The sequence below is a fragment of the Phasianus colchicus genome, chromosome 3, assembly GCF_987193195.1.
Source record: "Phasianus colchicus chromosome 3, bPhaCol1.hap1.1, whole genome shotgun sequence".
Classification (NCBI taxonomy): Eukaryota; Metazoa; Chordata; class Aves; order Galliformes; family Phasianidae; genus Phasianus; species Phasianus colchicus.
The window spans coordinates 6,812,858-6,957,036 of NC_143438.1; the positions used below are offsets into that span (position 1 = coordinate 6,812,858).

At 41.9% G+C, this 144,179-nt stretch overlaps 2 protein-coding genes and 1 long non-coding RNA gene across 6 annotated transcripts in view; 1 reads left to right on the forward strand and 2 right to left on the reverse strand.

The window, feature by feature from the left end:
• E2F3 (E2F transcription factor 3) overlaps window positions 1-33,040 on the reverse strand; it is a 42,818-nt gene extending 9,778 nt beyond the window's left edge. The window contains exons 1-3 of the mRNA XM_090136871.1: window positions 32,674-33,040; window positions 3,012-3,123; window positions 1-68 (exon numbers count right to left, since the gene is read on the reverse strand). The exon at window positions 1-68 is cut by the window's left edge and continues 152 nt beyond it. Of these exons, the coding sequence (XP_089992997.1) occupies window positions 1-68; window positions 3,012-3,123; window positions 32,674-32,985 (492 nt within the window). The 5' untranslated portion in view covers window positions 32,986-33,040. The remainder of the gene's footprint in view (window positions 69-3,011; window positions 3,124-32,673) is intronic.
• Window positions 33,041-53,063: 20,023 nt separating this feature from the next.
• Window positions 53,064-60,935, reverse strand: LOC149918385 (uncharacterized). The gene is made up of 3 exons (XR_016464925.1): window positions 58,735-60,935; window positions 57,276-57,335; window positions 53,064-55,077 (listed from the first exon to the last, which is right to left on the reverse strand). It is a non-coding gene; the product is annotated as an uncharacterized LOC149918385 (long non-coding RNA).
• Window positions 60,936-61,439: 504 nt separating this feature from the next.
• MBOAT1 (membrane bound glycerophospholipid O-acyltransferase 1) lies at window positions 61,440-120,129 on the forward strand. 4 transcript variants are annotated; one of them, XR_004169181.2, is made up of 14 exons: window positions 61,440-61,606; window positions 83,196-83,341; window positions 83,877-83,954; window positions 87,474-87,569; window positions 97,094-97,149; window positions 100,224-100,278; window positions 102,956-103,139; window positions 104,496-104,688; window positions 109,570-109,673; window positions 112,566-112,630; window positions 115,110-115,242; window positions 116,425-116,636; window positions 116,779-116,927; window positions 118,388-118,475. XR_004169181.2 is itself a non-coding variant. In XM_090136872.1 (13 exons), exons 1-13 carry the CDS (start codon window positions 61,510-61,512, stop codon window positions 118,518-118,520), a joined length of 1,509 nt encoding a protein of 502 aa, XP_089992998.1. In that variant the 5' UTR covers window positions 61,440-61,509; the 3' UTR covers window positions 118,521-120,129. The 4 variants fall into 4 exon arrangements, 2 of the variants coding, with proteins under 2 accessions (XP_089992998.1, XP_031466007.2); XR_004169179.2 differs by having other exon boundaries at window positions 116,425-116,576; XM_090136872.1 differs by lacking the exon at window positions 116,779-116,927 and having other exon boundaries at window positions 87,474-87,586; window positions 116,425-116,576; window positions 118,388-120,129.
• Window positions 120,130-144,179: the final 24,050 nt, after the last annotated feature.

A 144,179-nucleotide genomic window follows, 5' to 3' on the forward strand; every position in this document is an offset into this window, starting at 1 on the left:
AATGAACTTCTTTGTAAGGAGGCCAAGCGATGTATCATACCGAGTCTTTTCTGAAGGAGATTTTGGGGCTTGGAAAAAAAAAAAAAAAACAACAACAAAAAAACAACAGACGAATAGTTTTCTCATATTAGTTCCAAAAGCAGCATCCAGTAATGAAAGGATACACATTACAGACATTTCTTTCATTTTTACTAAGCAAATCTCTCAAACCTCTGCATTAAGAGGCAACTTACCATTGGGTATTTATTTGTATTTCAAGATGTACTTTTCCAAAAAATCACAGGTACATGAGCAAATACGTACTTTTTTAAATGCAAATATTTCCATTAGTCTGACAGTTGCATATAGCAAAATTCTGCTTAGGCTTTCGCTATGTGAATTCTTAACAGTATTTTTAGTATCTATTTATCCTGGCAGCAATGCTTAAAAAAAAAAAAAAACACCCAATCACTCTTTTTCATCAGGCTGATAGCCAGCTTTCATCAGGGTTTGATTTTTCCCTCTTGTAAGATAAGTGCTTCTCATGCAATTGAAGCAGACTTAGGTGTACTTCAGCGGGAGAACAAGATGACAGATTCCATCCGTGCCGGTCTTCATGATTTACAAAAAGCTCAATTAGATGAGATTGACGTGAGATGCAATTTATAATCATTTCTCCATAACCAAACAATGTTCAAACTAGACAACAATATCCACTTCTATTAAATAGGAAGTCTGCAAACAGTTTGAATCTCATGATTCTCTATTTTCACATGCAAACGTAACATCAATATGTTTAACAGAAGAGCTTTTAAGAGTTAAAATATATAGATCAGAAAAAAAAATCAATTCTAAACATTCAGGGCTTTTCTGTCAAGGGAAATAAGACAATCGCTATTACAAGTCTGCTGGGTTGAAAGCTTCCCCATGGAAAGATCATCACTGTTATCAAAACAGTCGCCGTACTTCTCAAATTTGCATTAGGTTAGGTGAAGTATTGCACAGGATGGATCTCTGGCAGATCCGGTGGTCACTATCATGTTTTCAAGGTTCAGGTCCCACACTTACTTGTAAAAGTCAGTCTAAACTGACATCCTACCTAAAAGCAAAACTTCAGGCTACCACTTTAAAGAATATGACAGCTTTTCAATGAAAACCAATTGATTGTCGGCTCGCAAAGAAAATCTGTTTTATCTTATTCTTTGGTAATCAGAGCTTGCCTGCACTTAAAAACAGGAAAAGTCATTTCAATTAGGTGACCATGTATATTGAGAGCCAAATGAGGGCTTGTTTCTGTTTATTTGTTATTTATATTTAGGGTTTGAGAAAGAATAAGAGGATCGGCATGGGAAGAGCAACAGGCTACACAACAGCCACCCACCTCAATTGGAAGGCATTCCAGCAAGGAAGTCTTCTGTACTGACTTATTATCAATACTGCAACAGAATCCTATGCTCTGAGTGGTATTGAACTTGTGTGAGAATGCACTTCAATTTAAAAATAGACTTCACATAGCTTAATGAAATTTGGTTTAATTAAAACAACTGTTGTTTAAATTCTCTTCTTAAAGCCCATATTTTCAGATAATTTCACATTCTTTCTCTGTCCCAATTAAAACAAACATTTAGGAAGGAAGGGGAAGTAGCTACCTCTTCATATCTTTTTCCCTTCAAACACTACCCTTGCTGCCCCAATGTCTACCTTTCCCCAATTCTTCTACTGCATACTCCTCCCTCTGCAAGCATTCAGGCAATTCTCCTCCTGAAATCCTCAAAACAAGTGGCAAAGCCACATTCTCCAGTTCCTGCTGCAGAAAATCTACTTCCTTAGGCAGTAGCAATGTAAAAAAAAAAAAAAAAAAAATCAATATTTGCAGCACCTAAACAGTGACAGCAATAATCTAGTCATTCTGCAGGGACAGAAGACAATTCAAACTACACAAAAAGCATTTAGAGTGTCACACGATTGAAGCACAGCTACTGCTCTTTGCAAGTCCCTGCCTGGGAAAAAAGCTCTGCCAAGCAGCTACTGCATGTTAGCAGAGGAAGAGGAGGCCAGCTTTATAAGCCCTACCTCATAAGTGCATTTTAACCCACTATAATATCTGTATTCCTCAGCATCCATTTCTCACAGGAGCCCCCAAATACATGTTCTTGGCTAAAGAGGACTCCAGGGCAGCCTGCAGTGGGACAGATTGAGCAGCCAGAAGCCCCTGCAGCCTTTCAGCAACTCTCTGCCAATCAATGTGCTGCAACCACGTGGTGCACTGGCTGGCTGCGTGGTTGAATTTGGTACACCTGCATCCAGATGAGTACAGCAATAAACATACTATTCTAATTTTGAATCTGAGTCAGCAGTGTGCCCTGGGAGCCCAAAGGGACAACTGGACCCTGGGATGCATCAGGCCCAGCACTGCCACCAGGCAAGGAAAAGGGCTGTCCCACATGCTGTGCAGCCTCACGCGAGCACTTTATGCAGCTGTGGGTGCCACAAGGTAAAAGGGACATAAAGCTACTAGAGATCATCCAAAGGAGGGCTTTGGATGGTGAAGGGTCTGGAGGGCAAGACATATAAGGAGTGGCTGAGGTCCCTTGCCTTGTTCAGCCCAGAGCAGAGGAGCTGAGGGAGGCCTCATGGCCTCAGGAGTGGAGAGGAGGGTCAGTGCTGAGCTCTGCTCCCTGGTGGCAGTAATAGGGCCCCAGTGAATGGCATGGGGCTGTGTTAGGGGAGGGTCAGGTGGGTGTTAGGAAAAGATTCTTCACTGACAGGGTGGTTAGCCCCTAGAACAGACTCCCTGCAGTCATGACCAAAGAAGCATTTGGACAATATTCTCAGACAGAGGGCTTGAATTTTGGGTGGTCCCACGTGGAGCCAGGAGTTGGACACTATGATCCTCGGGCTTCCCTTCCTCATGGGATAATCTATGATTCTATCATTAACTTGGCAATGCATCACGCTGTACTAGTTCAATCTTATCTCAAGGTAGTAAAATAAAAAACCTGCCCCACAAAGCATATCACAAATTCCCTTACTTTTTGGACTATCTGGACTTCTTGTTGCAGCTCTTCCTTTCCCCTTTGGAGTCTTTAGTCCTTCAGCAAGATACTGGTGGCCACTTTCTCCCAGCTCCAGCCTTCGTTTTGCCTATTCAAACAAACAAACAAACCAAGAAGTGTTAATAAGAGCATTTCATTTCATCAAACAGAATACTGGCACAATGGGAAGGGCAGATTTCACAACACCTGTAGGTACAGGCTTTTACCCCACATTCATCATGAGGACATGTGTCTATTTACTGTAAACCCAAAGTGTACTAAATATTTCACTGTCAAAGGAGAGACCAATTGTTTTGTTTAAATAATTCAACAGATCTTTAAATTTGAAAACATTTGTAAAACTTTCACCCAAGTTGAAAACATTTCAGTTGAGAAAGCTAAAGCCAGTCTCTCAAGTACACAAATACATACACCCACAAAGCTACTTTCCTACTGAAAAGGATCATAGCTATATAATATCCATATCACATCCATGTAAGTTTGAGCATAGGTAGCAGTAGTGCAAGTTAAATTCTTCCTTTGCCATTTGAAAGGATGGCTTTGAGAGCACCAAAAAGTTCCAGAATTATCAACATTCCATCAGTGAAATACTACACAATATATCAAGAGAAGAAGTTAGCTAACTGTTCTCCTCTGCTTGTCAGCAGTTTTTCTCCTAATCATGGTGGTTGTGCTTTCAATGATTTCACATTTGCATTAAAGCAAGGTGGAGCAAGAATAGTATCAGAAAGATGATGCCTGAAGATGAGCTGAACATTCCATTCAGCTCAAAGGAAAACTGTGTTCAACATTGGAATTAAAAAAATAAATAAATAAACTACTAAACTATGTAACACACAAACTACAACGAAAACCAACACTGATATGAATTTTCTTCCTACACAGAAGCAAAATCTACTGCCTTTGGAAACAATTCTTAACTCTTCCATCCTGCTCAAGTTACTGAAATTTGATATAGGGATATTTTGATAGCCTAAGAATGGAAAGAACATTGTCTGACTAGATAGAAAAGAGCAAAAAGGAGTTTTATACCTAATATTTTAGACAATGTAATTGGATTAAATTAAGATTACAGGTATTTCACAAGGAAAAATACATTTTTCTATTTTTTTTCCCCAACTAAGTGGTTTTCCAGCCTGCAAACTGTAAGAGAAAAGAAAGGAGGGGTGAAAAGGGAACAATTCAGGGTGTGGGAATACTAGGCCAAAGGGATACAATTAAAGATAAAAGAGAATCTCAAAACCAGGTGTGAGAAGGAGGGAAAATGCTAAAGACTAAAAATCCAGAGGTTTGCAGCAACTTCATCCATACAAAAAAAAAGGAAACCCTCAAGTTTGGACTACATATCAAAACTCTTTGTCTGAACTTGTCTGGTAACACATGAATGACAGCATTTTGCCTTTGCTTTTGTGGTTAAACACTTGGAACATTCTCCCGTGAACTTCAAACAATTGCATTTGGTTGTTAGTGAACATAAACAGCATCCTTCAGCTGGGCACAGCAGCACAAGCCTGGCTGGATTTATCTAGGGGTACAGCAAGCAACATGATATTGTTAGTCTCACTGCACAGAGAGATACAAAGCAAAATATTTTAGAGTTTAAAATAGCTTAGTGAAGTTACCAAGAAGCAATTTTCAGAAATGTTTTGGAATGTTTAATTTCTGGCCAGATGTTACACGTCACTCAGCAAGTACTTTGTTCCCCTTCCTGTTTTACAAACTTCATAATTGATAAGATCCAGGACTGAAAGTGGTACTGTGTGTCATCTTCTTCTTCCCCAAGTTACAGACCAAAGATTTTCTAGTACCTTTTCCTCACTCTGGAGTTTCTGGGTAATTCATTATTTTCTTTCCCACCTCCAAATTATTCATAGTGCTTTCTGATGCAAGACTTCCCCTGAGAAATGTCAACATTTATTCAGCAAGTGATAGAATCATAACCATTTTAAAAATTCCAATTAATCACAGAATCATAGAGTGGCCTGGGTTGAAAAGGACCACAATGCTCATCCAGTTCCAACCCCCTGCTATGTGCAGGTCGCCAACCAGCAGCCCAGGCTGCCCAGAGCCACATCCAGCCTGGCCTTGAATGCCTGCAGGGATGGGGCATCCACAGCCTCCTTGGGCAACCTGTTCCAGTGCATCTCCACCTCTACATGGAAAAACTTCCTCCTGATATCTAACCTAAACCTCCCCTGTCTCAGTTTAAAGCCATCCCTCCTCGTCCTATCACTATCCACTCTCGTGAACAGTCATTCCCTCTCCTGTTTATACACTCTCTTCAAGTAGTAGAAGGGAGTTTGTGTAACTTGCTTATTTCTGCTGGAGCACTATATCCATTATTTGCACAAATTGATATTATTTGCACTTATTTGCATTGCTTCATCAGTCATAGCACACAGAATCTTCCAATAGAGCAACACAGGATCTGATCATAAGCACCCAGCCAAAGGACACCAGCAGAAAGCACCGCAGTGACAAAGATAAGACACTGAGAACTTTTCAGTGACATGAAACCCGAATTAAATAAATGGTAGTCAGATTCCTCAGAGCCAGGTGAAGCTGTGAGATACAACCAGGAACCCACTGCTCAGAGCAGATCGCTAGGAACAGGTGGCACATCAGGTCCGACACAGCTATGTCCTCATAGCTTCAATCAACACCGAATACAAAAAACAAACAAACTAAATAAATAACAAACAGATACCTACCACAATTAATCCCAGAGGCAAAATTACAAGAATATCTTCAAAGGAACATTTGGCTTTATAGGAAAACAGTTTAGAAATTACTGGGATAAGTCAAGTATTTTCAAGTAGGCACAACCTGATGCAACTCACTTTATATGCTGAGACAGTCTGAGAGATTAACTTGTAGGAACAGGTTGGAGGCAGGTACACTTGCAGAAAACCCAGCCCAGCACTGAGGGCTGCTGAGTGGGAGCAGTGGGCACCTCTTATCCCCCTTGGCATTTGTGTGGCTCCACTTTCATGTCACACAGTAATTTAAAAAAAAAAAAAGCCAAAGTGTTACCCTATAAGAGCACAACAAAGTGCTCGGTGTTAGGCAACAGTCAGCATGGGGTTTTGTGAAGACAGCAGAGAAGGAAGTGCAGCAGTGGGTAACAGCCAGCATCAGCTTTTGAAGGCTGAGCTGTGTGAAACCAAAGCTTTTTTTCTTTGAGAGGGTTTGAGGGAAGAAGCACAAAAAAACATCTTCTAATTCTTTCCAATGACAAAACCACAGAGCAAAACTTTGCCAAACTATGTGTTGAATTTTTTCCTGCTAGGTGCCTCCCTCAGCTTCTTCACAGGATGCAAAGCAGTTGCACAGTCTGCAGAAGACAGACCTAAGAAAAACTATGGTCTGAAATACTCCTGCACCTTTTATGCACTTGAGCAGATGTGAAATTTGATAGAAGGACCATCTCAGACAGGCGTACATATTTCTATTCCCTTAAAATCCCAAATTTACAAACACTTGGAAAAGACCCATGGATATATTTTCAAAACAAACATGTACGGCCAAATTACATTTTAGCTGCGGGCACCACAGCTCTTGTGCTGTCTCCTAGGAAGTCCCATCCAGAGCAGGACACATCTCATGCCCCTGCTCATTTCCAGAGCAGGCCATCAGAACGTAATAGAGCAGCAGCTGTCTCATTTGTATCAAAACAGACAAAAGTTGAACTCTGAATGAGAACAAAAATTAAAATGGGACAAAAGTTTGCAGAGATGAGAGTAGAAAATAACTCACTCCAAGAAAAATGGGCTGAGAAGTCACAAAGCAATGCCAGTTAGAGGTTGTCTGGGCTGAGGAAACAGGAAGATTGAGAATGACCAAGCACAGTGAGGAAGGAGTTCTGTACGTAGACGATAGCTGCTGGTGAGCTTGGAAGCAAGTCAGAGAAATGTGTCTGAGCGCTCAGCTGAGCCACTGCTGGTGACTTGGAGCAAAGACCAAGCTGAGCAGGTTAAGTAAGAGCAGATGACTAAGCCTCATGTTGGCTCTAGAAGATATTACAATTGCTAGGAGCAGATAAAATGGCAGCTTTTCTGTATGCCACCACAACGCAGATATTGCTGGGGAGGGGACCCAAGCCTACTCAGACAGCACAGATAAATGTTGGCTGCAGCAAGAAAGTCATCACACAAATGCTTTATAAGTCCACGTTCAGTTTTGATAGGCATTTCTTTACATTTTCAAAATTAAGCAATCATTTTAAAGCACAATTTAAAAGCAGAAGTTCTGAGGCATGGATTCTAGAAAGTTGTTCCAGAGGTCGAGAGCTGCAGAGAAGAAAACAAGCATCTTGAAAGCATAAATTAAGCCTGATGGTGAAGGAATACAGGAGAAGAACCAGAGGAAAAGGGCACCTCTGGGTGAATTCACAGAACTGTTCAAATGCCAAGAAAATTTCTCCTCCACTGACTGAGGAGATACAGCTCCTTCTTTCTGAAGATGTTCAATTGCACCATCTCTGATACGTGAGGATCGAGCAAACCGCACACCTTAACACCAGGAAAGACCAAAAAATAGGAAAAGGGGCAAAGAGGAAAGCAGGAGAGCCCTCTGCAGGGGCTAACTCAGAAGTGAGGAAACACTCAGGTCATCAATAAGGTACAAGACAGCTATCGGAGTGCTGCCTTCAGACTCCTAGTGACAACTCCTTGTTTTGTACCTATTTCTGTTGAGCAACGATCAAGTAACTTCACAATCCAATCTCCTGGAAAGGAAACGGATTTTTCAGTGAGGATATCTCTACCCCAATTGTCTACACACAGCTACCAATAATTTAAACCATTGTTTCAAAAGTTAATCACGAGAGGATAAAAACATAAAAAGAGGGTTTAAGAAAAGAAGTAGGGAGATACAGGAATAGATTGGAATTAAAGCACTTGTATGCAAAAAGAACTTAAAGTATGTTTCTAAAAAGGAGGTTCTGAGAAGCCTCTCAAATCTCCCCCAGAATATTCCTTCTCTGTCAAAAGTATGTGTTCCCATACAAAACAGAAAAGGAATGGCACTTTAATTACCTCAAATTACATTTTACATATATAGCTCATCCACTGGACTAAGGTAAAAGTATAGAGGAAGATGCACAAAAATAGCACCTCTAGAATCAAATACATGGTAAAACCTACAAGAGGAAGATGTCAGTCTGCAATATTGCTACTTATTCACCTGGATTATTAATTGTGTGACAAACATCTGGTATTTAAAGTAACATAGAAAGAAACATTTTAAATCAAATGAAAGTACAGTTTATAAAAATTGCCCTACAAAACCTACTCTAACACAGGAACCTCACATTTTCTTCTTAGAAAATGGAAACTGTAGTAAAAAGGAAAAAGATAAATAAATCTCTTCCACAACATCAATTTGTGCTTCCTAAGCTATCAGCTCATTAGGTATCACTTATTATCATTTTAACTAAGGTAAATACAAAGGGGACTTTCTCCTAGCATCCATCTACATCAAAAACAAATGATTTTTCAGTGAAGCTGAATTATTGTTTGCTTTTAATGTAGACGAGTATTAGGAGGAAGTCTCCTTTGCATGTCCTAATTGTGTTTATAATTCCGTAACAAGTACCTCACATAATTACCAAATTAAACTACACCCTGATCATCTGAAGCCCATCCTCACTAGCATTTGACCCTGAGAGCTGAAGGCTGATAGCGTTACACTAATGAAGCTTCTTTCAAAGCTTTATCAAATCATCCCATTTCCACTGATTTCCAATATTCATGATTCCTAGAGAAGTGTCAGGAGTATTAAGGAAGCCACGAACTGTAAGGACTTAAATATCAAACCATAAGACTTATATTTAGCTCAAAAAAATCCAAATGTAGGCGGTTAAGTTTCAGCAGCAGATCCCTGCTTGCAAGTAGGATTCAAGCCAGAGGAGCCCAGCAATGACTTTCACTTCTCAGGTTGAATTATGCAGAGGTTGCTGCCAAAGAAAAAATACACAAGTATCATGACTGCCTCCCAGTTATTATTACTGCAGAACACCATACAATGCCATTTTTACACCCACTGAAACGAATACATTAGCTTTCAGATATGCTCAGCGGTTGCAGACAGCTCAACATTTATAAATTAATGTACTTAACACTTATAAATTAAACAAAAGGACCTGCACCAAACCAAGAAAGCAGTGAAACATAGCCATGAAAACTGGTGTTTTCCTCTTGACCTACAGCCAGTTGGGCATTTTTGTCAAAGAGGAACCGTAACCTTGGAGTACTACTGCTCTTTGATTCTCATCTTGACACCTTGAGGCAGCTGACCTGCCAGAAACTCAGGGTATCATCTCATGTTCACCACTGTTAATACAACCAAGGTCAGTAGAAGTTGTATGAAGTTGTTCCACTTTCTTGCTCCTCAGTCTGCTTCAACGCCATGCAATCTGCTTTATGCACTGTCAGACCTGAGCTCAGCACATTAACCACTGCCAAAATGTGCAGTTTGTCATCTCCCACAGTGGTGCAGCACTTTGTACTTCTTTTTTTTTTTTTTTTTCACTAGATCAGGAAGGACAATACAATGGTTATGCAAGAAAAAAAAACAAAGCATAAACCATGTTTCAAGCCTCAACAGAATTACACCTATGCTGCATAGGAAATGAATCATCTGAAATCTCTCTATTGCAATTTTTTCCACCCAATATGAAACAATTACTTCTTACTGACCTCTTACTGGAAGCAATGGCTTTTCAGCGTACTAAACTTGAAGACTTCGGTTACCACTTCATGTTGAAATATGAAAAGTTCTTTTCAGGAAACTCCACCCAGTTTTCATCTCAACTGCTTAAACTGCCCAAGGTGAGGAGCACACCTGTCTCTGAGTAATCCTGAAAACTGCTCAATGCAAAAACTGCTCTTTCATCCCACTGCACCTGCTTGGTTAAGTGGAAGCTCTAGAGACAAAACTTCCAGAAAACGTACTGACAAGCAGCTGTGAGTTGTACACGGAGATCAGCATTTCACAGGGGAATCCTGGATGTAGGTTTTGGGGTGGGTGGGTGCAGGCAGACATTTTATCCCCCTCATTGCTCCCAGTGCTAGGGCTGTGGTGGCCGGGTCCATCCTCCACCACTAGCAGGCTTTAACATCAATCCAGGCCTACACAACAATGTCAGAACTACCACATGCTTGTGCACACCCAGTTCCAAGAAACAGTTTCAGCAAGACTGCTGCCTCCTGGCCAAGGGGTTTTCAGTTGCAGATCGTGTCAGCAATTTCTCTCCACAGACATCTTTTGAAGAAAGTAGGCCTAACGCTGAACTTTCAAAATGGCAGCAGAGCTGGACATGACAAAAGAGCAGCTCCATGGGATGCATTGGTGTGACTGACACGTGGCAGGAGGGTTGGAGATTCATGATCCTTGAGGTCCCTTCCAACCATTCTGTGATTCTGTAATTTCTTTCAGTTACATACCTATGTAACACCTACGCTGACAAACACTTCCCACATTACACAGAATGATAAAACCAAAGAAAAAACTGATATAAAACCAAAGAAAAAAATGATAGTTTAAATTCACACAGTGGAGGACACTAATGCTTCAGTTGGCTGAAGAGCTGCTTGCAATATTTCAGACCTTTGCATTACTTTAAACCTTCTGACCACCACGGAACCAGGACAAGGAAAATACATCTTCTGCATCATTTTAAGGTCGGCCCAAAGAAAAATAATTGCAAAGCAATCTCTCTTAAAATATGTTCTAAAAAGCATTTTATCTTTTGTATTTAAGTAACTTCTTAAGGTACTTCTTCCTCTGTAAAAAGTCATAACCTTCAAAGTAAGACTGTGACTGGATTACTTCCATGAAGTGGCTTTCACTCTCTTGCAAAAATTAGCACAAATACTTAGGAAATAATAAATTTCAGACACTATCACTCAACTATCAAATTGTCTACTGGACAAACAAGGCTTGGGAGTAGTGAAGAAGGGCATTAACAGAAATGGAGATTAGCCTGGGATGAACTTCCTTGGAGAAAATTCCAGTAAATGCCAGATAGCATCAGATGCACAAGTGAAAACTAAAGAAGATCTAAAATGCTGTGTGTGTATAGTAAAAGAATGACAAGGATGATACTTAATCTTTACTCACAGAATGCTGATACAGAACACAGTCACAAAAGTCTCCAGGATGACAGAATTAATGAGATTTAATACTTACAAAATGAAGAGGCTCTGTACATTTCAGGGAAAGAGGAAGGAGCCCTTGCATAGCTCCACCAGTGCAAACTCAGTGTAGATGCACTGTAATGATGCAAGATTGGACTTGCATCACAAGGTTTGCTCACTAAATTGCTAACCTAAGCCACAGCATCTCAAGCTCTGTTTTCCTTGGATACAGGATGCACAAAGAAGAGAACTGTGGAATTGTACCAATGAAGTCTTTAGAGTGAAAGATTTCTTGCCCAAACAGGTCTGCACTTCAAGAGGCCCCCATCCCAAAACCAAGCCTTCTTGCACTCCACACTGAACACCCTACAGAACTCCACTAGCATAGCACCAAAGGACTATGCTGGTTTACTGACAGTGGGCTTAGAGGGAGCCAACTAATTCTATTTCTGCAAGAACACCTGGGAGGATCCACATGCAAACGCTTCAGAAATATAGCACGGATCTGCAAACTGAAAGGCAGTAAGTTTTAAATACTGAGATGCACATCAGCTGAAGTGTTGGGTATTCATGCATCCCCTCAAAGGAGAAAAATCCTCTCTTAAAAGAAGTCAGCACTAACCTTGACTCTGTATTTTTAATTACCTGCCTGAGGCACGACTGTTCTTACATTTAACTACTTGTTCAATTATTCTCATTAGTTATGTAAAGTCAGACCTAAAGTAGTAAAACCTTTTGTTTAGAAGTACTTCCTTAACCTAGCTCCATACAACCATAAAAACACGCAGCTATACTCCTCAAAAGTAATAAATGTACTTTGAGTCCATTTAGGGTGATAAAAATATATAGAGAGATTCCAAAGGACATTGGGAAAGTTGACAAAAAGTTTCAAGAGACAACAGACCTTGATGAGATGCAATCATTTGCACTGCCCAGAGCCAGACACTGAGAAATAACATAATGTTCTAAGCACAGACTGTAATATAGGGTAGTTCTGCAAGTTATCTAAACTGTGGAGGCATTCTGCCATCTCACTTCAAGGAAGCCCAAACACTATCCCAGCAAATAAATCCTAAAATATGATGCAGCTTGCAAGAAGAGACTGATAAGCTGCTCTCAAATAGTTAGTTAGGTGCAATGTTGAAAACAAAGTGACTGGTATCACACACACACAAAAAAAAATCCTTAAGTAACCTTGAAGAAGTTAAAACAATAATCTCTTCCATATACCAAACTTCAGAGTAACAAAAATAACAAGTGCCCATGAAACAGGAAACACAGTTTAAATATCCAAAAGAATCTATTCCTAGAAGCAGTCACGAAGGAAGGTCCAAATCAGCAGCAAGTCACAGAAACATAGCACACAAAGAGAGGAGAGAACCACAAAGAGCAGGGACCTGGAGATCCTACTCATGGCCAACAACCTTCATCTTAGATCAGGAGCCAATAATGCCACCAGATTTCTTTCCAGCGCATTTTTCTGCCCACACACTTAACTGATTTCCACTCAGCCTGGGTGGCTAAAGTTTAAGCCCTTCTACCACCATGTCAAAATAGGCAGCTGTTGTATATACCCTTACTTCAGCAGCCAGTTTGGCAGTGGACAGCTTTCATGGCGCAAAGATAGCAGTGTTTTTAATGTTTTAAACTCTGTGCAATGTCACAAAGAACAGATAAACCACATCCTACCTCAGCAGTATTTTATAACAGTAGGGAGCAGAACTATTCAAGAGCGCTGGCAAAACACGATGAATTATTTTGTTCAAATGGTGGGATATACTTACTTCCAGTGGTAGAGAGAGGGGAAAACAAAAAAAAAAAAGAAAGAAAGAAAAAGAAAAGATGACAAAATCTTCATGAGAAAAAATGAATGATTTTCTCATGATTTTCACATCAGAGTAAATCCCCTCATGGCATGGACAGGGCAATCTAAAAAGTCGATGGGATAGCCTAATTTGCAAAACAACACTCAGCACAGATGTGCTATCACAGGGAATACATTTATTGGGGAAAATAAGTGAACGTTGCTTTCTTTTGCATATTACAATGCGTGTTTCAAAAAATAATCCCTTCTGGCTCTGGTGAAGCGGAACATTTCAAGCCATAGAGTCAAGCAAGGACACGCAAAAAAATGAACCAGAAGAAATGATCTATCCACTTCATTTACTTTATCACCTTTACTAAGTATTCTCTGAACTAATTACCTTGAGATGACTTATCCAGAAAAGAAAATGACAGAAAAATGACTACTACCTTGAAGTCTGAAATTTTAAAATGAAAATAATAAATACATAACTTGCATTTTCTCTCTAACACGTTCTTCGATCAAAGATACTTTCCAACATGAACTTCTACACATCACAGACCACTAGATTTCCCCTAGTTGCTATGCACTTAGTAACATGAAACCACCTTTTAGCCAAGGACAGGAAGAGATTGCCAGGCAATTTCAGAATCTGCTATAGAGTCAAGTGAGCAACTATCTGTCAGAAAGGACAATGAATACAGTTGCTCTCATCAAAGAGCAGACATATGGACTTGCTGACCTCAAGTCAGCACTGAAATGATAAAGTGCAACTCTTAGCAAGATATTCATTCTGCTTGTAGGTAGCAATTTAATATTATCTTCCCTTCACTTGAAAAAAAGTTTAAGTTTCGACTTCAAGTTTGCATTGTTTCAGTTTCAAGAGTAAGTTCTTGAAGTGCTCATATTCAACAATGCTCAAAGTCACTTTGAAGAATAGCTGAGATGGGAAGGGACCTCTCAAGTCCATCTAGTTCACCCCTACCACTTAAAGCAGGGGCAACTTGAGCAGGTTAGTGAGGCTGAGTCCAGTTGGATATTGAGCACCAAAGGATGGAGACTCCACCACCTCCTGGAGAGGCCCATTCCAAAATCTGATTGTTCTCACTGAGAAAGGAAGCATTTTCAAATATTTAAATGGTATTTATTGTATTTCAATTTGCACCCTTTGCCTCTCATTCTGTCACTGAACATCACCATGAAGAGACTGGCTCCATCTTCTTCCCTCCTATCGGATGTTTACATGCAGTGATAAGAGCTCCTGAGCCTCGTCTTATCCACGCTGAACAGTCCCAGCTCTCTCAGTCTGTTCTCATACGTCAGATACTTCAAGGCCCTAATCACCCTTGTAACTCCTTTCATGGACCCACTGCAGTACATCCACGTCTCCCTTGTACTAAGGAGCCCAAACTGGACCCAGCGCTCCAGATACATCTGACCTGCACTGAGCAGAAAGAAAGCATCACTTTCCATAGCCTGCTGGTGATGCAATGTCTAATGTAGCCTGAGTGGTTGCTGGTTTTCTTTGTCACTGCTGGCTATTGGTAATCTTGGTATCCACCACAGCCCCAGGACTTTTTCTGTAGAGCTGCTTTTCAACAGGCCCTACTGCCTGGGGCTGTTCCTCTCCAGAAGCTGGACTTTGTACTTTTCCTTAGCTAAATTTCTCAGGTACCTGCCAGCTACTTTCTCAACCCATCAAGGTCCTTCTGAAACGCAGCAAAACCATCAGCTTTATCAATCACTCCTCATAATTCTTTTATCTTGCCTATCAGTCAAATTATCCCTGTGCAAGCTGCACAGTGAGATATTTCCTTCAGAACCCAAATAACTTTTGCAACCCTGTTTAGCATCATCTTCAATTTTCAACATTTCTCTTTACAGATGCTAGCACTGAATTGTGATGTTACTCTAGTATGGGCTATGCCATTTACTAAGGCAAGGAATCCACTTTTCCATTCCTTTTACATACATCACAGGATGTCCCATCACTCCTCACCATTGCACTGGAAACTCATGCACGATTGCTTGTCAACTGCAGACTTCAGAAGTGCTGCCTTCAGGATACAGGCACTCTTTCATAAAGCACAGCTTACATTCCCTGTTTGCTGGCTTACAACTTCGCCTTTGGCTGTATTAAAGACACAGTGTGTTTGAATGTGCCTACAGAGCAAGTTGTGAGAATTCCATTATCATTTACTATTCTGCTAGCAATTACTATCAGTTACTAACAGTTTTTTTGTTTACTTCTGGGACAAGATGAAAGCCTATCACAGTATTGGAATTAATGCAAATAGAACCTGCCAAAAGGTCCCATTTCCTAATCTGTCAGCTAGCCAACTTTTAAGCTAATGTCACACTGACAGTGCTGTATTTTTAAAATCAATATATTTTACAGAAATCAGAAATCCTTTATAACAATCTCATTTACACAGCAGACAGCTACATCTTTGTTATCTTTTAACTTTTGGTTGGCGATTAATAAAACTAGGAAAAGAAGTAGGGTGAAGGTAGAAAGAATTGGCTATCAAGTACTGCTGGTAAATATTTTAAGAAACAGAACAAGCACCTTTTGCAGTTCCATGTACAGAAGAATTCCAGACTTCTAATTGCGTACTACTTAAACCCCAGAGAAAGGTTTATTTCAGGACTTTTTGGATATCCCAAATTTCGGGGATGTCAGAATAAATCTGAAAGAGTATAACATGAGCAGGGAGGTGAAATAGACAATGCTTAGGATGAAAACAGAAGCATAGGCATTTGTTCATAACACCTGATTTCAGGATAAAGTTCAGAGAAAGCCCACTCAGCTTCCCCCACCTTTCCTACTGCCTGCTTTGCTGTATACCCATGCAGTTATTAAAACTATTCCATAGGCAACGGACAGCTAAATGGGATTTTCCAAAAGCCTGCAAAGTCTTCCAGTGGAATCTAGCACATAAATATCACTTATTAAGGACTGCACTAAAAAGAATTCCTTTCCTTAAATAGATTTCCTACTTCAAAATTATCTATTCAATTCAGGCTCATTGGTTCTTCCACAAATGTACCTTAATCGATTCAGGAGATAAATGACCACCTGATTTAACTGTACCTTCTTCACAAGGATTTTCTTTCTTTTGATCAGTATACCTTGATCCTTTTCATTTTCAAATGCAGTTTCATTTATGAGTCATCATTCCCTACTCACACATATACTTTTCGGTCTCTCCATTCCATCCTTCTCCTCTTGGAGCAGCTGTAGGTAGGGCAAACTTAAATAGCGAGTTTCACAACTGGACAATAGACATCCTTAAATTTAGATCAAAAGCCCTCCCAAAGTTTACGGGATCTTTCCACCCAGACAGATTTATAAAAGTTACATATAATTATGGAAAGGAATAGGTTCAAAAATAGCCAATGTATGATGGCTTTTCTCAAAAGTGCGTGGATAGGAAGGACTTCTTCTCTAAGCAATAGGAGGAAGGCTAAGACAATTCAGAACAGACATTGGAAGCCCCCATCAGCAAACCTCTTCTTTTCTACATTAGTTAGTATTCCAACTATACCTAAAAATGATATCAAACTATAAAACCAAGATTACTCAAGAAAACTTAAGAACAATTCACTATCTGAGGCTGCAAGTTCCTATCTAAGGTGAAACAAAACAACTCTCAAGACAATCCTGGAAGAATCTCACTTTGTCAGTCATCAGTCTATCTCAGAAGCATAAAACAATGAGAAACAGTATTGTTTTGTCCTGACATTCACAACTTCTACTCTTTCAAAAAGAGCCTGTTGGCAATAGCAGTGAGTCTCTTCTTCCTCATGACTTCCCTCCTTATACTTCACACTGGCAAGGCCTCAAAGGCTCTGTGCTCACTTGGAACAAATTCTGCAGCATGGCCCTATGCTTTCCATGGCAAACTGGAAATTTTGCCATTTCAGGTAAATATATTTTACTGAATCAAATATTAAAATATATATATATATATATATATATATATATATATATATATATGGCAGAGTTACAGTGTTCCTTGTGTTAAAAAAATCCAAAATAAATAAGATTGCTACACAGCTTTCACATTTTACTATCCTGCAAATGTTTAAATACACAACAGTGCTGAAGAAAGTATTTGGAGAAAGATGGAAATTTTGGCAGCTGTTCTGGAAAGAGCAGAGGCTCCTGGGAGTGAGCAAGGATTGTGAGATAAATGCATTTGAATGCTTGTCGAAGTAACCAATAACAAAATAGTTATGTTTGAAATTAGATAACACATTAAAGGGATAACTCCTGCCTTGCAGCCCTACAGTTTCAGGCCGTCTCTAGGGTTGGTTAGTTCATTAACATCGCACTAATTGTCTTCAAACATGGAGACTTCCTTCCAAACACCAACCACAACAACACACCTCCTTGTACTGTTAAGATGAAGATGAAGTTCTGCACAGTATTTTGGTTACTGAACTCTGCAGCAGGTCGGAATCAGCCACGCTGTGGGTACACTCAGCTCCATGTCAGCCAGCCACGCTGTTCCATCTGATAGGAAAAGGGAGGCTGTGCTGCGAGTGTGGCCACAAAACTCAACCTTCCTCAATGAACGCCCCATACAACTGGCATTCCCTACAACTAATCTGACCAGAAGCTCCACGAGCCCTCCCACATTTATAATCTATGTGAAGTAAGCCCCTCAGCTGCAATGGTGGGCAGTTAAAGCCATCCTAATTGATACCTCCAGCGATTCCGTGACCTCTCGTCCAAAACCACAACATCTTAACTTTCCTCTGCTAAAAATCTGTCTTGGGAGAGCCCTGACAGTACCTGTAAAAGCAGCACAGCCACCCTTCTTTGGAAGAAGAAATTTCCTGATAGTGATGACTTCAGAAAAGGCCTCCAGTATGACAAGTTCACCCCTATATACACAACTCCTAGGCAGCAATTACACATACAGCTTCACTTATTTCAACGCCAGTCATCAGGCTGTAATTAAAATAAATGTAGCCCGGGAGTCACCGACTGGAGGCCAAGGGTACAAGATATGGTGCAAACACAGAGATAAGGAAACACCGATTCTCATTTTAAGCAACTATGGGCTTCCCCTACGAACTGAGAAGACTGGAGCAATGTTCTCTCCACGTGCTCACAAAGCTCCTAAGCTGCCCCCAAGCCTTTACAAGCCGAAAGCTTGTAAAGATGGGGAGGGAGCGTCAGTCCTTGGGCACTGCTGGCCAAGCGCCAGCAGCTGCAGGCACTCGGCAACCTAAGCAGTAAGTAACGGCACAAAAGCCGCCTATTCCTTTGCAGAGCCATCTGTTGGCTTCTTGTTATGCACCCCACCGCTTCCAGGAGATGCTGAGGACACGCACAGGCAGCGAAGCTCCTGATCTGTTGCAGAAGCAAAGCACGGCGTGGCTTCCTACGGCCTGCTCCTTGCCAGCCTGGATCATCTCCCATGAACACTCCAGGAAATCCTTTCCCTCATGGGAAGCACTCCCAGGGGCACTGGCCCAATCCTCTGTTCACTTTTTTCCTTCCTTCCCAGCCCAGCAAGCAATTAGGTTTACCCTGAGTATCAGAGTATTATATTTCACTTTCTAGAACACGATGGTCTGGAGTGAGCTGGTGAAGAACATCACCAGGACTTTTGTCACTCACTCACAGCTGCAGATCCCTGTCACGACAGTGCCTTTGCATCTCAGTCCGAGCATGAAACCAGTGATTGCCCGCAGGGCCTCGGACTGGTAATTAATCCTTGCCTGAGTGTTATTCTCTTCAGTATTACTGAACAGTTTAACAAGCAGCGCAACTGCTTAATCATAGCACCTGACTCCTGAATTTAGCACACCGAAAACAAGCCTCGCTATTTCTACCTCAAATTTGAAGTGCAACAAGGAAGAAACAGGAACCATTAGTCAGCAACATTATCACTATTCACATAGCTAGAGTTTCATCCAACAAATACACATTAGAAAACAAGGAGAATAAGGGTAATCAAATGCTACCACCTTTTTTCCTCTCTGTTATTGCCTCTCCTGAGATTGACCACATTTGTGGTTAAATGCAGGGAGCCAAACTTCCTATAAGCAGTGTCGGTAAGGTTCCAGATTTCCACTGTGGTTCAGCTGTATCACAGCTCTGGAAGTGCATACTGGTTCATGTTCACGTGTGAATAAACTCCATCCTGCAGCTACAAAAGGTGGGTTTTTATTTTGTCTTTTAATCAGAATCACTTTGCTGGCCCAAATTATTAAAGGAAAAAGATCTTAATGCCAAGCTGTAGATCTTGAACTTGCTAGTCTGAATGAAAATGCCTCATGAAAGGACTGAAATGAACTCACCCTGCCAGGGGAGAGGCAAGCAGCTAGTCAAACAGGAGAGACAACACCAGCACCTCCAGATCCTCAGCACATACCTCCTCCCAGGGCTCCTGAGGACTCCCAGTCAGTGGTCACAAGACCCAGAACTGTAGATACATATATCCTGGCCTTATTTCAGTGCAAGTGAAAACCTTCATCAGTTCTTTTGCAACTTGAAAATGACATTACCAAGTTAGATAGCTGGTGTTGGTGCAGTCAGGATGCGAGGTGCAGCCTGCTGATCCAGTGGCTCAGAGGCTGTCAGTAAGCGTGTCTCAAGAAGACAAACTCTGCAAACTTAAAGATGTGTATGCTGGTAAATACAGGTTTTCATGAGAAGAAAAGCACTTATGTTTATCTTTACCAAGGGATCTGCTCACTCCAAAATGGACAGCGAGGCATGCTGATTTTTGCATGCAGATATCTGCAGATATTTTTCTGCAGAGAAAAATCAGCTCAGGATACCACAGACCTGTGAAGGCAGTCCAAGTAAATTCAAGAAATTCAGTTTCAGCTCTGCCTCTGACAGCAAGAGCCAACCAAGCGAAGGCTGAAGTTTCTCCATGCTATGCCATTATGCACAAGAAGGAAGTGGCTATTCATGGTCTTGACTGATATTACTACCAAAAAAACTCCAGTCCTATATTGAATGGTGTGCATACGCATTAACAGGGAGATCTAATGACACATGCACAAAGAAATCCCCCACTTAAGAGTGCTGCTGCATCAGTCCTAACCAGCACTATTCCTTCAGTTCAGTCTAATACAGCCACTAAATTATACTCCATATTTCTTCTCAAAGAGCAGACTGCGTAGCTTCACTCTTCATTCATTCACTCTTCCTTCCAGATTCCAACTCAGAAAGATATTGCAACTGTTCTGTGCTGGGGCTCGTGCCCTGCAGCCCCGTGTAGCCATGGAGAGACACTCAAATGAGTCTCAGAATCATAAAGAAGACAAAAAGCAGCATCTTTGTCACGCAAGAAGAGGGGGTGAAAATACTTACAGGTGTTTAGCATTACTTTAGAGCAGAGTGATACACTTTGTACTATTTGTGCAACATAAATCAGAGGATTTGGAGGCTGAATCAGGACAAAGTATCTCATAACAGCTTTTTAGGAGAGAAAGAAAGTCTTCCAATGGGCATTCAGGCTGCCTCTGCTCTGCTAGACATGTCACGACTGTATAACCCATAAGAGAGCATGGGTTCTAATGGGCAAAAAGATTTACTTTGATTCTTATGTCACAATTCATGTTTATTGCACTTCCATACAAAGTTCAAAAAGTTTCAAACTATTCAAAATCTGTTCATTCTTCCATTCCAGCAGGGCATTACCACTGAAGAGTTTACTAAGCCAGCTCAAGCATCTGATATTTTCAGCTAGATAAAGTATAGCAGATATAGTATAACATCTCACAGGTGCCTGGAGTTTTCTTCCTGCAAGGTCTCAAGGAGATTCCTTTCTTCTCAATTCCCAGTCAAGGAGTTTGGGGGCTGCTTTTCACACACTGAGAGAACAGAGCTCTTAAAATGGCTGGGAACGACACATTTCTCCACTTCAAATGAAGTGCTAGCAACAGAGATAACACTCGCCTGGTACAATTGGTGCTGCTTCTCCCACTGGGGGAAGTAGGGAAACGTGTTCAAAATGTCACTGAGGCCATCAAAAGAGGTAAAAGATTGCTGGGAAAACAAAAACTAGATAAATCTGAAGGGTGAAGAAAAGGCTGAAATTCTAATCCGTCCTTACTAAACACTGAATGATTCAGTAAGCCCTGATTCACTTTAGGGCAGAAACACCTTAAAGAGTTTGCCTTAGTCGCTGCATTGCAGATGAGAACAACCACAGTTTTGCTTGCTTTGACTTACTGCTAAACTGATTATTCTCCAAGACTGGGAGAGAAGGAAAAAGGAAGGAGATAGTCATCACTCTTATGAAATTATTTAAGAAGTGGAAGAATTGAAAGCATCTTACTTTCCCTAGCAAGCCTCTTTCGTAATTCTGAAGCAAATAAACCACACTCAGGATAGTGTCCTGAACATATGGCTTTCTCTGAATAAATGCCTGCCTGCCTACAAGCCTCCTTTTCTTCATCCTTTTTTTTTTAAATGTCTGTCTGTGGAATCCCTGTTGATACATTCTCCTTCACAGCACAGAGGGTTTCTGCCTAGGAATTAAATAATAATAATAATAATAAGGCTTTATAGTTTTATCACCTTATGCTTTTAAACTTATTTCTGTCCATAGAAACCTGTACCCGAGCTTAACATCTGCACGCAACTTGCTTATTACTGCTACATTCTTCTCTCATATACACTGAATTAAAGCATGAGGTAACTAAGACAATAAAAGGCAAGGGCTTCGGTGCCCCAGAGCATGCAACAGCATGAAAAGCTGCCTTAAAGAACAGAATCATAGAGCAGAGTGGACCTTAAAGATCCTCTAGTTCCAACTCCCTTGCCATGGGCAGGGCTGCCACCCAGTATGTCAGACTGCCCAGGGCCCCATCCAACCTGCCCTTGGGAGCCTCCAGGGATGGGGCACCCACAGCCTCTCCAGGCAGTCTGTGCCAGTGCTTCCCAACCCTCTGAGTAAAGAATTTCTTGCTAACATCTAACCTAAATCTCCCTTCTTATAGTTTGAAGTCATTCCCCCTTGTCCTATCACTATCAGACCATTTAAAAATTCAGTCCCCCTCCTGTTTGCAAGCTCCCTTGTGAGTACTTGTAAATACTGGAAGGCCACAACGAGGTCTCAACCATCCAGAGCGTTCTCCAAGCTAAACAAGCCCAAGAACAGGTCACAAGCAAACCATATTTGAGATCTCAAAGTGATCTGGCACCTTTCTTTACTGCATTTCCTGCAAATATCTCTGAGAAACATGGCTCCAAGTGTGGCAGCTAATGGAAGATGTCTTTCCTTTGCCATTTCCTTCTCCATGCACGGGACACCTGATTTCCACAGTCTGTGTGTCGAGTGCTCCCCAGTTGTCCCATAACAGACATGTTACAGAGGACAATTGGAGGATCACTGTGACCCTTTGGCCTGGAAAAGGCTTCCTGCAAAGGTGCTGCAGATGCATAGCTGCAAAATGGTGGTGGTGAGGGTCCTGAGAAGGGGGGAATACCCTCTGAAGTTTCTCACCCCTCTGCCTGCGACCTCAGGAGGAGCTGGTGACAAACTGCGGAGGATGATCACAGAGAAAATTGTCAACAGGAATAAAAGGGTTGTGAAGATGCCGAAGTGCAATGGTCTGCCATTTTTCTTTTTTAAGTAACAAATAAAACTTAAAAAGCAAGAAGAACACGACTAGAATCTGAAATAAGAAAGAAAGTGGAAGCAATTTTATACAAAGCATGAACCCAAGTCATACCAAAAGCCACTTGATTTTTTTCTATGATCTCCGTTCCTTTATGCAGTCTTTGAGGTGTCAATTTTCGAGAGAACAATTCTCAGCTCAGCACGACAGAGCAGTAATACTGATGGGCATGTAGAACATTAGTGTGTTATAAATAAACCGCTAATTTGAGGTGGGAAAAATCATCAAGGCAGCTCTTATGATTAAGAACCAGAGGAAGAAAATGAGCAACTTGCTTGTGCTACCAGGACACTGCTTTTTACAAAAGGAACTTTTTCCGACCCTCAGATCCTGAGGAAAAAAAAAAAAACAAAAAACAAACACGAATACCAGCACCAGCAAAGCACCCACCAGTCAAACAAAGCAGCAGCAAAAATGCTATTATAATTTTAAAGCCTTCCCTGCCCCCGCTGCCAGTAGTAAGTTTTCTACTGGCTGAAGAGGTTTGTGCCTTAAGAAACTACTACATTGGAGCTGTGAAGTTTCAGCTTCCTCTTATCTGACTTGCAGTTTTACATAACTTGTAAGAGACATTCTGACACTACAGACACCGTGTATTCAAACTAATAACGGGGTGCACAACTATTATACAGCAATTTGTAGCAGGGTTACTTGCTGCTGCTCGATAAATGCCTTACTATGAAAAGTAAAACTTTATTCTGCGGAACTGACACCCAGCATTATTTGTGCTCATGATAGGCCTGATCTCCACGCTCCTTCTGCCTGAGCCAGGCTCCTTCCCACCCTCTTCTCCAGCTTGCAATTACAGATAACACCCTGCTGCTGTGGGGCTGCCATCGCTGCTATTATTTCCATATCACGCGGGCATTGCTGCTCTTTACCAGAATGGCACTTACTAAGCAATATTATAAGAATTTCTGCAAATATCTATGCTCACCATAAGTGAGGATAATGGCCTCATTGCAATAGTCTTGATAAAAGCAGCATGTTCCAACAAGACAGCTTTCAGATATCGCTAAACAAAAGCCTACTGTGAGAGCCGTAACCAACATCAATTCCCACTATGTGATGACATTAGACAAAGTGTGAACTAGCTTACTGTATGGGGACAAAAAACTGACTGTCAATGTGTGGGACCAACGCTGCCTAAAACACCACACTGGCAAGTCAAAATACAACAAGCATATATGCATGGTAATTGCCGTTTAATTCCAGAGTTAGCAGTAGAAGCAAACAAGTAGCGAAGGCAATATTAGCTTACCAGTATCACTCAAGACATTGTAATTCCCTATCTTTCTACTTCTAGTGCATTTGCTTAGGAAAAATGACCTAAAACCAGCAGATGTTAAAAGTAGAATGACATAAATCCCAGGTTACGTTACAGAAGAATACAGCAAAAGCTTAAGGCTCGCTCTTTAAAACCTGCATTTTCCACTACAGAGTAGACAACCTCATATACAGGAATCACCATTCCACACAGGGCACAAGAAAAGACCCTTTCTGCCCAGACATCATTTTACATTTTCACACATTCATGTATTTACACTGTGGTAGTGCCTGAAAAGCCAAGCCTACCATCAAAATGTGATGCACCAATACAAACACCAGGCCAAGAGGTTGTTATTATTAATATTATTTAAACTTTCAGACCTGAAATTCACCAGATGACACCACTCAAATGAAAGCCTAGGTAGGAGGGATGTAGACAAGCCTATATGCCAGTTTTTTGCTGAACTTGCAAGGCAAATTTGAAAGCTTTAAATTTTACATGGAGAGCATTACATTTGCCCTACTGAGACGTATTTCACTCTGAAGTGACATCTGTAGTTTAAGATGTGTAAAAATCACAAAATCATACAGTGATGTGTGTTACTGAGCTCCAATTTTAGTAAGATTTTGTAACTAAGCAGTAGCAAGTCACATTTGCTAAGAACTAATAGAGTGCATCAATAAACTTGACATGTTATAATTCAACTTTGCACTGCACGGTGATGGCCATCATTGAGTTCTAAACCAGAGGCTTTTAATGTCACCTTAATTAACAAGGAAGGAAGTTTGCCAATGAGTTTCTTTCCAGCCCCTTTCTAGCAGCATGTTACACAACATGCAAGAACCTTTGAACCAACTGCTCTACAGCAACCAAAAAAAACTCCAGCAGTATAGCACTGTAAAAAAAGGAGAGGTTTTCAAGAAGTTTATTAATGAAAGTACTTTAGGAATCTACTCATACATTAACCAACACACACACCAAAACTGAGGAGTAGCAATGTTGAAGCTACAGTAGCCAAGGCTGAGCAGACACCTCCTGTTCCCACATTTCCCAGTGCAATTTATTTTTACCAAAAATAGTTGTTCACATAGTTTCTACGAGTTTTCACAGATCTTTCCAAAACAATTAACAGCTCGCAATCTGTACATGATGTGACTACTAAATTCCATGTTAAAGATATAAAAGGGAAAACCAAAATAATAGCAGACTCCGCTTTCAATACTGGCTTGTTCATATAAAGCTCAAGGTACCAAGGGCCCAAAGTCTGCAGTAATGTAACTGAACATCTCAGGAAGCACTCAGTATCTTCCTAAAAATCACATCCTAGGCCTTTGTGCCCTAAGTGGGGCATCTGAACATGAGGTCCTGTGGTAGAGGACACTTCCATGCTTGGATGCAGCCACATACAAGTTGGATGAAAGCAAACTAAAGCTGTCAAATGATGTCCCCTACTAAAAATCTCCTACTTAAACAGAGTAAAGAAGCCAGTACTGGTTTTAGTTCTAGAGGTGGGTTCTTGACACCCTCATAGAATAAACAAAACTCACACTTGCCCACTTGACAGTGAAGAAGAAAAGAAAAAAAAAGACGCCTGACTGATTGTAAAAAGGCTGTCTCCAGTGTTGCATGTTTCTACCCCAGCTTGGACCTAAGCAAAAGACCTTCAGCCCACCATGTCTCAAAGCCGCAGGGCACGTGTGTGCAGCAGTGACACTGGGTTAGCAGTCCCACTATAATAAGTCAGGTCAACAACTGTTCATATTCCTAAGCAGGGCAGGATACACAAAACATGTGCTATTAAGCAAGTTCTTTTTAAAAACAATTACCAACACAATTAAGATTTATATACAAAAGTATAGAAAGAAGGCTAAGATGAGTGAGTAGTACACTCCTACCACATGGCAGAGGCCATTTTCAGTATGTGCTTCGACATCTAGTCCAAGTCTATCCTCTCTCTTTACAGGACTTGCAAACAGAAATATTTACCACAGCTCAACGATGAGCCCAAAAGGCATTAAGAACTCCATGCAAGCCATGAGATCCAGCGACTAATAGCAGCATCCAAATAGAAAGCATAGTACTTCAGCAGACATCCATGCCAGGTATAGCACTTCCAAATGCGGTTTTGGACCAACTTACTTGAGGGAAACAGAAGTAAAATAGTGCTCTTTTAAAGATGTGATAAATGGGGCAACTTTGCCAAGTCTGCCTTCAAACAGAAGACAGAACTGGAATTAAAACAGAGTCCAAATAGTGCATCAGCAGTACCTCGCACTGGTACAGCACAGTGCTGGAAGTACTGACGGTTCCCTCTTCTCACACCCCATAGCCCCTGACACAGGAAGGGGGAGAGGGGCTATTCTCCCCATGGAGAAAACAGAGTTCTGCTGTTGAAAAATAATGCAGGAAGCGATTAACTCTGCCAGCCAAAACAAAGCCTGAAGTTAAACTTACTCATTTGTAAGTACGATAGTTGCCACCGCATATACATACTCAGTGCTGCCAGCTGTAAATGAGATTATTTGCAGAGACTGTAAAATCCAAAGGTTTAGTCACACAAAGAGAAGCTTTCCATACACTGAAGCCTCACTCCAGACAGGGCTGGATCTAACTTACCATCATCATCACAAGAAGCCTGCTCGATCTGAAGTCATGGTCCACGATCCATCCTTAGTGAGCAGTTTCTCTGAAATCCCTGGTCAAGGATTTAAGCCTGAGCCACTCTCATACCTCTCCTCACTAGCACCAGGATGGATGGACAGAAGAAAGCTGGCATGGCTCCTCCTCTGCAGGGCTCCCTGGCAGTTTGTGACAGTAAGATCATCCACAGAACCCACACATTTAACCTACTACTCAGTTTGCCAGTGCTCAGACTGCTGGATGACAGCCTTTCAGCATCTTCAACAGTAACTCAATGCGGGCAAGCAAGCCAGCACAGTAAATTAACCCTACCACCAAAGCTACAGCCATCAGCCCAGTGCACATCTCCAGAAGTGAAATCTGAAGGTGTCACATCTAAAATCTGCTGCTAACATAAATAGTTCACATCTTCATTTCTTACCCAATTCCTCTCCTTGTGCTCTGGATAGGAGAGGAAAGTTGAATTCCTCTCCCACACACAAACACACATCAGGCCCCACAGGACTGGGGTTCCAAAGAGGAAAGGTGCTACTCAATTTTCTTCCCCCCCTCCATCTACCACACAGTGGTTGGTCTTTCTAATGAGCCAATTACTGTAACAATCAACCCCCTCTGCTCCACACCTCCTGTGACTCCTCTAGGGAGAGGGTAAGGTAAGGCCTTGTGACACAGCCTGACTCTGATGGGGTCTCTAACTCCTGCTAGGTCTGCAAAGTTGCCTACCACGTCTTTGAAACTTCTGCCAAAGCCACCAGTCCACAAGTACAAACTCATAACTAATAGACAGATTTGCTGATAGTCATGCAATTCTTTTATAAAAGGGCACCTCTATTTTTGCACATATGGCTTTCATTTCAGGAGAAATTACAATCTAGAATGCTTCAGCATGGAGAAGGTAACTATACGGAAACACTATAACTGTAGACAGCAACACCAAAGTACCAAGGATAAAATGAAGGGAAATAAAATATCCTCAACTCTTCAGTTAGTTGAAGCAGCCTCCACAGAAAAATAAACTGGCTCTAATGTGACCCATATCCGATCTTTGCCAAGCAGGTTGGTGGCACAAGGAAGAGACCTGTCATTAAGAGAACAGAAAATACCAATTTCTGAAAATTAAGGACCAGTGAGCTGCTTTAACACCTTAACACCACCAAAAGGGAAAGCTCAGCTTCCTTCCTTCATCTCACTCAACCCACCTTGGGTCGCATGTTCCCAATATCTACCTTATGGCAGGCTTAATGTCCATCAGCGCCAGCTATTTTACCCCAGTAAAACAGCACAGCACCAACCCAAAGGAGCAACTGGATGCTCCCAAGAACGGAGAAGAGGAAAGAGCACTGCCAGGCCAGTGGTAGGGCAAGGAAAGGCCACAGGGATGACAAGGAGGGAAAAGCAAGACTGCTTCTTCTGGAAAAACTAAAGCATTTTGAGAGGCTCAGCTGCTCGTGGAAACCTGCCAGAAGTCCTTATTACCGTGGGGAAATAAACCTATTGTACTTCAGTAGCTCTGGTGCAGACAAAGCCACACCGACACAGCTGAACTCTTCTAGAGAGTGAATCAACCATCAACAAGCACAACGAGCTACCAGCTATTCCTGTACAGTTTCGGTTGGATGCCTGCTTTCCACTAGATGCTCGCAGGCACGTGGAGGGCAACCAGGATTTATACCTCTTTGAACACTCCTCACACAGCTGTGCCAAAGGACCATGCGGTAGCTCCTTGGGCTCAGAAGCAGTTTGTCCCTGGAGAAGATTTATGGGAGTTTGTTTGATTTAAATGCATTTTATTCCAAAAGCAAAGGCCTGAAAGTAGCATTCATTAACAGAAACTATCAACCAAAGTAATATGAAAGTAGGTCTGAATATGAAAATGCCTATCCCTTCTTGACAGACAAAGCTTCTTATTCCCACAAAATAAAGAACAGCTACTAATTAATTAACTGCCCACTTCCTTTATGCCACGTCCAACTTTTTCTCCCATGCCTTACATCATTCTTCAGCATTTATGTCCTATTAAGCCCACTCCTATAACCAACACGTAGAAGATTATGTATTACCCCCCTCGTTCTCCCATTCCAGCTGTGACTTGCTGAGAAGGCGGCAGGAAGAGGTGCTTTCTAAACCACCAGAAAAGGAGAGAGGTGCTAAGTATTCAGTTTGGAAATGTAAATCCTCCCGCCCCCTTCTGAAGTATGCCGAACCAGCCTCTCCAGAGCTCATGTCATCTAAAGGCCACAGAAGTTCTCTAAAGATATTCTTGTTAAGAGGATTTAGCCCCTTTTAAAAAGGACTTAACATGTGGGTGGTGTCTCAATTTAAACATTTTCTCATGGCTAAGAAAATGGGCCTCTTCTTAAAGGCTTATCTTTATAACCCAAAGACAGTAAGAAATTCTCTGCTATTTGAATTAGAAACGTTTTGAGCAGCTTTCACTTAGAGTCGCTCCATTTTTAAACACCCTGATTTGCAAATGGTAGTGACTTTCTCACATCAAGAGAGGAACCAACACCAGCAACAGCCTGGTGGGGGTACCTCATCAAACCTAAATTTCTCTCACACAGGCCACGTTCTCATGAGGAGCTGCCATCAAAATCATAGAATGACAGAATAGTTGGAGTTGAAAGGGACCTCAAAGACCATCTAGTTCCAAACCCCTTGTTGTGGGCAGGGCTGCCAACCACCAGCTCAGGCTGCCCAAGGCCCCATCCAACCTGGCCTTGAACACCTCCAGGGATGGGGTATCCACAACCTCTCTGGGCAATCTGTACTCTGAGCAAAAAAATGTTTTTCTTACATCTAAAAAACGGTATGGTGTCAATCATCTAGCTGCTCTCCCTCTACCCTGGTGCCCTCTTCCCAGCCACCTCCCTCCCTTGATGGTCCCTGACACTTTACCACACCTTATTCCCTTAGCTGGTTCAACCTGCTTGCCCAGCAGAAAACTTATTTATGTATTACGGTTAGGGCTAGTTTTCCAGTGAGCTGGCAAGTCGTGCTGCCCCAGGAAGCCTGAGGAGCCCTCGGGTTGGCAGAAGGGAAGCAGAAGCAGGGAGGGAAATGGATCCCTGTGAGTCCATTCTATGATTCTAGGATTACACGACCCCTTCCCATTACTGCAGCACGGACCCATTGGATGGACTCACCCTGCCTCCACAGGCAGCAGCTCAGGCTTGCTCCAGAACCCAAGGAATGCAAGCTGACACCTTTGCAAGGCCTAGTTCTTCTTATTGTCTGTGCTGGAGCCATGGGGGAGGCTCAGTTATGCCCAGTAACACCTTCTATTAGCTCTACAGGAATCATGAACAAGTCCCTGATGCTGAATGGGCCAGGTAGCCTGGGTCACAACCTCAGCTCCCCTGCTACAAAATCTGGTGAGCTCCTGGTCCAAGGAGCTGTCACAACAGGCAGCGACACAGCAAGGAGCTGGAAGGGGACAGCACTGAGATGCCTGCTTGGGAGATGGAGGAGTGCAAACAGTCATCTCTATGAGGCTGAAGCTACCTGATGTTATGGTTTAGGCTACCTTTCAAAGCTCTTCCAGCACAGTTATGCTTACAATCATAGATAAAGTAACCAATAAACTTGCAGAAGGGGAAACAGCTTACTTTGGCAAAATAAACTTTTTATTTTGCTGGTATAAACACCTCTCTGAGCAGCCTCAACCGTATCCTGCCATACTGGCCCCTTTTCACTTACACCATAGTTTATATTTGGAAGTGTTAGGTGGGTTTCCAGTCCAGTTACATCTGCAAAGCCAGAGCATTTTCATAACCCTAACCAGCACAGGTGTGCTGGACAAATTTCAGACTTATCCCTACAGTCTTTTGCATAGCAGGGCCTTAATTTCTGCTGAGGATCTCCATGCAGTACTTGTAGTTCAGTTAAATGAAGTACTATATTTATACCAGCGCTGCTCATCTGAGTTTGCTGCCTCAACCACCCAGCAGCTTCTCACTCTTCTCAGTATCTGACATCCCAAAACAGCTCAGCCAAGAACAACCAGGAAAATACCCTCATCTCCCAGTCCCAGAAAATCATCTGTGAGATTTGGTGAAAACGAGATGGGAGTCAAAGAACTGCTAAAAGGCTGCGTTGTCTCCCTGCCAGGAAGATGAAAGAGCTTTGGCCATTCTTTGCAGAGCAGAAGAATGCAGAGCACTGCAACGCTTCAGGACGACTTCCCCAAAGACAGGCGTGCGGCAAAGCAGCACAGCTCCGAGAGTGGCACTCACAGGAGCACAGCTGTTGAGATGCAGAAGGATGCACAGCTTCCTGGCATGAGCTGCGGGCTGCTTATCGCCCTGGGAGGGTGCCAAGCTGAGGCTGGAGATACCGTCAGCCAGACCACCCTATTCCTCCCCCATCCCAATTCTCCCCCAAAGCAAACACGGGGGTCTGAGGAGATATATCTCACTTGCTCAGAGCTGGTGGGAACTTCTTGAAGACAGAGTCCAGAATCACCGCCTTGCTTCCAAACCTTTACGCGAGGAATCAACCTGCCTAGGTTCCACAACGGAGTTCCCCCCATTGAAGAGGTGAAAGTTATGCCAAAAACATACATTGAACTCATGCTCAAGGATCTCGTAGCGCTCGCTGAAGTGAAATTGCAAAAGTCCCCTACAACATCAGCACCATTCCCAAAATGCCTGCACGTCTATTCCCCCAGAATCACTCTACTACGCTCGCTGCCCTTAGCACCACCATCTAGGAACCCAGCCATCACACAGGAAAGACAAATATTTGCAAAACAGCTCGAAGAAGCCTGCTTGACACCGGTCAGCCATCAGACAAACGGCGCACCAAAGAATCGCTCATCCTGCACAGCGGGGATGCTCCTCCTTAGCTTCAGGTGGGACGCGGTGAGCCTCAACTCCACCGCCTCCCAACTCCCACCGCTATCCAACAACCGCGAAAAGCCGCCTCGAATGAAGCCCGAGAGCGCGGGACACCGCCGAATTCTCAACGAGCAACTCGGGACGAGGGCGGCAGCCGGGCCCCGCGACGCCCAGGCCGGTGCGAGGCAGAGGCGCTGACAGGTGAGCGCTGCCGCCGCGCTCCGAGACCCGCCGCTCAACGCCGCCGCGCAGAGCGTTCGGTGACCTCGCCCGGCCCTAGCGGGCACCGGCCCGCATGGCAGCCGGCGGCCGGGCCGCGTGCGGCAGGTAGCGCGGGCTCGGGCCGGCCAGGTGAGGCGAGCGCGGCCCCCGCCCGGCCCCGTGACAGCCCGGCCCCAACGGGGGAGTCCGATGCGCACCGCGGGAAGGGGGACCCCGGAGCTCCCCGCGCCGCGCCCCCCCCCCCCGCTCGGCAACTTCGCGGAACCCGGGAGGGCCGAGCGCGCACCCGAAAACGGCGAGGACAAAGGAAACCCCGCCGAGGGGAGCGGAGGGGACGGGGGAGGAGGGGGCGGCGGGGGGTGTCCGGGGGGTGGTCGCGGCGGCGGGCGGAGGGCGCCGCGGGGGGGCGGAGGCGCGCCGCCGCCGCCCCGCGAGTCACTGACCTGCTGAAGGGGCATTTCCGAGGGCGGCGGAGAAGACGGCGGGCCGGGGCCGGGGGCGGCCGGCCGGCTCTCGGGCTGTCCCAGGCCGGCGGCAGGAGGAGGAAGCGGCGTCCCCCTCCCCCGCTCGGATCGGCCCCCCCGCCCGCCCGGCTCCCAGTCACAGCCGCGGCCTCCGCGCACGTGTGCGAGACGTCACCGGCGGCTCCGGGGGTGAAGCGGAGACACCGGCGGGGCACGGCGCGGCCCGGCCCCCCGCCCCCCGGCCGGCCCGGCCCCACGGAGAGGGGGCGCGGGCCCAGCCGAACGGAGCCCTCCCGGCCCTGGATTCGGGCTCTGTACGCCGGGACGTGGCTGGGAGGAATTTTTTTTTTTTTCTCTCCCTAATTTTCTCTTATCTCTATTTTCTTTTTTTTTTTTTTTTTCCTCCTCCTTTCAATCAGACCCGGCAGCGGCGCGGCGGCCCGGAGCGGGGGGCGGGAAGGAGTCGGGAAAGTTTATTACAACAAAGCGCCGTCTCTGCCTTCCTCGCCCCCCGCCCCGGGCCCGGCCGGCGGCAGGAAGAGGGCCCGCCCGGCGCTGCTCCCCTCCGTCCCATTCACCCTCCCGCGGGGACGGGGGAACATTACCGGGGGGCGGCCTCCGCCTCCGCCGAGAGCGGGCTGCAGCAGCGCCGTCCTGCCGGCGGGTCCGTGAGGGGTGCAGTACAGCGAGCTGCCAGCGGGCGGGACGCCGTCGGCCGCCGGAGCAAAGGCACCGGGAGCCTGGGAAGCGGCGGCGGAGACAACACAGGGCGCCGCCGCCGCCGCGCCGGTGCTGCGGATCTGGATGAAGGTGCCGGCGGCAAAGCGGGCTGGGAAGGCGGCGGAAGCCGCTCTGGAGTCCGTGGACGGTGCGGGCGGCTGCGCTGCAGGGGCCGGCGGCTGGAGTCCCCTTCTCATCCTTTCCTCCGGGTCTGTCCCCGCGGCCGCGTCGCCTCCTCCCCCCGTCCCTCTCCCCCCCCCCCCCCCGGCCTTCCCGGCTCTTTTCCTGCTCGATGCCGGGGCCCCGCACAAAATACTGGGGGCGGCGGGTGCCGGGGGGGCCCCGGCTGCAGGATGCGGGGTGCCGGGGGGGGACGGAGGCGGCGGGGCGGGCAGATGCGGCGGATGGAGCGGGGCCGCTCCCGCTGTGTGGGGCCGGCTGGAAAATGGCTCCAGGAAGCGGCGGCTGCTGACAATGAATGAAGGGAAAGGAGACGGGTTACGCGCCAAGGGCCTCCCGCGAAACTCGGATTTCCCGCCCTCTTTTCAAACTAAATTTGCATGACCCCGCCCCCGGGGCGCGCCCCGCCCGCTCCGCCGTCCCATTGGCCAGTGCAGCCTTCCCTGCCGTCCAACCGGACGCCGCCTCCCGTCCCCTCTCCCTTCCCACTGGCCCGCCGCCGCCCGGCGCGGCCGCGATTTGCATGCCGCGCGCGGATTGGCTGCGGGGGCGAGTCTGGGGATTCCCCCCTCCGAGGAGCCGGGATCCCGGTTCGCCGGCTCCTGACACTGACAGCTGCGGCAGCGCCCGCCGCAACGTGCTCGCCAGCGGGGCGGGGCCTAAGGAAGCCCCGCCCCCTCCGCGTCCCGCCCCGCTCCCTCCGGCAATGTCGGGGACGGCGCGCCGGGCGCCGAGACGGGGAGTCGGTGCTGGAGTCAGCGGTGCGCTGGAAGCTCGCCGCGCCTGCTGCTGAGACGCACCGGCGGCATCGGGCCGAGGTTCCCGCGTGGCCTTGCTGCTCGCTATTGTTTGCTCAGAAATTCGCCGGTTTTTGGAGATGAGGTTTCTAGGGGAAGCTGTTAAGTGCTTGCTGCCGGCAGGTCTTCAAGCTCCGGGAGGCGCGGAAGTACTGGAAGTTATTCCCTTCCCTTCTGTTCTGTGTTAACTCCAAGAAATACAAGGGCTGTTGCCCCTTCCTGGTAGTCTTAGCTTACTCACACAGCTCCTTGACTTCAGTGCCTCCTTAGCTTGCTAAATGCCCTCGCGCTATCCTGCCCTGCCCTGCCCTGCAGCTGCAGCACCCTCCAGCTGCACCCCACTCCCCTAGGTTTCATTCCCCTCTCTGCTACCCCACCACCGGTGCTCCTAACAGATGTGCTGCTCATCTAGGATGACTCTGCAGAATTGGGCGGATTGAGATTCTTTCCCTTGATCCCCCATTTTCATCATTAGCAATTACACAAGCAAGGTGCTCCTGCCTATGGGCCCTGCTCTGACCCCTGCCCTAATGGCATAATATTGCTGCATGCAGGAAAAGGGCATGTCTCAGGAGGGGGAAAGGCTGTTTAGAGGGTAGACAGTGATAGGACAAGGGGGAATGGCTTTAAACTGAGACAGGGGAGGTTTAGGTTAGATCTTAGGAGGAAGTTTTTCACACAAGGGTGGTGAGGCACTGGAACAGGCTGCCCAAGGAGGCTGTGGATGCCCCATCCCTGCAGGCATTCAAGGCCAGGCTGGATGTGGCTCTGGGCAGCCTGGGCTGCTGGTTGGCGACCCTGCACATAGCAGGGGGTTGGAACTGGATGATTGTTGTGGTCCTTTTCAACCCAGGCCATTCTATGATTCATTCTGAGCAAGTTTAATGTCAAAGGAGGAAATTCTGGTCCATTTGACTCTGGAGAAGCCTTGATTGAGCTGCTGCAAACAATTTCTGGCACTGCACATTAGGAAAGATGAATTCTGGAGAGAATCCAGAGGAAAAGAAGAATTATAAAAGGTGTTCAGAAAAATATGCTTTATCTCAGAAGGTAATAGACTTCTTTTAGTGACACTACATGTAGTCTAGCTATCTGGGGATGAATAGACGTCAAAGTGAGGGGGCTACCCAGGGATACTGGAGGTTTTCAGGTAGATGAGGAAGATTTCTTCTGGGGATAATACAAGTGTTATCTGTTCATCCAAGACTTTCTATGTCTAAAAGTCTTTCCAGGTCTTCACTGTGGTCATTCCAGCCCTGGCAGAAGCAGGCCTTGGCTGAAAAATTTTGTGTTGTTCTGCAGAACTGTAGCATTGCTTAAAATCCTAAATAAATCAGCAGTTCTGCAGTTGTGGAATGCCCTTCAGGAGCCAGCCAGCAATGCCTAGCTTCATGCCCATGCACAATGAGGAGCAGCTGAGAGATGTGCTCAGCATGCCTTGGCAATGGCAGGCACAACAGCAGGTGTGTTCCTAAGCCTCAACAGAAGGGAGAGAAACACAAATCTCCCTGTACTGCAGAATTCTTCCATTCCAGTCACACTGTTCAACTTCCTCCGTTCATTAACTCCAATGAGTTAGACCCAAACCTATGAAATCAACAAAGTCCTTTGGAGCAGCAAAACAAAGCAGAAAAATGCCACTTCCTTCATGCTCTCTCCACAGTTAGGTGTACCATTTCCAGGATGAGAGGGTTACTTCTCACCCTTGGCACTCTACACCTGCAGTCCCTTTCGTAGTCTTGTTTTCCTCACCACAGGTAGCAGAAACTTCGACCACAAACCCATCTTCTGACTTCTTTCAGATCGTCTTTCATGGTTTTCATCCATCATGCTCTCTGTCATTATCAGGCAGAGGAACTGCATGCCAGGACCTGCTGAATGGGGGCACATCCAAGGACCAAAGCAGGGCAAATGTTGAGTGAGGACAGCAGGGAAGTGAGGATGGAAAAGTCCAGATATAGAAAAATATGCATGCGTTTGGGCAATAAGCTTGCTTATAGCTAAAAGAAGAGATTATTTTCCACGTGCAGAAATGGTAATGCTATGTTGCTTTTGCTTATCCTAGAGGAAAGGGAATGGCAATATCAGGAATGAACAGAAACCATGGGCAGCTGTGGGAGGAGTAACAAGGACTCTTCAGGAAGGAGAAATGTAGGAAAAAAGACATCTAGGAATCAATGTGGACAGAGAAAAAGAAAATAAAAGAAAAATAAAATAGAAACGAAAGAAAAAGATAGGAAAAGAAAAGGAGGCGAGGGGGAGAAAATATTCAAGGATCTTGGCAAGATGAATGGAAGAAATATGGGCTTTGCCATTGCATCAAAATGAAAGAGAATCACTAAGGAAGAAGGAAGCAGAGTACGAACACAACAAAATGACAACAGCAAAAAAATAAATAAAGAAGAGTCCTTAAAAAAGACTTTTAAAGTGAAAGAACAGAAAAAGACTAAAAAATAAAGAGCTATATTGATATAATAGAAGTGAGTAGACTTCCCAAAACAGCAATTAAGAATAGTCAGCAGAGAGAGAAAAAGAGGATGTGACCAGGCTGAGACACAGTGCAGTTCAGAATTCAGTTTCATGCAACCTTTCTTTCATTATCAAAGCTTCCCATAGCTTGTTACTCTGAAAGTAGTAACTCCAGAGGCTGAAACAGAAGTAGAGCTAAACTATTCAGCAATAAGTTGTTTCTTCTGTTGGAACTGTGAAGGAAAATGATCTTTCTTGGTGCATAAGAAAGGTTAAAGGTTTTCAAGAAACAAGCAAAACCCTGCTATACTCAGAAGGGAAAATTAGGGCCCTTTAGCTGAGCTGTAATAAACTTATCAATACATCTTCTATTTGTACATATGAAAAAAATAGGAAATAAGTCCTTATCCTGTCAGGAGAAGAAACTCTGCCAGGTAGCAGTGCTGTGTAACCAATCTTATTCCAGAAATATGGACCACTTGGGTTGGCCAGGAGATGGGGACTGTAAGATGTGAATAGGAAGATAGTCTGTCCCTATCTTCTAGAGGAGTAGAGTTGTGCTGAAACTGTGATAGAACTGGTGGAGAAACTTGAAGAAAATTACAGGGCTCACCTAAAAACCACTTTGCTGACCGTGAACTGGATTGTGCAGAAACGCTGCAGGAGAATATGTGCATTTTAATTTCAATTTTATTTTTATACATAATTGTGTGGCAAAAATTTCAGTTTTCAGTGGGACCTATTAAACATGTAATTAATTGACTTATGAGAACTAGTGGACAGAATCTAAGGAAAAGTCAATAGAACAGATATAGGGACTGTACAGAGAGCTACATAAGACAAGCTACTTGCAGAGCCAAAAACAAATTGCTGTCTACTGGGATGTTGTCATTCAGATAATATCAGAATATAATATTCAGAAAATATCTTGCAGAACACAAAGGATTTGGAGATACTCTAATTACAACCAGTGTGCAGCTGTTACATGTTTTACCTTGTGAACGTTTACTATTACACTGTTTTTACCTGTGCAATGCTATACAATTTTCTCTTCACAGGATGATTTAGGTAAATGGCTGCATTTGTCCTAAAATGGATAGATATGTGTCATACAGTTTGCTTTCTTTGGGATTCTAACTGTTGTTGCAGGTAATGTAAGCAACAACGGAGATTAAAATTTGCCTCCGTGTTAAAATGGTAAAAAGCTGCCCTGGGGACTTGGATTCAAATGTGTCCTCTCCCATAAATAAGGTTCTGGACAGTGTAGAAATGAAGACTGAAAAAAAAGTTCCTGACTTAAAATCTTTTAAAAATGTTTATATAATAAGAAGAAGCAAATCAATGCACATGGTCTGCACATGGGAGAATTGAGGACACAAAATATTGAATTACTACTACCACAAGGCTGCCCACCCTACAGACCAGGTAGAGACTTGTGTAGCAATAGTGTTCCTGCAATTAATGACTGCGTAACTATTTATACATGCAAGAGGCAGAACTGTAAATGTATGAAGAAACCCTTGTGCTTTTCCTTAAACTCCTGATCACAGCCAGGCAGGGAATAATTGAGAAAGAAGGGAAGAGATAACATGTTCAAGATCACACTCTAGAGCACAATTTGCGTGACAGCAAATGGACATCCAGATACTGCACTGAGAGTGGAGAGGTATGTGGTGTGATACATGGATCCTGCTCTCACTGACAGTATTCCATCATCCAGGCCATTAATCAGGTTGTTGAACTCTGGGCCTCAGTATTGAACCCTACCATTCACCACTAATGATTAGCCTCCAAATGGACTTTGTGCTGTTTATGACAACTCTCTGTGTCTGTCAGTTCATCCAGTTCTCAGCCTACCTTCACTTACATAGCCTGTATTTAATCTGTTTTTCTGTGATGATGTTATGGAGCCTTAGTGAAGCCAAGATACACAACATTTCTCCTGCTCCCCTCATTCACCGCATTAATCAGCTCACTGTAGAAGACTAACAGGTTGATCAAGCCTGACTTCCTCCTCATAAATCCATGCTGTCCTGCATCCCTGCTTCTAGACATCTTTCTGTCCTTCGTATGCATATTCAGGATAATTTGATCCATTAACTTCTCAAGTGTTAGGATGAGGTTGAGAAGTCTGCAATTGGCTGATCTTCCTTTTTGCTCTCTTTGAAGACAGAATTGACATTTGTTTCCTTCCAGTTGTCAGGAACATCTCCCAGTAGCCATGACTTTTCACAGCAGTTTTGACCATCTCCCTCAGCGCACGTGAGTGCATCTTGACAGGTTCCATGAAGCTGTGTATATCTTGTTTGTTCAAATGCTCCATAACTTGATCTTTCTCTATGTAGTGTAAATCCTCCTTGATCCAGAGTCTTGTGCTGGTCTCTTACGAGTTTGAGAGTCCTGAAGGCAAATCTTACCATTGAAGTCTGAGGCAAGGAAGGTATCCAGTGCCTCAGCCTCTTCCATGTACTCTGTCACCAAGTCTCTTGCCACACACAGCAATGGGCACGTTTTCCTTCCTCTTCCTTCTGTTATTCATGTACTTAAGGAAGCTCTTCTTGTTGCTCCTTACATCTCTCTCTAGATTCAACTCCAGATGAGCTCTGACTTTTCTAACCCCATCCATGTGTGGTTGGACATCATCTCCACATTGCTTTTCACACATCTGTCCCTACTTCCATTTTGTATATGCTTTCTTCCTGTTTGAATTCATCCATGCCAGGCTCTTGCTCCTTTTGTGCACTTTCACACTGATTGGGGTGACCAATCTTGATCTTTGAGGAGGTCATCCCTGAAAAGCAGCAGGTTCTGTTGAACAGGACAGCTGTTCTCTTTGGGGCAATTTCCCAAGCGATCCTTGCAAGCAGATCCCTGAGCAGGCTAAGGTTTACTCTTTTCCAGTACAGGCTGTGATCCTACTTTCTGTTTTGCTCCCTCCACCAATGACTGCCATTTTAGGATGATGTCTTCTGAATTTATAGCTATCAAGTGCTAGTGAATCTCTAGTAAGTGAATACAAGCTATGATGTTCAGTATGTTTTGCTGACATGCATTTTCAGAAAAATTGTATTAAAGCTATCCCTGACCCAATTCCAAGGCTTTCTTCCAAAGGAAAGCCTGATAGAATTTTTAAAGTTAGCTTGCATTTCCTTGTGTTCTTTCTCAACTACTTTAATAGTTCTGGCCAAAAAAAAAAAAAAAAAGAAGAAGTCAGGCTGAGGCCATCACCTCTGTGAAATTTCAGACCAAATCATTTAATTTTATGAAGGCTACAAGCATTTGAAAAATTCAAACGTTTGGAAATTCTGGACAACCTGAAGTATAGACATGCCTGCTATCCCAGATAATAATATATAGGCATTTCTTCTCGAGAGTAATTTGAGAATAAACATGATGTAATGCAATGCAGAAATGGCAGATTCTGATTTTGTGCAGGGGACTATGAATTTGGGACATTACTAGAAATAGTCTAATATGATTCTTCAATTTTTGAACACAGATTATGTCATTAGACCCTTGTTTTCTCTTAGAGGAATTTTCATTTACTCAGTTAAAAATAAACATCCAACCAATTAAATAAAATGAACCCTTGCAAAGTAATTGCCTAAAAATTGGGCGAACTCCTTAACAATGTTTCCACTTGTAAAAATTGTAGGGCTTATAATGATGTTTGCTTGGACAGTGACCAAGCTGTAAAAAAGAAAAAGACAACACAAAACAGAGAAATGAAACTAAACAAAACAAACTGGCTTTCTTATTCTATAATTTATACTAGGAAGGTGATCTGAGAATTCTGAGAATTTGGGAGTGAAATGAGCAATAAGCATTCTAGTTACTGAATGTATTTACTGAATGATTTCTGGAAACACTTTCAGGATCATTATCCCTTATTTTTTAAAAGGCATCCACTTTGAAATGTTGCATTGCTATAAAAACTAGAAACAAGCACAGTCTTTTTATACCAGTGATCCTTCCCTCCAATTTCAGTGGTTGCAAGAATACAAACAAAACACCTAACTAGAGAGGGCATAGAGAGAAGCTTTTGTCCTGTTTCAGAGGTAAGGGAAGCATGGCTTTGAGTGTAGAAGTGAATATAATGGGAAAATTGTCAGAGCTTCCTTTTGTGGCAACTTTACAGCTTAAGATAATCCTAGTTGTCAAAAAAGCTATGTAACAGATAAATGTTGTTTTGGTTTATGAGTTTTTAAGGGTTAATGTTTCTTTTATTTTTTTATTGCTAGCAACCTCATTAGAGTCTTCTGGTATTTGATAAGAAACTTATTTTTTTGCATGTATTCATGCATTTATGTTAAAAAAGCCTGCCACGTACATCTACAAACTTCTAAAAACATCATTTTTATTTGCAGAATAGCAATTAAGAAGACGTAACAGAATAACACATGCATTATAAAATTTGTATGTCAGTACAGTTTTGAAATGCACAGGATTTTAGTGAGGAATGTCAACTCTCACTACTTGCTTGAAGAGATGGAAGACAGCTATGCCCATACCATGGAAAGAGAGAAACATTTTCTTGACTTTCTAGAGACTAGTGATCACAAGGTAAATTTATGCAACTGGGTACTGCAGGATTGGAGGACAAATATCTTGCTGAACGTTTGAGCCCTCTACTGCATTTTTCTGTCTTTCATTTTGGGAGATAAGAACAAATCTTGCAGATTTCACCCTCTGCGAATATGATCCAGAGCACAAGATTTCAAAAAATCAGTGCAAGGGTCTCTTTCTATTTCAGGGGAGTGTGGAAATTAAATTCAGTTAGATACTGAAAGGCCGTTATCAGGTCACCTCGCAGCCTTCTCCCGGCTGAAGAGCCCCAGCTCTCAGCCTGTCCTCCTCGTAGGAGGAGAGGTGTTCCATCCCGTGGATCACCTTTGTGGCCCTTCTCTGCACACGCTCCAACAGGTCCGTGTCCCTCCGGTGCTGAGGACTCCACACGTGGATGCAGTCCAGGTGAGGCCTCAGCAGCGCACAGCAGAGGGGCAGGATCACCTCCCTGGACCTGCTGCTCACGCATCTTTGGATGCAGCCCAGGCTACGGTTGGCTTCCTGGGCTGCGAGGGAGCATTGCTGGCTCATGTCCAGCTTGCCATCCACCAGTACCCACAGGTCTTTCTCAGCAGGGTTGCGCTCAGTCCTTTCATCCCCCAGCTTGTCTTGGTAGTGAGGGTTGCCTCGATCCAGGTGCAAGACCGTGCACTTGGATTTGTTGAACCTCATGAGGTTCACCTGGGCCCACTGCTCAAGCCTGTCTTGGTCTCCCTGCATCCAGTCCATCTGGTGTGTCGGACACCCCACAGCTTGGTGTCATCAGCAGACTCGCTGAGGATGCACTCCACTCCACTGTCAGCATCACAGAGAAAGATAGTAAACATTATCTGCCTCAGCACTGACCCCCAGGTGACAGAGCTTTCCACTGATCTCCATCCGCACACTGAGGCATGACCTCCTCTCTCTGGACTTGATCCTGCAGCCAGAGTGCTTCAATCCTTTTTGTCAATGCAATCTAATTTTACATATACTGTTCATGTCCATTGTTGCCTCCTATAACTGTCTCCATATGAAACAACCATTTGACATCTTGTTCAGGTGGATCAAGTGCCATTGAAAACAAAAAAGCAACCTGGAATAAAGCTGATGTCAAGCCATTGTACCCTTTTAAGTCTTCTGCTTTTGTTTTCATTCCGAACATTTTTATTTTATCTTTGGATAACTGATCCAACTGTCTTCCAAAAGGCTATACAATATTCTTCTTACAGTCTGGCCTAAACAACTGTACACAAAGAGATTTTGCACCAGAGGGGATTTCCTTGCTTCAGTCACTGATCTTTGGAGAATTCTGTTGGACTGCTGTCCTTGCAGTTCCTGAACTTCACGTATTCTTATCTTCTGGAGAACTGAGTTCAAAAAACTTTTGAGATCACATCTATAATAAAGGCACTCTGTGCTTTGTTCATTTTTGTCTATTTTAATGTTCAAGGTTTTCTTCTCAAAGAGCAAATAACTTAAAACTTTGTAGGTGGAAGCCAGTAGCAGTTCTAGTGGCACTGGTGCTAGTGGATCAGTATGGTCAGAAGACACCTGAAAGCACCACACTTGGCAGCCCCAGGAAACAGGTCTTTTACAGAGAAGACACTGGCTGTTTCTACATGCAGAATGAGTTTAGAAAGTATTTTCCTGCTCTGTTTTATTCACTTGCTGACTTGCTTTTTCACCTTAAAACACCTGGAACAAATTCTTCTAAACTTCCGCAGATGCCTGAGCCTGCTTTGAGAACAAATCACTTAAAAAAAGGAAAAAGTAAAGGATGTTTCAGCCATCTTACACCCGGTGCTTAAAGCAAGCACCTGGCACAATTTATTCGGATTAACATTACTTTCCTGCTTTATGCATAACACAAACATGCATGTAGAACCATAGAATCATAAAATGGTTTAGATTGGAAGGTACCTTTAAGATCATTTAGTTCCAACCCCCAGCTGTAGGCAGGGACACCTCTCTCTAGACAAGGTTGCTCAAAGTCCCATCCAGCCTGGCCTTGAATGCTTCCAGGGGGGCATTCACAACCTCTCTGGGCAAAATATGCACCCCCCTAGAATGCTATGATGGGGCATACTGTTTGTACTCTGTGTCAGTTACATCTCTGAGAGTTTTCTCCAGTTTTCTTCAGTGAAGCAAAGTCTGAAATCCTAGTCTCTTGACCAGATCAGCCCCTAAGTACACAGGCAATGAAGTTGTGCAGCTGGCAGAGCATGAGGGAAAGAATCAATGGCTGAGTGGCCGGGGGAACTGGCTTCTTCCTTGGGTCAGAGACTACAGGTAGACACCTCAGTGATGATGTTATGTTCCCTTCATGAATCCAGTTTGAAATTGTCTCCTATTACATAAGCAAGACTACCTTATTAGAGCTCTGCCTCTTGTAACTCGAAGACTTGCATCTCTGTGTACACAAGGTGTTCTTTATCTTTCTTTAACTAATGGGCTTGATATAGAAAAGTTATATTAGTGGAATGTCTTAATTCAATCCAGGTTTGTTCCATTTCTTTTTCACATTTATCCAGATCAGATAAACCTCGTGCTGTATTTACTTTTTTGAATGCTTGCCTAAAAGTCTATGCACTGAGGCTGTTTCTCATAAAGATGTGCTGACTTTTGGAACTGACTATTTACAGGCTTTGGCAAAATACTTCGATTTATAATTTATTAACCAGAAAGTCAACAAACAGCCTTTTGTTTTACAATGGTACAGAGTAGTACAAAGTCATACTATAGTGTTAAACTTTGTAATTGTAACATCTGTAATATTACAAATTTCCTTCATAACTCCTATTATCTGTTGCATGATGGGTATAGCCTTTGCTATTTTTGAAAACAGAGATCCTTCTTGTTTCTTCTTCTTAACTTTCATACTTCCCTAATATTTCATGAACAGTTGCTGTATCAACAATTCTTACAAGGTTTGTGTTGAGACTACAATTAGATTTTTCTGCGTCGGGTGAAGAGGCAATTCTTTTCTCCACTTTTTTTTTTTTTTTTTTAATAAATCCATGTTTGCAGATGTTTTCACTTCACAACATGCGAATACAGCATCAGTTAACTTTTGTTTGCTTCAGTTGTTTTGACAGTACAGCTTTTGCAGGAGTATGGTCTTCTCCAATACCTAGAAGCTTGTCCAAAAAACCATACTTTATCATCATCGCAGGAGTGTTACTGTGAGACATACATTTTGGAAGCAGCACAAGTATTTACAACAAATAATAATACTTTCAGATAATTCTTGAATGTTATTTCCACATTTAAAGGCTTCAGAATCCTATTTCTTTTAGATATAATAGAAAAAAGATTAGCAATAGTCCGTGGTTTCCACAGTGGGACAGAACTATCCTTGTGGGTCTTATCTTCTGCCTATCCTATTGGATGCTGGTTCCTAATAGAGCATGATGCTAATGAAGACATGCAGAGAATTCATTTTTTCTGACTTCCAGCATTCTGTTTTCTGACTTCCAGCATTCTGTTCAGTGCTGTCTAAGTTAGGTGCCTCTTGGAGTTGCATGAACCTTGGGTATGGGAAGAGAGATCTAAAATCCTAGAATCATAGAATATTCCAGATTGGAAGGGACTCACATAGTTAACTGAGTTCAACTCCTGGCCTCACATTTCTACATCATTCATAGTTGATTCAGCCTTTAGCACTGACCTTAAGAACTCCTACTCTCAAGCTGCAGTTACATACACAAGCCGAGATGGCAAAAGCTGTCAATACCATCAGAAACAGCAGTCCTGTCTTTCAGTTACCATTTGTTTCTGTCCATGTCTCACCCTTCCCTTTCATGGTGGCTGGGGAACTGATCTGAGTTAAAGCCAACTACTATTAGGTCTAGGTCAGTCTTAACTTAGACCAGTTTCTTGATCTTTTTTTTCTGGTTTTCCTGCCACACAGATTTTTTTTTTTTCTTTGTGTCAATACAAAGAAGATGGCTTGGAGATAGGGATGATCAGGTAGGTGCCTTGAGAAAAGGGAAATGAGATGCCACCTGCTCTAAGAGCCCATGAAGCTCCAGCCTTTATACTGATTGGAGAAGTTCTATTAACACTGTCAATTTTCATTATGATTTGTCATGTTTTGATTGTATATCATCCATGTCAGCACGATAACACACTGCTTCCCCCTCTTATCTGGGCTTTTCTTACCAGCCCTGCTTTCCAAGGTGTGACCCTAGGAGCACAGTTCAGAGATGTGGCTGTCACAGTCATGAGCAGGACAGTGGAATCTGGTGGCCAAAGAGAAAATTGCAACCAACACGATCTCCCCTTCTGCCTTCAGCAGATTTGGCCTTTCAGCTTCTGTTCCAAATTCACAGCAGCACCACACAGACTTCCTCTTGGCAGAAGCACAACTGGACAAATTGCTTAGTAGTGCAAGTCCCTAATAGCAGTCTCTGTACTGTATTGACCGTAGAAGGAATCTTAACTGGATTAATGCTTTTCCTTGTTGCTGTGGCTCTGGGCTGTGCTTAATTTGTTAGGATACAGATGCAGAGCCAGGTCTCTTCACAACTGTCAAAAAGACAAGGATCACAAACACCACAGCAGTTGTTTGTTGAGCTTTTAAATGGTGGCAGTGAGATTGGAGGGACTCTGAGAAATACTACAAAGATGACAAAATCATTCTCCCTTTTCTAGAGAAATTCCATATGTAAAAGCTGAGGTGCTATGTTGTGGCTGTCAAAGTCTTACAGATGACCAGGCTTTCAGAAGGGATAAGTGCAAAATAAGACAATAATATAAATTGTTCTCTACTTCTACTAAAGTATTATGTCTGTTACAATGCAATCTTTGCCTGCAAGGAATATTTCTAGTCAGGCTTTCTGGTCCTTCTGTGATGCCAGAGCACAGTTTGATCATGCATAAAGATTTCATGATTTGATACTCTAGATAATCAATCTGGTTAGGTAGCTTTTACAAAACTGGAGATTCAAGTCCAAGGAAATCCTCATTGACCAGATATCAGTATTTAAAGACTAATGAGAGTAGCCATTGAGAGAAGCATATACTCACAAAGCACACTATCATTTATCAAGGTTAACAGAAGGGAAAAGCTCCTCTGATTATAAATCTTTTTAAAAATATGTATTTATTTTGTATAAATATCTTTTTTATAGTCAGTACAAAGATAACTCACATATTAGTTTTTGAACTCTAAACATAGCAGACTAGAAAATAGAGTCTGGTGTCATTTTTACCATAAAAAATTTAGCATTTAAATTTCAGAAAAATATGATGTAAATAGAGTTAGCTGTGCTGGGATATAAATGTGTTCTTGTTTTGGTCCTCAATTCATTATTAAGTCTGACTCATCTGGGAAGACTTTGTCTTTCTGGGAAAAAGATGGCAACAAATCAGTTGAGAAACAGCAGATTTTTTTTCTGATCTAACATTCAAATGATTTTGCTGTATGCCATTTCTAAGCTTTTGAGATAGATGGGAAACTGTAGAACCATCAAAACTTTGCAGACTGTTGTCCCAAGACTAGTGGGATGTTCATGAACTAGTCAACAACTTCACCAATGTTGTCTCAAATGTGATGTCCCGTTACATTACAGGAAACACTGTGGGTAAGTATTCAGTGTATTTTGAGACACAAAAATCTCTTTTGAGCCAAAGGACTCCAAAGACAGCAAGGATAATTGCATATTCCTGATTTATCCAATAGTGCAGCACTAATGGAAAAAAAAAAGCCCACTAAGAAATATACAATGAGCTGCCTGAAGATTGCTTTCTTGATCTAATAGAGATAAGAAGCCTCTGAAAGGGCACCATGCTGCAGAACAAAGAGCCAGGCATTGTGTGCATGTACTTGGCAGGCTTGCATATTGCTGATGGAAGGAGGATGGTGGAATTAACTTAGCAGCCATAGAAGCAGAAAAAAAGTTGGCTGCCAGGATCTCTGGTGGATATGCACATCCAGGTCTAAGGTGAAGCAGAATGACTGACCAGATCACATCAGATGTGACTTTGGAATGAAAGTGTCATGATAGACTGCAAGAACAATCTTCTGATTATCTGATCTCTGATAACAAAGAGTAGATTTTCTGTTTTGTTGTTTTGTTGTTCTTTTCTCTAAATGCACTAGTCTTAACCTTATCCACATACACTTCCTCAGTCAATTGTCAACTCTCTGTTCACTTCCAAGTTATAAAAGCACTAGTCACCCACTTAAAAAAAAAAAAAAAGTGTGAAATAACAACAAACAAGTAAAAAGACACATATCCAATTCTTCTCAGCTGTTGCTCAGAATCCCTTTACACCCACTGTTGGTTAACAATCATTTTAAATTGTTGTGTACTTAAAGCAAGGATTGCTACTGGAAAAATACAAATGGAATAATTAAAAGCAGTCAAGCTTTTTTAATAGCTATCTGTACTTGATTTAGCAAGGACTTAAGGTTTAAAAAATTGTTTGCTAGTGAGGATTACTTAGTGAGTAATACAGTGAATACTGATTTTAGAGGAATGCTGGCAAAGTATATTAATAAAGAAATAAAACACCTTGCTTCTGCCTGCCATTGAGGCCCTTTGTCTAAAGCAGCCCTGACTGCTTCAAGAGCATTTTCTTGTGCTTATTGAAATTATAATGTAAAACTTGTATAGCACCTGCTCACTCCTAGACATCTGGAGATTCTCTGCTAGAATGTTAAAATGAAGATATGCTTCATACAGAGTTAATGGGTTACATCAAACCAATGTATAGGCATTCATGGTAAAAACCAGGACATAAACAAAAGAAATAATGGAGATAAGCCTGGTGTTAAAAGGCAGGGAGTGGGGTGCAGGCTAAGAAACAAATATCTTCCTCTGTTTCTACATTTTGATACTGCCTGATGTTTTGTTCTAACAAGACCCACTTAGATGAATCATATCTGGATATCTTTTGGCTTGAGCAGGGCTCAGATAGAAAACAGGGTTTGGGAGGTGTTGGAAAAGAAGGCTTGTTGGTGTTTTTTTTTTCCCTTTGACTTCATTTTCATACAGCATGAAATTCTGTGATGAAAGAGATAAAATGATGAGAATTGTTAACTAACAGACTCTTCTTGCAAACAGCACAAACTGTGCCCATGATACTTTCATTTCAAAACTGCTTCACCCACCTTGAGTATAACATTTTCTTTCAGAGACTATCACATACAACACTGTAGTAGCAACCATCTCCAGAAAAAGGGAGGCATGAAGAAAAGATTGAGAGATGACATATGAAGTCTCATTTTTAATTTTCTGTATTTAGTTCTTAAAAAAAAAAAAAAGATATCAAGAATATCAAGAACTTGCTAGACTATTTTAGCACTTGAAGTTAATTTCAGACTAATTTCAAGACTTCAAATGGGAAAAGCGAGAAACAACATAGTTGGAAATGCTTACTGCTCCAAGCTAATATTTTAAATATTTCAAGGGCCTTTTTGACTGCTGAAGTGTAAAGATGAAAGTATATTTTTAATAGTTGAAGTAAACATTGCATGTTACACACAGTCAAGAGCAGAACAGTAGATATTTCTTGATGGTTAGCAGACATGCTGGGAAGAAAATAACTGACCATCTGGGCTAATAGTAGATAGAAATGGATTAGCTGTTTTTTGAAAAGCTGCACTGATTGTTTATGTTGACTTTATAAACTATGTATATGCCTTTGGCCTAAGGAAACATGAGAACCTTGAACTTCAGGAAGAACTCTGCTGTTTGTTTAATAGAACAGATGAGGACAAGAGGTTTGTTCCTACTTTTCTCCAAACTAGTGCTCATATTCATCAGCTGCTATTTCAGTTAAACTGTTTTGCTTCTCTCTCACAAATTGTTTTTTAGAGTCAGATGGATACTTTATGGGACACTTTGGTGAGAACAAAGAATTGGCCAGGCAAAAGCTTTTGAATGATACTATCTGCATTTTCAAATACAATTTTCCTTGCCAAAAAGCTCCATCTTGACATTGCCCCCTTGCAGTTCACAAAGAAACTTTCTCAGGATATTCTCTTATTAAGGCTTTTTTTATCTTGAGAAAGCACCCCAAACTCAAAGAAACCTATCCCAGAGAACATGATCTGGAAACCTAAATGTTACCAGTAGGCACCTTATCTGTAGTAGCTCCTTAAATACGTCTGAAGAATACTTAAGAATATTTTAAGAAAAGAAAAGCCGTATTAACTACAAAATGGGAGGTACTCAAAGAAAAGAAATGTTTAATAAGTGGGAAACTGATAAAGAGTTAGCAACCCAATGTAGAATAAAAATTCAAAAAAATGTAAAATATTAGGAAAATAAGGTCATTCTTTTGCTGTTGACAAAATGGAAGACATTTTGCAGGCCTTTGTTAGTCCGATACTCCTGACATTTTAATTGTTTTTAGTTAGAAAGTAAGTGAAGGTATTATGATTGTTACAGGGCTGTAAATATAAAATCATTTCCTGCAACGTTTGTGGATAACGTAGCTGCTTTCCATCATATTTGAAAAATTGTGGCTGTCAGGCAAAGTCCCCAGTGACAGAAAAAAATGGAAATGTCACTCCCATGTTGAAGAAAGGGAAAAAGGAAGGCCAGGAGAACTACAGCTCAGTGAGCCTCACCTCTGTGCCTGGGAAGATCATGGAGCAGTCCTCCAGGAAAAGATATCAAGGCACATGCAAGATGAGGAGGTAAAGCAAGACAGCACAGCTTCACCAAGAGCAGATTGTGCCTGATCAATCTTTGTGGCCTTCTATGGTGAACAAAAGAAAGGCAACTGATGTTATATGCCTGGATTTCTGCAAGGCCTTTGATGTGGTCCAGCACCACATCCTTATCTCAAAATTGGAGAGAGATGGATTTGAAGACTGGGCTATTAGATGGTTAAAGAAATGGTTGGGTGATCGTAGCCAGAGGGTTGTTGTCCATGGCTTTATGTCTGGGTGGAGGTTGATCACAAGTGGTGTCCCTAAGGGGTCCATCTTGGGACTGATGCTCTTCAACATCTATACCAACAACACAGGCTGTGGGATCAAGTATACCCTCAGCAAGTTTGCTGATGACACCAAGCTGAGTGGTGCAGCTGACACAGTAGAAGGGAGGGATGCCATCCAGAAGGGTCCAGACACTTTGAAAAGTGAGCACACAAGAATTTAATGAGGTTTAACAAGGCCAAGTGCAAGATGCTGCACTTGGGTCGAGGTCATTCCAGATAGGTATACAAACTGGGAGAATATCTCTTTGACTGCAGCACTTCAGAGAAGTACCTGGAGGTTCTGATGGATGAAAAACTTAAGATGAGTCAGCAGTGTACTCTTGCAGCCCAGAAGGCAAAGAGTATCCAAGATTCCATCAGAAGAGGAGTGGCCATCAGGAAAAGGGATGTGATTGTCCCTCTCTATTCGGCCTTGTGAGACCCCAGCTGGAGTACTGCATCCAAGTCTGGGGCCTCCAACACAGAAAGAGGGACCCTCTTGGATAGGGTCCAGAGGAGAGCCACAAAAATGATCCATGAACTGGGACATCTCTCCTATGGAAATAGTCTGAAGGAACTAGGCTTATTCAGCTTGGTAAAGAAAAGGCTGCGGCCTCATTGTGGCTTTACAGTAATTAAAGGGAGTTTATAAACATGAGGGAAATCAACTTTTTACATGGATGCATAGTGGCAGGACAAGAGTCAATGGTTTTAAACTAAAGGAAGATTTAGATTAGATGTCAGGAGAAGTTTTTACTGAGAGAGATGTGAGGTGCTGGAACAGGTTGCCCAGAGAGGCTGTGGATGCTGCATACCTGGGGTTTTTTAAGGCCAGGTTAGATGGAGCCCTGAGCAATCTGATCTACTTGATCTAGTGGCTGGCAACCCTGCCAGAGGCAGTGAGGCTGGAACTTTATGATCCTTGAGGTCCCTTCCAATCCAAGCCATTCTATGATTCTATGAAAACTTACTGGAAGGCTCCTGCTCTTAGGAACTAAGTGATATTTGTATTTATGTCTCGTTCATATTTCTGACTTAATGCTGCAACAAACCTTGTCGTCATTTACAGATTTACATTTCTTATTTTCTTTTCATTGTGTCCCTCAGGAAGAAAAAGATGATCTTTGCATTTTGTACTCTTTACTGTACACAAGAATGGATGTTATGCTTGTAGAGATCTTAAAGCAACAAATTTGGACTGAAAAATAATTTTAATTTTTGGATTCCAGCTCATGTGAAGAACCAAAAGAACAGTTTAAGCAAGCAGTCAGATCATAATTTATCCACACACTCAACCTGAGTTAAGTGAAGAGGGAAGCTAGAATAGGATTTAGAATATTAAGTCAATTTTTACACCCTGTACAGCACAGGCTAGTTTTAGCCTTCCAAAGGTCTAATAAAAAAGCTCTAGGACATCTTACCAGCCTGCCATTCCACTCCTATGCTTCTGAATACTCTGCAGGAAGAAAAATCACTGTGAAAAGCTATAGTTTGCCAATGTGGAGAGGATGAAAAGTGCTCCTCTTCCTTACCTGCCCTTGTGTCCAAACTACAGCGTAGGAAAATGCGTATGGAAAATGTTAACAAATCCAATAGAAAAGGAAAATAGGAACTACTGAGCAAGGATGATCAGAGTAACACTCTCAGCAATATTAATCTTTCATTGCACACAATTGTGTTCTCTGCACATCCCAGGAGTGAGAGCACCTTATAGGGACAGCCAGACAATGACAGCACAGACACTGAACATGCTCCACTGCAGTGGCTGAGGAGTAGGCTTTGCTTGCACATATGGGGATTTGGAACTGGACTACTGTATTGCTTCCTTCTTTCCTTTTTCTTTGCTGGTCCCACAGCCATGGTGGGAAGCAAATGCTGCCTGGTAGTAGATACAGTGGAGCAGCAGAGCTGGAACCACTCTTTATATTTTTCAAGACAAGCAACACTTGGAAGCATCTTTCTTTTTATACACAGACATAAATATCAGTCCTCTAAGGTATGGATTTAAACCAAAACCATCACACTGTTTGTTTTTGAGACAGCAGGGGGAATAATGTTTAATTCTCCCTAAAAATCTTTCAATCTGGGCCCCTGAGAGCAGTAGCAGCATTGGAAAAAAACGTATAGCTAGAATATATGTCACCCATAGCGGTACTCAGCTGGGAGCTAGAACAGTTACGTATAAAATATATCTCAGCCTAGCTAGAGAAGATGAATTCAGGTTATATCAGGAGCCTAAAGGCTTCCTTCCAGGGAGAACTCAGGCAAGCAGCAGACTTCATCAGAAACTGCAGTTCAATAAATATGTGATGGTGATTACCAGTATTGTCAATCTTGCCTGTGCATGATTTGAAAAAGGAGACCTTTCATTAACTGTACAGGAGGCTACCTCTACAGCAGATATGTATCATACTCTGTCAAATATAATGCAATTTGTCAAATCTTGTGTTGCAAATTATGCTATCTGCTTAAAACCTTATTTGCAAGCAGCCAGCTGGTAAGTGCATTGCACACTGACCCATCTTTTACCACAGTAACAGGATCATCCACAGAAAAAGCTGTTTTGAACTACAGTTTTCACCTGTAGTGAAAGAAGTAATGACCTCATATGAATAAAGCTTCTATCTGACCTGGAATTTTAACAGTGGAATAGAGGAAAGAAAATATTCCCTGGAATCAACCAGAAATGATAGACCTCTGCTATTCCTATGTTCATCTCAAACTCTGGAACAGGTCTGATTACACCTCAGAAATAATGGTGAAGGAATACAAGGAAAGAGGTTCTGAAAGTCACTATTATAGAGAGGACTGCAATCTACCTAACAAGAGGATTGCCAGGACTAGCTGCCTTCTGGACCAGCTCTACAGATCACCAGCTTCAGCATCTTTCTGGTAACACCAATTACTGTCCATCTGAAAAATGATAATGGCAAGGCTCCATATTTTAAATTTTTGGGGTGGCAGTTTTAATCTGCAGTTTCCTTTGTAAGAAGTGTTTACAATGCAATTGGTTTCTGGCTCCAAGATAACTGATAAATTCTCACTACAAAATATCTCTTTTTTTTTCCTGTTTATGACAGAAGAATCAGGCTTTCTTGTAAACTAACTATTCACTTTCTTTTCTCTGTCTCTCAGAGCAATTACCCATTAGAATAACTTTGCTTGGAAATTAACTTCTCTATCCCTACCAATTTTAAAAGTCATCATCCCTGCTTTTCTCAAAGTTAGTCTCTAGTCTGAACAAGAAATAATAGTTACAAAAACCTGTTGTTACCTAATCAGAGTGATTTAAAAAAAAAAAAAAAAAGAAAAAAAAAGAAAAAAAAAAAAGCTTTAATCCCTGAACCTTTTGATTTTCTTTTCTGAGACAATTACCACTACTATGTGTACAGAATGAGTTCCTGGGAGTTCAAATGTCCACAATATGTTGGCCATCTCTGCAGTACAAAATCAGGTGTTTTTTTGTAGTGAACCACAACAGCTCCTCATTTTCATATTATACATGGTTAATACACAAAACAGACTGAAAACTAACCAACGCTTCTCCTCAAATGTGAGGGAGCCACCTCACAGCTTAACTGGAGACTAGGCACCACAAATATATACATATTCTCTAAATTAAGTTCAAAACTGATTTAGTGGAAAGAAAACCAAGGAAGGAAGGCAAAAATAAAGCTAAACACTATAAAAATAAAACTTGATACCTCACACTCTCCCACTTATTCAGACTCTGTGACCACCAAAGCTGTTTCTCATCTTGCAACAGTGTATCTCCAGTACCACCAATGTGCAAAGGGAAATTTCAGCTACATCAGCCATTTCCATCACTTCTTCCTTCACACTGGACCTTTACATTCCCTAAAGTGTTTAAAAGAACAAGACAACAGATGCTAAAACTCATTAAAGTCTGACATAGTCCAGCAGACTGCATCACTGCTGAACACCCATTTCTCAGATATGTCTTTTAGATACACAGTGTACAACATTCAGCAAAGAGAAATAACACACTTCAGACAGCTTAGGCAAAGGAAGGGGCCACTGTTGCTATTGGTGAGGGAGCTGACATGAAAAAGTAACTTTAGGGCAAGACTGAGGCAGATAGAGTAATATTCCACCATTTTTTCAGTATGTGGGTCATTATCTATACAACACCAAGCTCTTCAGTGCTAACAATTTTTGTATACTCTTCTGCTGCATTGTCCTGATTACACTTGAGGCCTGGTTTTCTAAGCATCCACACAGTTTTACCCATGCAGAAAAGGCATGCTGTGCATTATGGAATTGGTCTAATTGGACCACTGATAAAACAAACCATACATATGCCCACATTTATAGTAGGAGGGGTGATGTGGCTTTTTTTTTTTTTTAATCTTTTTTTTTTTTTTATCCTGCACTGTTAGCAAACCTGGAATTTGCTTAGATACAGTCACTTCTTACCAGAGACATCTTACTCTCTCTGAGCAGCTGCTACAAAAGATGATACTTTCATGACTCAGGTCTTTTATCCAACAGAAGTAACCTCATGCTTAGGGGGCAGCCAAAAGTTGTACCAACATCCACAGTGTCTGCCAAATAAATGCTGATGGATGTGACTGACAGTAGACTTTGAAGGTGAAGGTCTCAGTTCTTTGTTGTAGCACACACAATCTTTCTTTGATGATCCTGGCTTGAGGCAGAGACTTGAATTGATCCACCCAGAAGGATCTTCACAGTGGGTCCCATTAAAACAAACATCATTAATGTTTTACAGATCAGCCAGCAGGGGTCCTGTCTTTGCCAATGATGGAAATACACTTAAAGGTCTCACTGTTAATTGGGTTATGTTCTTTCTGGCAGACTTTTCCAGGCATTACACTCATTCCTTCCCCCATGCAAATACATATTATAATAATACAACAGTAATACATTTATTATGTTTCACTGGGCCTTGTGCCTTCATGTATGAAGGAAGACGTAGCTTTGGTGTTGCTGTACAGCACAGAATAAAGCAGGCATTCCTCATTGAAAGGGCTAATGATCTAAGTAGGAGGAGAATTCAAAGCTGGATATAGACCAGCTGGCATGGGAGGCCAAGGAAACAATAAGACAGCATTAATCAGTGAATATGTTGTGATCTCATCATAACAACTCTCTGTTGACAAGGCGTTTAGTAGAAAAGCTTTTCCCTTCTTAAAACAATAAGAAAAAATAAGTTTTAAGGATTAAATAAAAGTAAGACAGTATATTACTCTTGCATATTTATTGGGGTCAACTTTTATTTATAAAAGGGCAAGTTCAGATGAAAACTCAAAAGTGCTTGCTTGAAAATCTAACACAAGAGCCAATGCTTATTATACAGGAGATGGAAAGACAATGAGGAACCTAAAAAAAGAAGAATGAAACAAGACAAGATGAATATGCATGTATAGGAATGACATGTTGAAAGAGACGAGATCGGGAAATACTTGTCACAGGAGCATTTCTGATGAGATGACAGTAAATTTATCAAAGCTGTAGAAAAAGATAGTCAGTAATCAACAAAAGGAGATAATGAGAACACGTGTGAGGTTACAGCTGAGCCTGTGTTGATTTGGACTACTACAGATATTCACTCAAATAGAATAATGAAGAAAATATAAAACAGAAAAAGTGAATTTCTATCAAACAAACAGATTAAAAAATCTTTACAGTTCAGAAATTCCTGTAGTTTCATCATTAGTATATTGCTCATCTTAAATAACACTTATCAGCTTCAAATCATACTTATCCATATTTCTTTCAATATTATTTGAAAAAGCTATTACTATCCACAACTAGAATAACAGTAAAACAATTGCACCTTCTAGGACTTTTCTGTAGGATAAAAGTTAATGCTAGTGTTACTCGCTATCTTGCTCAGGCTATACTTGTAATGGAGCAGTCAATCTAGCTAAAAGCACTGTTTGATAATATTATTGGATAAAAACATTTGTTCGGCTCTCTAGATCCATGCAACAGTACTGAATGATTTTTCCCATGCTATTTAGTTTTTTCCATGAAATTTTTAATTATAATTGAAAAGACTTGTTTGCTTTAGTTTTCTTTATATAAAACTATAGGATAAAACCTACAGCTTTAAAAACACCAGAATTGTTTTCTGCCAATTAAGCCCTGGCTGGTTTCAACATCTTTTTTTCCTACCAATTATTTTTCGTGCAAGAAAAATTTGTGGAGAATGGTATATAAAAACAAACAAACGAACAACAACTTATGTATTGATTGACACCTGAACTTGATTAACTCACATGGAAAAACTATCAACAACGTAGGTGTTATTTGGTTTTTGGTTTTTTGTTTTTTCCACAAATAAAGACAATACAAGGAACTGGAATATTTCTCTATCTAACTTCCTGGCAAAGTTAAAATGATTTTTGTTCATGTTGTACAGTTTCCCCTCTAGATGGTAGAAGAGAACAAACTCTAAGGTACTTGTACTGTGAAGACTGGGATGACAGCAGAGAAAAACACTGAAAGTAATGCAAAGAAGCTGAGAAGTCATACTATCTTATATTAATTTCTGGATGTCCCAATGGTTTCTAATAAACTTACAACTAGAATTTTGGAATTTAAATATCAAAACCTTTCAGTGACTATGATTTGCTTTTATATGAGTATGTTCATGCCCTTTCTTAGAAATATAAAATTTATTTATTTATTTGTTTGTTCTTTAATATAAAACATTATTTTGGTGGATCTGGACATCTTCTGTTTTCTTTATGATATTCTTCTCTTGATTTCCTTAAATGCAGTTTCAGTTGGACTGAAATCAACACTCATCCAATAATAACTGCACAAGTCCTGAGGTATTTCCACGAACCCTTATGTTTCTCTTATTAGTTATAAGAAATTAATTCTTACAAAACTTCAACTTATGCAATTTCTTATTTTGTAAATCACAAACCTTCTAAGTTTTTCGTTTCAAGCTGTCTTACTTATAGACTCTGTTCTCAAAATATTTCTCACTGAACAGTAGCAAAGATATGATATAAACCATCTTGTTTTCAAGTAACTAATAAATGGAAAAAAAGAATCCTTCCATATCTATGTGTCCCTGCCTTGTCACCACTGGTTTTATTAAAGGCCAAGAGATCCCTCTTAGCAGCAGGAAAAGAAATGAGGCAGCAAAATTATCTCAAGTCTAGACAGAGAGAGCCTTACGTCTTTAAAGACAGCCACAAACTATAAAATAACTATAAGCTATTTTTCATAGTTTTCTTTAATTTTATATCAATAGATCCTGACTCTAATTCACTGTTATTCGAAAATAACCAAAATCATTATTCCATGATTTCTGAAGGAGGGTAAATGTGCAAGTAACGTTCTCTTTTGATAATGGCAAAGATCATCAATGCTACGACTTCAGTACCATGAGCATTACTGATGTTACTCAGAGAAAACAAAAAACAACAACCATTTCTCACTCAATTGCTCAGCTTTCCCTATTCAATTGCTGTCATTACAGCCTCTCTGCATCCTCCACTGAATTATCTTTTTCTGTTTACATCATAGGACAAAAACTTCCACTGAAAAGTAAAACTCACCATGTCAATCAGACAGGGTCAGAGAATTACTGAGCAGCACTCCTCACTCCCATATGCAAACTGTAGAACAGGAGATGAAATAAGTTGGCACTCATATCTCTGGGTAAATATAATGTAATGGGAAAAATATAGCCATTGTAAATAAGTTACACATCACAAAACTGTTAGTGTGTTCTGAAAAATGTGTGGCTAATGCCAATCCTGTCAAGAAAGTATATTTGTAATTCCAGAGCTTCAGGGTAAGGTTTCTTACCCACAGCAATTAAATAAGCACAGAATAGTAGGGACTATCCCTTCAAGGGTTTCCAGCTCTTTGAAAAGTAATAAACAAAGGATGAGAACAAATGGCAAGAGAGAACTTAATACAAAGGAATCTGTCCTGCTGAACACGCTAATAAGTTTTTGGAAAGGAGATAAGACGACAAGCTTAGCAAGGATACAAAAAACTCAGGATAAGCAAAGCTTGATTACAGAGTTGAAGAAGATTTCACAATATCGTATTGTGGAGCATTTTAAGGACTGACACAATTTAATATTGATAAATGTACACAGGAAAATAACAACTCTCGATTATGCAGATACATTAGGCTCTACCTATGACCTTCTAGAAAATAGACCTTGAAGTCAATAGGGTTGACATAAAGAATTTTTGGTAAAGGAATATAGAACAAAACATTGTTATCATGTAAATCTATAATCTCCATTAAAAAAAAAAAAAAAATGGAAGGAAGAACAAGAAGGAAGATAGCTACTAGCTAAACAAGAAAAGGAACAGTGAAATTCAGGAATAACAGTTTCAGTAGAAACCATTTTTCTAATAACTCCAGTTTTCTTTTCCCTTCTGTTATATTCTCATCTTCTCCTGTGACTCTTCCCAGAGCTTCCAACCTAATAAAATCTTGCCTCTCCTGCCAAACTTCTGTTCCATCCTCATTTCATGGTAACCTTCAGTACTTACAAGGGAATTATAAAAAAGATGAAGAGCTACCTTTTACACAGGCAGATAGTGATAGGACAAGGGGGAATGGTTTTAAACTAAAAGAGGAGAGATTTAGGATAGAGGTTAGAAGGAAATTGTTGACACAGAGAGTGGTGAAGCTGGAACATGTTGCCCAGAGAAGGTGTGGATGCCCTATCCATAGAAGTGTTCAAGACCAGGTTGGATGAGGACCTGGACGGCCTGACCAAGCAAGCAGCAACCCTACCAGTGGGAGGGAGGTTAGAACTGAATGGACTGTAAAGTCTGTTTCAACTCAAACCATTCTGTGATTTTACGATCTTGCAAATCACAGAATCATAGGCTTTGGAAAGGACCTCTGGAGATCTAATTCAACCAGTTTCCCTACGGTAGGTTGCACAGGAAAGTGACCACGTGGATTTGAACATCTCTAGAGAAGGAGATTCCAAGTCTCATTGCACTCGCTACCCTCTTAACCATATCTCCATGTATATTTCTTACCTCCATCTCTATTCTTTCACATCTTCTGTAAACTTTGCTCTGCTTCCCTTCACCAAGCCTCTTGTGCTAATAAGCTCATCACATGGACGAATGGTGAGGGGCTGAAGAATGTATAAGGCCTTCAGAGAAGTTACACACTGAGCTCCTGAGTCTCCAGGTGGGCTGTGTGTGTTTGTTCCCCAAGATTCATTCAGCTGGTCACCAAGTAGTGTCACAAGGATGGTGAAAGGCACTTCCTTGCTTTCAGGACAGCTATCCATCTAAATCTGTGGTCGCTCTCCTGGAGTAGCACGTGCAATAAATCACATACATTCTGCTCCCAAAAGCAGGTCAACAATTTTAGCTGAAGTTCAGCAAGGAATCTGGCAATCTTGTTGTGGAAGTCATAGACATGGAAAGTTCCACCAAATACATTCAGGCTGGCAAATATTAAATTGGAACAAGGAAATTCGAATGGAATATGCTAGGTGGCTTTATGCACAGCTAGTGACTTCTTCCACATGACTTAAACTCCTTGCTTTGAGCATGCTAACCAGATTAGGGAAAGAATTGACCCACTCTGCACTGCCTGGTACGGTATCACCTCAAGCACAGTGTGCAGTCTTGAGCACCACAAAGTAAGAATGACAGGGGCTCTTCTTTAAGAGTATGGCAGGCCTTGACAACCAGAAATGTCCATTGGGCAGGAGCAGCGGCATGGAGCAGCGCCTGTGTCCAAGGGCAGCCTTTCCTTGTGAGTAGCAAAATTGTACAGGGGAGCCATCCCCAGGAATAAGGCCCTCAGTTTCCCCTCGAATCTCCTTGTCTTCCACGTAAAGGCATCTCTCAGATCACAGAATGATGTGGTCTGTTTGTTATGTTCTCCTAGATTTTTGGAAAGTGAGATTTTCTGTAAGTAAAAGGGAGGAAAAAAGTAGCAAAAAAAAAAGCAAAGTATTTTGGTGGCCAGAACACAATAGAGGATGTTTCTTCCAGATTCTTAACTATAAGGAAAGTATTAAAAGCCCTGAAATAATGGACTACATTCTTAAGCTTACTTATTTTCTCTTCCTGTGTGATCTAGTAACCCTCAAATGTCTATTACCACTTTGTTAAAGAGGGAGATTTGCAGATGCAGGGATTGTGAAATCCCATGATTGTGAAAGCAGATATATGATATTAGCAACTCACTGAGATTTGCTAATCATATGCAATCACCATTATAGCAAAGGGCAAATACAATTGTCCTCTTGAACAACAATGATAATAAAAAGAACCATACACAACCTCTTGGAAAAAAAACCTAAAAAATGACCAAAAATGCTGTCTAAAAAATTCTAGCTGCCAATAGAATCAGGATATGGAGTGGGAATGGTAGACTGTACAAGCAATTGCAAAACTTTCAGTTTTCATTGTTTATGGAATCAAGGAGAGCTGCTAACTGTTATGTTTGCAAAGATAATTACTCAAATATAAATTGTGATTTCCTGGTCAAATAAATGGTTATGACTATAGATTATTACAAAAAAAGTAGTTCTGTGTATTTTCCCTCCCTTCATGTCATGTTTCTTTTTCTTCTCTTGTGAGAGTTCATGAGTCTAATAGTATGAGCTTTACCAAGACCAAATGCTGGGTCCTGCAGTTTGATCCTAACAACCCCATGCATTGCTACAGGCTTGGGGCAGAGCGGCTGGCAAGCTGTGCAGAGGAAAAGGATCTGGAGGTGTTAGCTGACATGCAGCTGAACACGAGCCAGCAGTGTGGCCAGTCAGCCAAGAAGACCAACAGCATCCTGACTCGTACCTGTAATAGCACAGTCAGCAGGAGTAGGGAGGTGATCATCTCTTTCTACTTGGGACCAGTGAGGTCACACCTCAAGTACTGCGCTCACTGTTGGGCCCCTCACTACAAGAAAGACACTGAGACCCTGAGAGCATGTCCAGAGAAGGACAACGATGCTGGTGAAGTGTCTGGAACACAAATTTTATGAGGAGCTGCTGAGGGAACTGGGATTCTTGATTGTGGAGCAGTGCGATCTCAGCGGAGATTTCATCGCTCTCTGCAACTACTGGACAGGAGGTTGTAGTGTGGTGTGGGGTTGGCCTCCTCTTCCAGTGATAGGATGAGAGGGAATGGCCGAAGTTCAGGTTGGATGTTAGGAAAAAGTCTTCCTTCTCAGAATAGTGGTGAGGCAGTGGAACAGGCTGTCTGGAGAGGTGTGGAGTCACCATCCCTGGAGGTTTTCAGGAAAAGGGTCGATGTGGCACTGAGGGGTGCAGTTTGGAGGGCATGAACGTTGGGTTGGTGGTTGGCCTAGATGACCTTCGTGCTCTTTTCCAACCTTAACGGTTCCACAGAAATACGTGTGCACACGTACGCGTGCACACGCTGCTATTCACAAATTAGCTCCACTCGGGCAACTAAAGACCGTAGCTGTTAAACTCATCCCTCACAATTCTGCTGGGTTTTCCAGCCGCGCACGCACGTACTCGCTGCTTTATAAAGCCATTCCCACAGCTCCACGCTACAGCCGCCCGCCCCGCTCGTGCAGGGGCCGGCGTGAGGCGGCAGGTGAGCAGCGCGGGCTCGGGGCGGGAACGGCCGTTTGCTGCTTGCCGCCGCGCTGCGCTCTCCCCCTCCCCCCGCCCTCCCGCAGCGGTCGGGCCGTTAGGGCGGCCGTTCGGACGGCCCCGCCCTGCCGAGCGCCCCCTGCGGCCCGGCGGGCGGCGCGGCGCGGGGCGGTGTCGGCGGGCGGACGGCGCGGTGCCTCCGGGCTGCTTGTCACCGTTGCTGGGGATGCGGCATGGCCGAGACGCCCGCAGCCCCGCATCGCACCACCGGCTCCACGTTGTTACACCCGCTGAGCGCGCTGCTCGGCATCCCGTTGGACCAGGTGAGCGGCGCGGAGCTTAGGGAGGGGTTTCGGCGTTCTTGGTCCCGGAGCTTCGGAAGCGCGGCGGTGGTGTTTCGGCGGCGGTGCCCCGGCAGGCTGGTGGCTGCTGCTGCTGGGGATGCTGCGGCCAGGAAGTTTGTAACGCGGAGCGAGAGGCTCAGGTGCTTCCCGGTGCGTTCCTGCACTCGGAGGCTCGGAGCTGCGTTTGAGGTCGCTGCTGTACAGCGGTCTTTTCTGGCAGCGTCCGAGCGCGTGATGAAACGCAAAGCCTTTGTCCGGTGATAGGTGCAACGCAGCAGCTTGGTGGTGAGGGAGGTTTGGACCAAAAACTTGGTTGCTCGTAGGCTGTGCTGACCTCCACGCTTTGCGTCGTCCGTGTCCACACGCACCTGCGCCGTTCCCGTGTGCTTTCAGGGACGAGGAAGTTGAGGCTGGGAGTTGGACGGGGCTTGGCCGAGCTGCCCGGTCTCGGCTCTGGCCACAGGCGGCAGGCAGGCTGGGAACAGCAGGCAGAGATGGCAGCTCACCTGCCGTCCCCTGTGAGCAGAGGTGCTGAGAGCCGTTTCTTACTGTTGTTTGTTTGCAAAGTCGTGCGAGAAAAGCAGCATTTCAGAGGTTAAAACCCAAAACGTGCTGATTTTCTTTAACAGAAAGCATGAAAACCGCCAAATGATAGAAGCTTATGACAGTCAGTTCTGCATCACCTTGAGAGGCAATCATTTCAAAGTGTTCTGTGCTGTGATCACCAAGCAGGAGATGTGAATGGCACACATCTGTCCCTCTGGCATAGCCACAGCCCCATGGCTGTGCAGGGTTAGGTTAGGCTGGCTGACTCGCCAGATAATAAGAACTGGATGACCTTTAAAGTCATCCCTTCAACTCTCAGGATTTTATGATGTTATAACGACACCGGGCCGACTGCAGGTTTTCCTTCTGAGCTCTCAGCGCCCTGACGTCTTGCCAGCCAAGTGGCACAAAGGTGATGCTGTTGGTGAGGAAAATCCTCCACAACTGGTTGTTTGTCGCGGGGACAGCTTGTCCCTGTTGCAGAGAGTGGGCACTGGTGCACTTGCTTGTTTTCCTTGAGCACACACAGTGAGACTCCCTGCCACTACAGCGTGTGGGGCAGTGCTGAGTGCCAGGGCTTCCGGAGTTCTGTCTTTGGGTTTCTCTGTGCTGTGAGAGAGGTTCTAATCTATGAGAAAGATCAGAAAAAGAGTTGAGCTGAAGGTAGGAAAAACAAAAGTAGCGATCGTTACCCCTTCAAAGCAAGGTTATGAAAGCTACAGCCGTGGTAGATGGAAAATGTTTTGTCATCTGTTAAGCAGCTCTTGTGTCACACTGATCAGAGAAAACAGAGATGAGTCTGAAAAATGTCGTTTTTCACATGGGTTGTTTCCTTCATTTTACAAATGGTGATGTAGGTGTAAAAACCATGCTGAGTTCCAGGGGGTGTATTTCATAAGCTGTGTGGTGTACCAGTCAGGCTGTGCACGTTTTATTTACTAGGCAGCATATTGCATGAGAACATAGCAGTGTTTGCTGCTTGAGATGCTAATGGCATCCCAAAGCCTCAGAGTGCGTTTGCTTGTGTCTTTAATGGATGATTTATCTTTGAATTTAGCATTGAAGTATTATTTTTTAAGGAGAGCTATATTCAGTAACAAGATTAATGAGCTTGAAAGATGATGAAAAGACTCTGTGTTCAATTCATCCTCGTCTCCCAGGAAAGCAGACTTTGAAGTTTAGCTGACTTGTATGCTAAAAATATCTGGCTATGTCAATGGCACACCTTCATCAACATTTGGGAGAAGTGGGATGGGATGGGATGGGGAGGAGAAGTGCTGTGAGGCGTATTGATTGTTTTGCTTGTCACATATGCCTCAAATCACTAATCGTGGAGCACCATCCCTCCACTATGCTTATACAGTAGTTTTTTGTCACATGTACCCTAAATCACTGCGAGATACAGTAATTAGAGATTAAACTTCTAGCAGTGTAATGCCTCTAAACAAAGCGCATTTTGAATGAATAGAGTAAAGAAATAAATACTCTATTGCAAGTTATATTAGAAGTCTGTTTAGTGGCACCATTTATCCACGTTTTTACCATGCCTTCCTCTAGACATCTCTAGATATAATTGGGGTTTGAAGGGTGAAGACATTTGATCTCAAAGTTTTGGATCTCAGGATTGTTTTGCAGTGCAGCCCCTTGATATCCTGGGTTACCTGTTGCCTTGGCAGTAACTGTCTGTGTGCTTTCTATCAGCTGCAATACAGCAAACCAGAGCTGCTAGCAGGCCTGGCCCTCACCTGCCTCAGACAGCAAGAAGACTATTGATTTTCAAGGAAATACGTTAGGTGTTCAAGGAGCATCCCTCAAAAAAAAAAAAACAACATATGAACATTGTCTCATTTTTATACCAGAGGGTCCTCATTGATGGGGCCTGCTGCATTGCCCCAGGGGTGAAAAATGTGCATTTGGACGTAACACTGGATGCTTTGGCTGCTAGTTGTATGCCACGGTTTGTCCTTTCACTGCTATGTATTTATGTTTTGGCAGCAGCTTAAATCAAACACTGCCTCTTTGAGGGGCTGAAGGGTGCATATCTGAGACTTGAAATAGCTGAAGTATTAGAGAAGTCTTTCTGCCCGTTCCTTGGGTTGGAATAACTCAAAGCACGCTCATGAATTGTGTGGTGGTTTTTATTATTATTTTTATATGTGTGTATATATGTACATTTCCTTTAACAAACATCAACAGAAATTCTGATCTCAAAATTGCAGGGTTGTTAAATCTAGCATTTTTTTCAACTTCAATCTTGCTTCCACTTCTTGTTTTTAGCTAGTCAGAAGGCTTATTAGTCCTGAGCCTCTTTGCATGGCTTTTCTAATTCAGCTTTTGGAGTCTAAAAAGACACATTTAGCTTTCTAGGAGCTCTGCAGACTTAGGAAAGGAACTTTGGGGTTTCTTTAATGGTCTTCATGGAAACACTAGAAGATGCAGTGCAGAAGAAAAAACTAATTTGTTACAGATTGAGGCAAGATCTGAAGATAGAAGTTCATTGAAAACATAAGTGGGATTAGTGTCTGATTTTTTTACTTGAAAAATGGGAATTGAGGGTGACAGCAACAACTATTCATGTTTCGTGTGAACTCTGCTGTATTTTAATTCCTTAATGCCAGTCATTCTGCATTTGAAAATTCAATGTTTTAAATTTGAATTGCAGCAGTACTGTCAGATTCACTGCCTCCTTGCTTGACACACCCTCAACTGGAAAAAATAAAGCTATATAAATCCTAGTTCTTTGAGAAAAATGATATTTGAAATTGCTGTGATATCACATGTTTACAAAGAGGCAGTCCATAGGTTGCCTAAACCAGCTTTGATGTCGATATAGTTTTGACTTTTCAGCACCTAGATTTTGTAAAACTACAGCTCATAAGAGGCATGAAGGAGGCACCACTCCACTGAGGAACAGAAATACAGTCTTGTTGACACCATTTTGGTGTCAACCCTCTGGGGTTTGTAGTGCCCACGGGCTGCCCAGCCTTTTTGTGCTTCAAGAGCAAATCCACCCTTCTGCTTGTATCTGCTTCTTCTGGCTCTGGGATGCTTGATATCACTGAGTCAGCCCTGGGGTGGAGGCATCGTGCTTTCCAAAGGGCAAGGCTACCTCCAGAGCATTGCTTTCAGGTCAGTTATTATTAACAATTGCAACAATACACATTTTCCTCTGCCTTAGAAACATGCGCTGCCATTTTCATTGTGTTCTCACTTGGTTTGGCATCACGGTCTTGGACTGCATGGCCGATCTCGATACTATGTGTGTAAATATTTCCACATCCCTTCATTCCTTGAAACAAAGTCTGTCCTATTAAGTTTTTCATTTGGCAAGAGGCAAAAGTGCAACTGGAATCAGCTGCCTGCAATTTTCCCCTTTTTAAGCACTTTCCTTCTCATTTGTGTCAAATGATATCTGGAAAAATAAACATTAAGAGCGCTGTATAAAGTTTCCTGAAGCCTTCCCTGTGAATTAATCATGCTTGGAATGATTTAGCAGTGCCCCACAGCTATTTTGAGACAGTGTGAAGTAGTGATGGAGCATCCTGGGCATCGGCGTAGGTGTCTAGGCAGTGAGCACAGAGCTGGCTCTTTTCTGCAGGGGAGACCCTGGTGCTTGGGATTTGCTGTGTATTGGCTAGTCTGGCATGGTACTGAGTGCCCTGGCTGCTGTTGCAGTTAGTGAGGATGGGCAGCTCTGGATGAAGGCTTGCCAAACTGCAGATGTTGCTGGCATTCCCTCGGCGCTGGACTTAGCATCAGTGCAGAGGTGAATCTGAACTTTTGTACTTATCCAAAACCAAGTGAAGGGGTTGATGTCAGCAAGCTGAGTTTCTCTTGGTGTGAAACAATCCTGTGTGTGACCTGGCAGCCATAGGTGGCCTTCAGGGTCCCGAAGCTCAAGTCTCCTGGGTGCTCAAGCAGTCAAGTGAAAGTATTTAGAAGGTTTCCAGGCAGTCAGGCTTGCCCTTAGAATTACAGTCTGATGCATAGATTTTTACCGTCCTCTGCTAATAAGAGTGTTTATGTTAATGTGCAGTTAACATAACAAATTGGGAATGAATCTCCCTGCTGTCCTCACTTGACTGCTTTGTACATGAACCGTATGCAGAACATCCAGAGAACTAGGTTGCTTTTAGACCAGATGAAGCTCCAGGATAGGCTCCAGGACCCTGCAGTGCTTCAGCTGCTGAAGGGCACATTAATGGTTATCCAAAGCCGGGCTCTCCAGATCCTGAGTAATGTGAATGTGAGGTCCTTGGCATTACCTGTTTTGCTCTTCAGATTTACTTCTCTGGGCCTCGTTACTTGCTAACATCAGCACGGCCAACGTCTCTGACATGAATTTGATGGTTTCTTCTGGGTACAGCACTGGTCAGGCTTGTTTGGTTACTTTTGGGTGGAATCCAGCCTGCTCCGTATCAGGTCAGTCTGCTGTGGCTCTGCAAACAGGCAGAATTACACTTGGAGAAAAATGAGTAAAGGAAAACCCTTCAGCTGATCCCTCCCCAGGGAAAGGTTGGATGTGATCATTATCCCTTTTTATGAGCTTAATTTGGAAAGTTAATTTTCACTGGTCTTTTATTTCCTGGCTTAAGGCATTTGACACAGCTCTGCAGAACTGCAAAAAGAAAAATACAAGGAATAGTTTCTACTGACAGTGTTTTTTTAAAACTTCTTTTGGCTGCATACATTATGTTGCATCCTTAATGGAATTGGATGGGAAATAATCTTCGCTGTTTCAGACTTACCTCATCATAAGAAATTTTCAGGTAAGAAAACATTAATCTTAATGATGTAAGTAAACAAAAACTGTGTATTACAGAAACAGAATTGTTTCGAAACTTGAAACATTAATAATTCCCCAGTAGTAGCGCTCCATCATTCCTCTATAAATAATACTAAAACATGCAAATGGAAAATAATTTTTAAACCAAACCTCAAAACAATAACTATTAATCTAGACAGATTTACCAGCTTGGAAAGTTTCTGCTATTTTTTTCTTCTTCTTTTTTTTTTTCTTTCTTTTTTTTTTTTTTTTTAAGCAGAAATGGTACTGCAGTGACTAGAAAGGGTTAATTGATCTGTTTATAGCATGACTTTCACAGTGCTGTCTGCTCCTAGACAAAACAAGTACAAAATATTAGAACAAATCTTCATTTTTGGTTTCCAGAACATCATCTCTCTGTTTCTGGATGTTTTTTGCAGGTGGTGTTTAAGGACTCTGAACACTTGCCTGGTGTTTCTGGGTGGAGGGCTTGATGGATCATAGGGATTTTGCCGAGGTCTGCTGGGTGTGTCCTCTTGTGAATGAACTCTGCACCATAGTGAGTGGGAGATGCTTCCTGGAAGCATGTAGGCTGTCTGTCTAGATGACTTATTTGAAAGGCAGATATGCCAGGGTATGTGTATCTGCCTAGTAGATCCTGCCTAGTAGTCCAAAATGTGACAATCTCAAAGATTTCCAACTTTAAAATTCATTATCAGATTATATTCTGCAGTCTTCCAGTTCAGTGAGCAAGCCAGGCTGGAGAACTGGGAGGGAAAAAGGGGAAAGGAAAATATTCCTTTAGATCAGTTTTGTTGGATTATTGATGTAATAATAAATCAGTAGCTATCTCAGGCCAAGAGAACAATTCAGCTGCTGGCTTTCATGCATATTTGCTCCTTCGACAGGCCCAGGGCTTCTGACAAAAGCTCTAGGTCGACTTGAGCAATTTCTCCATTTGTGGTTTCTTGTTCAAGTGTCGTTTGACACTGGGATGCAGATAGGGCAGGAATGGGGAAAGCAAGGAGGCAAGGGAACGAAACCAGGACATTTGAGGACCCCTTGCTCCCAACATTTCTCAGATGATTTCCATTCTTGTTTTCATGTTCACACATACTGTTGTGTTTTTTTGCTTGTTTGTTTGTTGTTTTTTTTTCCCCAAGTACAGTTGAGCAGAAAAGATTTAATTATTAACTCTTGTGCCTAGCTTAAGTGGCATTATAAACTACTGAAAGTAGGTTTTTCCTGTTATCAGTGCAAGGGAGTGTTAAAGAATAGTACAATATTGACTTTGTGTATCTCATGTGTGCACAGCGAGAGCAGCTTCAGACCACTGAAGGTTTGCAGGAAGTATCTGCACCATCAGTTTCCAGCTGGTAGACCAATGATTTATTTATTTGCAGGAGAGATGTTTTTAGAATTACTTTGTTCACTCGAAAATACTGCTGTTTCTTAGTTTAATTTATCTTACATTTATATCTCTTACACTACAGGGTTTCTGGAAATGTTTTACAGTGTGTGCTGTAACGAAGATGAGGAAAAACAAGTGTAGACAAATGATTTGGAGACAGCAACTGGGAACCTAAAGGACTTACTCTTTGATTTACATCCAGTTTCTGATGGCACGATGTTTTTACATCCACAGTGAGTTGTAGGCACTGTTAGCACCCACAGCTGTTTATGCCTTTGTGTCTATGTTTGTGTTCATGCTAATTCCCTTGAGGCAAAAATTTGTGGTCTGTAGTTGCCACAGCAACAATAACACTACACTCTGTTTTCTTTTTTTTTTTTTTTTTTTTTTTTTGCCTGTTTTGTACCACTATGCTAAAAGTGTAGGCATATTGCTGTGGTATGTTGTGAAATATAATAGACTGCTAAGAGGAAACATTTGCTTATCTTTTTATTTGGAGTATGTAGCTTTGATGTAGTGTTACCTTTCTTGCTGCTTCTCCACTAGGATACTCATTTCTGACTGCAACCCTGCAGTTGCAGAGAAGAAATTGGGCTCAGCAGTTTGGAAAAAGAAAGTGATAGAAAGATTCTGCTGGTGCTAAACAGCAAATAAAATCAGTTTTAGAACCAGGAATGGTCCAGGGTAGAAGGGAAATCGTAATGCAACTATGTTTTTGTCTTGTAGCTGTACAAGTCAGTTGAAGGATGATTGTAGGTATTCTTTGCCATGAAACAAAAAGAAAAATGTGAACAAAGTAAAAAGGGGAAAAAAAAATACAAGGTACATTTCTTTTCTTTAACATGCAAAAGCAAAGTGAAGGATCTGGACTGTTTGCTTTAGAAGTATGACTGTTAAAAAGGATCATACTGAAAGTGTGCGTGTGCAGTATAAGGGAAATAGATCTAGGGCTTCTTTCTTTCCATCCCCCAGTGTTTTTTTGCATGAGGAGAAAGTCGTGATAATGCTGAAGGCTGCAGATTCAACAGGGATTGAAATGATTTTTCATGCAGTCCAAAATTGGTCAGCGAAACTAATTTCAACAGGATGCTGCTGAGGCCAAGAACTTGCCCAGAGCCAGTGAGGACTTGGATGTTTATACAAAAAAAACACGAGTATCCAGAGTGAAATAGCTCAAAAGGGAAATCTTTTATTTTACAGGCTGTTTTTAGGGTTTGTCCCCTCTGTGCTGACTGCCTTCTGGCTGACGCCTTTGGATATACTAAGCTGCAGCTGTCAGCCCAGAGCATGGCTGCTGCCAGTAGGGGCAGGTGTCTGCCACGGCCCTCTTCCTCTCCTGGGGCCTGACTCAACGCTGGGTTGGGAAGTTTTGGTAGTAGGTGGGTGACGGGAGCGGATGATCTTGGAGGTCTTTTCCAACTTTGGTCAATCTGTGATTCTATGCTGAGCGTTTCCTCTCAGCTTTGGTCAGGCTGCACATCTTTTACACTGTATTTGTGTTTAATGGTCTGTTCTCTCTGATGTGGTGAGGCAGGTTTGTGGTGGAGTCTCCCTTCATCTTTTGATGGGGCTCTGACATGCCAATCATCAGTCTGTCATCTAACTGCTTATCAGTCATAAATTTGTCATGTGCCGTTACCTCGACTGCTCGTCTGTCTCGGTTGGTTTTCTTGTTTTTCTGACTTAGATGGAGTTGAGCCAGGCTTTAAATTAGACTTCAGTGCTTAAATAATTATGAAGAGAAAATTTGTTCTATATCTGCCTCCCCTTTTTTTCTTTTTTCTTCTCAAACACTTCATTTTTTTGGTGTGATCACAAATAAGGGCAATATATCACACTGGTTTAGGAGACCCTAAATGGCAGGTGTGCCTCTGTTTCCTGTGTCTAGAATCAGTTCTCTGCAATTACTTTGACTGCTTCTGCATACAGACCTCATTTACTTTCTGGCTGTGTCCTAGAGAAGCTTCAAGCCATCAATGGGGACTGATGTCCCTGTCATCCCACTCCAAGGCTCCTTTCCCAGTATCCAGCATAAAGGATATGTTTTGGTCCTTCCCAGCGTCAGGAAAACTGATAGAATCATGGAATTGTTCAGTTTGGAAAACACCTTAAAGATCAAGTCCAACCACGACCTCCCCATACTGTGCTGACTCTAACAACCCACTGCTAAATCATAGGAAAAATTCCATCTGTATTTTAAGAGAGCTTAAGTTTGCTTTAAAAAAATAAATAAAAATCAAGCTTGAAATATTTTTTAGAGTGTTTCTGAGATGGCCAGGTATTAGTAGTACAAAATCTTTTGATAAATGGAAATAGGTTTTGCAGGTTAGCTGTGCATATCATTCATTGTACTAGTTCTTTCAAAGCATTTTTTTAGGCTTTACATTTAAAGGGCTTACTTGAAAGGGAACTTAGAGTTATTTGTGTAACCTACACATCTGCTGAATTTCTTTCCCCCAGCTACGTTCAAGTTTACAGTATAGCTTGAGAAGAGCTGGTTTCAAGATTCTGGAGTTCAGTTGCTGTACTTTTTTCTTGGATGATCAGTTGCTTGTTACTGCATAATGAGAGCATCACTGGAGTAACTCTGAGATGTAAGGGCATAATTTTTTTCCCCCCCAAAAAAAATCCTAAGGGGGAAAAGGTGTGGCTGGCTCCTGTTGTCTAATGATTGCTCTCTTTTGCATTGGAAATCAAGTTACATTTCTTCTATTGCTTACTCAGAAGCATGGCAAAAATATAATACTGTGGGTAAGTAATATAAATGTGGGTGTGGTTGTTTTGTTGTTTTTTTTTCCCTCCTGATATCACAGATATCTTTGGAAAATTTCAGTCTTAGAAACTAAAGTTCTGCTGAATTATATATATAGAAGTATGGGCCCCTGGTGGGGATGTGTAAAAGAGACAGCATGTTTTTAGTGAGACAGGGATTTTTTTTTTTTTCCTTAAATGTAGCGTAGTGTAAAAGAAGTCAATGAAATATAATTTATAGCAAAGTCCAAGTTTCTCTTTTTTATTGTTTACATTTCTTACTCATCAATTGACACTTGCTTTTGCTGTGTGTTTTCCTGTTAGTTTTTGTTGTGTTTTGGTTGCTAAGTTTGAAAACTATAAACTTTTTTTTTTTTTTTTTTTGTGGAGGAGAGCCCCTGGAATTCATTCAGGGCACAATGTTTCAGCAAAGCACTAATGATTTCCAGACAGTTTGGTTTAGTGACAGTTGAGATGTTTGACTTGCAGGAAGTCCTGAATGCTTATTACTTTTAAGTTGCTTGTTTTCTATAGTGTCCAAAGTCGAGCACCTAAAATTAGACATGTTCCAAAGTTCAGCTTCCAGAGAGATTTGCTGCAGATGTAAGGTGCTTTATCACAGACGTAACTGAACAGCTGGCTTTGTTCTTGTCTTGCATGGTACAAAATTGCAAATCGTGAACAGAAAAAAGGAAGGGAAGAACAGCCATGACAGGATATTGTAGCTGCGCAAGCTTTGTTGGTGGCTTTTCTTCCTGCCACAATTCTGAAGCGATTAAAAGTAAGTCTGTAGCCCACATAAATGAAGGCCAGATAAACACATTTTATATTAAACACCACAGAGCAATAAGTTTTCCTTTAAACTGTATTATAATTGGGAAGAACAGTATTTTATGACTGAAATCCCGTGACTGTGAAAACACATATATGATATTAGCAGTTCACTGAGATTTGCTAATGCTATGCAATCACCATTATAGCAAAGGGCAAATACGATTGTCCTCTTGAATAATAATGATAATAAAAAGAACCATCCACAACCTCTTGGAAAAAAAAACTAAAAAATGAACAGAAAAGCTGTCTAAAAATTCTAGCTGCCAGTTGAATTGGGATATAGAGTGGGAATGGTAGACTGTAAAGCCATTGCAAAACTTTCAGTTTTCATTGTTTATGGAATCAAGGAGAGTTGCTAACTGTTTCGTTTGCAAAGATAATTACTCAAATACAAATTGTGATTTCCTGATCAAATAAATGGTTATGACTATAGATTATTACAAAAAAAGTAGTTCTGTGTATTTTCCCTCCCCTTGTGCCAGGTTCCTTTTTCCTCTCTTGTGCAGAAACTTGCCAGTTCTGCAGTTGCACAGGCTGACTAGACTGAACATTTACTCTGTACAAACGGTTTACTGTTGGGTTAGTTCCATCTTGCCCATCCCAGGGCAAACAGGGAGCAGGTGAGCCCTTAGATAGTGGCACTGGAGGAAGATGGAAAACTCATTCTGTCTTGGGAGTCCAGAAGTGAGCAGATTCACTGCAGATTTTGCTGGCTCTTACCGATAGCTTCCCCAAACCCTTGGGTATCCGCTTCTGTTGTCAAGGGAGATACATGCTGGAAGGTAGCTGGGAATATCTGCAGTACCTCTTTCAGGAAGCGCTGTGGTTCTGTAGTGTCAGAAAGTGTACAGTGGAACACTGAGGTACACATGTAGCAGGGCTGGAGCATAGGCAGATGAACAAAGACTGGGTGTGTGACTGCCCGTACACCAAAGGGATACTTTTTCTTGAGCTCAACTTAAAATGCTTTCATAGAATCGCAGAATCCTTAGAATTGAAAGGGACCCTTAAAGGTCATCTCTTCCAACTCCCCTGCAATGAACTGGGACATCCACAGCTAGATCAGGTTGCTCAAAGCTTGGTCCAGCCTGGCCTTGAATGTCTCTAGGGATGGGGCATCACCACATCTCTGGGCAACCTGTTCCAGTGCCTCACCACCCTCATTGTAAAAGACTTTTTTTCTTTAAGTTTGAAACCATTTCCTCTTGTCCTGTCACCGCAGACTCTGCTCAATAGTCTGTCCCCTTCTTCCTTGGAGCTCCCCTTTAGATACTGAAGACCGTTATCAGGTCACCTCGCAGCCTTCTCTTCTCCTGGCTGAAGAGCCCCAGCTCTCAGCCTGTCCTCCTCGTAGGAGGAGAGGTGTTCCATCCCATGGATCACCTTTGTGGCCCTTCTCTGCACACGCTCCAACAGGTCCGTGTCCCTCCGGTGCTGAGGACTCCACACATGGATGCAGTCCAGGTGAGGCCTCAGCAGCGCACAGCAGAGGGGCAGGATCACCTCCCTCGACCTGCTGCTCACGCATCTTTTGATGCAACCCAGGGTGTGGTTGGCTTTCTGAGCTGTGAGGGCACATTGCTGCTTCATGTCCAGCTTGCCATCCACCAGTACCCGCAAGTATTTTTCTACAGGCTGTGCTCTATCCTTCCATCCCCTGGTTTGTATGGATAATGGGGGTTGCCTCAGTGCAGTTGCAAGACCTTGCACTCGGCTTTGTTGGACCTCATGAGGTTCTCCTGGGCTCATCACTCAAGCCTGTCTAGGTCCCTCTGTATTCTATCCAGAGTTTTCTTCTATGCTCACCAGAATTTTGCTTCATTTCTTCTGTAAGTGCTGTTAGGAGTGTTTTGAAGATGCAGAAGACTTAGGGAGAAGAGCAGGAAGCGCTGAGGTTTGCAGCACCTGCCTGCAGATGTGGGAAGCTGACTGTGTGCAATAACAGCCATCACATAAGAGCCATGCTCCCTTGGAACTCTTCCACACATACCTGGTAGTTGATATACTGGTGCATTGTTTTGTTTTCTCAAGTCTTTTCCAACTCTATTTCAAGCAATTGAAAAGGGCTCTGTTTATTGTGAAAGACCTGCTTCTGAAATGTTAGACCATTTTAAGACATCTTTAAATGGTAGAACAAAAAATGGAGCTACAGAAACTGGGTCATTTTTGAAAATCTCACCTCTTCCAATAAAGTGGAAGTCGTGTTTCAGAGTAGGGAGACTTCTTTCTCCTGTTAATGCATGGAGTATGCTTCATCTTCCCACATCTGCATTATGCATTTATATGGCTAAGTTATTTATTTAGCTTATTTTTATGGGCAGTAGAAGGACCTGTGTCAGACTTGTATTTTAGGATTAGACGAATTACAACCTCGAACTGCCTTTATTCCCCACTAACAATAAAGGAAATTGCGATGGGCCAACTCCAACAGCAACATCAGTATTTGGAAACATAAATTCTACTCCTCCCTTGAGCAAAATCCTTTCATGCAGTTTTAGATCATATCATGTTTTACATTGCTTTTATGTTAAGTTACTAAGGGCATGATTTAGATCATTTTAGTGCATGGTGTTCCAGATTTTAGATGTGTAAGGGCCTAATAAATTCTTATGTAATACCATTGATAAGTCTAAAAGTCTTAGTCTTTGATCAAGCCTCTTTATTCTAAGGACAACGAGTTTAAATTTAACACAGTGCTGACAGTTTCTGTAGGGAGTGGAGGAATAAGACAGGACAAGAATTTTCTTTTTGTTTAGAATATCTCGTGAAGTTGGCACTTTTTTCCTTTTACAGATGTTTGTTTCTTTCTATTGCACGTATTGACTGAGATATCATTAAAATAATGTGAAAACAACTGTTCAGTTTATTGGTGTGTTCTTCTGAAGACCACGGGCACATTTTTCTACAGAAAAGGAACTGAAAATAGAATTGCGCAAACATTGCAACAACATAGTGGGGCAAACTGCTTTAGATTTTCCAGTTCCCATTCTGGTGAAAGACTGCACTGTTTTGGCAGTTCTTGCTGAGAGAACAATAATTACAGATTTGCAGGTAGTAGCAGAACATCATTGCACATAAATGATCACAACTTCAGCATCTGTTCAACATATAGAGTCGTTATAGTTCAGTGTAAGAGTTGTTGACAGCAAGCTAAAGCTGAATTTGGGTCAGGTCCAAGTATTAAATTTATCAGCCGTCAAAACTAAGTGTGTGAATGTGTAACTTAGCATGATGATTTAGGTTTGACTTGCTAGACTTACTTTTTACTCAGATGTTTTTCTTTTTAGCTTTCTGATGACTCAGGTCTTAATCTGTTCTGAAGCTCTGTTTATGTGTCCTACCAGTGATTATTCTGCTGGTGGCTTTGTAGAGGTAATCCAGAAAGAACATCTGTTTCAAGTTTATAGTCTAAATCATGGAAGGATATTTGACCCTATAAGTAGGGAAAAAGCAGAATTTACCCACGAAAACAGCATGACAGCCCAAAATACAGTTCATTTGGCATATTCTGCTTTACCAACTCCATATTCAGCATACAACATCAGCAAAAAAGACAGGGCTATAAGAATTTAGTGCTGCTGCTGAAGAGGCTGGTTGTCTGAAATTGATCATGCAAGTACTCTCTCTTCTCTCATGGGAGCTGTTTCCCAGAGTACTGTTTGCTTTGCTTCTGCCCTTTCAGAACCTTCCACAGGACCCCCGTGACACAAATTAATTGTTTCGGTGTAATAATGGAGATTAGAATTTTCAGTAGCTTTATCAATATTGCTCCAGTGTAAATGAGTTTGTCTCCATGCTGTTTGCAGTTCACAGTGCCTGGATGAGTACAGACAATATAAAATCCTGTACATGGTAGTCAGTTCTGATTTCTTCCCAAACGCCTGTTTGTGCTGACTCTTGGTGCCCTGTGTTCTGGGCAGAGGAGTATCACTGTGACCAACTAGGGGAGCTAGATGTTAGATGAGTCCCTTTTCTTCCTGGAAGCCAGAGACAAAATTGTAGCAGTGGGAAACCTGACTTGTTTTCTGTGATCTTGCGCTCCTTTGGGGGGCATTTATCAGTTGCCTGCATAGAGTTAAGTAATCTCCACAGAGAATATTTGTCCTTAGGATTCATAAAAATAGTCTCGAAGATCAAAATATTTTGGAAAAAAATCAGTATCAGATATCTTTGAGATGATCTTATTAAAGGATATTCCATCTCTCATTCTTAACACACCCATTTCAAATATTACAATCTGGATGTTATGAAATGCTATCAGAACAGCAGGTCTATTATTCAACATCAAAGTAGAGATGTCTCCAACAAAGTGAACTTAAATATGTTGTTTGCCAGGTGTTTTTGATTATATGCACAGAACAATCTTTTGAACAGAGAAAAAGAAGTTATCGTACTTCTCTAATGTTTGTTTTTTCTTTGCAAGCAAGATATCTTCCTGGAAGATGGGGCTGATCTCTAATGAAGAGGAATATTTTATTATGATACACCCTATTCAAAACAGGACCCCATCGCTGTTGGACTTTACAATCAGTGGTTTGACTTGCAAGGGAGTTGCTGTTGCTGTCAGTACTTTCTATTAATTTGCTTCTTATGCCTTTCCAAGCACTGAAAACAGCTGTTTGGTGATCTGTGCTAAGTTAGTGAGCAGAGATACCAATTTACAAGATAAAAACCTTGTAGCAGCCTCCTAAACTATTGCTTGCTAGTAGACAGCAGCAAATACTGAGTATCTTGACTGTGGAGTGTGATATCCTTTTTATAGTTTGCACACTTTTTGTGTAGCAAATGAATAGTAGATTTAAAGCCTCATTGTCTAATATTGCTAGTAAGCACAAGGCATAGAGTAACACAAGAGTTATTTTCTTCACTGTCTATAAACTGATGGCAATCTGCATCCTCTGCTGTCTGTTGAAGCTGGCATGGACCTGAATGCCAGCTGGGAATATTCTGGCAGCCTGGCTGTGTTATAACTTCCTTGCACCTCTGTTTGTGAACATGTATGAGTGTGCAACATGCTTACATATGCCCAAAGGCTGTGTGTTGCAGGGGATGCATCAGCACCTTGTCATCAAATGGATGGCAATTGAGTAGTGTTTTGGGTTTTTTTAATAGATTTTCATAGTGAATGAGATGCAATTCAAATTAATAGCATCAGTAAGTTTTTCAGATACAGAAGACTGGCCGTTTTGGGTAAAGAACTTAGTTGCCATTTGAATTTGGAGAGAATGATGTGGTCTGTTTGTTACATTCTCCTAGATTTTTGGAAAGTGAGATCAGATTTTCTGTAAGTATAAGGCAGGAAAAAAGTAGCAAAGAAAAATCAAAGTATTTTGGTGGCCAGAACGGAATTGAAGATGTTTCTTCCAGATACTTAACTATAAGGAAAATGTTAAAAGCCCTGAAATAATGGACTATGTGCTTAAGCTTACTTATTTTCTCTTCCCAGAGTGTGATCTAGTAACCCTCAAACATCTATTACCACTTTGTTAAAGAGGGAGATTTGCAAATGCAGGGATTGTGGGATGAGTGGAATGAAACTTCCTGAGGAGAGTAACTACCCTGAACTGTGGTTAGCAGTAACCAAGACTATATTAGTCATGCTTTACTACAAGGGTGTAAAGCCAGATTTGGCCATCTGCCACATTTTCTGTTTCATTACCCAAGAATTTGTAGCTAAGAACAGCACTTTCCATTTTATCCTTTAAGATTTCAGGTGTTGGTTTTTTTTTGTTTTTTGTTTTTTTTTTAATTCCACAATCAATTTCCAGTATGCCAAACTGTCTATCATATACCTGTCTCCTTCAGGAGGTGAGGTATGGCAGGCTGTTATTTCCCATCCCCCTGGGCCTAGTTTACTCTCACAGCAAAAGCAACCATTTGACCATGGCAATGTTTGGTGGGTTATTCAGCTGACCAACTAACAAACTTGTGGTTTCCTGGAGTATCTGATATCAGAAAAGAGCAAAGACCTATGGGTCTTTTTGTAAAAATACAGCTATGTGGGACAAAGAGTCAGACAGTGAACTTCTGCTAAACTAGGTTTTAGTGATATTTCCTTAAGCAATATATCTAGAGTATCCATTGCCATCCTCCAGCATCGGTTCAATTGAAAATCTGCCCGTTTGAAGATCTTTGACAAATGTCTTGAGAATAGTGTGGCAACCAGGCATACTCACCATTCAGAAAATGACAGGGAACAAGGTTATGGCAAGAGGCCTCATAATGCCCAAGGTTTTGCAATAGACAAGCCCATGGAGATGGCTCCTCCACCAAGTATTATGAGGTCCAGGCACGCTGGATGCCCAGAGAGCAGCCTGGAGACAAGACACGCCAACCAGTCAGAGAAGACTGAGAGGCACAGACACAGTCGTCATCATTCAGAGAATGGCATAAGACACAGCCACTGTTGTTCACCCAGCATTAGGAGGCACAGTTATGGCCACCATTCAGTAAATGATATGGGGCTCATGCATGGTTTTCAAGCAAAGGGAAGATGATGGCATGGGACAGTATCTGTGTCCAATGGCAATCTATCCCTCTGCATAGCAAAGTGGCACAGGGAAGCCATTTTCTAAAAAGGGGCCTCCAGTTCCCCTCAAGCCTTTCTGTCTTTCACGTGAAGCTGTCTGTCAGAGCACAGAACCCCCACGCCCAATACAGCCAGGTTTGGTTACACCCATCAACTGCTGTCCCTGTGACCTCTGGGCATCACGATGGACACAGCTGCCTATGTTTTGCTCTTCACTGAGTGGGTGATCAGGCACTAAAACAAGGTCCTCAGGGCAGTGGTTGTGGCAGCAAGCCTTTGCAGTTCAGGAGGCATGTGGACAACGCTCATAGGCATAGGTTTTTAATATTTTGTCATCCCATGTGTAGGAATGAGTTCAACTAAATGATCCTTGTTTGTCTCTTTCCTCCTTTAGAAATTCTGTGTTATTGTGATTTTTTTTTTTTTAACTAAACAACAGTTATCATCACTCCAGTTGAGCTGAAGCTTCCACACTTTGTCTCTCCAAAACTGGAGATGCCTACTTTTGTGTTTCAAGGCAGCCTTAAGCTAGCTTAGACTGAGATTTAAGACTTTCATATGTTAGTGCTGGATGCTGTGATGAGATAGGCTTTATGTCCTCTAAAGTTTTATTACAGGAAATGAATATATTATCTACTTTGTCAATGTCATGTGTTCTGATTTCCAATTTTACTGCATCTTACTCACTGGATCATGGAAAAAAGAATTGTGTAAAAGGCAAAGGTGTTTATTTTCTACTAAAAAGTTGATGTGGAAAGTTTTTTTTTTTTTCTTGACATTGTTGAGTATGTGTAATTAGATAAAACATGGGCTAAGTGATTTATCATGATGAGTTGTTGTGAGAAGTGTTAATTCCCATATGGTTTATTTTCTGTTTCTATATTATTTTTGTTGGGACACCATTCATTAAAATTCAGAAGTCCCCAATTTACTGTTTACAAATTGTTTTTAGCAACAGTGAAAATAACTGATAGTGAATAGTATAAACTCTTTGCTATTTGGAAAGGGGAGGAAAGTGTGAGTCATAATTTGCTTGTGATCCATTACAGGCTTTCTTAAACTCTCAGGAATATATTCACTTAAGCACCTTGAATGTGTATAGTGAAGAATAGGATGCATTTTAAATGGAGTGTGGTAAAGTCACTGTCAAGTGAACCAGCAGTGTTGATGTCTGCGTGTGAGTGCATGTGTTACCATGTTATGTATAAATAAACAAATAGAGATGGCAGTCATATGAAGAGCTATCACTGTTATTCTGTGGGATAATAGATCAGATCTAGAGCTAGGTTCAGTGCTCAGTTTTAAACAAGGAATTATACCTTCCACACAGATTGAGTACTCACAGTAGAAAGTTAACTAAAAGTTAGTCTTGCAGTGCTGTACCTTTCAGGGAGCTCTGTGCTGCTACATTTGATCTTCAGACTGAACCTCATGTAAATCCGAAGTCATGATGGTGCTTTTGTTTTCTTGTGCAGGTGTCCAGGTGGAGATGTACGGAAACTATTCCTCCATGCTCACATTTATTTATTATTTATTTTCCCCAACAGATATCAAATAGCAGTTTTATCAGTAGTAGGTATATTTGCTTGGCTTTCATCTTGCTTTCTCCAGAAGCATTATGACTCCCTGGCACACCTTCAGTTTGATTCTGTGTTTCTGCTATATCATGTTTGAAGATCTGGAGCTGGCCTATTTGTGTTAGGCATCCTATTACATGCTTTACAAGGAGATGGAGCTACAAACCGAGTGTAGATGCTAGTTATTTTGTGGGAGAGAATCCAGAAGAGTATAATTAAAAAAAAAAAAAAAAAAGAAGTCTGCAAACTGTAATGGTAGACAAGCAAATGCAGCATGTTGTATTTTGGGGCATGGTTGCCTGCCAGAAAAATATGAAAGCCTTTTCTTTCTGCATTTTATATTGCTTTTTTTTTTTTTTTTTTTTTTTTTTTCATTTTTGTATCTTGGGTTTGATCTCCTGAACAATGCATTGAGTGCAGCCTTCTCACTTCCCTTATGCTGTTGTGGTATGTCATGTAACATTCAAATGACATTCAGGAATTATGGTGTATGTTTATGTCTCTGACAATATCACAGTCACTTACAAATCCTGAAATGTTAACCTTTTTTTTTTTTTTTTTAAATCAGATCTAGACAGGCTTATCTTTAGGTTTTTTTTTTTTTAAATTGGATCTATCTTTTAATGTTATGTTGTAACCATTCCTCTATAAGCTACTTCCTAGCGAAATTCAGTTAAAAAATGTAAATGAACCCCAGTATTCTGAGATAGTTACTGGCTGCATATATTATGCAATTGATGTTCAGCTGCTCTGCAAAGAAAACCCTTAAACATTGTAAGCAGAATGGAATTTAAGGCAAGGGTTTGCTTTTCCCTTTATCCTGGTACAGGGATTTATTTCAACTCCAGCTAAAGCAGTGCAGGGAAGAAATTTTCTTGGTGAATTTTCACAATGAAGTGAAGATGTTACAGTGACATGGTTGGTGTATCAGCAGCAGTACAGGGTAGCAGCAGGGTATGCACACACGGCTGCCATGCTGTTAGGCACTTCATGTTAGCTTGTGATGAAGTTGCTGTTGCTTGCTTTCTGCTGCTGCTGTGGTTACCTGTCATATAAACTATATAAATGCTGACATGAGTCTGTCTGCCATGGAATCTCACACTGAATTTAGCAGCATATATGAACCTCTGAATCCCAGCATCTTTAACATCTCAGACTGAACATACAAGTAGATGAAAATAAAAAAGAAAGCGTTGCTTATCTTGATGCTTTTTTCATGGTGTAAAGCTTCCATGAACAATGTTGCACAGAAGGGAATATTGCCTTTTAAACAATTGGCCACATCATGTTTCTTGAACTGTTTGGTCTTTCTTTCTTTCTCTATAGTGAATGAGAGGGGCTCTGCATGCCATGAAGTTGAGCCTCCCTAGATGTATAGTATAATCATAAGTGGAGCATATTGAGGCAAACTTAAGGTTCACTGAGTTTTTATTTGGATGCATCCATCAGACCTGGAAATTTACGTAGAAAGGATGCAGTCAGAATAACCCTGTAGAGGATGTTCTCGCTACAGCCATTTTTCTGTGGAAGGAGAAGTGGGACGATTTACTGTTTTGAATGTATAGTATTACAACAAATCAGATGAGAGGTTGGAATTTGTGCCACAGCATTTTGGTTTTGTGAGACCAGTGTCATTTTGTTTTCTTGTTTTCAGTGTAAGACTTAAAAAGTAAGAACTGTAGCATTCAAGGAAAGTATAAAATACTGTCATGATAAGACATCCCCAATTCATTCCTTCAGTTATAGTTCTGTGATATCTTCTGTTTGTAGATGCTGGTAATTTATGAGAACAATTAATAAATAGATATTGTTCCTGCTACAAAGTAAGAAAATTAAGTGAATCCAAGTATTTGAATAATTGCATTATTGTATTGCATTGCTGCATTTCCCCTGTTTCAGTGATGCAGGCAGTAATGTAGCCAACAAACCTTTTAATGAAAGCATTTGATTTAACAGCACCGTGTTGGATGTTGTTTACCAGAATAAAACAATCTGGGGGCTGTAGTGTCTTATTAAGCACATTGTAAATGTTTTTGACAAGAAGTCTGGTTGAATCCAACAAGCTCTGGGCAGCCAGCATGTCAGAGCATTTCCAACTGTGATATATCATCCTGTCCTGGACTGAAATCTTTGGATAATCGTCTAATCCAAGCGATTGCTAAAATGTTGCAGCTTATTTAGTTTTGCTCATTCTAGGATGACATGCTGGTGGAGAGCTCAGAATGAATTTAAAATAAAAAGGGCTGTAGCTGAATAAATGAATTTAACTCCATCTGTCTAGGGCCCAGGGTGGAGTTTTGGATGTGGTATCCAAGTCCTCTGCTGTTCTTTTAGAGGCTGCTCCTGAGCTCTATTCTTCCTTTGCCTCTTGTGACTTTTGCTGAAGCTGTCAAAGGGAAGGTGACTGGAAGAAAACAACTTGGTGTTGTTTTACATTACTCTGAGGACACTACAGCTTTTGCTTGTCCTTGTGCCTGACAGGAACTGCTTGTCCTCTATGTGTCCCTGTCCTGTTGCTCCTACTTCCATCTTTACAACTGGTTCCTAGGCACATCAGAGACTTGCAGCAGCAGCAGAACAATTAACAAGCATTTTACTTCAGCTGTCTGCATGGTGGTAGAGCAAGGCTGGTTTTTTTCATTCTTGAACTTTGGAAAAAAATGGCACATTGAAAAGCCTCCTCGGAGGTGAAGCTTTTCAGCTAGCCAACAAAGCTGTCCAGATACTGCTTGCGGAAGTGTTTCACGTCAGATCTGTTGATACGGCCTTGTTTTGGGGATTGTGGAGAAAGGCACAGAGGCAGTAATTTAGAGCACCAGTCTGCTTTCTAGTCTCTGCCTTGCACAAGGAGGACAGAGAGGAGTGGATGTCCTCTGCACCTGGGCTGTGCTGGTGACTGAGCTGCAGCTTGCTCTTGCTTTTCTCTGAATTTTCAGATGGCTGTGCTTTCGTTTATTCTCTTCTTTTGTTGGCCAAGGAAGGTTACCACTTGGAATCACAAATGAGAATTCAGAGAAACAAACAAAAGATTCATTTCTCTCACTTTTCCCCTTCCCAAGCTCTGTTCTTTGTTGCTCTGAGAATGGAGAGACTCCTCTTCCTTCATCTCCAAGAATTACAAGTGTTTTTGTTGTTGTTTTGTTTGTCTTTTACAGATAAATTTTGTAGCCTGTCAACTATTTGCCCTTTTGGCTGCCTTTTGGTTTCGTATTTACTTGGGTCCCAGTCATGCCAGCTCTGCTGTTCGCCATGCATTTGCCACCCTCTTTGGAATATACTTTGCTGTCTTCTGCTTTGGGTGGTGAGTATTTAATTACTAAGCAGGCAAGGCTTGGATAAAAAAAAAAAATTAAAACTTCGTATCAGCCTTTCTGGGTTGTCTTTTTAGTCTTAAGAGCTTCTTAATTTTGCAGTCCTTTAAAAAAAGTGACAAAATTTATACCAGCATAACCGCCCCAAGCCTACAAAGTAAAATGAGCCACAAAAGCATTTGTAAGTGAGATATTTAATCTGTGATATTCGTTATGGCAGTTAGTCACACCAGTTTGTTGTGAAGACAGCTCTTTTGGAAAAAATGCATCCAGTTTGAATGAGCTCTTTGAGCAAGGCTGCTCTTTCTCTGAATGAAACACACTGACAACATCTTGTCAATAAGAGTCAATCTATATTTGGTATTCAGGCTATAAAAATGTCATTGTGATAATCCATATTTTCTGATGCTCTGATGCAGCATCACATTTATGCCATTCGCATGAGAAACTGTTCCTTCACTCCAAACTGCCAGGCCTTCCAGGTCACGTAGAAATTATCTAAATATTCACTTTGTTGTCTTCAAGGTATTCCATTCATCTTTTTGTCCTGGTGCTGATGAATTATGGCATTATGAATATGGCGAGTATTCCCAACATCCACAGGTGAGCACATGTGGTGGCAATACTGGAACTGCCCTCTGATCTCCTCCCCTTTCATTGAGAAATGTGGTTTTTTTTTTTCAGTTCTGCTTTTTCTTCTTCACTACCTTTCTTTCCGAGTTACTTGCACAAGCTTTGTTCTTTCAGTTACAGAAGCAGCTGTAATCTCAATTTGTGGTTTTTGCATTGGTACATTGAATTTGTCTGTGAAATTTTTGGACCCAGAAGTAGGCTTTTGCGGGGTTAGTAATTTATGCCCAAGCTTCTGTTTTTTTAACTTAATGAAGTCATATTCTCCTTAGTAGTGTGTCCTTGAGAATCGCTTTCAATCATCCTTTTTAATGTGCTCTTCCCCTTGCTGCTTGGCCTTTAGGTATTTTCCACTTATTCTTGAGTTAAGTAGTTCAGTTAAGGTCACTGTGGCAACTTAACTTAGTGATCTGTGAAATAAGTCTTGCATTAGGTACTGGACTTGAAGCTTGAAAAAGTAGAAAGTACCACATGTGTTATTACTTTGGAGCAGAAACTTATAGCATCCCCATGAGAAGTTCCCAACCATGGGATCTTTTTTTTTCCCTATACAGGTGTCTTGCAGAAAGACACCCAAGACACACAAAGGGCTTTATCAAGTGAGTGCTTTCCTAGCTGAAGGACAAAAAGCACTCTCTTAAAAATGAAAACTACATGGAAGTTACATCTGCTTCTTGCACTGAATAAGAGGAAGTTGCTGTGAAAGAACTTCTCCGATCAGTCATTTGGCATTCTCATGGGGGTCTCTGTTAAGAGTTCAGCAAGTAGAAGTTTTTAAAATTGTGTAGGTGGACTTATTTGTTTCCCATCAATGTGCAGAACTGGGAAATTTTATTTTTGAAACTGCTATTTTACAGCAGGCTAGAGGGTTCGGGTGGCAGTTCTTCCCACTTTACTTCTGTGTTGGCATCCCTAAGAGTACATGGCTTGTAACGTGTTTTGGTTTGGGTGTTTACAGGTTATTTCTGTCTCTGCATAGCTCTTTCTGCAGCTACTAATGGATGCAGCACAGTGAACTCACATCAGTCTGAACTGTGGATCTCTAAATTCCTTCTTCGCTTGTCTTCAGGGCCAGGACTGTCTGAGCATCCAATGTTCTGATCTCCCTTCTTCTCTAGCGCTTCCTGAGGTAGCACCTCTCTGATATCCAAATGAAAACCATCCATTACAACTTGTCTAAGATTGCTTAGAAGTGTGAACCATGGGCAACGTGCTTGTCTTATAGCAGCCAATAGCATTTTGCACCAGCATAATAATCTTAATGCAGAAGATTTTGTTACTGGCCCCCCACCGAATACAAAAGCAAAGCCTACAAGTCCAGAGATAATTAAGATTTTTTTAAATGCAATTGGGCAGTGTTTGTGAAAGAAATATCATCCAGAGGCCAGAAGGAAAAGGTGCTTAAAGTGTATGTTATTTGTTGCCCAGGCATTGTACCTGCCCATCCCTTGGAGAAATGCAGAAGTAACTCATTTATGTGAAACAAATGAACTGTAGGAACCACGATACAGAAGTAATCATTCAGTGTTTCTGTCTTAGACAAGTTAGTGTGGGTGTAGGGATATAGGCATGATTTCAACAGGAAACCTCCCTGCTCTCATTGTTTAGCCAGTTAGTCATAATGGGAGAAACACCTGTAAGTTGCAACACAGATTAAGCCAGTTGGTATGATGTCACCCACTACTGCAAGATAGTCATGTGTGGACTAGAATTGATGTGAATTAGTAAGTCAGCATGCCGAAAAACCTCAGGAGGTCTGCGAAGAACGGGTTAGGCTTCCATTTTATTTCACTAGATTTGAAGTACATCCGTATTAATTTTAGCAAAGTTACTGTGTGTTTAAAATGTGTGAGAATAAGCTTGAAAAATTCAAGTGTAGTGGCTGGATCTTTGCATACAGAGGTCCTCTAAGAACACTTACACCTTTGTAATGAGAGTCCAAGAGCTGGCTCTTCTCGCTCCCCAAAATGCAGGTGGAAGTGAACAAAGGAAATAAAAGCAACAACATAGTTTAATGTGCATGCACCTATCCCTGGTTATTTTCAGCTAGTTTGCTCTCTGGTGAAGCTATCAGTCCTTCAAGACTTGTAAGCTGAAAAATTAATCCAGCATTGGAAATGTTCCAAGCTGCAACAGCAATTCGCTATTATCTCTGCCTGGTCATTGCTCCCCTTTCAATCTTTTAACTTGAGCATCAAGGCTTATTTTACATACTTCATCCCATCTATCACAGTTACATGTCTCACCTGGGTGACCTGCCATTCTCAGTTGATGAGAAGGAGCCTCAGGAATTGGATCGGATGCCTGACTGAGATAGAGTAAGACAGATTCTGCTCAGAATCTCCTGAAGAAGCTGTCGTGTCCCCTCAGTCTGCCTTTCAGCCAGCTGTTTGCTTCAGCCGCAGGAACTGCAGATTGTCTTGTGATCCTTGTCTTCAAATCCATCACTGTCACTCACACTGCAGTTTATTAGTCCCCAGAGAGGAAAAGCTTATTTCATTTATAGCCAGCCATGATCTGAGGAAAGCATGTCTAGTTTTCAGCCTGCTGACTGTTGCTCTTGTTCTATTTTGCCTTTAGTTCCCTTCTCTGATCCAACTTATTCTGGATGCTTTTTGCCGTGTAGCTAGCTTCTGATGTAAGGGACACTAGTTGACCCGGTCCTGGCCCATCTGAAGTTCATGGAATGTAAGCCTTTCAGCTCACCTTTTTACTGTCTAGTTTACTTCACTTGGCAGTCTTGTTTCCAAGTGTCCATTCCCTTCTCATTTCCTCAGTATCTTCTTTCTTGCTTGGGTATATGCAGGGAGAAATTAATTATGGGAAAGGCTGCATCTGTCACAGCCGGATGCTGCAGTGCTCAACTCTTATAATGGAAAATGTCATGCTGTTCTCCTGCCTAACAATTTTGTGGTCATCCTGAAAAATGGAGAGTGAATTTGTCAAGCTTAAGTAACCGCTTCTTCTGGAAAATGGCATAATTCAGCACTTGAAGCTGAAAACATTAGGGTATGTGTCATTACCTAGCTTCATACATAATCAGAAAAGAGAAAATATCTTAAATATTTTAATTTCCAGTGATTCAGGAAGAGTTGTATGTGTAAACAAAGGGCATTTACGGATAGAAAAAGGTAATGGATAACTTCAGCTACACGCACTCAACATAACTGGATGTAAAATGGCTGAGTGAGATAAATTTCAAATAGTATGTGGGAGGGGGAACTCTGAAATTGAAATGCTTGGAATGATCTTTTTTTTTTTAACAGTGTAAGAAGACATCTCTATAATGCTTCAGCTACATTTAAATCCTCTTAAAAATCCTCTTAGAACTTAGGTTTTTGCCAGATCTTTTAACATTGATTTAGACTTGTGAATAATGTTGTTTGCAAAGATGGAACCATGCTCCTAAACAAGCTCAAACCCAATATGAGTGATTCCGTTCTTGTTGGTACTCGTGTCAGTAACTATGTATTCTGTATCTTATGTTTTTAGGTACTCCTTTGTTGTAGCTATGGGATACCTCACCTTGTGCCACATAAGCCGAATATACATATTTCATTATGGTATTCTGACTACAGATTTTTCTGGGTGAGTGAGTCTGCAGGGTGTTCCCTGTATAAATTAATATTAGTTGAATTATGTTTTAAGAGTAATGTTGATATTATCTGGGAGGGCCTGCAATTTTTTTTGCCTTAACCTTTTTCTAAGATCTTTTTAAAGAAGGAAGAAATAAACTCTGTTTGGTTTTAGTGACTCATTGCTTCTGCTGTTTTCCTGTGAGATGCTACCTAGCCAGGAAGGTAGGTCTTGGTTCCACTTGGAGAAGCCTGCACAGCCCCTTGTGTTTGGAGACTGGCGCTGAGGGGTGGGCTGCGCATCCCACCTTTCCAGGCACCTCCATTGGCTCCAAGTCATCCCTTTTTCCTTTCCTGTTTATCTTGGAGGGGATTTGGGGGTCTGGATTCCTCTGTAGCATGATGGGGAAAGAGTTTTCTAGCAAGGGGCTGCAGCTGGTGGGAAGGGGCTTGGGGGCAAGTGTCTGGGGGAGCTGGGGTGTGAGTGAGCAGTGCAGACAGGCGTGCAGTCAGCTGGTGTTGTGGACTCTGTTGTCATGACAGGTTGTGGCTGTTGTTAAATAGCACAGCTTCTTGTGGGCAGTGCATGTCTGTGGAATGGTGTTGTTCACAAGAACTCCAAGCTCTCTATATTTGATTTCATGGAAATAGTAGAGAATGGTTTGCAGAAATACAGACAGCTAATGTTATATATTTTGTTTATGAGAGAAAGGCGTATTTTTTGCGTTATTTAAAAAGTGTGCTAATTCATATTCCCTTTGTTTAATTGAATGTTTGACCAGAAAAATTATGAACATAACATGAAAAACCTCTGTAAACTGGCATAGTCAGTTATAGACTCCTATTCCAATCCTCTGTCTTCTTACAGGCATAAAGTAGGAAACTGTGTGTGTGTGTATCTCCCTGTGAGATTATGGTGGGTTCGAGCATTTAACTGCATTTCTGGAAAAAAAAAAAAAAAAAAGTTCTTTAAGGACTTCAGAGTTTTTTATTGGAGAATGGGGCAGAAGAGAGAACTCACATTTAGAGAAATTTAGTTCTCTAATTTTTTTGTGATTTTCTTAATACACAAAGGCATGTCTTGAATGAGCATGGCATACCAAGAAGCCTATAAATGGGATTGGAATGTTATAGCTCTGTGTGTATTAGACAGAGAAAGAAATGTGAGAGAGCATGCTTTTCTGAATAGCGTTCAGAATGTACTGTGAGGCATATTAGCTGTCTCTGTCTGAGAACATCCAGCTGAGACTGGGGGTGGAAGAAGAGGAATGGTGGTTGTTTTATAGACTAGGTAGCAGTTTCTGCTCCCTTGGTGAAAAAGGAGCTGCGTATCTAATGATGAGCTTGAGAATAATAGTACTGAAAGATTAATACTTGAACTTACTCTGTTATTTATTTTTGTCCTGATATTTAAGATATGGACCAAATCCTAGACTTCAGTCCAACATAAAACTGTCAAAGAGGAAACAACTGGATAATGTAATACAGATAGCAACTAATCTTGATGGTATTTTTAAAAACTAAGAATAAATAAAGCTATTGTAATATTATTAAGAAAAACTTCCCATCCAAAGTGCTCAAAATGTGATCAGCCTCATAAATCTCTCTTACAGCCTGTTTTCCTCAGCTGTGAATAATACATGTCCATTGAGGCTTTGTGAACATATCTAAAGAGATGTTATGACTGGAAGAGACAAAATCATAGAGTCACAGAATGGCTTGGGTTGGAATAGATCTTACAGACCATTCAGTTCCAAACCATCATGTGGGTAGGATTGCCAGTCACTAGGTCAGGCTGCCCTGGGCCCCATTCAGCCTGGTCTTGAACACCTCCAGGGATGGGCCATCCACACCTTCTCTGGGAAATCTTTTCCAGGGCCTCACCACCCTCTGAATAAAGAATTTTCTCCTAACGTCTCATCTGCATCTCCCCTCTTTTAGTTTACAACTGTTCACTGCCTGACCATGAAAAAAATCAGTTTCTCTCCTGTTTTTAAGTACAGAAAGGCCACAGTGAGGGCTCTCGAAAGCTTCTTCTCCAAGCTGATTCTTGTAGACCTCGGTTTTGCCATATATAAGCAAAAACTGAGCCTCCTCCTCCTCATTCTCCCTTGTGTGATGGTTCCACATATGAAACATAAGGGAAGCATTCAAATATGCTTCTGACTAGAACAGTGTTCTTAAATCCTTTCTCAAGACTTCACAAACTACCAAAACAGAGTCCATGTAGTGATGTCCATCTCCCTTCAACCTCCCAGCCTTTTCACTGAACACAAGTGTTGGGGAGACACTGCAGAAGCAAACCAGTGGATTTAGGGGAATCTTTAAATTGAACAAAAAGCCTGTCATCTGCTGATTTGTATCTGAGATCTCAGTATTCCATAAGGCTGTGATGCTACAGCATTACAAGAAGGCAGTTTTAATACATGTCACATAGGCATGTAACCTGTTCTGGTGTCATCAGCTCTTTCCAGTGTTGATTTCCTGAAGCAGAGACAGATCAGACATTAAATTTTTCATGGGTGTTGGAAGGGACCTCTGGAGATCATCTAGTCCAACCCACCTGCTAAAGCAAATTCTCTAGAGTAGATTACAAAGGAAAGTGTCCACACAGGTTTTGAATATCTCCAAAGAAGGAGTCTCTGCAGTCTCTCTGGGCAGCTTGCTCCATTGCTCTGTAACCCTCAAAGTAAAGAAGTTTTTCCTCGTGTTTTTATGGAACTTCTGTGTTTCTGTTTGTGCCTATTGGCCCTTGTTCTCATACTGGGCGCTATTGAAAAGAGCCTGGTCACATCCACTTCACTCCTGTCCTTTAGGTATTTATAAGCACTGATAAGATCCCCCCCCAGTCTTCTCCAGACTGAAGAGTCCCAGGTCACTAAGCCTTTCCTCATAAGGGAGATGCTTTAGACCCTAAATTTTCTTTGTGGCATAACTTATTTGCTCTTGTGACCTACTTTGTGTGCTTAAACAGTGCACAAAAGTGCATGCTTAACCCTTTCTATGTGTGTTAGTAAATGTATTTTTTGTTCCTTACTAATGATTGTACTATTTCTTTGGGATTCCGTATTCCTTTTTGAGAACACAGCTTTTAAAATGCACGTAGAGGTGGACAGAGAGCAAGGTAACTTTTGAGTCATGTCATAAGTAAACGAAAATGAAAGATCAAGGCTGTGACTCATCACTTCAAGTTTAAGAAGTAAGGAAACTTGTTCTGTACTGGTGAATAGTTAATTCTTCTAAGTCCTGCCAGCAGTATGTTTGTTCACTGACTAACTATCAAAACTATGCTTAAGCCAATTGTAGCAGCTTCTTGGTTTGAGTTTTCACGTGTTTCATTGCACTTAGTTGAAAAGTTCACTTGCTTTAAACTGTGTGACAGGTTATAATGATAACAAATTCCAGTTTGCTATGCTTAGCTTTTGATTATATAAAAATATATTTTTTACATTTAAATTTAATAATATTTCTTTCATTTATATTATCTCAAAAAATGTGGTGACATAATTTTTTCTTCTATCAGCTTCCTCAGTGAAAGTTCAATTCCTTTTTTTTTTTTTTTTTGACACTAATTGTAAAATAACTGAACTCTCTGCTTCCCCCATCATTCAAATCGGTCTTTGGGAGGAACATGCACGTTTCATTTTGCTTTGTTTGCTTAGCATTAATACATTGTACCTAGGAAAACTAAATCCTAACTCTTTTTTTCTCTTATTTTTTCTTTATGCTAAGAGGATTATGCTGGTAAGTTGCCTGGTTTCTATACAATGTTATAAAAGCTGTAATACCAACATACATCTTTGTTCTTTGTGTCAAGGCTTCAGACCGAGTATAGTAATATTATGGTGTTAGGGAAAAAATAGGTTAAAATCAACGGATTTTGGTCAGGATTTTTGAAAATTACAAATGGATACGTTTTCAATCTAGCAAGCTTTTTGAACAAATACCACATGCATATGATCATCTGGACAGAATTCAGGGTAGCTCCTCATCCATATGAAGTTCTATGTCTGCTTTAATCCTTTGCTTGATTAAGAACATAAAGCCTTTTGGTTTCCTCTTTGCATTCATGCATTATCTGAGCAAAATTTCATAATATTGCAGAAAACAGGCATAGATCTACTCTCTTTCCCAATGCCATGTTGAACCACAGTGCAGAAATGCTACTCAATCCTCTGAATTTAATTTTTTTGTTGTGGGTTTGTTTGTTTGTTTTTTCTCCTTAAAATGTGTGCAGTGCAGTACATTGTAGTATATGTTCCAGAAGCTCTGGATAACCTTGGTGAGGTCAGGTATCCAATGACAATATAACAGAGCAAAAGCAGAGGGAGCACTGAAGTTTGGGGCTGGTTTCTGCTATTATAACTACTGGTAAAGGCAGGATTATTATTATTTTTTTAAAGGGCTATTCTGGTTTCTGTGCTTGCTCACTGCCTGGCTGCTCTGCCAGGCTTTTTGTGTCAGAGCTTGAAACTGCTCTGAAATGTCTTACCATTGATTACACAGAAGTCCTGAAAGAGCCACACATGGGAAGTACCAGTTAGCCAAGATTCAAGGAGTCAGTCAATACCATAGAACTCCATATATCAGGTGTGCCCTGGGATATGTCTCCAGAATCAGATAATCTTTGAAGTGAAACATTTCTGTCACGAAAATGTAAAAAACACTATTTGGGAGATTTCACCAAAAAACCACCTACATGAAGCAAACTGGGAATGGAGGAGTAGGCATGAACATATATAGTCAAACGTTTGCCTTCTGTGTGTGTTTCAGTTGTTTTTCTGTTGAAAGGGGAAATACAACCTTGTTGCCAGGGAGGCTGTTGTGTCCCTGTCTCAGTGATCCCTTTGCCAGCTCAGTTAATATCACAGTGGAGTGTGACTATGTGAGCTCCTTGTACTGCTTTCCAGGCTAAAGAGATAAACCTGAAAGAAATGTTTGCTGACTTTTTTGTTGCAATGAGCCCTTATTCTCCACCTACTCGCGTAGTGAAATCAGGTCAGTGGAAACTATTTGTAGCTCTGGTGTGCCAGACTTCTCCATGGGATTACCTAAGGTCAGGCAGACTCTGCTTGGTTCATAAGCACTGAGGTTTGCCTAGTGCAGAATCCAGTTTCTGATATGGGAAAGATCCCCATAGCAGGCAACAAACTGATGCTGGCATCCTTAGTTCTGTTGGCCTGTGTTGCTGAACAAATTTATTCTGCTGGGACAAGTCATGTTTGAAAATGACATGATCTGGCATGTTTTCATTTTGAAGGTTTAATTAAGGGAGTAAAATCCTTCATCCTTAAGGGAGTAAAATCCTTCATCCTTATTCAGCATTCTGTAAACTGTTGCATCTTTGTCTTGTTTTTCAAGACATCTAAATTTAGGTAGAAGAGATTTTTTATTTGTTGAAATTATTCCATACTAATAATGTATTTCATAAAATTCCCTAAAATTTATATTACTATTTCATATTGAATTCCTTGGAATTCTTAATTAAAAGTTGGCCAATATGATGTGTATGGGAGGTGCAATACAAGCTACCATTTGTTATTAAACTCTTAGTCAATGTATGAAACAAAGAGGAAGAAATCACAAAAAATCTAATTCTATATATCTGTGCTAGTTTGTGATTGTAGTGTTTAGTAGTACAGGTGGAAAGAAGAAGATGTGCATTTATACAACACAGGAAGTAGCTGCAAAGCAGTTGGAAGGTGTTCACATATGATGGGGTTCAACTGTTTTGGGCTTCTTAAACACATATTTTATTTCAAATGCTCTGCTTCTGAGGGTAGATCTTCATGCTTTATCTGTAAATGCATGTAGGTCTGTTTATAAATACAAGCAGGTAGACTGTCTTTTAAAATTTGTTTAAATTATTAAGTAAGTATTAAAATTTTGACCTAACAATTTGTCCCACTCTCAATAACTCATGCATTTCTCTCAAAATCTGGGAGAAAGAAAAGGTCATTGGAAGTTGTGTAGTTTTGTTAACTTCCTTTCTTCAATGCTCTCATATTGCCAAGTTTTAATAATCAGAACTCATGCACATATTTAAGAAATGGTGTTATTTTGTTTGCCCAGTTTTTTTCCTTAAATTTATTTTCTGTGTCTGACTTCAGTATTGATTTAAGATTTGTGTTCTCATGCGTCGCTCTGTGAAGATGTATAAAAGGGTATATTTTTTATTCTGAAGAAACAAAGGCAGTTTTAGACTTGCTCAGTGTGTGTGTGAGCGATGTGTGAGCTGCAGGGAGGAGTGGGACAAGCTATGGTTGTACAGAAGGGGTGGCCCCACACCTCAGTAGGGTGCTAGGAGGATGGAGAGTCCCAGCACTGCTATTGCCTTGTGCCATGCCCTCTCTTGCAGTGAAGACTCAGGCCCCCACAGGGAGAATGATTGGCGGATGAAGGAGGAAGAAGATACTCCCTGCTCACCTGAAACCTTGCTCGCTCATTGTGTGAAACGTCTGATGATACCTGATGCTGATCTTGTGAAAGATTTTGACAGTGTCACCCATTGCTCCTTTACAGCAGGTTTCCACCTTCCCTAGCAGGATGTGGAATAGATGGGTGGATCTGTAACATGAGAGTGGCAGGAGGCAGAACTAAATGCGCTTCACATCCATTCTGAGGGTCTCCCTCCCAACCGTGGGCCAGGATAGTCGTGTTTGGTATCTTCTCTGGAGTTCAGGCTTGAGGGAGGGAGACGATGTGTCTTCTCTGATGAAAATGCACGTGAGACTCATTTGTTCTACTGGGATACAATGCGCTGTGAATGAGACAGTGAATTCCTAATATAGATAAAAATGACCTCTGTCTTCTCTGTGTTTACATGGTGTACAGTTTTAATGCAGGCTGTGCTCTTGCTTCCATTGGTTAATCAGCTCATCAGAATTGTTTGCATTTTGGATCTCTCAGGTTTACAGTGAGGGGCCTGATCTTCAAAGACAAGAATCTAAATTTAGTCACTTAAAGGCGTAGAATTTTGGCTCTGAGCCCGAGGTTAAAATTTGCACACTTCAACATCAGCATAAAGTGCTTGCTGTAAGACAGACACACTACAAATTGAAGCAATTTTAAACAAGTGTTAGTGTTCACCCATAGAGCTAAAAGGTCAAGTACTGACAAAATAAAAGTCTGTGTTTATATCACTAGAACTGCTGCTTCACCGAAAATCTCTTTCTCTCCTAAAGATTAAAAAGCCTGCTTCTTTTTGTATCCTGAAAGGGTTGGAATTTATGTATCTTTGAAAGCAAAACTAGAATTTGAGTGGGAAAACCTGAGAAATACATTGTATAAAGTACTGGCGAAAACAGCTTGTAATGAACTTTTCATAAAATGGGAAGATTAATTGGAATAAAACTTAGAATGACTTTTTCACATTATTGGAGCTGCCTGGACAATGAAGAAAAGTCATTATTAGATTTGTCTATTCTTTAGCTGTAATCTGTGATCTAGATGACCCAGGAATTAATGCTGCAGAGACACTTGTGTTACAGTTGTATTCCAGATTTCTATTTCTATATTACTCTATTTATATACATATAAGCTTTTTCTGGATTTCGTGTGCAAGTATTTTAACTGATATTTCAAGAGGATACTGCTGAAACCATAAAAATAGTTTCTGATTAAAAAATTGGCTGATAAGACATGTTCTCCTGGCTTTGGTTAGAAAATGCAAATTACTCTACCTACACAGAATTATGTGTAGACTCTTGAAACAGATCAGATATATTTAGTATATTAAAAAAAGAGACCACATTGAATGAGAAAAATATCTTTTTCCAGTAGTCTTTTTTACTGTGCTTGGCATATTAATTATCTTGAAAATCAGTTTGATTTATCACAGTGGGATGATGAGGATGATGAGATTGTACACAGTTTATCTAGCCTTTGGATTTACATTTGATTGTAACCAGTGAGTTGGTTTAGGGTAAGGATGGTTCAGAATCTCTTACAAAACCATGCAGGATATTAATATTTGACTGTTATTTTAGACAAAGGCATCATGGAATGTAACTCTTTTTTCCTTATCTTGGGAAGTGGATGGGGTAAATACAGTGCTTGAGCAAAAAAAAAAAAAAGCCTTCAATATTTTTTTCTTTCATTGGATCCCAGAAAATTTGTCACAGTGTTTAAAATAAATAGCCATACAATTTTTCTATTTCATCTATTTGTCTTTAAAAAGTTCTTCATACCAGTCAAACTCTGTAAAAAGAAGGTTTCCTCTTTCCTCTTCTAACTTGTTTTGAAGACATCATTGATGTTCAAGGTAAAACCTTCATATGGCTTCTGCTGTTAATTTATGACCAAGTTAAGAAATAATTCATTGTATTAATCCTCAGAGAAATCAAATTTCTTGAGTGGAACTGTTGTTACATGTAATCATTGTAAATAGCACTTTAAAAGTAATTGTGTCCTCATCGCCCAGTGGCTGTTAGAATTATGTGGGTCTGGAACTCGGGCACCCTGTGCTGGGATCTGCAGTGGCAGAATAATATAGGGAGGCAAGTACAGCACATGCTCTTCACTCCCTTTTCCTGGCATGGACTCTTCCAGATTACGGGTGTTCAATGGTGGGTTTGGTGTTTAGGGCTCTACTGCATTTAAAAGCAGTACATGGGTAGCAGTTATGGAGCCTCTCCTTGTGAGGGTCCGATTGATTTTTCTCACCGTTTGTTCCTCTTCTTTCTATCACAAAGCTGTATTTTGCCTTTTTTTTTTCTCCTGTTCATCAGCAGTGGCAGCCTACAGTACTAAGAATCTCTGTAAAGCCAGATATTGGAAATACAAGCAGTGCTATTGAATGTAATGTCTGTTTGTGTATTGCTTGTTTGGTTGGCCCTAAAGCTGTTGTCACTGCAGCCTATAAACCTGGCTTAGGCTCACCTAGTTTATGTGTTTGGGAGTCTCCAGATCCCACGTGCCAAACACTCCCAGTTGGATGAGCAGGCTGTCCACACAGCAGTCACAAAGCCAAGAAGCAGGGTGATGTTGTGTCATGCTGACTATTCTGAGCTGTTCTGGTATTTGCACTTTATCAATTGGACTATTCACATATGAAAATAAGTATGTGTATCCGCAGAGTGGGCATTTGTTTAAGGCAGTGAGGAAACAGATGATTGGAGAGTTAACAGCAAGGAAAAGGCAGCGTTACATTACAGTAATACTGCTGTATTCTGCTATTGCATCCTATGGGGCTTGAGTTTGGTCTTTGCGTGGAACGAAGCGCGCTGGGCTGCAGAATCTGGTAGTCCTTAATGGCATGACTTCTGAATTACAATTTGCACTGCTGTGTGGTGGGGAGGCACAAAATAAGGCTTTGTGTGTGCTTAGCAATTAAAAATTCCAGTGCAAGTTACTGTGGGATTGTTTTGAACTCAGGCAATTGTCTTATGCCTGAGTTGCTCCTTCAATTTTAATTGGATGTTTTCCACTTGTTGCTAATACAGTTATGCCTTTTAAAGGGATAAAGACATTCAGTAAGAAAGTTGAGAATAATTTGTATTACAAGATGTGTAACTGCTGTGTCTGTCTTTGTTACAGTCCACTGATGATAATTACACAGAAGATCACAACACTTGCATGCCAACTACATGATGGTAAGGGAATTTCTTCCCATGAAGACAGCATTTTTATTCCCAGTACATTCTGTGGCTGAATAATGGAGAAGATGAATGTAGTTCAGTGAGATGCCCCAAATGAAGACGAAAAATGCTTTGTAGAGAAAAACAAGAGATGTTAAGTTTTAATCAGTTCTCTAGAATCATACTGTCCTATCAGTAATGAGGACAACTATTTTTCCTTGTGTAATCTCTGCTTCTTTGGCATGAAATTTGGATTTTACTTTGTATCTGCATTTACTGTTTAAATGCTATAGTGCATCTCTGTTAAGCTTTCTGAAGCAATCCTTGATTCTCACAAATCAAAAGCTGTATTTGATCTTCAGCTTCGTCCATTAAAATCAACGTAGAAAGTTTATGCTGTCAGTAGTACTGACAGCATATATGATATTAATAGGGAAAATGGCTTTCAAGAGATTTAGGTTAGATGCTAGGAAGACATTTTTTACTCAGAGAATGGCGAGGTGCTGCAACAGGTTGCCCAGAGAGGTTATGGATGCCCCATCTCTGGAGGCATTCAAGGCTAGATTGAATGGAGCCCCGGGCAGCCTGATTTAGTGTTTGGCAACCCTGCTTATGGCAGGAGGATTTGAATTAGATGATCTTTAAGATCCCCAATCTAAGCCATTCTATGACATATTCAATGAGTTGTGGGAGGTGGAATTCAATTGCTTTTTCTGTGGGAAAAGCAGTGTTGCAGGTAAAATAATGTTGTTTTCATTCTTACTCTGTGCTGTGATAGCGAAGACTAGGAATGCTAATTGTCATCAATACTATTATTGCTTACATCTGTTGATGTTGCACTGTGAACTTCCAATGGCCTGAGGCCCACTGTATTATAAGCTATGGTTGCCTAAGCTCTAGAAATGCTGTGATCTAGATTTAGGTGGTTGCCACTACAGACTGCAGGATCTGGCATTTGCAAGCCAAATTTCTGTTGAATGGGTCTGTCTGTACTATGATTTCACCCTGATAGGCAGCTGAAATCCACCACACTGCTCCCTCACTCCCCGTTCTAAGAGGAAGAGAGGGAGAAAATCCAACGAAGAAGGGCTTCAGGTTGAAATAAAGATGAGATCACTCATTGTGTACCATCGCAAGCAGGACAGAATAGGAGACTAATTTTTTGCTTATTACTAACAGATTAGGGCAGTAAAACTAAAAGCAAACTAAAAACATTTTCCTTCCATTCACTTTCTTATATTTCCTTTCTCCAAGCAGTGCAAGGGAACAGGGAATGGGGGCTGCTGTCAGTTCATAATGCTTTGTATCTGCTACTCCATCATGGCTGCTCTCTGTCCCTGCTCCATGTGAGGTCCCTCCCACAGGATGCCATCCTTCTCAAACTGCTCTTTCACAGGCTTCTCACAGGCTGCAGCTCTCCAAGTGCTGCTCCAACATGGCTCTGTACCACAGAGCCAACCTTTCAGGAGTGCATTTCTCCAGCATAGGTCCCCACAGGTGGCAGCTCTCCCAGTCCTCCTGTTCTACCACAGGCTCCTCTCTGTGGGCTGCAGCTCTGGTCCAAAGTCTGATCTTGCAGCTGACTATGGAGCAGCTGAAGCTGGCTTTGATGGGGTAGCGCTGGGCTCTGCTCAAGAAGCCAACCTCACAGCCCCCAAAACTTTGCTATGTAAAGCTAATACAATCTATTACTTCTAGCTGGTTATAGCAAGCACAGCTTGAAGGTCTGCATGGGCTAATTGACTTTGTTGTTAACTTTCATGTTGCCGGGGCTTCTCTTCCCCTGTTATTTAAGCCAGTCAGCTCAGGTATCGCTGCATACCACAGTGATGTGCAGCCTATATCTACTAGAATACTGAAGGAAAATTAAAATGGAGAAGGGTAGAGATAGCAGAAGGGGACGAGAGCATCTTAAAGCAAAATTCCTACAGATTAATGATAATGGAAAAGGCTTATTAGATTGTGAATGACCACACATGGAATGGTTGCTCAGATGGAGACAGCTTGCAGTTCAGACAAATCTAAATTTGTAAAAATTTGATGCAGCTGTCCCTAAATGGAAATGGACAAAATAACCAGCTCCTGAAGTAACTAAGCACTTCATTGTTTCCCTGGAGTTTGCACCCTTTCAGTTTTGAGGAAATGAAGTAGCGAAGAGAGAAGGGATCTGAGCATCTTATCAGCAGTCTTTTTAGGTAATCAGTCTTATATGTGCACATCAGTAATTATGGGCAGTACACTGAGGACTGTAATGATAAGTGATACAAAGCCCCTGATCTTGTGAACATGTATGTGTGTATGCTCAGCATCAAGTGCTGTGAGTCATCCCATGGTGAGTTCTGCTGAAGCTGGCAGGATTTCTCACAGTAAGCACAGCTAAGGCTTCTGAGAGAAGGTTATTAAGATATTTGCTGCTGTAAGCAACATCTGCTTCCATGCTGGCTATTATACAAGATTTTCCTATGGGTTTCTTGGGACAGTGAGTCTGTTCTCTGCCTCTGGCCCCAAAGGTCTAATGAACTCAATAGTAGTTCACTCTTCCAGTCCAGACCTTATACAATTCCAGGTTATTACCAATCTGTGAGTTTCAGTTTGCTAGAGCAGCAGGCAGCCAGGCTGCTAGTTCACACTCATGAAGCTTCTGTTTCTTGAGAGCCCTTTTCTCTTCCACTGCCTGATCCTCCTGCTGTGAAATGCTCCATTTCTCACCAAGGAGACAGCAGGAGGCTGGAGCCTAAATGAGCAGGCAGCTTCTGGGAACAGAGGTTTTTCCTGCACAGGACTGTTAGCAGAGGCTGCTGGGGGTTGTTGCCAGTTGGTGGCATTGCGAGTTGCATTGTCTGTGTGGAAATACTATGACTGCAATTCTGGAAGCATATCTAGGGTGAAAAAGGGGGCATGAGGAACAGGATAAAGGGAATATGAATATACTTGACCTAAAAGTTGGGAATTGAGCTATATTACAACTGCTTATGACAAAGAAATCTTGAAGCCTCGGGCTTTAGGAACTTCCTGTCTATGAGATACAAACATAAGGCTTTGGAGATGGCTTTCAAAAAGATCTAATGTGACTTTTCTTTCCTTTCTAGGAATAGGGCGACAAGCTGAGGAACTTACTGCTGAGCAAAATCGACTTGCTGTGAAGTAAGAATTCAACTCCTGCTTTGATGTTTGTTTAATTTCATCTGAAGAAATTTAGGATTTGGGTTTTTTCTTTTTCCTTTTCAGTGTCAATAGTAATTGGTGGTCCAGCTATGAAAATGTCACCTGCTTCTTCCTAGTCCATAAAGGGATCAAAGAGCTTCCTGCTTTTTCTATTTGCTTGAGGAATTTTGTTTTCGTAATAGTACTGTTGCTACCCTCCTAATATGAACATAGCTTCTCTGCTGTATTCCTTGTTTCTTCAGCCTAGAATTTGAACCTTTATCACCCTGTGCTTGTCTCTAAAGCACTTGAGTGCTTGGCATCATCTCGTTGACTTATATGTATCCTCCAAGTACAACAGAAGTGGCTTTTGTTGATTCAAGCCCTTAACATTCAAGCTAAGGTTGTACTGTGTAAACTTTTTGCCTGTTGTCTTCATTTTATCTCTGATACACTATTTTTCAACTACAGAATACTCCTCCTCTGTTGGCAAACTACATACTGAAAATCCATTTTGACTTAACTCTGACACTCTAAGTACTGCTGTTCTTCACCATAATTCTCAGGCACTGAAATATTTTTTTTTCCTGTCTCCCTCCACAACATTAATGCTCCTAGTCCTTCAAGTTATGTGACTTGCCTTCTCATTTTTCACAGGGAGACAGCATGTTGATCATGTGTTCAAACAGCTTTTTTTTCATTCTTGTCCCTTAACACAGATGCAGGATACAGGTGAATTATTTTTTTTGGGAAAATTAGCATCATTATATGCTACTACTTTTCACCTTGAAGTATATGTTGAGAGCCAAGGAAATTATTTCTATGACAGAAAATAGAGCTCTCAAAAAATCTGCCTATGAATTTCTAAAACTAAGAGAGTACTTTCTTGAGAAGCAAATATCTTGTATGAAGGTTTATATAACTTTTGCTGTGGCCCATAGCTTTTTGCCTATTTTTAAAGCTCACAGCATATTGTTCAGCTGCACTGGGCCCTTGTGACCGTATGATTAATTCCAGTCAAATTCTCACCAAACAGGCTTTTTTTTTTTTTCCTTGTACAGTAGAGGAGCTCATAATGTAGAAGAGGATGTCAATAACTCAAGTGTCAGTGGCAGAGAAACCATAATTGAGGAGTTTTAAATCCCCTTTGGTAATACAGCCTTTTGTCTTCCCTCTGTTTTTGGTCTGTTCTTGTTTCTCACTCATCCTCTGTACATTCCTTTACACATTGCTCATGTCTCCCCACCCACCTCCATGCTCAACCTAAGCTGAAACTAATGACTTTATTTTTAATCTTATTTTTATCTTTACTCTCAGAAACCCGAATCACTGTTCTTATTTTGCAGAACAGAAAAGATGAGCCTTACCCCAAATAGTTCTCTGCATCTTTCTGTGAAATTATTTCAGCAGGGAATGTATCATTCGGACACTAGCATCTACAATAACCCACAGAATGAATGCAGAAAATCCTGGCTAAGCTAACTGTTTATTCAAACTAATTCCACTTCAGAATAAAAGTACGCAAGAGCAAATGCTTAACTGTTGCTTAGTTTTTCTGCTAGAAATTTATGTTTAAATCAGAAAGAATTTTAAGTAGGTTTTTGCTTATGCATGCTCATCTGTATCTTGGACAGGAGAGTCCTAAAACACTGTGCTCTGGATTCTCTTTTAATCTGGGAGCTATTAGCACATTAATGGAGAACACTGTGTATCTCAGTACAGAATTTAAGGCTTCATGTTTTCTGCCACATAAATAAAGGTAGCTCAGTACTTTAGAAACTACACTAGTGGCCTGCATATCTTTCTTTTCAATCCCACTGATCTGTTGCAATGACAGTGAATCTTTTTCGTTTTACATCTAATGCTAAAACCTCCAAAGGAACTTGTGAGTTATGCCCTGCAAAATGGAAATAGCAAACACGATGAACCTTCTCTGACTTTTTTCTTCAGATGTCTTTTGATTTAAATGTTTTCACTCTACTTCCTTTTCCTGTTCGTGTTGCAATACCAGCAATTACTTCCTTTATTTGCACAGAAGGACAGAGAGCCTCTTCATTCTGTTCCTGTATATCTCACATCATGCTTCCCGTTTTTTTGGAGGGTCAAACTGTGCAGGCAGCTGCTTTCAGAAGAGTGGTGGAGAGCTCCTTTCTGTTGCGACTTAAAAGCTCCCTGCCCTATAGTTTGCATAACAACACAAAGTGTTGCACTGCACAGCTTGGTGGGACTGACATTACTTAGCTGGTGGTCTTCTAGCCCTTACTGACTCATGACTTACTGGGCACATGTCCAGAACAGCACCAGCTTCTCACTGTTGTTGCTGCTGGCCGGTTCATAGCATACAAGTCAGTGTGTTAGAGTGGATACTTAAGCTAAAGATTTCTCATAATAAAACTACAGCTTTTCAGATTGGTAGCATTTGTTCACCTGGAGTTTGTGCACTTCCACATTACTCATTACCCTTGTTCTGACTGCCATCTGCCAGACAGCACTGGGATATAAGAAAAGCTGTGCTTCATCTTTTCAAAAAAAAAAAGTTTTTTTTTTAAAGATAAAGCTAGCTTTCAGCTATGGGAGAGTGGTAGGAGAGGCGGACAGTACATATCAAAATGTTCACCTAAACATTTGCTATCTTTTTATCTTTTTTTCTATTGTTGTGTGTGGATGACTTTTACAGGACAAGACCTTCTTTTCTGGAGTATTTAAGCTATCTCCTCAATTTTATGAGCATCATAGCTGGACCTTGCAGCAATTACAAGGATTATATAGCTTTCATTGAAGGGAGGCATGTGCACATGAAACTATTAGAAGTGAACTGGAAGCAGAAGGGTTATGACAGACTTCCTGATCCTTCTCCAACTGTAAGTTTTAAAATGACAAAGATTGATTGTAAGGGAGAAGAGAGGATTCTCATAATTAAAAACAAAGAGGAAAAAAACATTTTTGAGTTAACTTTCCAGTAAATGTTACAGTGTGGTGGTTTTTTTTTCCTGTAAAGTGGCTGATGTTTTCATCGTAGGGTCAGAGGTGAAGGGGCTGTATCTTCCCCTGAATTCCCCAAATATATTTGGCTTGCAGAACGGGTCATTGGTCAGTGGGTGCCCTTTGTGCAGCAGTGGGAATTCTCTACAGGTTCTAATAGCTGTGAATTGCAGTTCAGCTCCAGACAGATGAGGAAAACAGCACACATATCAGAAGGTGAAGTCAAATCCTGCTTGTAGTGCAGCATATGTTAGGAAAGAAATTATGCCATAAAGAAATTATTTTAGGCTAATTAGAAACTGTAGTACGTCCAGATGCTTTACTTCAGTAATGCTACTTCAGATTTGCACTAGTCTTACTGATATCAGAATAAGGCCCTCACTGTGTTACCTTCAAGTTTGCAGAGAATATTAAAATTTGCATTGTAACCATTTTAAAATAAATAGGCATTAATTTATTAATGCACAGTGGGAAATTTTTGTATTTTCCAAAGTGCATTACTTTTTCTAATCTTTTGATAGTGCATGAATCAATTTTTACATGGCACGCAAGTGCCTCATTTACCTTTTTTATTGTGCCTGTATCAAGCAGTGTTTGCTCTTGATGTCTAAATGAAGTTGAGCTTCTAACTACTGAAATGATGCAATTATTTTAGTATATAAAAAGCTAAAGAGTAGTAATAGAAAGCAGCATGGTGTGGCAGATATCCTATGTCATGGGAAAGTATGCTGCTGTATGAGATGTATGCTTTTTTGACAAGTGATTTTAGCAAGACATCTGGATGGCAGCTGGACAGTAAGGCCTGCCATTGTACTGAATACTGATGCTTTTGGCTTCTAGGAGGAATCCAGTCTTTCGTTCCAAAACATGACAGTGCATATAGTAAAGCTTTTTATTTTGGTTTCTTTTATTGTTAGTTTCTTTTCTCATTTTAGGACCTCCACTAACTGATGCCTCTGTTGAAGTTCACAGCCAATTTTCGCTTCTATTCCTTGTTTGTACCTATCTCTAGTTAGTTCAGTAAAGCATGTTAGAAATAAGCTTGGACTGTGGCTTTTTTTGGTCACATCTTCTAAATTAATTATTGTCAGTGTTGTCACTGCTAATTTTATTGGTTCTCAAATAATGTTATTTTTATACGTCATGAGTACTGCTTTTATTTGTCATGAGCACTGCTTTTTTCTTTCTGCAAGCAAATGCTTCTACTTAACATTTCACTGTCGTTTATGTTTTAGGGAGCGGTGATGTACAAGTTGTGTATCACACTGGTATCTCTTGTTTTATTCTTGACACTTACCAAGAACTTTCCTATGGCATACATTATTGATAATGAATTTCTTGATAAAACACCCTTCTTAACAAGACTTGGTTACCTATACGTTGTGACACAGTCTGCAAAACCAAAGTATTACTTTGCATGGACGTTAGGTAAGTCTGGCTATACCACTTATTTTTGTAACAAATCATTTCATAAGTGGGAAGGAGAGTGAAAAGGTCTGATACAGTGAGAAAGCAATGAAATAAAATAGTCTGTAGATCTGTAGTTCACACAGGAGATGTGCACATGCTCCTGCTGGCAATGGTTCCTACTGAAGTGAGGAGATGTGCATAAAATCTCTTCCAATTTGTCTGACATCCTCCGCCTCTGGAAACTACTCTATTTTTCGGCTTCTCACCGAGGAACTTTACTCATGTAAAGTCAATGTAACAATCTGTATTAGAAACCTGTGGTTCTTGGGGGGAACTGCAGTTAGAGCTTTACTTCCAGGGCACTGTGTCGTGCTAACCTTGAGCAATTGAGAAAGGAACAAAGAACCATGGGGCAGGTGGAGAATGATGAAGGCAATGGAAAGGATCCAAGAGCTTCTGCAAGGAAAATGAAAAGAGAAAGAAGAGAGTTGATATTGAGAGAAGCAAATCGCTTTGACTTCAGTATTAGAATCCAGCTCGCTCAGTGGTCAAAATCATCTTTTTCTATTCTACCTTCTTCCTTTTAGAAGTCACCTTTCCTGTCTGTGTGCGAAAATTTGAATCCTTGTCTAGGCTGAAAATTGTGAGACTGAATTTTTTGCTGATATTGCAAGACTTTGTGTGTAGGTAGATTCTGCAGAGACACACGAGGTTGAATCTGAGAATATCATTGAGATAGCATGGAAACAACCAGGGAAATTCACTGTGATGCTGAAAATAAAATTGACAGATCCAGAAAAAAACACTGAGGATTAGCATCTCTGGGGCAGTAAATGCTATGAGATAAAGAATTGTTTGCTGAGTAATTCGTTTTTAGAGGTACTCGGTATTAAATTGTCACCTAAAAGTTTTCCAACATCTTAGTTAATTATCAGGTCATTATCAAAGAGATCAACTGAGTTAGGACACGGGTGAGCCTTAGAGGCTGCAGAAATATCTTGCAGTGGAGGGGTTTTGGGAAAAGCATGCATTGCATTCTGATGGATGAGGTCTCTGTTATTCACATTACAAATTCAGGCAACAAAACAGCAGACATTTTATCCTTTCACTGTTTAGCTTTCTGTGGAATGGCATAAGGCATTCTAAAAGTGCTTGCTGAAACTGCGGATAAGCACTTCCTACTTTTAGAAGGAGACAGTTATACTATTGTGTGAGAACTGCAATGATGAATTCCTCCAGATTGATGAAAAGTCAGATGCAAGATAGAAAATTCAGTTTCTCCCTGCACTAGCAATAATAATGTGAATGTAGCTACAAACTTGACTCAGAGCCGCTGCTGAAAGCAATTTGGAATTGAGTGCCTACCTCCAAGGGTTCGTGTGGAGCAAAACCGATATACTAGAACTGTTGAAATCAGCAGGGAAACCCCTGTTGAACTTCATGGAGATTGGGTTTTCACAAGTAATTGGAAGGCTGGACAGTTAAGATACTAATTTGCTCAAACCATGCTTTTCTATAGGATGTTAGCATGTGAAGCAAGAGTCTTGGTGTGGCTGTGCCCCTGGATTTCTTTTTTCTTGCATTTGACAAAAAAGCACTAAAGTAGCTCCTGCTACCCATCAAGCAAGGAGGAACAAACCTCCTCTGGCAGAGACAGTCTATTAGCAGTGGAATCCTATAAGTCTTGCAGCTTTTCACTGTCTCATAGCAAGGTGTTGACAGGCCATACAGTAAATATAATTTCCAACAAGTTTGTTTTGTGTTTGTTTTTTTAAACAGCAAGAGATATAAAAGTTGGGAGACCTTTCTTTCCAACAATAAAATCTAGCTTGTTTAGTAAACTGGAAAGTAAATGGAAAGTGTCCAGTTAGACAGTGTTGCTTATTTATTTATCTATTTACTTATTTATTTCCACTGTTGCTTTTAATTAAGTTCTCTCCCTGTTTTTTCACTTGGGGGTTTCTCAAGAAGTTATTCCTGTGTTCCTGGCACTTACATAGCAAAATCAGTTTTCACTCTCCAGAAATAAACACTGACCTTTTTAAAGCTTGACTTATTGCAAGCTTATATTTTGTAATTGATCTAGAAAGAAAAGCCTTAGCTGTATTTTTGCTTTCCTTTTTCTTCCTATATCCTCATTGGTGGCTGCATCTGCACAATAATGAACACCTCCTATTTTTTGTTACATAGATAACAGGTTTCTGGTAGGGGTATGTTACAAGCAGGATTTGAGCTCCAGTGATCAAATGGCTTCCATGCAAGGGCAAATAGTTACTCAGTGCCTTGGGAAACTACAATAACTTCAGCCTGTGGAGTTGAACTGTGCTTAACTGCAACAGAAAGAAATGCAATAAATGAAAGCCCTACTGTTACCCGAGCTTTTATTTGGACTTCTAGTTGTTAATTCTGTGATTTAAGTTACTCAGTATTTCATTTGTAGAGATGGTCAGGTACCTTAATGAGTCACTAAGCAATGAGTTTAGTAAAAGGCTTTGTTTGGCTAAGTGAGAATAAAAGTCCTAATTAAAACAACCATGTTGTAACTCTCAGTGAAATGGTGAATGCGTCTTGGAGACAGTACAGTTTTTCTGAGCTTTGGGAAGTGCTGGGACTTCCAGACATTTTTTTTAGGGAAAATATTAACTCATGGTGCAAGTGGAACTAAACTTGGTGAGGGATCTGTAAAATAGAAAGGAATTCTACAGGTATCTCAAGCTTAAAGAGGATAAATTTAGGTTAGATATAAGGAAAAAATCTTTTACAGTGAGGGTGGTGAGGCACTGGAAGAGGTTACATAGTTTTGTGGTTGATACCCTGTCCCTGGAGACTTTCAAGGTGAGGCTGGATAAGGCCCTGGGCAACCTGGTCTAGCTGTGGTGTCCCTGTTTGTTGCAGGGGAGTTGGACCAGATGGCCTTCAGAGGTACCTTCCAACTCTAAGAATTCTATAATTCTGTGATTCTACCTTGGTCAGAAGAGACAGTCAAAGGAGAGCATACCCCCACTGACATATAAGAAGGGAAAACTGGCTTCAATAGAAATGGAAGAGACTGAGGTACTTCACAAGCTCTTTGCTTCAGTCTTCACTGGGATTCAAGCTTCCCACATCTCTCATGTTCCTTAACCTCTACGTGGGGATCAGGGGAGCAAAATCCCTCCTTCTCTAAGAGAAGAGCAAGTCACCCCTTCATGAAGCTGAATGTCTACAAGTTTGTGGGACCAGATGACATTCTTCCTAGGGTCCTGAAGGAACTGGCTGATGCAGTAGCCATCCGTTCTCCATCATATTTGAAAATTTTTGTCTGTCAAGTGAAGTCCCTAGTAACTGGAAAAAGGGAAACATCACTCCCTTTTTAAGAAAGTGATAAAGGAAACCCATGAAGCTACAGGTTGATGAACCTCTCTTCTCTGCCTGGGAAAATCATGTAACAGATCCTCCCGGAAGCTATGTTAAGCCACATGCAAGATGAAGAGGTGACACAAGACAGCCAGCACAGGTTCGCCAAGGGTAGATAGTGCCTGACCAATCTGGTGGCCTTCTGCGATAAAGTAACAGCATTGGTAAACAAAGCAATGGCAACTGATTTTGTCTGCCTGGAGTTGTGCAAGGTCTCTGACATGGTCCCACACCACATCTTTATCTCTTAATGGGAGAAATATGGATTTGAAGGCTCGGCTATTCAAGGGAAAAGTATTTGTTTGGATGGTTGCAGCCAGAGGGCTGTTGTCAATGGCTCGATGTTTGGAATTGTTTAGCTTGGAGAAGAAAACGCTCTGGGGAGACCTCATAGCAGCCTTCCAATACTTAAAGAAAGCTTATAAACAGGAGGGAAAACAACTTTTTACATGGGTAAATAGTGATAGGACAAGAAAGAAGAAATCATAGAATCGCTAAGGTTGGAAAAGACCTCCAAGATCATCTAGTCCATTCATCCACCTATTAACAGTATTTTCCCACTAAACCATGTCTTGTACATCTTGAATACCTCCAGGGACGGTGACTCAATCACCTCCCTGAGCAGCCCCTTCCAGTGCCTGACCACTCTTTCTGAGAATAAATTTTTCCTGATATCCTGCCTGAACCTCCCCTGGTGCTACTTGAGGGCATTTCCTATAGTCCTTTCACTAGTTACATGGGAAAAGAGGTCAACTCCCAGCCCGTCACAACAATCTCCTTTCAGGCAGCTGTAGGGCAATATGGTCTCCCTTGAGTCTCCTCAAGACTAAATCCCAGTTCTGTCAGTCACTCCTTATAAGACTTGTGTTCCAGACCCCTCACCAGCTTCATTGCCCTTCTCTGGAGACGCTCTACAGCCTCAACGTTGTTTTTGGAATGAGAGGCTCCAAACACAGCAGTACTCGAGGTGCAGTCTCACTGATGTTGAGTACAAAGGGATGATCACCTCCCTGCTCCTGCTGGCAGCAATATTACTGATACAAACCAGGATGCCACCAGCCTTCTTGACCACCTTAGCATGCTGCTGGCTAATGTTCAGCCAAGCTTTGACCAACACAATTTCTTCTACACAGTCTTCCAGCCAGTCTGCCCCAAGCCCTTAGCATTGCCTGGGGTTGTTGTGGCTGAAGTACATGATCTGACATTTGGCCTTGCTGAACCTCATCCCATTGGCCTCAGTCCAACTATCCAGATCCCTGAGAAGGGCCTTCCTACCCTCAGGTAAATTGACAGTTCCTCCTGACTTAGTGTCATTTTCAAATTTACTGAGGGTGTACTCAATCCCCTTGTCTAGATCATCCCTTTGCCAATACAAACTTGTTTTTGAAAGAGAAGATACTAAGTCCTACAAAGATGGCTTGAATGCTTAGTGCCATATGCAGCTGCAAGAAAAAACTTCTCCTCCAGCGGTCTGATTTGACCTGTTTTGCTTTCATATTGCAGCAGATGCAGTCAACAATGCAGCTGGATATGGATTCAGTGGAGTTGACGAAAGAGGTGCTTTCCGTTGGGACCTGTTGTCCAACTTAAATATCTGGAACATTGAGGTGAGTTAAAGGAGTAGCCACATTGGCATGACTATAGATAAATAAGTATGATAGTGGGGATAGTTAGATAGATAGATAGTTTGCTGGAATGAAAGTAAATCCATGCCACCAGGCTGCCTATCTTTAATTTGGAGAGGTTTTGTATTTTATCTGTTGGGCAGATAAAAAGCATCTGTCACGCAGCCTTTGTAATGCTCTATATCCAGGTTGCAGTTGTAAATAGTTTATAGAGGGCGAATAAATGATTAATCAGATGTTTAATAAATGAGCAGTCAATTACTGTAGATTGTGGCTGAGTTCAGTGGGTCAATAAATTGCTTGGAGCTATGATTCTTCACCATCTGCGGTGTATTGCATCCATCTACTTCAAGCAGTCTTCCCCTTTCATAACCCAGTGGAGATGAGTGGTGGTAGTGAGAGAGAGGCTGTCAACAGCAGAAAATGCACATACACATGGAAGAGCTGGGTTCCTGCACGTGGCTGGAGTGCCTCTTCTAAATAGGGACAATCAGGGGTGGGAGCTGTAACAGATACAGGGAAACCTGAATGGAAACTACCGATGCCATGCTGAGCTTAGATAGCAGCTCTATCCAGCAAACCATGTGCTTTCTCAAACATGTTCTTCTTACTACAGCATGCTCTTAATGTCTGTTAGTCTTTTGTAAAATATTTGTATTTTTCCTTTGATGTTGGAAATGGCCAGCATCATTATTTATTTGCTCCAAAGAATATTCTCTGAATGCCAGGGGGATGTGAAAATGTTCATGTCTGAACATTTTTTTTCTAAAAGCTGCTTTTCTTTAGAAAGGGGAGGAACTTCCCTCTGTAATTCTGTAGTTATGCTTTTAAAAGGAAAAGCAGATTAAAACAATTTGATTGCTTTATGGCTGAGTGACGTGTGACTAAGCAAATGTGCTGTAGTAGCTCTTCTCAAAAATGAAACAGCTCTTGTAATTCTTAGTTGAAAAATGTTGGAAGATGCCAAAGCTGGAACTATCTTTGTACATTCTCTCTTTCTCAGAATCATTTATCTGTTTCTTTCTTTCTTCATTTATTTGTTTTTAATTTTATTTTTTTTTATTGTAATCCTCTGTACACTTCTCTCATTGAGTGGTGCAGAACACACGTCCCAGAAGTGCTTTATACTCCTCAATGTTGACCACACCCTAAGTACCACTCTGAGATCTTGAATCAATATCTAATTTGGTTTGGGGGCAGACAATTCCCAGCTGGATGGGCTAGGGCAATTCATGCTGAAAGGAGAACAGTGAAGTGCAGGCAATGCTCTTCAGTTAAGTTAACAAAATAAACAGGAACTTCTCTTTACCTGCTGAACGATGGGCCCTGTGGAGGCTTTTTCCATTACACAAATAATAGGGCTTAGAGTGGAGAAATTATCTCCAGGATTGTAAAGCAGAGGAGTCACGCTAGCCTCAGAAGCCCTGCCAGGTGTGATGGTCTACTGTGTCTTTGCAAATTTCCCAGTTTTATTTGAGAGAACGTCTGAGTCAGCAGTTGGTTTGGTCATGTAATGAGAGGCTACAGACAGTGTCACTTCATGTAAACCTTGAAGCATTTCTTTATACGCCAATGGCAGTTCTGGGAGTTATAGTTTAAGTGTGACTGTAAAGTGCATTTTAAGCAGGAATCACCAATTTTTTGTGTAGAACTGCATGAGAATTGGGAACTTGAGTGGTAAATATGACTACAAACTGAACTGATGTGTAGTAGTCAGTTGAAGACAAGCATGTAACAGGAGTTGTGAGGGCATTAAAATGTGACAAGTGCTTGAACATGTGGGAATTTGAAGAAAACCTTGGCAGCATACATATTCTGGCAGCCAGTGATCCTTTTCTTTCTTGCTGGTGTGAGGGGAACTTAAAGGCAGACAAAAGACAGCGTCAGTATTAGTTGGATGAGAAATTACACTTTTCTTGGCTTCTTCTGGTGCAGTAATGCAAGTAAAATGTGGCAGTATTGCATTGGGAATTGCTAATCATTTTTAACTTTATCATCAGAGCGTAAAGTGCCAATCTTCAGGATTCTTGTGTGAAAGCACAAATATATCTGAATATTTCCCCTCAGAAACCTTTGTCTTTATTCCTTATTTTTAGTGTTCCTTTGACTTCACCTGATAGGACAAAATGATGCAGTTTTACTGAATCACTGGAGACTAGTTATTTATCCCTACTTGATGAGGAGACCCTGCGAGGCTGCTGTCATAAAGCATGGAGCAAGGGAGAATGGGGTCAGTGAACTACCACAGATGGGATTGGCTAGGATTAGAGGAGCTGATGCTGGACAGGATCCAGCAGTTCCCTCAGATTAGGGGAACTGATGCTGTGAGGAGGTACAAATAGTTCCTCCAGGGCCCTGGAGTCCACTCCAGTTTCTCAATTTGGATAGTAGATTGAAAGCGAGGTTCTAAATTTAGTCTTGTCAGTACTCTGTCCACGTTTTTCCAATTTTCCTCCTTCTCCAAATAATAAAGCATTTATTTTAGTTTTCATAACACTTTGTTTTAATGGCAGTCTAGGGAATTCCACACTGCGTAATGGGGAGCAAAATCTCTCTTCCAGAAATGAAGCTGCTTATGAACTGTAGGGAAGGCCAAACTTTAAAAAGGAGAAAGCTCTTCACATTTCCCATCATTTGAAAAATAATCAAACATATTTAAATTTACAAAACAAAGCAAATGACAAGTGTTAGCAGCAATCAACCTTCTTAATTCCATCTCAAAATATATTAGTGTAATGATGGACTGTCGCACAATCCTCATGATAATCAGCTACTAGAAGGAATATTTTTCATGTTTATCATTTCTCTAATCTAAAATGCAAGTATTATTTTACAGGTTTCAATACTAACATTTCACGTGAACTTCTTTCTTAGACTGCAACAAGTTTTAAAATGTACATTGAAAACTGGAATATTCAGACAGCTGCCTGGCTAAAACGGTAAGTGTAGTGGAAGAGTAATTTGCTTGGGTTTAGACGTCCTGAAAAAAACTGACAGTGAATCTCCATATATGTATAGTCTTTTGTTCTTTCTTTGTTCCCTCTGCCTGTAACAGTTAGTGGAATGTAGTGGTATTTGGTGCTATAAAAGAAAGCTGTGAGATGATCTCATAGTGGCCTTTCAGAATCTAAACGGGAACTACAGGAAAGAAGGAGACAGAGTCTGGAGCAAGGGGAATCATAGAAGGGCCTGGGTTGAAAAGGACCACAATGATTTCAACCACAGTTGATCACAGTTCCAATTCCCTGCTATGTGCAGGGTCACAACCAGCAGACCAGGCTGCCCAGAGCCACATCCAGCCTGGCCTTGAATGCCTGCAGGGATGGGGCATCCACAGCCTCCTTGGGCAACCTGTTCCAGTGCCTCACCACCCTTGGGGTGAAAAACTTCCTCCTAAGATCTAACCTAAACCTCTCCTGTCTCAGTTTAAAACCATTCCCCCTTGTCCTATCACTGTCCACCCATGTGAACAGTCATTCCCCCTCCTGTTTATACGCTCCTTTCAAATATTGGAAGGCCACAATGAGGTTTCCCTGAAGCCTTCCCTTCTCCAAACTGAACAAGCCCAGTTCCCTCAACCTTTCCTCATAGGAGAGCTGCTCCAGCCCTCTGACCATCTCAGTGCCCTCCTCTGGACCCGCTCCAAGAGCTCCACGTCCTTCCTGTGCTGGGGGCCCCAGGCCTGAACGCAGTGCTGCAGATGGGGCCTCACAAGAGCCAAATAGAGGTGGACAATCACCTCCCTCTCCCTGCTGGCCATTCCTCTTTTAATGCAGCCCAGAACACAGTTGGCCTTCCAGGCTGCAAGCGCACACTGCTGGCTCACAGCCAGCTTCTCATCCACCAGGACCCTGAAGTCCTTCTCTGCAGGGCTGCTCTCAAGGGGTTCTTCTCCCAGTTTGTATAAATACTTGGGATTGCCCCTGCCAAACTGCAGCAACTGTACATGGACTTGTTCTCATTAGTTCTCACGAGCTCAGGGAGGGTAGATTTAAGTTAGGAAATCAGATTAAGGTTATAAGGAAAAAATCTTTTACAGTGAGGGTGATGAGGCACTGGAACAAGTTACATAGTGTTGTGATTGATACCCCATTCCTGGAGACTTTGAAGGCAAGGCTGGATAAGGCCCTCGGCAACCTGGTCTAGCTGTGGTGTCCCTGTTTGTTGCAGGGGATTTGGACCAGACGGCCTTCAGAGGTTCCTTCCAATTCTAAGGATTCTATGATTCTATAAAGTTTTATTCCTGCAAATGTAAAATGTCCACTTTTTATATATGAACACCAAAGCCACAAATGAACAGTTCAGATGTTCCAAAACAAAAAGTAAAAGCATTTTGTTGACATCTTTTAGGCTGCTCTTTGACTTCACTGTTCTTGCTATACTAAACTATGTTTCCCATGCATGTTACTATCAGAATCAAGCTTCTTTGGGCCACTGGAATCCAGTTCAATTAGAACTTGGAGAGAAGTCCAAATCTTCAGAATGTAGTCCAACTTGAAGTTATCACAAGATGCTTGCTACTGAGCCTCTGTTTAGGATATGGAGAAGAAGTTTCTAATTTTAAACCCTGTCTGTCGCTCATGTAAATGCTAGCATAAGCCTAGATTTCATATCTAGATCTATCTTCTGTTGCTTATTACACTTTTGGGCATGATTAAAGCTCAGAGTAGAGTCAGTTAATGTAGTGCCTGAAATGATGGCACAGATATGTTGTGGTTATCATTACTAATTTTGTTGTTAAATGTTGTTTTACTATCTGCTAAGTTAATTTTACTATCTACAATTTTTCATAATTCAAATGATGTGGTAGGAAATGCATTATTTTGACAATTTTCTTTGAAACACAACATTTCATTTAAAACTCGGGTAGATACACAGACTTGCTAGTGTATTCTTGAACTGGTATCATTCACTTGCATCTTTGAAGTAAGATTTTGGGCTGCTAAAGTTAGCAGGAATCCCCTGCTTTACAATAGCCAAAGGCACTCCCTGTTGTTCCTAACATCTCTCAGATGACAGTGCCTAAAAATACTTTTGTTTGCCAGGGAAGGGTGGGCTAATGATGTCTGTTTGTCCTTCTACTTGTTCTTGATTCACCATCAGAGTTTTGTAGAGAAGTGTGTAATTCCAGCATAGAGGTGTAACAGTGAATGAGAAATCTTGCCTGCTCTCTTCCATTTTAATTACTCGATTGCTATGAGTGCTGGAAGTATCTTTACAGGTGCTTTTTGGATACTCATTGCATACAAGCATGCTAACTCTTTCTAGCTAACCTTTCAAATAAATGAAGAGAGAACAGCTCATGTCCTGGTCTGTAACTGAGACAAGATGAGACATGTAAGAAAACAGTGAGGATTTGAAGTACAGTTTCCATTCTTCTGCTGGATTCAGCCACTTGTTTTGTTTTCTCCTTCACAGTGTTTGTTATGACAGAGCTCCTTGGTATCCTACAGCTTTAACATTTGTCCTGTCGGCACTGTGGCATGGTATCTATCCTGGATATTATTTTACGTTTCTCACTGGAATCCTTATCACACTCGCAGCCAGAGCAGTATGTACCTTTTGTTGTTCTCTTCCAAGGCCCTTAGTAGATGCTCTCCAACTATCAACTGCAGGGACCACCCTGGCACATTCAAGCAGCCTGTCCCTGCTGTGATCTCTCTGTCGTGCCTTTGCAGGGGTTGATGTTCAGTGCAACTTTGTTCTTTGTTAATGCTAATTACCAAGTATCCCAGCAGTTGTAGTCAGCACTAATTTTGTGTGTGCTGCGATGCTGCCCCTGGCTGTCAGAGAAAACATTGCATGAGTATCCGGTTAGAACTTTGGTAGTGCTACTGGCTAGATGAATGCAGTCAAAATAGCTTGGCATTCAAGGTTAAGATCGAGTCCATACCTCTGCTAATTCATGTCCTGGTGTGTGTGCTGACTTATAATCAGCTCTAAGCACAGTCTTTCAGAAGACACTGTGATGGGCTGAGCATTAGCCTAAGTTGCACCGTTATCATGTTGATGCAGCTGATGCGGTAAGCTAGGCTCTGTTTATGGACCTTATCTTGAGTAGAGTCACTCAAGAGACACACAGATTTTGTGAGTCACTGATAATGTATTTATCACTGGTGACCCTTCAGGCTGAACCACTTGGGCGGGACTGGGAAGCACCACTATTGACTTGGAGTTTGACTATGGATAGATAATCAGGTCAGTTTAAAGGTGCATTAAACTAGCAGTCAGTATTAGCCCCTATGGCTAGAGCACCGTGCTGAGCATGCTATCTTAACATGCACTTTGCCCCTCATTTATGAGGATCCATTTCAAAGATGAGAAGCTAAACCAAAATCTGTGGAGAGCTGAGTATGCTTGCCAATATAAACACATACTTTTTCATTTGAAGTAACAGTTTCACAGTTGATAAGCAGTACTAAAACAAAAATGGGAGAGAGGAAAATCAAATCATAACAACTTCCCACCCCAGAGGTATTGACCAGGTTACATAACATGAGAATTTTCACTGGTGAGTAGAACAGAAGAAAATGGGACGCTTTTTTGTTTACCACAGATTGACTGCAGGATCTTAACATGCCAGTCAATGCAATTCTGCCTGCTTTTCAATTCTCAGTGCTTTCCATGCTAACGTTCAGTGGAGAGTGCAATGTATACACTACAGTATGTTTTTGTGACTTTGCCTAAGAAATAAATTTTTGCTATTTTCTGTCTATTTCTCCTGGACTTTCAGATAAGAAAGAATTGCAGACATTACTTCCTCTCATCAGTGCCTCTCAAGATGACCTATGACGTTGCCACCTGGGTTGTCACGCAGCTCGCGGTGTGCTATACTGTTGCACCCTTTGTGATGCTGGCTGTTGAGCCCACAATTAAGTTTTACAAGTAAGTTCTCTCTTCCTGACTACAGCACTCCAGACCAGCATGGGCAGGATATCTGATAATGTAAGAAGTGATTTCTGCACTCCTCTAATTTAAAAAGATATGAAGGGCAAGGCAGAGCTCTTCTTGCTTATTTCTCAGTCTTTCTGTGTTCTCACTTCATCTGACTTTTCACATACTCAGCTTCCTTTTTCCAAACAATCAGGTCTCAACCACCTTTAGCAGTGACCAAAGCTGGAGAGGCTAAGAATAATGTGAGCTGGCAGTAGGAAGGGCTCGGTGAGATGAGAACAGGTTTCCAGCTGCCAACTGCGTGGAGCAGAAGAGGAGACTGATCAGCAGGAGATAAGGAAGGTGCCTGACAGAGCATTACCTCTTTAAAAAATGAGACTAGACTGCATAGCTTTATTTTTCTTTGATTCTACAGTGAAATGTCAGGATTACAGTTTCTGTTAAGAAGAAAGTGAATTCATTCCTCTAGCATAAAAACAAAACTGATAGTCAGGATAGTGGCCATCAGTAAATCCGTTTGAAAGGTTTTAGATTTTGAGCTTTTCTATTCCTTTTTCATAAAAATTTGACTACGAACATTTAGAATACAAAAATGACTCAAAATCTTTGCTAGTTTTTCTAAAACACTTTTCCATGCACCATATTAATGTCTACATTTTCTTCTTTCAGGACAAAAGTAGTAAAAAGCAATCAGAACAAAAATGGAGAAAAAAGACTAAAATACTAAACTCGTTTATAAATTTTCCATATGCATAAAGTTTGTTCCCTTTCTGCAACAAAAACTGATTCCATGTAGTGAATATTAATGTTAAATTACATTGCTAGCCTTAAAATAACAGAAACAAATATATGCAACTAATTTAGTACTACTATGCCAGCACCCAAAAGAAGGTTTTGAATGAAATGAAGAATATTATTTTCCACCTTTGTCCCCAGCTGGATCATCACTTTAGTATTTTTTTACCCTAGTGAATTTTAAAGTAATTAACACTTAAATGCAGAATCAAGGAAATTTTAGGCCATTGGACTAGGACATGAATTCTTGGAGCTTTCCATACCCAACAGTGGTAGTAGGCACCTTGTGAGGATATTAATAACTACAGCAAAAAAGTGTGAGACCATACAAAGATGCATCTCCGTTGTTAAGAGCTGGACCACACTGCTCCCAAAATGGTACCTCTCCAAGCAGCCACAGCCTCATGTGGTTAGACTAAATAGTTTTGGTTTCTGTTCAATCTTGTACATCTGAAGTTATTTGAGATAAAAATATTTGATATTTACTGATATCAAAGAAAGGTATCTCTGAATAGTCGCCTTCAAAAACAAGACCCTCCTATAGCTGCCAATGTCTTACCTTCCTCAGGTAAAAAGTGAGTGTTTTGGTTTATTTCAGATCTCAGCATTTGAAATATTTTTTTTTTCTTTCCCATTCAGTTGATTATTTTCTTTTTAACTGGTACAATCTGATGTTCATGAAGGATTTATTTTCAGAACATAGCCCTGCATACTCTAACATTGAAAGAGAGACAGAGTGAATCTAGGGTTGAATTACGTGGGCATATCTGAGCTCTCAGACTTCTGGAGTTAGCTGATTGATTCCTTGACTCATTAACATTTATGGCAACACTTTCATTGATGCATAGACTGAGTGAGACTCGGGGTTTTATTTTGGTGCTTACTAGGTCATGTTCATGAATTCTGCATTCATTCAGTAGCACTAAATTCTACATGGGCTTAATGAGGTCACTCAGTTCATGTTACTACCAACAAACATAATAGTCTCTTTCTGTTTTTGTTTCCAGGTCTATGTACTTTCACATGCACATTCTGAGCATCTTGGTTTTGCTTTTATTACCAATCAGACCTCAAACCCACTCTGTAAGAAGGCCTCAAAATCAGACCAACCAGAACTCTGTTAAGAGCAAAGACAAATGATATCTCCAAAGGAAATCGCCAGCACTGGGAAACGATCTGTCATAATGGAAACAAAGAAGAAGACGGGAGTGACGGGTGTTGAAGTACAAGTGGCATTTATATAAGTTATCTTAAAGTCTTACTGGACAGAGCAGAAGAGAGCCTGAAAGACTGCTTTTCAAATGACTCCAGTTAACAGAGATTTACAGGCTATGTTTACAGGCTCATAGGGCATTTTGATTTTTTATTAAGTATTTTTATGAAATGTTTTTATATATTTAAACTTTTTCACACGGGCATTTTTGCCCTTTTACAGAAATACACACATTATTAATCAAGAATCTGGTGATTAAAGGGATAGGAAGTAGCAATCACAGAGTTAAATCTGCTGCCTGATAGTCTGGTGCTGGAAATGGCTGACAGGAAGGCTTCTTATATACTGGCTGAGAAAAGAGATGGCATGAGCAAAAAACTACAGAAAGGAGGAGGAGCTCAGTGTGCTGGTGCTGCGTTCTGCCAGCTTTCTGGGCAGGGCAAACCCCAGGGTGAGGGATGAAGCTTGAACTCAGTGGCAAGGGTATTTCACATTCCTCCAAGTGGCACCTGCTAGCATGAGGGCATGACAAGTCCCTTGGGAATACGTGTCTGGAAACACTGTCATCTGTCTAGACCAACATCTAAAATCAAATCAAAAGAAAAGACTAGCAAAAGAAGGGATGCACACCCTGTAGAGTAGGGCTTCTCTAATGATGCAGATGGTACTCGTTGCTACATCAACATTACTTTGCAGTTTTACAGTGATGCAGCACTTCCATTTTAGTACAAAAATAACTGAAAAGCAATGCAAGTTTTGAGTTCCGGAGCTCACGGTTATGAGTTAAATCTGAAAAGGGTTTATAATGGATCAGTTCTACTCAAAAACCTCCTATCTTTTGGAGGGGGTTACTTTCCAGCATGACAACACTAAAGCAAGATCCAAACAGTAATTATCTTAGGAATCATAACTAATTCAGTACAAAATAAAGATTGTGATGGGTTGTGAGTATCACAAGAGTCACAACCAAGTCCTTGTGCGATCTCGGAGAGTGACTGAGCCTTTCAGTGCTTGTGAAGTCCCTATCTTACAGAGACATGAGGTTTCATTGGTAAGGGTTTGTTGTGCTTTGGGATAACTTGCTGCAAAGACTTTTTAGTATTTTTGTTTGTTTTTATCCGCTTACCCAGAAAAAACAGACTGACAGGACACATCAAAACAAGCATAAACTAACAAAGAAAGAAGGAAACAAAACTTTTCCAGGAATATTTTTCTCAGGATTTTGTAGCAGCAATTCCCTTGTTAAAGTATTGGTACTTTTTGATCATGTAACCAACATGATTGAGAGAAGAATCTGCTGTTTACTGCACTCTGATATTCATGCAAATTAAAATTTTACAGAGTCCTAATGTTTTGGGAGGAAACAAATCAATGAAACCAGAACAAGGTTAAAAAGTGTTTGATTTTCTTTTCTCTGGTGGGAAGATTTTGTCCTGTGATCACCTCATGATTTAGATATTTTTTTCGCTAATTTATTTGGAAGGCGAGATGGCATTAAAAGATTGTTCTGAATAAACAAACTGCTTTGTGTCACTGCCCGGCATCATCAATGGAAGTCAAATGTGAAAATGTGTGAATGAGTCTGCACCTTTTGAACTCTGCATGTCTGCTGGATTGAACAGGCAGATGAGCTTTAGGTCATGCTCCTGTTGAAACAGCGACAAGAAACCCCCCATGTATTTCTGTGGAAGCAGAACCTGTCCCTAACTTGGCTGGTCCTCATTTGTCCTTGTAGTACCTCTCTCAGTGGCATGGTATGAGAGGCCAGGCCTTGTCAGTGGGGCACCTTCTGCAGTGTTTCATGTGAGTGGAAGTTTCTTAACTCTAATGCCATCCACTTCTGTTGTAGCTTTCAGCTTCTACAATGCTAGGGAGCAAACTCATATCCTTTCATCTCGTATTCTCAGTCTGTAGCTCTGCCAGAAAACAGTAGCTCTGGGCTTGAGTAAACACCATTCATGGGAGTTTATATTATTATGTGAAATAAATCTGAAATATTTTTTTCCCCAAAACATTGCATTGTAAGGAAACTAGCAAGTTGAATTAATCTCAAAGCTGGGGAAAAAAAAAAAGAATCTAAAATCTTTACTATACTTCGTTACTGTAGACTGGGCAGCTTACATTGCAAAACTAGTGCTGGGTCTAAATGGCTGTAAAATATTCCTTTGAAAAAAGGCATTCACTTTGGAGCTGCCTTTCTAAATCTATTGGGCTGAGTCTCCGTGTCTTTGCTATTTTCTCAGGGGGAGAAACTCCTGCTTGATAGAAAGCCTGCAAACAGTCACCACTAGCTGGGGGACTCTGCTAGCAGGAGCTAACACAAAGAGCCACAGCAGAAATGCAGGTTACAAGTGTTAGAAACTCGAGGTCCTGGCCTGGGTGTGCTCCAGGAGCTGAAATACAAGACCGTTATCAGCACAATGCTAGTTTCTAATCACTCTCTGGGCTCCTGGTGCTGCAAAAAGCTGCAGAGCTGGGCTTCTACAGAGACAAAAACAGTCCGGATGGTTTATGAGAGGGAAGTATGGGACCATCTGATAGAATTGAAAAGCATTGATTGTTTTAGTTTAACAATGTTTCTATTTTATACAAGAGTATAAAAATTAGACACGGCCTCCACACTCTTTGGACTGAAGGCAAATTTCCAGCTACTATTTTTCAGTGTATTTGGCAGCATTAAAACTGAACCACAAACTGAGGTCCATTTGAGAGAGAGGCTTGAATGAAGAGTGAAATTTCCTTTCAGCTTAGCTCTGGGGCTCATATTTGAAGAAGGAGAAGCACAGCAATTTCCTTGGTGGGCTGGAAGCACAGACTGCTTTCCTTTAGTATCCTGTGAGCTGTCCCCCTCCCTGACTACATTCCTGCATGTCCCCTTGGAGCGTGCCAAGGAAAGGAGGCAGTGTAAATGTGGGTTATGAGGTAGGCAGATAGTTTTTCTCCCTTTGTGGCTGCTCTGAGTACGTAGCACATAGCTGGGATTTTTGCATTGCTTGAAATGAGGTAGGCGGGTAAGAAGGCCATAGATTTTACTCTATTGGTAGGTGTTTCTGTGAACCTGTGCTTACCTCTCTGATTGTATATGTGAAAGGAGGAGTGAAGAAACCAACTGAAAACAAACCGTAGTTCTTAAAAAAAATGTGTTACAAGGAGTCCCTGTGTTTCTCGTTTTGTGAACAGAAGAAAAGCACGATTCCCTGCATTCTTGCCTAAGACAAGGTATCACTCTCAGTTACAAACTGAAAAATCAGACGTGATTTATTTGAGGGGCCATTCTCATGTCACTGAACTGAGGTACTTCAGTTCCTGCGGCCTAGAAACAAAGTGGGAAGCCTTGCCAGGTGCCTCAGCATGAGAACAAATGAACAGTGCGTGCTTCAAAAATAAAATCTTTTGCACTTTCTCCTGCTCTCTTTCTTCTTAGACACGACAGCAATGATATGCACAAAATGTCTGGATTTTCTGCTAGGTGGAAACTTCAGCCTTCAGACTGCGTGCTGCTATGGGATGGAGTGGATGCACACTGCATGGTTATGCTGACAGCTGGTGCCCTCTGCGGGTGAATGGGCTGAAAAAGAAGGTGCACTGGCTGCGGGCTCCACAAATGTGCTCTGCTTAGGGCTGGTGGGAAACGAAAGGCCTAATTAGATGGGAAAAAATAATACTACACAAGGGAATGCTGCCTTATTGGTAGCAAATAGGTTTATATGCCTCAAAAGCTTGGGTTACACCCTCTTTCACATGACTGATATAATCTGTGGAAGGGAAGCACAGGATGGGAATAAAACATTTCTGAGACTGCCCTCAAACCTCATTTAATGTCTGTTCACAGACTGACAGCCTAGAGGCTTTTCTGCTGCGGTGTGGTTCCCTGCATATCAGGATCTGGAGCTGTGCCTCTTGCCTGGGAGGAATGGCAGCAGGTCTAAGAGCACTTCTGGGTGCAGATAACGTGGATATTTCCTAGTAAACTACTACTCTTAACCATGTACAAGTCCCCTTGGTTCCCTCCTGGTCCAGAAGACCATCCCTCCACCTGCCCTTACTTGAGAAAGTGATCACTATGAGTTTATTTAAATGCAGGAAGTGGCTCGTGGCTGCCCACATCCTTGTTATGCAGTGCCAGGCCCCTCAGGGCTGTGAAATGACAGACAATCCTACATGAAACAGCAAGCAGAAATAATAGCGGAGGTGGGACCACAGGGTGGGGAGCATCCCCTTCCTGCCCAGGGGATCTGCGTGGGGGATAGCATGCAGAACCATGTGGGGCTTTGCCAGCTGCCTTCTGGGTTTTTTGGGGTGTTCTGGTTGCAGACAGCCATGTGGTCCCAGTGGCCTGCTGTCGGCCTGCTTCCATTAGACTCTTGACTGATGGTCAGCTTAATGAGCCTATGTACAGAAGGTCATTCAACGTGGCAGTTATACCTATAAATCCATTTGTGGCAGGGCTCAAATAACCTTTTGCACACAGTTCTTCGTGAAATGACTATCTGATTAATTAACATTAATTTATCCGCTGTATGGAACCAGATGTGGTCAGTATGAAACCTTCCATTCTGATGTGTGGGCACTGTGTGAACTGGGAGGATTTGGGGACAGGAATGGCTCTGATGTTGTTTTAAGCCTCTCTCAGATTTTTTTCCACTCTTTCTTCCTCTCTCTCTTTGGTCCCAGCTGATTAACATTCCAGGGCAGCATCATATAACAGGGGGCAAAATTCAATTAATTGAAAATGAAATATTTATAACCTTACTCTATGTGTCTATCAGAGAAGGGTACTTAATAGATCTTCTCATTAGCATGGACTGGTGACTCACTTCTCTGCTTTCACAGTCATTTGGAATTAAAATCCAATTAATCTGATGTCCCTGTGAATATTATTAAACTATTTGAAAAACTGCATAGAAGAGATATGAGGCAGGGGGTGAGGGGCTAAGAGAAGAAGAGGGAATATGTCTCGAGCTCATGAAGATTCATTTCTTCCTTGCTGAACACATAGTCTGGAAAGACAAATTTCCTGTTTTCTGGAAAGTGGGAAGCTAATTCCTAATACCAAAAGCCTGAGAATGGAGAAACAGCTCACTTCCTACTGTCACTGTGCAGAGCTTTGTCATCTCTCAACACGCAAAGAAATGTGCTTACCTCCTTTGGCCTTCCAAGTTGCTCTCAATTCTTGGCAACCAATGCTCCCCAGCGCTCCCCTGATTCCATGCCCAGGACCTTACAAAAGGTATTTGGGTACCAGATAACCCTGGGGCTCATTCCCAGCTATTCAGCAACATACAGCTGCCCCAGGGCTGCAGAGCTGGTCCCGTGGCCAAGGACCTCATTGTGCAGGAGCTGAGAGTGCTACTGGGCTCGTGGTGCAGACATAGCCTGGAGGACTATTTAATTGTTAAATATCTCCATCTCTTCAATGGATGGGGCACTGACCCGATTCTCAGTGAGGAGGGATCTGAACCATGAATTTCACAGGCAAAACTTTGAGCAGAAGGGAAATTTCTAAATTGAATATGCTTCTAATGGGAATGACTTGAGGCCAAAATCCTTTAATGACTCTAAGGAATTCAGAGACACTGCTGCAAGAGAATGTAAGTCAGGAGATAAATACTGAGCCGGAAGAATATTCTGGATATTCACATACAAAATGTTTCTCTTTTACTTAAAAAGAATAAACTGAAAGATCTACCTATAAAACTTTGTTTTGCTTCTTTTTGTTTGCTCTGTGCTTTAGGTGGAAGTAGCCTTTTCCTTTATGAGCTGCTCCTTTCTTTTTTCTTTCTGCTAGAAGCCTGGTCCGAGCCTCTTAGTTCACTCTGTGCCTTTTCAGGGAGCATGAAGCAAGAGTTTGAAGCCATATTCCTCTTCACTCTGTAAAACCACAGTACCTGGAATGTGGCAGCACCTCACAGCCAAACCCGCAATGCCCCAGTGGTGTGCCGAAATCTGCTGCCACCACACACTGCTGCTGTTTGGGATCAGTAGTGTTTGATGCCTGCTTTTTTTCCTGTCTGTCTGTCTCTATTTATTTATTGCTGCTGACTTGCCATGAAGGATTTAGGGAGGTGGCTGAATCTGAACTGCAGGCTGAAAATTTTATTATCTAGGGCTCTAATTGAGTTTGCTTTTGACATTCAAAGGGATTGACTGATTGTAGCAAAATTCTCGACTCCAATCAAATTAAAGGAAGACATGAGTTTTGTTCTCTGTAAGTCTGCTTTCTACACAACTGGATGTTGCCTTCCATACGTTTTTATTCCAACCCCACTCCCATCCTGGCACAAGATAGATGTGGTGGCCTCTCTCGGTGCTCTCCCTCTCCCCTGCTGTCTGTTGTTTGTGGTCTCTGACCAAGTCCCAGTGATCAAGGACAAGCAGGCTCGACTGCCCCTTTCCCTGGTATCTCCGCAGCAGGAAAATAGTGAGAAAGGCAAAGTAAAGTGTGCTTGTTCTGTGCTGAGAAGATTGTGCTCCCACTTTATTCTGCTACAAAATGACTGCTGCTGATGAAGGGCAGTGGAAAATCAAGACCAGGGCCTTTTTTCAATCTCCTGCAGTTGCCTGCACACTTCAGGCACTGTATTAATCGTAATTTCTTCCACATTGCTGCTCTGTCTGCAAGCTTCCTTTGAGCAGTGGTTTTTGTTCTGTTCTTTCCTCCAGCAGGCTCCAGCCTTTCTGGAAGTGGCTGCTGGAGCTCTTTCCCAGGGCGTGGGCATGCCAGCCAGCGCATCAATCCACTTTTGTTTCCATTATGCCGGCTTCCTGCAAAGCTTCAAATTAATTTTAATGCCTCTCTCAATTTCAAGGCCTATAAAAAGATCTCAGCTCTGCCTACCTTGGTGAGCTGGGACCTGTTCAGGAATCCGGAGGATGCTGGCATGGTGGTGCTGGGGGTATCCATTTCCTCTTCTTGCCTCCAGCCAATTCCTGGCACCATCTAGTGGGAAACATCCGGACCCTTCCTGGCAGCTGTAATGGAGGACAGTGTATGTGCACCCTGCCCTCGCTGTGTTGAGCTGGGAAGTCCCAGCAGGGCAGTCCCGAGCCCTGTGCCCACTGCTGGCTCTCAATTAGCTGGCTCTGCAATTACCCAGTGCAGCCTGACATCTTATCCTACGGAAACGGTAAGCCCTTTTCCACTTTGTGGTATTGACACCACTAATAAGCTCTCTGTGAAGCATCTTCCACAATCTTCTGTTTCTGGTGAAAGAAAATGCACACGGCGGAGCAGTCTAGAAAGTGTTTGCACTGCTGGCAGCAGGTTGGCTGCCAGTTCTGTGGTTCCAAGGGATGCTGTCGCATTTCCTAAGAGATGCCCCACAGCTGTCCCTATGTTCATCTTAGCAGAGGGCCTGCTGCTGGAGGCAGTCAGAGGGTATTAGCAGAGCACTGATACTGGAGGAGAGACAAAAGGAAGGACTCTCTTTCCTCTGCTCCCAGGCACCTTCCTACATTCAGATGTTTTCAGTGAAAAGGGAGAAACTTTCAAAAACTTTCTGTCCACAGCAATGAAAGAGGGCCAGATTTCCTGCTGAAGCCCCGTGGTTTGGATAGGCACTGCCTGCTGCACCAGGAGGCTTTCCCCAGCCCATTGCTGAAGGCACTCCTCTGATGCTGCCCACCTGCACACCTTCTGCTCTGGAGCCTCCACTTGGGTGGGACTGGGGTGCTGTGACAGAGCCGACTTTTCTTTGTTGTTTCTCTTCCCAGCATCAGGGCTGCAACTGAAAATACCTTTCCAGCCCCGCTATTATTACCCATAGGGACAGCACCTTTAGCATGTGCTATTCATCGCTGTAATAGCTGCACCTGTGTACAGAACATGCTGGAACAGTGGCAGCTGTGATCTGTAATTGCAAAGCATTATTTTCTGTATCTTCCTGAAATCTTTTTTTTTCCTCTTGTTTTGTCCATTTAAAAAGACTGCAGATCTCTTTCTTCCTGCAAGGCTCCATCCTCCTATTACACCTCGTTCTGAATGCCAGGTTCTTTGGAACACATACACTGGCTCACATGCATCCCACAGCTCCCAAGGACGGGTGGTGGAGGTCAGTGAGGGGCTGAGATGTGCCCAGCATTGCTGCTGCCCCGAGCAGGGCTGGCATGGGTGCTCTGGTGGGTTTCATTCATTTATTCCTTGAATCTTCTGAACAGACCAGCCAGAGAAGCTGTGGATGTCCCATCCTTGGAGACGGTGAAGGCCAGGTTGGGTGATGTGGGTCTGGGCAGCCTGATGTGATGGGCTTTAAGATTCCTCCAACCCAAACCATTCTGTGATTCTCTGAGTTGGGGGAACCCAGATGGGGATACCCAAAACACGGTGGGCAACTCTTTAGAATACTGAAAACACACAGAGTGCTTTACAAAGAAAAATAGTTCATTTGTTTTTCAGCCCTCTCAGCTACAGCACTGCATTCAGTTCCCTGGAAGGCATGCAGCTAGGAAGTGTCTCAGGTTGTACCTTATAAATCAAGGACGTAGCAAGGAATGTGAAATGTATATCGATGCTGGCTGCTCTCCCGCCTCCTGCTGTAATGATTTCCTCTCTGCCGCCGACAGACACAAGTATTATGTAAATTACACACAAACACAGACAGGAGAACAGGTTTTCGCAGGGCTCACGCTTTCCTGCTCCAGCACTCCATGGGGTGGCAGAGCGGGGCCTCCCCACATCTGGAGCAGCCGCTGTAGGAACCACCCCAAACTGCAGTGCTGGCTGCGGGGCTGAGCGGCGGGGTAGGAAATAATCCAGGAATCTGCGGTCGCTCCGAAGAAGGGCTGCAGAGGCAGGGCACCGCGGGTGGGACCGCGCAGATCCGCGGGGACGGGCGGGGAAGGGAGGGGATGCCGGTGAGCTCGGAGCCCGGCCCGGCCCGGTAGGTGGCAGTGCTACCCCAAGAATTTGGGAGAGCGCTGCTTCTCTTAAAAAAAAAAAAAAAAAAAAGCCTTCGAAAACAGCAATTGTTTTTGCAGATGCTGTTGGAAAAGCAAACAAAAATGAGGGCAGAGCTCTGGAACCTTCCCCCTTTCCCTTTCCCCCCCTCGCCTCCCCCCTCTTTCCACCCCCCTCCACCCTCCCCTTTTTTTTTTTTCCTCCTTTTTTTGACAGGTAAGTGGAGGGGGAAAATATTTATTTATTTATTTATTTGGCCACGCATCTAAAATAAATTTCCTTTTGGTTCCTAAATGAACAGAGCTGCGGCTCTCCGGCAGGTTAGATGCAAAAGGGCACGGATGTGTTTCCAGCATCACCAACAATGACACTGTGCTGTGATTGCTGCATGTTGGGGAGGGGGTGCTGATGACTGAAACACTACAGCTTGCAGACAGGATTTAGTTCTCACTGATTCAAGGCCAAGGCATTGGTTTCTCCTCCAGCCCCGAAAACATGTGACGTGGCTTTTTTGTAAAACCTCACATTGTGGTTTTTTTTCCCCCCTTCCTTTTACATCACTGTTTTTTATCTTCTGTTTCCATAGGATGATGGTCTTCTCGTGGCCTGTCCTTTATTAGTGCTCCAAAGGTTATAGAAGAAGGAGTATAGAGGAGGCATTTGAATGAGCCACAAAAAAAAAAGCCACACAGGAAGAACTGTCCAGATAAGGACTGAGTGCTGCATACAAACCCTGCCTGAATGCTACCACTACACGGGAGTCACTGTTCTGCAGCTGGAAAATGCTAGCGAATTGAAGTTGCTTTTCAGGGGTTGTTTCTACAGAAATTTCTTGAATTTGAACTGACTTCTGAGCTACACGTGTACATGAAGGCTGTTCTGCATGTGAGGTACTGATGACACAGGTAGTGACACGGTGTGGTGAGTGCTCCGTAACGCTGCTTGGCTGTGAGAACCTGCATTTTGTGAGCAGCACTCAGAGCCCACTCTGGAAATTCTCCTGAATTTCCACAGGGCGAGCAGCCTGCCCTCCCCTTGCAGTGTGTACCAGGCTGAGGCTGGGATGCGAGGCACAGCAGTGACATTCCCACCTCATCCCGCTCCTCCCTGCTCCCCTCGGTCTGCCTGCCTCGTCTGCTTTGAAATCAGGGCTTTTTAAGCCACTGGGACAATGCTGAGAAACCTTTGTGGTGAGGAGAGGCTTCATTTGGAATTCAAAAAACTTGTATGCCAAGTCTTTCAACTCTCTCCTATTTCTGCTCACCTTTTTCTTTATGCTGGGTTAGCTGGGAGCTAGAGCAGAGAACTCAGATTCCCTTGAACTCTGTAAAAAAAGAAACAGATTTAATTGTTAGTTATGAGATAGAGCAAAGCATTGGATACAAGCTGGTTCTCCAGTGCCCGTTTTGCTCAGCAGCTTTTGTGCACAGAGAGCTGGGGATTGCTGTCGGGGAGCACGAGCCGGCAGCCACAACAACAGTTTGCTAAGTCAGAAGGATTTTGCTGGGTGACAGCACACTGGGACACTGTCTCCTTTGTCTGTTGCATGCCTCCGGATTTTTCTGCTGAGCCTGGGCTGAAGCCAGAGCGATGCTGCCCACCTCATGCTGCAGGAAATCATTGCATTGAGCTGTCCTCAATGCACCAGGTCAAGGACGTGCCCACACCACCTGCTGCACAGCCCTGCCTGTGTTACGCCTTCTCCTCCAGGCAAAGAGTTTTGCTGGACGGGGAAAGAAGCGACAAGATTTGCTTGGTTTATGTGCACCGATCCAAAGTTCCAACTGTAGTGATGAAACATTATAGGGGCAATGTTTAACATCCCCACGTGTAGAAAGATGAGGAATGAGAACCGCCCTCGGTCCTCACCCTCAGGGAAGGATACTCTCCAAAGCGCTGTGCTCTGGCATCTCCCACTGAGATCTGGCCGCAGAAATTTCAGAGAGGAAATCTTAAAAAGATGGATGAAACATCCAGAGATGGATCACGACGTGGGAGTTTTTACCTCCACGTTGTTGGCTAAAGCCAGCGGAGGGCTGCTTACACAGCCGTTACCATCTGCTGGTTGTGAAGTGATTTGGTGGTTTCCAGTTCTGTTTCTATGGGCTGAGTTTCCATATAACAAGAAAACACCAGTGAAACAGGCACACTCGTTAATCGTTAGAGAGGCCAGGGACTGAACAGATGATGGAAACTGAATTTCTTTCTCATCTTGCTCTTGTCAGCACAACATGAAAAATAGAGCAGGCCTCCAATAGGGAAAACAGTTTCATCAAATTTTGTACTTTCCAAGTTATTTTCATTGTGCTCAGACCAGAATGGACTTCTTTATTTCTGGTGAAATAGGCCACAGCACACTTCAATGCAATTTGTTAGCAAAGTTATTCTTGAGATGTTTAATGCACTGACAGTTTTTTTTTTTTAGAGAACAAAACTACTCATTAGTAACTTCAGTGCTAATTCTATTATAAAGTATGACTTTTTTTTTTTTTTTTTGAGGGAAGGAAAATCTTGAAAAGCATATTTTTTTTTCGACCAAAATATATGTAATACAAAAAATCTCTATTAGTCTCTTTCTCCTGAGTGAAAAATGTATCCCAGGCATTCTGTATGATGACTCAGTGCCAAGTTTGGATCTTCTGCTACGAGATACGGTTTAGTAGCTTGTGGTAGCAATGGTAGTGGGAGGATGGTAGTACTAGCTGATCTTGTAGGTCCTTTCCAACCTTATGATTCTATGATTCTAAACTCTGGTCATTTTTTGTTGTTATTTGGTTGGGGTTGTTTTTTGTTTTTTTTGTTTTAATGTAATAATTAGTAGCGACACTGGAAACCAAATCTGCTGCTGACACTCATTTGAATATCCTGCAGTTGGCTGTCTTTGAACATATTCCAAGATTTTGAAGTGCTTGCACCTTTTTTGTGTGTGTGTGTATGTGTGTGTATGTGTGTGTATGTGTGTGTATGTGTGTGTGTGTGTTGCATCAACACCAGCAGCCTTGAGCCAGGATGAGGGTCCTGTTGTGAGCGGTGTTGCACAAGCATTCTGCAAGAGCCAGCAACTGCTTCGAAGAGCTTCTAATCTCCATAATGAAGGCAAACAACACGTGGGAGTGGAAGCAGGTAAACGGAGACAGAGGAGTTTGTCCAAGGTCAAGGCTGGGCTGAAATTCATGTTTCCAGCACCCCTGTCCAGGGCCAGCCTGATGGATAGCTCAGATTTTCCTGCTCTGATCCCTCATGGTGTCCTTTGGTGTTCTGCCCTTCGTGTGGACCCTTCCTCCATCCCTCTAGGCATCACGTTACCTTTTGGAGAGCTCTGCCATCATACCTGAGCTGCCAGATGAACAGCCCCAGTGACCCAGCTGCACCGTGCCACATCCCGAGCTTATTGCAAAGAGTTTCTGGAGTCCAGTGCTGTGGGGAGGATAAGGAAGGAACCTACAGAAGGGAGTCATGGAATGGGTTACCCCTGGGAAACTTTCTTTTGAACTGCTGTCAATTAAGCATGACTTGAAATGGCCTTGAGAACTACATTTTTTTAATATTTTCTATTTAAATTAGGAATGTTCTTGTTATCTAGACCTGTTTGTGCTTGGTCTGCCTAATTTAAGCTAAAACAACTCCTCAGGGCAGAGCTCTGGTCTTATTTCATTTGTAGATTGCTACGTTCCCTCTAGACTTGTACAGACTATAATAAATAAAATAGCAGGGCTTCTGGATTTAACTGACCATTTCCAGTCTTTCCTTCCCTTATTGGTGCTAACCAAGCACTCTGAATCATAGAATCATAGAATGGCCTGGCTTGAAAAGGACCTCAAAGATCATCTAGTTTCAACTCCCCTGCTATGTGCAGGGTCACCAACCAGCAGACCAGGCTGCCCAGAGCCACATCCAGCCTGGCCTTGAATTCCTGCAAGGATGGGGCATCCACAGCCTCCTTGGGCAACCTGTTCTGGTGTGAATGGGTGAATGGGTGTTTAGGTTGATAACACCTTTGTCCCAGATTTTAAAGCAAACAAAAAGTCATTTTCACATATTCCTGTGAGGTAAGAACCTTCTTTGGGTTGTCCATATCTTTACCTTTGGTTTGAGCACTTGAAGCATCAAAAATTCCTTGCTAGTGAAATTCAGTATCATTTGTCTTCCTTACCAAGTTGATATTTTGAGTGCATTTTTGCTGCGGAGAGCAAGGAAGCTGTCTGACACCAGCTTCCCTGAAACTTGCAGGGCTTTACCCTAAAGTATGTTAACTGCTCCATGAAGTGCTGGTAAACATGATTTGTGCAAGCACTTACAGCAAACTCCCCAAGAAACCTGCTCCTTAATGCTTAGCTCAAGCACAAAGGAGATGTGTGTGCCGAGATCCAAAGAAAGCAAGCTGCTGTTGGGAGGCAGGTAGTGCCACTGCACCCGGGGCACTTGTGGTACTGAGGTGAGATGCGCTCAGCACCAAGGTTTTTTCACCTTTATCACAGCCCCTTTGGATCTTACATCTCTACCGTGACACTGAGGATAGTTTTTACTCTGACTGGAACAAGGAGAATGTTTTGGGGGAAAAATTGTTCTACATGACATAACTTGAATGAAAATTCACCTTTCTTATTTAAATCCAGCTAACCTAGCTGAGGAGCAATCTAGGAAAGTGCATTATAGCTACACAAATGTTGTGTATTAAAGAAAAAAAAATAAAAATGAAGCCAGACAGATCCAGCCCTCTCTGATCTGACCTTCCTGAGAAAAGTGAACTTCAACAAAGCCTGATGCAATCTCTGGCCTAACCCTCGTCCCCAGGTCTGGTTGAGACTGAAGACAAGTCATTTGCTGTGATGCGATGTGAAAATGAGCATCTGAATGGATTTGATAGCACACAAAAAGCCACACTGCATGCTGCAATCCCCCATACTGAAGGGGAGTGATGCACTGACTTTTAACAAGTGGATTGCTGGAACTCTTTACCATCTTCCTGCATCCATTCCCCTCTCCTACAGGCACACAGACCGAAGTGGGAAAGGTCAGATGGAAGACTCACATGCAGCCTACATCCTCAGAGAGAAGTGAGCATGCTGCCAGCCTGGTCGGGAGTGGTGCTCAGGTACAAACCTTCACCACAAATGGCTGAAACTCGAATTTTCAGTTCACTGGGTGTGTTTTTTCTCCCCTATTTGGACCAGAAATATGTTTGTTTAAATATTGTCTTTGGAATTAGATATGTCTTTTGGAAATTTGCCTTGTAGCTTTTCAGAACTAGTTCACTTGATGATTTATTTAATTTGGGAGCTAATTATTACAATTTTATGATATTCTTTCATGTCTGTTATCAGAACTACTCCGACGTAATTGTTAAATAGTACAAACACTACAAAAACTGAAAAGAACCACCTAAAAACATTTTGACATTAAATTCTCAAATTTCATTTAAAAACTCCAAAGTCTGACCTCAAAAATGCTAATATGTTCTGAGACTAAAATATCTAACTCTTTTTTAAGAGTTAACTCTTCTTTTTTTTTCTGTCTTTTTTAAAAGGCCTTCTACTGAGATCAATGAAAAAAAAAAAAAAAACAAAAACAAAAACGAAATATCCAACTGGGTAGAGTCTTCAGTTTTATCTAGAAATTCACTCAGAATTTTTATTGTCACTAACCTGTACCTGTAGCGGAGCCACTTATGTGAGTTCTGTCTCCATCTAGTTTGGATGGGAAGTTTTTGCATCAATGGATGTTGAAGATACATTAAAAAACATCCTATTGAGATTTTGCTTACTATAAAGTTACAGTGAACTTATCTTATTGTGTCTTTATTTCTTCAGACATATTTGGGATCCAGCTTTTCTCACTGGGGTAAATGCTTAGAAACCCTCAAAGTCACTAGCTTCTCAAAGCTAGCTTTAATGTTATACCTACTTGAGCCATAACAGGAGGGTCTTATGGTCATGGAATCATAGACTCATAGAATCATTAAGGTTGGAAAAGACCTCTAAGATCATCTAGTCCAACCACCAACCTATCACCCATACCCATGCCCACTAAACCACATTGCTTAGTGTCATATCTATTTTTTTCTTGAATACCTCCAGGGATGGCGATTCCACCACCTCCCTGGGAAGCTTGTTCCAATATCTCATTGCTCTTGTGAGAAGAAATTTTTTCCAACATTCAATCTGAACCTCTCCTGGCACAACTTGAGGCCATTATGTCTCATTCTATCACTAGTCAACTGGGAAAAGTGGCTGACCTCCACCTCGCTACAACCTTCTTTCAGGTTGTCAATGCTAAATATGATATGAAATATTAACATGTAGATAATGGTGTTGGATTGAATCAAAAGAGGGCTCCTGCCACATTACCATATCCTTTTCATCACTCCTTCTGAGAGGTGCATGGAAAGAGTTGAAGAAGGGAACAGAAGAAGATAAAGTTAGGAGGTAGGACTGCAAGAGTCTGTGTTTAACTTTGAACATGGTGAATCTTGAGTCATTTTCATTTCTTGTGGTGGTGAGCTCCTTGCCACATGGATCTGTGATTACAGGTCTATAGAAACACAGCTGGTTGCTGCTTTGGGAAGGAGATGGCTAATGGTGGGAAGAGATGATCCCCGAGGCTGGGCTGGGTGCAGGGGCAACAAACAGATGTTCTCTGCACCAGTTGCATGGCTTTGTTTTATGTATAACAGCAGGAAACAGTGTGCCCACCTCACTTAGCTAAGGGTGATAAATAACCCTTCTCAGGCAAGTGAGAAGTACTCTGTGTGGTTCTTGGTGTTTCTTACAACCTGGATCCAATCTCCAGGGTGACAAAAACTGACCCCAAGAGCTTGAACAGGCACTGCAGTGAGAAGAAGATGGTTGAGGCCAAAGAAACTTCCCTGCTGGGAGAAGAACCCAAAACTTCTTGAAACCCAACCCTCCAGAGACCTACCATTCCTCCTACAAGCCCAGCATGCAGAAACACTTCTCTGACCAGACCAAGAGCTAGGACAGACCCTGGGACAGATGGGACAAATCCTGGGACAAACCCTGAGCTTTGCCTGAGTGTCTCACAGAGTTGACAGAGAACACTGTCACTAGCCTTTAGCATGAGTCTCCTTGTTCCAGGAAAGCAGCAGGGAGACAGGGCAGTTCTTCACACCGTCACACCTTGGATTGTCTCCTCCTATCTCTGCACTTTGTGCCCTGTGCTGAGCAGAATAGCAGAATGAAGATAATGATCCTCATTTATATCAGTTACAATCTCAGCCCACTCTGGAATTTACTTCATTAGAACTGTAGGCTGAATTTATTTTCATTTCTCCTACAGTACTGCCTCACTGCAGCAGAACTGAGGCAACTCTTCTCAGTGTACTGAAGTACTGGAGTTGTCTCATCTTGTTTCTTTTAACCTTCTTTAGGTTTTCCTTTCTTCCCCTTCCCTCTCCCTCTCTCTCCTTGCAGGCTGTCCACCTAGAAGATGCACATCAGCCTGCCCAGACTGGGAGGTGCTGACGGAAGGAAGGAGGTGGGAAGACCCAGAGCAGAGGTCATGGCCCGTTGGCTGTTGCTGGGAGAAACGGAGTGTATCATGGTTCACTGTGGCTCTGTGTGTCCCTGGTATTGTCAAAAGTGGTAGGCTTTGTCCAGTCCCATTCCGTCTCTGGTGAGAGGCTGGGCTGAGACTACCATTTGAGAAGATAGCCCATCCTTGAAGAAACTGGATCCTCTCCTTCCCCTTAAAGCATCTCAGAATGGTTGAGGTGTGAAGGGACCTCTGGATGATCTAACCCAACCTCCATTCAAATAGGGACACCCAGAGCAGGTTGCCCAGAGTCGTGTTTGAGTGGCTTTTGGAGATCACCAAGGAAGAGACTCCACAGCCTCTGGGCAACCTGTTCCTATGCTCTGTCACTTATGCAGCAAAGAAGTGCCACCTGATGTTCAGGTGGTAGTCTTCTTACTCACATTTTTCCCCTTCAAGCAGGAAAAGGAAGAAAGGAAAATCCCATAAGAAGCCTATTGAAAAGCCCTGGCTTCCAGAGCCTATGTATATAAATGTAGATGTGGGGCTGTGCTCCTTCTGCCACCATGCAGAAGTCCTCTGCCCAATGCTGGCAACAGGGATGAATGCCCCAGCTGCAAAACCTGTTTTCATAGGAGGGGACACACTGGGGACATTATCAACAAGCTGATCCTGTTGTTTTTACTCATTTCTTCCATGAGACTGGTACCTTCTCCCCTTCTTTTACTCACAGACGCACCCAGTGCTGGGAAAAACAGGTGAAAAACAGCATACGATAGTCAGAAATAGCTTGAAAAATTACTTATTTGACTTTCACTTTCCACTCTCTGACACACTTGTGTGGCAATAGCTGCAGCAAGTTCATGGCCACAGCCTGCCTGGGGACAGAGGCAGCCAGCGTTAATAGGCTTTCCTCTGAGTCAATGCTTTGAAAGAGATGTAAGGCCTTCCTTATTTAAAGCCTTTCTTCTGCAGCACTGGCCAGCCCCTCTGTTTGCTCTAAATGCAGGGCAAAGCCTGCCCCTAAACTCTGAGCTCTGGGAACAAGTGGCTCAACACTCCCAGCACTTCTTGCTTTTACACCTGATGTAAAAGAAGTTCCATGGAGGCTAAGGGTTCCTAGGAGCTACCCTGTAGTACAGATTATCCTTTTCAGGTAGCTTTGCATTATAACTGTATCATGACACTGTAAATATATTTTTGAAAAAGGGAACTGGCAATGTTTAAAAGTGTGTGGTTTTTTGTGTGGTGCAAAAGCATCTATCTGCATGTGTGCTACCAATAGATGTGGAAAAAGTGCCCATCAAGCTCTTCATCCATTTTGGAGGTAGTGGCAACATTTGCTTCTATAGAGAGGTTTATAGACTTGTTTCCTATCAATGGGCAGCCCTGACTGCATTAATTCGTTCCATTGAAACAAATGAGTCTGTGGCTGGAACTGACTGCAAGGCTTTCAAGGGAATTCATTCTGTATCTTTCATGTTAGCGATATCTGTGAAAAACAGGAAACTGTTTTCCCATCTCATTCACATAATAGATAAGATGAGAAATTAGCTGCTGGATGAGCATCCTGGGGGCTGTTCATTTTGTCACAATAAATAAGGCTCTGCTGATGCCCTGTGTGTGCATGCACACACACCACAAACACATGTGAACACACGCACACACACTCTGTCTAGGGTCCATTTTCTCACCTCTTTGCCTTTGGTCCTCTAGTTTGAAAATGTTTTCCTCCTTTTACTTTCCTCTCCCTTGCCTCCTCCCCCAGTTGCTGCTTGGGAAGTGTCTGGGCTGGCTGCATGCACCTCCAGATGAGGAAAGTCTGGGCAGGGCCTGGGGTTTCATCAGCACCTCAAGCAGGACATCCTACGGGCTTTCTTACAGATGATGCCCCAATTGCTCCAGAGGCTCATGAGAAACCTCTCTGGGGCCCATGCCACCCTCAGTGGGCCAAGGTTGCCTGGCTATGGTGGCTGGCTGTGTATATCTCAAATGCATCCAGAACCTTCCCCTCCTCAACCCGGGCACAGCCTGAGTGTGACCCACTGGGACACAACATGGTGAGTAGGCCTCCCCGATCTCCACTCTTCCCACATCCATATCCATCAGAAGGAAATGAGGGCAGGGACCAGGCAGATGTCTACAGTGAGCCAAAGGTGAACCCCAGCTGCCACATCTTTAGATGGCCCATGGCTTGTATTTTCTCCAGGACAATGAGGACTGTGCAATCCTCTTGCACCGCTCCCTCCAAAGGCCATGCTAGGTACCATGTTAACACTCAGACCATGCTCTGGTGCTGTAGTAGTGTAGAGTTTCTTTTGAACTTTTCCAACACCATGTTTTACCCATTTTATGGACAGTAAAATGAAGCCAAGGCCAGGCTGAAATAATCCTGCTCAAGAGCTGCAGCCACTGCTGAGGACAAAACAAAAGTATTCTCAGGAGGGCGCTGGAAAAGGAGCGGGTGCTTTTGCCCTCAGAGTTATCTTCCTGCAGACCCAGCTTGTGGGGAAGCTCATAGCCTTGGAGCAAATTTGAAAAAAGGAAAGTGTAGTCAAAGCAGAGGGTTTTTTTTGTTTTGTTTTGTTTAATGTTTAGAAAACTAAAGAAAAGGAAATCAATTATGAGGCCTACCTGAATTTTATTTCCTCACCAAAAACCAAATTACTCAGCAAACTTATCGCTTGCTATTGCAGGCCTTGGTATTAAAGAAAACAATCAGGCCAGCAGGATTAATCTCTGACAGCTGCCTTATCTTTAACTTGCACCTTTGTTATTTTCTGATGAGCTTCTCTTTTTTTGCTGCCACGTTGTACCATACCTCACTGGTTCCTTTCATTTTATCATCAGGCAGGAGCGGAGGACCTTTCAGTTTATTAAAAAACCTTTATTTGTGAAGAACAAAGAGGGGGGAAAAAAGGCAAACAATGAGGTCAGACAATCTCCTTCTTGCCAGGAGTCACTCACCTGTTATTTAGAGTGTTATCAGTTAGAGGAGACTTGCATCATTGAAAATCGGTCCCTGACAGAATGCTCTGTTAATGCACACACGCGCACACATACGTGCATGAACACAAAAGCCCCCTGTGATTGACTCATACCAACCTCCAGACAAGGCCCTCTCCTGCCAAGGCTATAATATTTTCACTGGGGGAAGTTCATTGTTGCTCTCGCTCCGGTGTGGCAGTCAGGGTCTGTTGCACAGGAGCACAGCTCTGCCGAGTTCAGCGACACAAGGCTACTTGCACTGTAGGCAGCATCCTCTGCCTCCAGGAAGGCCTGTTCTGGCCAGCCTGATGCTGTCTTGGCAGCTAGAGACACACACCGTGACTTTGAGATTTGCTCTTAAACAACAGCCTTTCACTTCTGCTGGGCTTGTTCACTTGCTGCTACAATTAAACTTTGCTAATGAGGTTGACTCAGCTAACATCCAAAATGACTCTGCCAGGTTAGGTACGTGTCACTTCTCGATTGCAGTCCTCAATGCTGTGCAAACCCTGATTCTCTTGGTGCAGAAAATCCCTCCTGCCTTTGTCCTGATGGTGGGTTTTTCTGCAGAAGCCTTCACAGAAGCTTGTAGGTCCAAAATGAGTTCTGGTTGCAAAATACAGAACTGAATTCCCACTCTTTACAAAATAACTGTTTGTTCCTTCCCTTCTTCCTCATGCTCAGCTCTCAACCTGATGTTCCCAGGATATTATTACTCTTCCCCCCCCCCCCCAGCCACATTTCTCAGGCAGAAATTTGCCCCTAGCTTCTTTGGCTGAACTGACTCCATCGTGTTCTAGACTTGCAGGACATCAGCTATTTAATGTCAACTCAGATCTGAGTGAATTTGAGTTAGTGGCATTGGATTAGTTCCTCAGATCTGAGAGTGTCTCCTGTAAAAATAGTTATAAAAATGGACATTACTTTCTGGATCTTAAAGAGCAAAACCAGCACTGAAGCCACCTATAAGGAGTAACTTGTTGATGACAGTGAGGTGTTTGGGGACTTTTTACGACATTGGCAATAGATGAAGTGAACTGTAAGTTCATAGTACACAGTTCATCTTGTTTCACACATGCATCAGTCAGGTTTGTGCAGTTTAGTGAGCCAGGGAGCACTGGCAAGATATGCATTTCCCACAGGCCTATGTTCATGGTGGGGAAAGTCTCTTACAGATGAAAGAACAGATCTAGTCTAGGCTGTATAAACATAATAAACCATCAATAGGTAGAAGCAATGGGAAGTCAATTACATATGTGTCATGATACAGAGTTTTTAACAAGTCGCAGATCCAGACAGACAATATTTAAAGCTTGTCTGCATGGCTGAAGGCTATCCAAAGACCACGTACATGTTGCAAGAGCTGTGGAGATGAAGCCACTGAGAAAATGTGCAATATTTTAAAAAAACTCTGATAAGGATTCAGAGAAAAGCTAACAAAGGAAACCAGGAAAAGAAAACAACCAAACAACTAATCAATGTAAGTAATCATAGTAAAATTAAGTTTCTCAACTCCCACAAAAATTAAAAATGTCTGGAACACAAACAGAAGAACTTTTACTTTCTGATCCCGTACATAGTCGTGTACATGATGATAGAAAACATGATGATCTAGCAGTATAAACCCTTTATTGGCAGGAGTTTAAATTGGTCTGCTGTAAATCATGTTGCCAAGAGTGGTGCACGGCATTCTTGTCCTTTGCCTCTCCTCTGAACCAGAGAGGGAAGCAGATGGTATAAAACTGTTTCTTCCAGCTCTATGCCAATGCCCATTCTGGTTAAAAAAAATTCCCTTTGCTGTGTGTTTGAGGCAGCTTTCAATCCCTTCACACCAGTGGAGAGCAAAAATCCCTCAACAAAGATTTTCTACAGGAATAGAAAGCACCATTTCAAATAATTTTTGTCCTTTCCTGGTTTGATATTTTGGGAAACAAGGTTTTTCTCTTTTACTGGATCTTGGGGTGAGTTCTGTGGTTTTGTCCACGGCTTTGTCCTGCGAGCTCTAGGCAAGAAGTCTTGCCTAGTTCAGCTATGAAAGCTAAACGTCTGAATTTGATGTTCCATACTCAAAAAAAAAAAAAAAAAAAAAAAGGACCACAGCTGTTTTATTAAATGGAAATATGCACACCTCTAACTAGAAAAAACATAATTGTCCATCAAAGGAGTAGACATGTTTTCAAACCAAAGGTATACCCAAAGAAATGCTTTTTGCAAGAATTTTGCATATTTATTTGTGTATGTATGTGACTTTAGAGAGAAACAGTTATATCATGTGGGACCCCTGGTTATTTTCAATCTGACTTTCTTCTTTCTAGGTGTTTTCGTTTCTTTTTCAGAAGCATTATCCAGTTTGACATCTCAGTTCAAATCTGTAATGTACTAACTCAGCTGAAAAAGAACCTGAGAAAATCAGCAGAGGCAGAAACACAAAGGAATAGTGGGAGGACTGAAAAAGAAAGGTAAGATGATTCTTTGACAAAGCAGTCTTTGGGATCTAGTGCTGTTGAGATTTGTTATTGCTTTGCTGGCCTTTGTATTTTTCTTGGACAATGTACATTGGTCAGCATCTCTGCCTTTTTTTATCTAGACCACGACAGTCATACTTCAGTGAAGTGTCAGTATGATCTTTTAGGCATGTCAGGCTCCCAAATCCTCTTGCAAGGAAGCAAGTCAGTGGCAACCTGTAGCATGAGCACACAGGGGTAACCCAGCTTATGCCTTCATTTTGGCCATACCCACATAATTATTTCCAATGCAGCAACTCCCTACTTGTCTTTCTTTCCCAGGCTCTCCAGTACGTAACACTGGCCTCAAGCAATTGTAATTATTCATTTTATTTCACTTAAGCTGTGCACAATCTCCAATTGCCTTAGCTACAGTTAAAATAAAAACAAATTAGAACTCATGTGCCCTACTGAACTGTACCTCCACGACAACACTGAAAGTAAAAAAGTATCCTCATCAAAACCTCCCTTCTTAGCCTGCTCCAATATATTAAGCTAAAGCTTAACAAAAGAGACAAGCTTTGCAGTGTGCCCTGGAGGCTCAACACACAAGGAAGCAAATTCGAGAGCTATGGCTCTTCTTTTGAGAAAAAAGCCCTTCCCAAAGGTGCTGCTCCAGGAACTGTCAGTTCAGATGCCTCAGCTCATCCCAAGGGTGGATCTGACATTCACAAGCAGAGGTGGTCTCTCAGGGACAGCAGGTTCAAATCCCAAGGAGATTTAGAAACCAAGGCCTGAACTGCACCTGGAAATGAATGGAAAATTGGCGCAGCCTGTGTACCATCTGCACTCTATGGTTTGTGTCTGAAATGTGGATATGTAAGCAGGCAGCTGCATACTGCAATTAGCTGAAGTTTCTGAGTGGTCCTCAGACGTAGTGCTGAGCAGACCACATGGCAGCAATCCAGTCTGGAGATGAGAAAAGCACAGACAATGGTGATACAGTCCAACAGGACAAGAGGTTGAAATCTCCTCACCAAGCAGACAGGAGAAGGGGAAATAAACACTCATAGCCCCTGCTGCTGCTGGAACATTCAAAAGCATCTGGAAATCCAGGAGGCCTTCTCCAGCCTGGTAACAAAGAACAAGGCTTTCCTCCATCCAGACGGTAAGCATCACATTTGCCACCTCCTCAGTTATTTCCTGCCACCATTCTAATTTTGATTTCATGTTCAGTCAGCTCTTCTCTTCCAAGCCCTGGGTTTGGACTGCGCCTGAGAAAGCCAAATGTCTGCAAAACCCAAGATCCCATGAAATAGGAGTCACAAAGCTGAACTTCAAGATCATTTTGGCATTGTTTTCCAGCACTATGGTAGTTCCTTTGTGAATATCACAAGCCCTCTGTGAAAAATAGCCAATGAAATAACTCTCTAATAAACTAAAATACAGGCAATTTTTAATTCATATGCCAGAAACACTTGACCATAAACTATGTGGTTACAGAATATATGTATTCTGATGCCCAAAACTTTTTAAGGAAAACTCGCTCTAAGGTTTGCCTCAAAGGCACTGATCTCCTTGCAAACAAAATCTATTTGTTGCCTGCAAGGGCAATGACATCCAGGATTCAGAAGTGTGGTGAATTTTAGCTCTACTTATAGAAAAAGGAAAAGATTGCAGAGACTTTTTGAAGAGACTTTTTTGAGAGAAAGTGGCATGGTGAGGTGGGAAGCTGAGGTTGAGGCCATACTATTGGGCAAGAGTTGCACAGGTCAGAGAACCCAAGAATGTAGTACTGTGTGTGTGTAAGGAAAGGAAGGGAGGGTCAAGCTGATAAAATGATATCTACAGCATCACAAACCCAGTGGGTCTGATTTGCCCCTGTTACGCACTGGTTTCAGGCTGCTGTAACTCTTCTGCAGTTACTTCTCTCAGCTGAAGCATCCTGGAGCAATGCATCATCCAAGAGCTATGTGTTGTTTCTTCAGAGCTGGTAGTGTGAGTAGTACGACTGCGCCTAAGAGTTCAGACAAAAGCAAAATCTAATGGCAGCTGTTCATGGCTAAAGGGGAGTTTATCAATGAAAGAATAAACACAGAGAAACTCAGAGACAAATTTACAGGGGAAGTAGATTCCAGGTTTTAAAGAATCATAGAATCATAGAGTGAATGTGTCAGGAGTGGTGATGTAGAGATCCACCTTATCATAACAGCCAGGTGTGTAAGGTTCTGTTTAGCATTGTGTCTTCTTGCTGTGCTAGCAGAAACGGAAGATGTAATTCTTTCTGTTTGGTAAGGCCTGAACAACCAACCTAGCATGGGACACCCCACTTGATTTTGTTTCAACACACCCATCTTCCTGAGGTCTGACAGCTAATTTGAAATGGGATGTCTTTGCTTGTTAATGGTGTGGAAGACAGTGAGGCTGGGGCTGCTGATGACAGTAAAAACAATGGTCTTTTTACTACTGAACTGCATGCAATGGGTTCTGACTCACTGTGAGAAAAAAAGGATGGAGAGAGATCCAAGAAGCAAATGGCATAGTATCCTCTGTAGTACAATGGGGGAAACTTGTACTTCAGATTTCAGCTCACTTGATATCAGCTTTAATTTTGTTCCTGATACAAGCTGCCCCTTGGTTCAGATCTGCTAGCTCATACTTGTGCCTGATGGAAGCAATGCAACACTGTCAGTGCAAATGTCTGCACAATGAATTTGGTAATCTCAATGAAAAAAAATGCTGTTTTAGAGCTATGTGACCTGAAATTTTGTCACCGCGCTGTCTGCCAGATCCTCTACCTATCCAGATGTCACAACATACCAAATCACTGCATTATTGTGACCCAAGTTTTGTACAGCTTGTTGCATTGATCACGTCTTTCTGTCCTGAGGGACTCTATCAGCTGTATATCTTCATTTTTGATGCCTGTTATGACTGCCTCCCAGCAAGCATATCACTGGATCACCTCTGTCTTTTGCATACTCATGAAATGTCTACTTCCTCTTCCAATTAGACCCTTTTCTGGTCTCTATTGCGCATTTGTTAAATCTTCAAACAAATGCCTCTGTGTTTTCTTCCCCACTGCCTTCTTACAGTTACAAACAAGTGTCTCTCTGTTTTCTTTCCTGCTCCCTCTTGTGCTCATGATGCATCCCCTGCAGCCATATCCAAACTTGGCTTATTATTGCTATCCAACCTGCCTTGAAACCATCCTTTATAATGCTATGTATTAAAAGCTGGACAACTGCTTGTGGGTATGCTGGAGAGACTGCCTGCTTGTCCAGCTGACTGCTATTTCTCTGTTTTTCATTATATTTCCTTCCTGTTCACATTTGCCTGAGGTATTCTGACTCCCACTAAAGGAGAGGAGAGGAGAGGAGAGGAGAGGAGAGGAGAGGAGAGGAGAGGAGAGGAGAGGAGAGGAGAGGAGAGGAGAGGAGAGGAGAGGAGAGGAGAGGAGAGGAGAGGAGAGGAGAGGAGAGGAGAGGAGAGGAGAGGAGAGGAGAGGAGAGGAGAGGGGAAAAAAAAGACTATTTGGAACTATTGGCCAAATTTATTTTTAAAATATAATTGCTTTTTTTTTTCACCTCAGCAGAATACAGAAATTCTGTAAAAGTATTTTAAAGATAAGTACCGCTTAAATAGCCCCCAAATAATCATATTTTTCTTTGAGCTTTGTATTTCTCTTAAGTTAAATCCATTAGCAGATTAGATTTTGCCAGCTCTATTCATGGACATTTGATCCTTGAATCCTTTCAAGAAAATCA

What these genes read in the sequence shown, in the direction of transcription:
- MBOAT1 (XM_090136872.1), top strand. Translation starts at nt 61,510, where the DNA reads ATGCGGCATGGCCGAGACGCCCGCAGCCCCGCATCGCACCACCGGCTC. An exon ending in AGTATTCCCAACATCCACAG is followed by an intron (nt 83,955 to 87,473) that starts GTGAGCACATGT and finishes TTATGTTTTTAG; the next exon opens with GTACTCCTTTGTTGTAGCTA. An exon ending in TGGGTGAGTGAGTCTGCAGG is followed by an intron (nt 87,587 to 97,093) that starts GTGTTCCCTGTA and finishes TCTTTGTTACAG; the next exon opens with TCCACTGATGATAATTACAC.